Below are 144179 nucleotides of genomic sequence, written 5' to 3'. Positions count from 1 at the left end.
CAGATCAGTTTGGTCACTTTTTGACCATTTTTCGGTCAGTTTAGCTTACTTTTTGGTTGTAGTTGAAACAGGAGAGAGGAAAGATGAAAATATTTCATTATTTGTGACTTTAAAACTCATCCACACATGTGAAATAGGCACCTCCTTCATGAGGGAAATTCCCCACACTGAGGTGTTAAAAATGCATCATTTTCTCTAAATATCTCTTCTTTTTTAACTAATAAACCTTGTCCTTAGTCAACTCTTCATCTTATGTGAGTATTTACTCATTTTTGGGAGATTTTTCTTTTATTCTTCAATTTATCTCCTCCCTACATTTGGATTAATCTTATTGGTCCATAGGAACCTTAGTCCAAAATTTTGAGAAAATCTAGACCCTCAGGCTAAGGTCCTTTTTACCTACACTGGAAAGTTTTTTTTGAATTTCTATTTCAGGGAAAATCATTTTAATAAGAAGGGATATTTTCCCATCCAAAGATATCTAGAAACTGAATTACCTCTCTCTAGGCCAAAATAGATAGAAACAAGATCTGTTATTATTCTGAAAAGGGGATTGATTACAGGGGGAGAAACTGGACATCTTGACGGGTTGGGGGAGGAATCTTACATCCTACCTCACTTCAAAAACGCGAGATGTCATCATCTCTCGCAGGTGGAGTATGATCTCTTTCATCTTCTTCTTCTTTTTCAATCATTTCTGGCGTTACTGCCTTGGAAGTAACGTGTTACTGCCTTGGAAGTGGACGACCGATTTGGAAACAACTCTCTTTGACTTCCCCTATTCTGAGGCAGAGGTCTTGCATTACTTTGGTTTGAAATTGCGGGTTGGTTAGAGGGTCTACCTCTGGGATTTCCCTGATTCTGGCAGATAGAAACCAGAGTACTCTCTAGAAGGAAGGAGCTGGAGTCTGGAATCTTGATCCCAGATTTCCCTGCCCTGAAAACCTTGATCCAAAAGGAGTTGGACAATCCATATTGCGATGTCCAAATCCTTGATAGTTATAGCATTTCACTCCCTTATTCAAGGGTGGAACTTCTGAAGTTGAATTCCAGGGGATTGAGTTTCAGGAAAAGGACATTTGTTCCATTCTGGAACTTCCCATATCCAGGGCTTGACCCTGATATCTCTTAGGCGGTGGAAGGTTGGAATCACCTTCTGGAACTAAAAACCTTTTGAAAGGTGATGGTGCTGGCTTGGAGAAATCCTTCGCCATCCGCACTGCTTTGGCCATGGAAGCTGGCTTGGCATTCTTCACCAAAATATTCAAAGGTTCATTCAGTCCCCGAATGAACCTGGCCATTCACTATTCTTCATTCAATGGTGGCGAGTATTTGAGAAAGAGAGCAAATGCTTGGTGATATACTTCAATAGTTCTTCTCCCCTGGGTTAGCTCTAAGAATTCGTTCATCTTTGTTTCCAAAAAGCTAGGAGGATAGAACCTCATCCTTAGGTAAATTCTGAGATCATTCCATGTCTGGGTATTCCGATCCAGACGGTTTGTCTCGCAGTAGTTTCTCCATGCCACTCTGGTTGTTTCTACTATCTTCAGCCTTGCAAGAGCCATTTTGCTCTTCTCGTTGTACCCGGTGACATCAAAGTACTCTTCCATTGGTTCGATCCACTTCTCCACGGCCTCGCCCAAGTTTTCTCCTTCACCCTTGAAAGGCCCAAGCTGCGAACTATGAAGAGTTTTACGAACATCCAAGTCAAGCTCTTCCTCATTGAGTTGCGAGTTATCATTTCTACCACGACGACCTCGATCCATGTTCCTATCAATACGATAAATCTTGTTAAGTCCCTTTATTTATGATTCAAATCCGATTTTTGATTCATTTGACTCTGGGGTTCTTTAGATAGGTCGGCTCTCCACAGAATCCTGGGGTAAAGATACTCACATTATCATAACAATTCATTCAGAATATATCATTCATATCTTTAACACAATAATGGTCTATTAGATCGAAATTTCCATCTGGAACAGCCCTCCATGGGGGATTTCAATTTTTTAGATTTTTAATTTGTCATCCCTTAACTTGATCCATTGGGTCAAGAGTTAACAATAGCAATCCATCAGCATAATCCACTAATCTCATAGTAATTTGCTGAAGTCATTAACGTCATTCCAATTTATGAACATCAACACAAGGACTCGTCCCATTCACCCTCATTGTGGTTTTGCTCAGTTTATCGCTTTAAAAATTCAGGAATCATCATTTTTCAATCAGAATCCAATTCAACTCATCAGTTCTCAACCAGAATTTTAAAATCATATCAAAAACCACATTCGAATTCATCATCTCGACAGCATTTTAACTTATAATGTTGAGATATCAAGCTTGTCTAGTGAGGCCGTGGACACTGATGACCCGCCTGGGGGATAGGCCCTACACTTACACCACTGGCATGGTTGGTGAGATCTTGGGTGATATGCAGCCAGTGGGATGACAGGCTGTGTGACAGCCATTCTAGAGACTGGCATAGTTATAGCGTCAGCTCATTTAGTTGGGTTCACATTATAGAGAACCCTTGTATATATTTGGTTGAGTACCTTTCATATTGTGTGTACTCTTATCTTGTATATGGTGTGTTGAGTGTTGAGTGAAGAAGAAGAAGATTTTCAGTCTCTCACCTTGTGTGTTCTCTATTAGGGTTTTGTGAGTGTGTGTGTGCTTGCAAGAGCTCAAGCTCTCTTCCCCCCTACATCTTTTCATGGTATCAGAGCTTGGTTTGTGCTAAGGGTTGAGCTGCAAGCAAGAGAACCACAGGAAGCGGTACGAGGGTAAGAGCTTCAACTACTCTTTTGTATTTGTGTTGGTGACTACACCCTTGTCGGGAGCTCTACGGGAGGCATCGACAAATGATCTCTGATTGAGGAGCTTTCTTCGCGGGAAAAAAAGGTAAGAGCTTCAACTACTCTTCCGTATTTGTGTTGGTGACTACACCCTTGTCGGGAGCTCTACGGAAGGCACCGACAAACGATCTCTGATTGAGGAGCTTTCTTCGCGGGAAAAAAGCTATAGGGCAACTATCGTTTCCTATCGGACTCCTATCGGATAACATTTTTAAGGTTGAAAACGCATTTCGGGTGCGTCTGGATCTCCGTTTTTCAGAAAGCAAGCAATTTTGAGCACTGCGGGTAAGTCATCGATTCTCTGCAGAACTCTGCTTTAAGAACTGTAGGAAGACAGATTGGCTACGTAGACATAGTGTGTGTTGCAAAGAGGTCAACAGTTGCCATTGGGTGTATGTAGAAAATACATCAGTTTGTGCAGGACAAACCAGAGTGCTATTTCTGGTAAAATTGGGTGTCTGGTAAGATGTGAAATGATGGCATAACCTAGATTGTGGCTGAGAAGCTTGATAAGAACAACTTCCATGCTTGGAGGTTCAGGTTGATGAATTTCCTGATGGGAAAGGGCTATTGGGACTACATAGAAGGTGAGTATGAAAAGGCACCAGAGATACCGGACATAAATCCGACTGCTGCAAATGTGAAAGAGTTTAAAGACTAGAACCAAGGATCCAGGAAAGTTATGTATTGGCTCTCCATTAGTATACAGGACACCATGATTGGGCACATTCAGGATGCCAAGCCCCCCAAGGAGGCGTGGGACACCTTGGTAAAACTCTATGAAACAAATACCAAGGCACGTAAGATACAGTTGAAGAATGAACTTCATACTATGGAGAGAAAGAGAATGTCTATGAATGACTATGCATTGAAGATAAAGGGTATTGTGGAATCCCTTGCATCTATTGGTGTGTCAGTATAGATGATGATGATAAGGTGGACGTCTCTACATGGTCTCGGACCACAATACAAGGCGTTCAAGACATCTATTCAGACTCAGGCAAACATTCCCAACTTTACAGATTTGGTGTCTATGCTGGTCATAGAAGAGAAGAGCTTGGGCGAAGACCAACAGTCTTCACAAAACAAAAACAGTTCAGAGCAACAAGCTTTCTACACAAGTTCAGGTAGAGGACGAGGTAGAGGAGGCCGTGGATGCGGTCAAGGAGGTGGCCGAACAGGTAATCAGAATTATGGCTAGCAGCAACAACAACACACAGGTGGAAGAGGCAAATTTAGAGGTAGGGGGAGTCAAAGAGGACGTGGAAATTGGCAAAGGCAATATAACAACAGTCCCAGAATACACAACAACAACATCAACAACACACAGGTGGAAGAGGAAAATTTAGAGGCAGGGGGAGTCAAAGAGGACGTGGAAATTGGCAAAGGCAATATAATGATGCACGTGAGTGCTTTTATTGTAGTAAGCCTAGACATGTGCAGGCAGAATGTTATAAGAAGAAGGCTGACATAACACCATATTGGGGAATATGGGAATTTTCCATAAGTTTGGGACACGTGGTCAAAACTTTGGATTTGCCATAACTTGAACACCATTACTCCAAATTGTGCACTTTAAAGCTTAATAGATCTCTCTTTTCAAGCGCTTTCCAATGATAGGTCACATGATAGGGTTTTGAGAAACTTATAAACATGTTAATTGGGTCCCACCTTTTTAGTATTACAAAAATGGGACTTGGGAGATTCCCAAACTCACGAATATGGTGTTACATGCAAAATGGGAAAGTGCAGCAGAACAACTATGCATCCTCAAGCAAAAACAATGAGGATAATGAAAGTTTGTTTGTTATGCAGCATGTCGTGAATGCCATGTGTGAATGTTGAAGCAGCACAAAAAGATGATGTATGGTATGTGGATTCAGGTGCTTCGAACCACATGACAAGTCATGGGGAGTGGTTCAAGGAGATGAAAAACCTTGAAAGACCAGGTTTTGTGGAAACAGGGGATGACACTACTCATCCAATTGCCCATGTTGGAGATGTGCCATTGTCTATGCAGGATGGCAAAGTGTACCTTGCAGATGTACTTCACGTTCCAAACATAACAAAGAATCTGGTCTCAGTTGGCCAGATGATTGAGCAGGGTTTGTAGGTTCGGTTTAACCCTGATGGTTGTTATGTTGAAGACTTTAAAGACAAGTGCAGGTTGGTTGCAAAAGGCAACAGAGTGGACAGAATATTTACGTTGAATGTAGACATGCCTGAAATGAGTGCTGCGATGTTTGCAAATGGTTCAGGAATTGTTACAGACACAGACATTTGGCATAAAAGAATTGGACATGTGAATGTGCAGAGAATGAAGTCTATGCAGACTAAAGGAATTCTGATAGGGCTGCCAAAGTTTAAAGTGGAAGGTATGCAGAGAATATGTGAAGCATGCCAATTTGGAAAGTAAACAACGCATGTATTTCCACGTAACAGATATGTGAGCAGAAATGCACTAGATGTTGTGCATTCAGATGTATGGGGTCCTACGAAGACCATGTCTATGGGAGGCTACAGGTATTATGTGACATTCATTGATGACCACACCAGGAAAGTGTGGGTATATTTCATGAAGGAGAAGAGTGAGGTGTTCACTCACTTTCAGAATTTCAAAGTTCTGGTTGAAAAGCAAACAGAGAAATATGTAAAGTGCCTAAGGTCAAATGGCGGGGGAGAGTACTTCTCCAATGAGTTCTCTAAATTTTTGAAGAAGAATGGTATTCGGAGACAGTTTACATGCAGATACACTCTGCAGCAAAATGGAGTTGCTGAGCGAAAAAACTGGCACATTGCTGAGATTGCGCGAGCATTGATGGAAGAGAAGAATATGCCGCATAGCTATTGGGCTGAGGCTGTTTCTACAGCAGTATACATCATGAATAGGACTCCAACCGTAGCCATACATGATGTAACTCCAGAGGAGAGGTTTACTGGGGCAGAAAACCTGATTTGTCTCATCTAAAAATCTTTGGATGCATTGCATATGTACATGTGCCAAGTGAGCTGAGAACTAAGCTGGATCCAAAAGCTGAAAAATGTGTGTTTATTGGATATTCCCTTGAGCAAAATGGATACAGGTGTTATAACCCTGCTACATGATGTGAGTTGAGGGTAAGCAGGGATGTTGTTTTTGATGAGATGAGCAGCTGGTATGCTACTAAAAAAGAAGCTGTTGGGGCTGATGTGAGTGGAAGTGTGGTTGCACAGAATGCAGGTCAGCAATCACAGTCTTTGAGTGGACCAAGAGAGTCCTCATCTAGTGGTTCTGTTTTGATAGACCATGGAGTGGCAGGCTGCGTCATAATACCAGTCCTGCAAATGTGATTAGTACATCACGTAAAGGAAAAGAGAAAGTGGTTGAGCCCCTTGGTATGCCTGACATTTTTGCAAGGCATTCTCATGTTGATGGAGAGTCTAGTGGCTCAGATATGAGCCTTGATGAGGAGCTTGGGATCCCAGCTCTATGAGAACACCTGGTGTAAAGAAGGCTATGGAAGCCATGAATGAAAAGCTACAAAGATCTAGGAGAGTGAAAAACCCTGTGTGCAGAGGTTTACCTATGATGGTTATGTGGCACATCACTATGCATATATGGCAAAGGTTGTGCAAGTTGTAGCGACCACAAGCATTGATGAGGCTGTTGGAAATGTGTGTTGGGAGAAAGCTAGGGATGAGGAGATGGATGCACTATATGGAAATGAGACTTGGGATTTAGTGCAATTGCCTAAAGGCAAGAAAGCCATTGGATGCAAGTGGGTGTACAAAGTAAAACATAACAGTGATGGAAGCATAAACAGGTATAAGGCTAGATTGGTAGCCAAAGGGTATGCACAGACATATGGCATTGATTTTATGAGGAAACTTTCAGCCCAGTTGCCAAGATTGCAACAGTGAGAGTTGTGAAGCAGTGGCTGCGTCAAAGCAATGGTCTTTACATCAGATGGATGTAAAGAATGCATTCTTGCATGGGGATTTGCAAGAAGAGGTGTATATGTTGCAGCCACCTGGTTATGAGGATGTGAGTCACCCCGAGCATGTTTGTAGGTTGAAGAAAGCCTTGTATGGCTTAAAACAAGCACCAAGAGCATGGTCTGACAAGATTTCTGAATATCTTGTCACTATTGGCTTTCATGTAGCCAATGCAGATTTCTCGCTGTATGTGAGACATGGTGATAGAGGGGTTGTGCTTGTTGTCATCTATGTAGATGACTTGATCATTACGGGGGACCATGATGCAGAGATCTTTGATGTAAAGATCTTGCTTGTAAGATTCCTCCCCAGCCTCTCAAAATGTCCAGCATCTTCCCCTATGATCAATCCCTCTTCAGAAATATAAAAGACCTTGTTTCTAACTGTTTTAACGTAGAGAGAGAAAATATTCTAGAGAGAGAATATTCAGATTTTTAATATTTTTGGATAGAAAATTATCTCATCTTATTAAAATAAGTTCCCCTGAAACAGGAGTTCAAAAAGAACTTTCTAATGTGCAATTGGAATTAATTGGAAATGTGTATAAACGACCTTAGCCTAAGGGTCTAGATTTTCAGAAATTTTTGGATTACGGTCCAATTAAGGTTCCTATGGGCCAATAGCATCAATCCATGTGTAGGGAGGAGATAAATCCAATTTGTAAAAGAAGATACCCAAAAATGAGTAAATGCTCACATAAGATGAAGAGTTGAAAATGTACAAGGTTTATTAGTAAAAAACTATGAGCAATATTAAAAATATGAGATATTTTGGGTATAATGATTCCATTTTGACACATATGTAAGGAAGGGGAGTTCTTTAAAGGAGGTGCATATTTCACATAAGATGAAGAGTTGAAAATGTACAAGGTTTATTAGTAAAAAACTATGAGCAATATTAAAAATATGAGAGATTTGAGTATAATGATTCCATTTTGACACATATGTAAGGAAGGGGAGTTCTTTAAAGGAGGTGCATATTTCACATGCTTGAATGAGTTTTAAACTCATAAAAATTGAAATATTTCATCTCTCCTCTCTCCTCATTCAAGTCTAGTTCCAAAAAGTTAGCTTAACTGACCTAAAAATGGTCAAAAATTGACCAAACTGATTTGAAAAATTCTAGAATCAGTTTGTTTGGTTAGGAGCTCAATTTTCCTATAAATAGAAGCCTACCCCTTGTTGAAAAATATATAGTGTTTATGCATCGTTACTCTACTCCACCTAAGCCAAGAACTGTGAATTCATTAATAGTTCACTAGTTTTTGGAGCTTTCCTCTTTCTTCAATCCCCATTAGTGGCTCCATCAACATACTTAACCAATTGATTGGTTGGGGGCCTCTACCGTGAACAAAGAATCAAGCAATTTGTAAGGTAATTAGTGAATTTTGATCATTTTCTATAATTTCTCAATGTTTCTCTCTTCTCAACCCCTCTCAAGCTTAAGAAGCTTAATTGGAATGATTTTTGAATGCTATTGAAGTTAATTATTGAATGGTAGTGAAGAGTTACATAATTTGATGAATGCTATTGAAGTTAATTGATTAATGATAGTTAAGAATTACATAAATTTCCATTTATGCTTAATTCTAATGGTTTTTATGTAATTTCTCTCTCTCACTCAAGAAATGGTCATACTCATGACCCATTCTCAATCCAAATGAAGCTTTTCATAAAGCTTTTCCTTAATTCAAGATTAATCTATGCTTGAGGCCAAATTAATGGCTTTTTTCTATGCTTTTAGTTTATGTATTTCATGAATATTGATGATTCAATCCATTATGGATCAATGATCCAATTAGGGATCATTCTATTTATTTCCTTAATGATAAGCTTTATCCCTTAGAAAATTTGAGATTTATCAATCATAGCAGCGGAGCTATGGCAAAATTTTTATAAAAATACGCATAAAATAATTTCATTCAAAGCATGAAAAGAGGACTTCCTACCATATTCTAGGAATTATCATCCTAGATTAATTGAAAGATATTCATTGTAATCATAGAGAAATTGATTTTTATATTATACATGATTGATTTTCATGCATAAAAGATTATTATTAGAGGTATGCATAAAAGATTATTATTTTAACATAAAAGTGTTACTTTTATCATAATTAGATTTCATGCATAGAGGTATGCATAAAAGTTTATAATTTTAACATAAAAGTGTTACTTTTATCATCATTAGATTTCATGCATAGAGGTATGCATAAAAGATTATTATTTTAACATAAAAGTGTTACTTTTATCATATTTGAATTTCATGCATAGAGGTATGCATAAAAGTTGATTATTTTATTATAAAAGTGTTTCTTTTATCATATTAGAGGTATGCATAAAAGTGTTACTTTTATCATATTAGATTTCATGCATAGAGGTATGCATAAAAGATATTCTTTTTATACTAAAAGTGTGATTTTCATCATAAATGGATTTTATGCATAACTTAGATGCATAAGAGAAATTCTTTTATTCTAAAAGTGTAATTCCTACCAAATTGAATTTATGCATAAGAAGATGCATAAAAGATTGATTTTAAATTTAAAAGTGTCATTCTCGTCTAAATTGAATTTATGCATAGGAAAATGCATAAAAGATTGAAATTTAATTCAAAAGTGTCATTTTCATTTAAAATGAATTTATGCATAGGAAGATGCATAAAAGATTGATTTTTACTTCGAAAGTATTAATCTCCTTAAATAGAATTTATGCATAAATAAATGTGTAAAGAAATCTTATATCAAATATAAGAATTCTGTTGTATTCTATAAATAGATATGAGATGTAATAGGATGTGATAAGAGGTGTATAAGATGTGATAAGAGGTGGTAAGATGCTTATGGAATAAGTTAGGAGGTGATAAGATGAATTAAGATGTGATAAGATGCGTATGGGATGAGGTAAGAAGTGTATGTGATAGGATAAGATGTATATGGGTTGTAATAGGGCGAGAATGGATGTGATGTAAAAGATTAGATGTGAAGGCATATGGGGCTATATGAATGGGAATGTGGAAATGGATGTATGTATGTGGATGTGTGGATGTGGAGATGGGAGTGTGGATGTATGTATGTGGATGTGTGGATGTGGAGATGGGAGTGTGGATGTATGAATGTGAAAATGGATGTATGCATGAAGACGTATATGCATAGATGTGAATGTGGATGTAGATGTAGATGTATAGATGTGAATGGGAATGTGGATGTGGATGTATGTGAATGTGGATGTGGATGTGGATGTATAGATGTGAATGTGGAATGTGGATGTGGATGTATGTATGTATGTGGATGTAGATGTGGATGTATAGATGTGAATGGGAATGTGGATATGGATGTATGTATGTATATGGATGTGGATGTATGAATGAGGACGTGATAGTGGATGTATGCATGTGGATGTGGATGTATGGATGTGGATATGGATGTGTATGTATGAATGTGGATATGGGATGTGGATGTATAAATGAGGATGTGAAAATGGAGGTAAGCATGTAAATGTGGATGTATGGATGTGAATGTGGATGTGGATGTGGATGTATGGATGTGGTTATGGATGTGTGTGTATGAATGTGGATATGGGATGTGGATGTATAAATGAGGATGTGAAAATGGAGGTAAGCATGTAAATGTGGATGTATGGATGTGATTGTGGATGTGGATGTGGATGTATGGATGTGGATATGGATGTGTATGCATGAATGTGGATATGGGATGTGGATGTATAAATGAGGATGTAAAAATGGATGTATGCATGTAGATGTGAATGTATGGATGTGAATGTGAATGTGTATGTGAATTAAATGTGTCGTCGATATGAGGAAATGGATGAGAATGAGTACACATTGAATGGAATGTGGAATAAGTAATGTGGACTAAGGAGGGATAATGTGGACTAAGGAGGGATAATGTGGAAAGATGAGAGTTCGATTTAGAAACTGTATTTTGTGACTGTTTGTAAATGACTGTTTTATGTCAAGAATGCTGGGGAAGCATTTTGATCGTCTTGTGGATTAAGGTCATGAAGACCTAACTGTTAAAGTTGCAACTGCTGACGGAGAGTCAATGGAGGACGTCTCGCGTAGCAAGGTCGACCGAGGTCTTGGCCAGCCTCGGTTCGATTTAAATGGTGAGCTTCCGGTACGGTGGATGAGGGACCAAGGAAGCAGCCTATGAGTGAAGCGCTAGGTCACCTGCGAAGGATCCTAGAGGGTGCTGACCATACGGTGCTCGGGCTCTAGGTCGCCGAAGATACCCACACGTGCGTCGTGGAAGATATCGGAACAAGGAGTAAGAGTTGTTTTCTGAAACCGAGCATGGATCTGGTTGATTGACCTTGCTGGTCCTCAACAACGGATGAGTCCATGGCTCTTTTATATGGATCTGTGGGTTGATCTTGCTGATCTTCCACAGAGATTCCATTCTATTATATGAATATATTGCCGGTTACTATGAGCTAGGAACTATGGAAAAGGCCCCCTGAGCGAACAAGTGGTGAGCGTTCTGGTTGCCAATGATGCCATAAGTATACCGATGAATGAATGACTGGAAATAAGGATTCAGCCAGAGACTGAGGATTGTCATCAGTGACATAATGGTTTCATTAAAGGATTGTTTTAAAGTTAGCTGATGCTAAGAAAAAGGCAATTTCATATTAGGTGTGTAAGTGGTGTGACTAGTTTTATGTTTGCATGAACTTCTGGCTAGGGGGCCTTGGAACTCTTTTCCTTGGTACCCGGGAAGAAACCTAACCAAATTCTTAATTGGATCCCATCACTTCAGTGTGGTTGGGCGGTTGGCTAACCCATGGGACTGGATGGGACTGGATGGGGTTAGGCTGGACTGATGGATCCGTAAATCAAGATTTAAATTCTATTATTACGATAGATGAAGTAAATCCCGGATAGTAATTGTTCTATGGATAGGAATCAACGGCTGTGCCTCTTGATGGGGAAAAAAACGTTGATCCCAATGATCCAAGTGCAAGTTTCTTCCTTGATCTAACCAAGTACCATTAGAGGTGCAGTCGGATCAGTTTGATCAGTAATGATCTTGACTACGTTAGAGTAAGGAGTTATCTTGGTGGAATCGCCCGTGCTTTCCAGGTAAAGGAAGTTTTTCCAGTTTCGATTTTGGATAAACCGACGGATTAGTCTCTTGTCCGGATATCCATGGGCGAGGCCCCGAGTGTGAGACCCCTGCCCCGCGCACGATGTGCTACTTCCGCGGACCGCTGCTACTACCTCGAATCCGTTGCTCGGTGGGAACAGGGATCTCACAGTTGGTATCAGAGCATTTGGTTAATAAAGATCAACTGAGAAGACAAATATATCAAAAATTTATCAAGAAACACAAAAAGGTTATAATTGTGTGATATAATTCATACAATTTGATATTCAAACTGAAATTCGTAATTTGGTAATTGGGTCTTCAGATGGAAGTACCACAATTGTATAGAACCCTGACTTGCTTGAGACATGGACGTGATGGTATTTACCTTATAGTTTCGAGTATCATGACTATCCGTATATACCGAGGGTATAACTGTAGCTCTTTACCGGCAGTATATACGAGTAAATCTAAGACTTGAAATTATAAACATTAATGCTATCCAGTTGATGAATTCGAATGTGGTTGATATGATTTTTAATTCTGTTTGGGAACTGATGAATTGATTGGGATTCTGATTGAAAAATGATGATCCCTGAAAATGGGTTGAAATGTAATAAACTGAGCGAAACCACAATATGGATGATTGGGGCGAGTCCCTGTGATGATAAATGATGATAATGAATTCAGCAAGTCACTCTATGAGATTAGTGGGTTGTGCTGTCAAATTGTTACTGTTAACACTTGACCGGTAGATTAAGTTAAGGGATGACAAATTGAGAACTTGCTTGACTGAAATTCCCGTGGAGGAAAGTTGAGAAGGAAATTTTTCGGTCTAATGGACCATTATCATATTAAAGATATGAATGATAAGATCTGAATGAACTGTTATTTAATTATGAGTTCTATATAAGGGATATTTATCCCAGTATTCTGTTGCGTTGACCAGAATATAAAGAACCCCAGAATAAAATTGGATCTTAAGAAAAAGAGTTGTCCTCTACCTTGCGAGATGAGGATATCTCGCACTTTTTAAGTGGGGTAGAATGTAAGATTCCTCCCCAGCCTTCGAGGTATACAGGAGTAAGAATATCCCTTTTCTGATCTTATAATTATTCTTTCTCTAAATAAAAGAAAGATTCTGTTTAAAAAGGGAAGACACTTTACCCAGAATACCTTTTCAGGAGCCCACCTGTTTTAAAGATTCAGAACGATGAGTTCAGAAGTGAGAACTAGTGTTTTGAATGCCAAGGTTTTGACCATCAGTTAAGACTCCTACCATGAAAAAGGCACAGGGAAGTCTAGAACCCAAATTCAGAGACTAATTCCTTCATACCAATCTAATCAGGGTCCGTCTCGGACAAGATTGCTTAACTCCATTAACTAGGTCCGACCCATTGATTAGGGTCGAGATGACCAGTCAAATGCTTGGCGACTTAGAGCAACACATGCAGGCAATTCATAAAGATATAGACGCTGCCCAGGATCGACAGAGACAATATATAGATAAGAAGAGGACAGTCAGAGAATTCAAAGAAGCAGTTATAGTCTTCATTTGAATACGGACCAAAAGAATTTCTTTATCTCTAGGGGAGTATAAGTAGTTATCTCCCAGATTTTGTGGACCAAAGAAAGTAAGTGACTCAGTCTACGAACTTCTTTTATCTCCTCATCTCAAAGTTCTTAATACCTTCTATAGAAATATGTGCCAAACCCAAATCATGGAAAGACGAAAAAACTTCAGTGGTAAGATACAGTTGGCTTCTAGGTTACGCTAACTCCTTCCTTTATATAAGTCGTAACTTTTACTTATCGCTTCTCATAGTAATCTTACTTCCATCGATCTCCCTTCTTCTTAATCTCCTTCATGGCTTGGCAACAGGAATTAGTTTTATCCATGATGATTTCTCACCTTCAAGATGCAAGCGAGTCTGTGAAGAAGGATTTTATAGAACAGTATGAGCGCTCACTTTTTCCTCAATTGGGAATGTCTGTAGCTCAGACCAAATGGCGGACCTATCAAGACATAACTAGGGTAACACCTTGGGGTCAGCAACACTTTCGTAATAATGTCCGCTTGGCCATGGTTATTGAAGCCTTGGGTTTGGGTCCCCGATACTACTGCGTCATGAGATCAAGACATCTTGGGTTTTCTGAGCGGGTCTTCTTACTGGCGTGTTTTCTTTCTTATCAGAAGATATGCCTTTACCGCGTTTTTGGCTTGCCTCTCAGAGGTCCTTTTGCTAGATCACCTCATACCACTGAGATAGGTGCAGCAATAACCAACAGAATTATTCCTATAGATGAGTTACCTTATACATGCGCAGCTTGTGAGTGCTTCTTTTGTGATCATATGATGGATGGGCTTATGGAAGTGTAAAGAGTTCTTCTATCTTTACTGTATATGTTCCAAGAATGAATAAAGTTTAAATCTTGTTCTTGTCTTGACCTTACTCTCTTTGAGACTTTTTTAATTGGTGGTTAATCTTAATTAAAAAATTTCTCTCAGTCTCATACTTGTGCATCTTGCGAAATTACCCCCAGTTTGCGAGATGAGGGCATCTCGCGTTTTTCAAGTGGGAGAGAATGTAAGATTCCTCCCTAGCCTCTCAAAATGTCCAGCATCTTCCCCTATAATCAATCCCTCTTCAGAAATATAAAAGACCTTGTTTCTAACTGTTTTAACGTAGAGAGAGAAAATATTCTAGAGAGAGAATATTCAAATTTTTAATATTTTTGGATAGAAAATTATCTCATCTTATTAAAATAAGTTCCCCTGAAACAGAAATTCAAAAAGAACTTTCTAATGTGCAATTGGAATTAATTGGAAATGTGTATAAAGGACCTTAGCCTAAGGGTCTAGATTTTCAGAAATTTTTGGATTATGGTCCAATTAAGGTTCCTATGGGCCAATAACATCAATCCATGTGTAGGGAGGAGATAAATCCAATTTGTAAAAGAAGATACCCAAAAATGAGTAAATGCTCACATAAGATGAAGAGTTGAAAATGTACAAGGTTTATTAGTAAAAAACTATGAGCAATATTCAAAATATGAGATATTTTGGGTATCCAAAAATGAGTAAATGCTCACATAAGATGAAGAGTTGAAAATGTACAAGATTTATTAGTAAAAAACTATGAACAATATTAAAAATATGAGATATTTTGGGTATAATGATTCCATTTTGACACATATGTAAGGAAGGGGAGTTCTTTAAAGGAGGTGCATATTTCACATAAGATGAAGAGTTGAAAATGTACAAGGTTTATTAGTAAAAAACTATGAGCAATATTAAAAATATGAGATATTTGAGTATAATGATTCCATTTTGACACATATGTAAGAAAGGGGAGTTCTTTAAAGGAGGTGCATATTTCACATGCTTGAATGAGTTTTAAACTCAAAAAAATTGAGATATTTGATCTCTCCTCTCTCCTCATTCAAGTCTAGTTCCAAAAAGTTAGCTTAACTGACCTAAAAATGGTCAATAATTGACCAAACTGATTTGAAAAATTCTAGAATCAGTTTGTTTGGTTAGGAGCTCAATTTTTCCTATAAATAGAAGCCTACCCCTTGTTGAAAAATATATAGTGTTTATGCATCGTTACTCTACTCCACCTAAGCCAAGAACTGTAGTTTTTGGAGCTTCCCTCTTTCTTCAATCCCCATTAGTGGCTCCATCAACATACTTAACCAATTGATTGGTTGGGGGCCTCTACCGTGAACAAAGAATCAAGCAATTTGTAAGGTAATTAGTGAATTTTGATCATTTTCTATAATTTCTCAATGTTTCTCTCTTATCAATCCCTCTCAAGCTTGAGAAGCTTAATTGGAATGGTTTTTGAATGCTATTGAAGTTAATTATTGAATAGTAGTGAAGAGTTACATAATTTGATGAATGCTATTGAAGTTAATTGGTTAATGATAGTTAAGAATTACATAAATTTCCATTTATGCTTAATTCTAATGGTTTTTATGTAATTTCTCTCTCTCACTCAAGAAATGGTCATACTCATGACCCATTCTCAATCCAAATGAAGCTTTTCATAAATCTTTTCCTTAATTCAAGATTAATTTATGCTTGAGGCCAAATTAATGGCTTTTTTCTATGCTTTTAGTTTATGTATTTCATGAATATTGATGATTCAATCCATTATGGATCAATGATCCAATTAGGGATCATTCTATTTATTTCCTTAATGATAAGCTTTATCCCTTAGAAAATTTGAGATTTATCAATCATAGCAGCGGAGCTATGGCAAAATTTTTATAAAAATACGCATAAAATAATTTCATTCAAAGCATGAAAAGAGGACTTCCTACCATATTCTAGGAATTATCATCCTAGATTAATTGAAAGATATTCATGTAATCATAGAGAAATTTATTTTTATATTATACATAATTGATTTTCATGCATAAAAGATTATTATTAGAGGTATGTATAAAAGATTATTATTTTAACATAAAAGTGTTACTTTTATCATAATTAGATTTCATGCATAGAGGTATGCATAAAAGTTTATAATTTTAACATAAAAGTGTTACTTTTATCATCATTAGATTTCATGCATAGAGGTATGCATAAAAGATTATTATTTTAACATAAAAGTGTTACTTTTATCATAATTAGATTTCATGCATAGAGGTATGCATAAAAGATTATTATTTTAATGTAAAAGTGTTACTTTTATCATATTTGAATTTCATGCATAGAGGTATGCATAAAAGTTGATTATTTTATTATAAAAGTGTTACTTTTATCATATTAGAGGTATGCATAAAAGTGTTACTTTTATCATATTAGATTTCATGCATAGAGGTATGCATAAAAGATATTCTTTTTATACTAAAAGTGTGATTTTCATCATAAATGGATTTTATGCATAACTTAGATGCATAAGAGAAATTCTTTTATTCTAAAAGTGTAATTCCTACCAAATTGAATTTATGCATAAGAAGATGCATAAAAGATTGATTTTAAATTTAAAAGTGTCATTCTCATCTAAATTGAATTTATGCATAGGAAAATGCATAAAAGATTGAAATTTAATTCAAAAGTGTCATTTTCATTTAAAATGAATTTATGCATAGGAAGATGCATAAAAGATTGATTTTTACTTCAAAAGTATTAATCTCCTTAAATAGAATTTATGCATAAATAAATATGTAAAGAAATCTTATATCAAATATAAGAATTCTGTTGTATTCTATAAATAGATATGAGATGTAATAGGATGTGATAAGAGGTGTATAAGACCGTATTAGGTAAAGTGGGAAAAATCCCATTCCCACATTGAAAAATTGTATGCATTTAATCTAGAATCTACCTTCTTCAACCTAGTATAAAAAATTTAAAAATGGTTTGCTTTATGAAGTGCTACTAGATCGAACCTAGCTTGATCTTAGAAATAGAAACTTAGGTTTCAAGATTTTTCAGATCCACCACTTGAAGGTATCCTTATATACACAACCACTACAAATTATCATTATTAAGGATAGAAAGAGTCTCCTTGGAGTAGGATGCACTTTGTGAAAATTACGATTATAAATTTTCATTTTGATGAAGCTAATTCTACTAAAGAAATAATAAAACTTTTGCATTAACAACCAAAAGATGGCTGGATAAAAGGAGTCCCCTTAAAGTAGGATGCACTGTGGATGCATAAGAGGAGTCTCCTTAGACTAGGATGCACTCCATCTATGAATTTATTTATTGTGTTAAAATTTGTTCAATGCATTGCAAAGATACACAATTGAACAGTCTGCTCCCAAAGTTGGCCAATTTACAAAGATCCTCTATATTTTATTATACTAGAGACCATATTCAAAGACCATTTACATTCAATTATAAAATGAAGTAACAAAATGTGCTAGTATCATGGGGGTGTAATTTTGATTTTAAGGGGTTCTAGCTCCACCACATGGTAGAGCTAGAACTTTGAGCTAGCTCTACCATGTGGAGCTACAACAGATTGAGGAGCATTTAAAGATTTTTAGATCCACCACTTGGCCATTCTACAGTCCATAAGAAACCAAGATATAACATTTGATTGATCTAGACCCCCAATTACAAACATTGATACAAGAGATTGCATTTTGAGAGTCCCCTTAGAGTAGGATGCACTCTCCAATTTTAAAGCTTCATTGTAATGAACAAGACAAAATGAACAAGATTTTATAAATTGAGGTGGTGAAGGTATTATACTTATATATACAATCGCTACAGATTAACATTATTAAAGATAGAAAGAGTCTCCTTGAGTAGGATGCACTTTGTCAAAATTACGGTTAAAAGATTTCATTTTGATGAAGCTTATTCTACTAAAGAGTCCCCTTAAAGTATGATGCACTTTGTCAATAGATAAAAGGAGTCTCCTTAAAGTAGGATGCACTCCATCTACGACTCCATTATAATAAAACATTGTAAATGAAACTGAATTTATTTTTTTGTGTTAAAATATGTTCAATGCCTTGAAAAAGGCACACAATTGAACAGCACGCTCGCGAAGATGGCCAGATTACAAAGACCCTTTATATTTTATTATAATAGAGACCATTTACATTCAATTACAAAAGGGAGTAACAAAATGTACTAGTGTCATGGGGGTGTATTGGCATGTTCATTTTGTGTACTCACAAGATTACACACTTAGATTATTCTCTCAATTATTATCTTGATTATCATCTTGATTGTTGAACACATTGTAGTAGCTATCATCGAGTTTCAATGTATTCTTGTTGCTGTACAAAACATGGAGACCCCAAAAGAAATGAACTTTTTTGAAGAAAACTCGTGTAGTTATTTATCTGAAATGGACAATGTAGCGAGATATTTGACTTGTTGCTCATATTGAGGTGTCTAGCTAGCATGGGCTAGCAGTCCAACGTCAATCACTTTATCTCTTCACTTTAGATCTAGCACTTGTCTGTTATAGAGCTGAAAAGGATTTCTTGATCCATGACTTATCCATTCTAGATCCTGTTCCACCACTTGGACATTATAGAGCTAGACTTCAGTGGATGCAAGCTCCACCAAACGGTAGATCTAGACTCAAAATTCTAGTCGTATTTTATGACTTCCAAAGGTTTAGGTCTACCACACATGGATACTAGCTCCACCATGTGGTAAGGCCAAAATTCCATGAAGAGACCATGGCTGCTACCTCCACCACATGGTGGAGCTAGAGCTCAATAAGATACCACATGGTGGAGCTAGCTAGCTCCATGAAATTATACAGCTAGACTTCAATGGATGGTAGCTCCACCACATGGTAGATATAGACATAGAATGCTAGCTCTACCAACGTGGAGCAAGAACGCATTGAAAGAACCAAGATCTACCATTTGTTCAATCTAGACTCCCAAGTAAAAACATTGATACAAGAGATTGTATATTGAGAGTCCCCTTAGAGTAGGATGCACTCTCCATTTTTATGACTGCATTGTAATGAACAAAGACTAAATAATTTGAAACAAGAATTTATAATTTGACATGGTGAAAGTTTCCTTATATACACAACTACTACAAATTAACATTACTAAAGATAGAAAGAGTCTCCTTGCAGTAGGATGACCTTTGTCAAAATGATAGTTAAAAGTCTTCACCTACTCTTACTAAAAAAATAATAATTTGCAAACTTTGACCAAAAGATAAAAGGATAAAAGGAGTCCCCTTAGAGAAGGATGCACTCCATTTATGACTCAATTATAATAAGACATTGTAAATGAACATGAATTTATTGCTTGTGCTAGAATTTGTTCAATGCTTTGCAAAGGCAAACATTTGAACAGTATGCTCCATAAGAGGCCTGATTACAATATCATATTTCAATATATGGCTTTTTATTACATTAAAAAAAGGCCAAAATACTTGTATCCTCTACATTTGATTATATTAGGGACAAACAAAATGAGCTTCATGGTGGTGTATTACTTTCATGATGCCTCCTCTTGTTGCTTTGCTTGATTTGTACTCTCTGCTTGCCTCTCTGCCTCAGCTTCAGCCTCCTCTCTTTGCTTTCTTTGAATTTCAAGTTGTTCCTGTCTCTCTGCCTCAGCATCAGCCTCCTGCTGTTGCTTCCACACCTCTGCCTTTTTCCTATTCTCTACTTCCAATTTCTCTTCTTCAAGCCATTTCTTCATCACATCATCTGAGAATTGGTTAGGTTTTTCTTCAAAGGCATTATCCCATGTATACTCTTGCCGATCTTCATTCTGTAGCCATAAAAACAACCAATTTCTTAAATCTTCTGTCAAAAAACTATACCTTTCCTTGGAAGGTTGATGGTATAATTCTCGGACTATTAACCAGGTTCCTCGTTCATTCTTAAACACCTTATAGTAGCTATCATCAATTATCAATGTATTTTTCTTGTTGTACAAAGGATGGAGACCCCAAAAGGTCTCAAGCTTTTTAAAGAAAACTTGTCTATTCTGCACAACCCATGTGGATTTTGAACAATGCTCTTGTGAGAGAACACCTGCAAACTTGGGCTTTTGTTGTGGAAATACTGTGTCAATTATTCCAGAGAGCTTAGTTCTCCTACATGCGCTCCAAATAAAAACATAAAAGAATTGAATACACCAATCTAAGAACTCATGTGCATCCTTGTGACATAGGACATAACGATATTGGTTAATTGGATATTTTACCAACTCGTTGCTATAAGGAGGATCCTTCTCATCATATTGGGTTTCGACAACATGGCACAACAAACCGTTAAGGTTTAGAATAATAGCCCTCCTATCATCCTCTTTGCGTAGGGGTACGCATATTGGGTCTGACGAATACCATGTCAGTATGATAACCCCCTCGGAGGGATGCACAAAGCGCAACCTTGCATCAATTTCCCGTAGACGATCAAGACGGCGCTGAACCAACTGTCTTCGTACACTCTGGATTTTCTTGGACATGTGACGTACTAATGCTCTGTGACGAAGAAGTCGCCTCTGCCAATTAGAATCAATCACATGACCTGGAAAAAAATGAGCATGCTTAATGATAAAGGTGTGCATGTGGGGGAAGGCATGTTACAACTACTTTTATGCAAAGATAGATTTTAAACAATTACAAAACAAATGTGACTATGCACGCTAACATTAAACTATATACTGTTCTAAAATGTTGACTTTAGTTGCATTACAAAATGACTCAAGATGCAAAGACTCTTTCCATTTGATTCTAAAAAGACGCGACAAAATGTGCTAGCAGGTATCAAAATGTGGTGAAATTAGAATGCATTGATCTAGATCAACCACGTGGTAGAGCTAGAATGCACTGTTCTAGCTCAACCATGTGGTAGGGCTAGAATATTTTTAAATCTAGTTCTACCATGTGATAGAGCTATATCAAAGTATTCTAGCTCGATCCCATGGCAAAATTAGAAATAATATTTGAAGTCCAGCTCTAGCACGTGGTAGAGCTGTATCAAAATATTTTAGATAGACCCCATGGTAGAACTAGAATGGTTGGAAGTCCAACTCAACCATGTGTGGTGACGTGGAAGAGCTAGAATGCATTGATCTAGCTCTACCATATGGTAGAGCTAGAACGCTTTCAAGTCTAGCTCTACCATGTCGTGGAGGTAGAATGCTTTGATCTAGCTCTACCATATGGTAGAGCTAGAACGCTTTCAAGTCTAGCTCTACCATGTCGTGGAGGTAGAATGCTTTGAAGTCTAGCTCTACCATGAGGTGGAGCTAGAAGGCATTGATCTAGCTCTACCATAGTCCATATATGTAGGAATTAAAATCATAAGACAAAGATCAAGCTTCCATACATTTTCAAATTAGGAGGCCCCTTATAGTAGAGTGCACTCCAACATTTATAAAATTATTTGAAGAGTAATACATTTGCCACTACTTTAAAAACAAGACAAAATTTCTTGTCAATTCATGATTGCAAAAAGATAAAATTCCTCCAAAAAAAATACAATCCTTGGTGACAAATGGCTTCTTTAAGTGAATACTCCTTGGAACAATATCCTTGAAATAAATCTGCAAGAAACCATCATAAATTAAGTTTCTTCATTGTGAATACACAATTGTTGTATAAAATCATGTATTTAGTTATAATTATCATTTATGTTGGATAGTACCTTAGTTATTTCTATCACGTTGGAGAAGATTGTACTCATTTAACACCTTGTTTATGAAAGCCCTTGCATTGGCTGCCTTCAACTGTGTTGTGGTAGAACCCAATTTTCTAGCTAGAGAAATCACTTGTGGTCCCCTCATGCTAGCAATATTGACTCGTTCTTTTGCCATAATTTCTATTATCTCTTCTCTTTTGTTTTCATATTGTCTCGCTAATACCTCTTGATTGTTGACATACTTTTGTATAATCTCTGATAGTGGTAGCCTATCAGTGTAGATTGTCTTCTGTGACCAATTTAAATTGCGCTTTCTCCAAAAATCTACCACACCTCTGTATTCATTTTCATTGGATACTGGAGGTTGTCCGTAGCGATTAGAGCCAATGATCTCACGCACATCTTCACTCTCATCAAGCTGCAATAAGTAAGGGAGCAGCTCATCAATGAGAATATTGTCGACCATCCTTTCTTCATCAAACTTTGCAGGATATATACAATTATTATCAGGAGAAGCACATCCCTTGTATGGAGAGTCATCAATAAGAACCGTTCTACGAGCATCACAATCAAAACATGAAGCAATTTTTGACAATGGCTTGAACATTGCCTGAACTGTTGGATTATCAGGTCTAGCTATTTTACCACTTTTATCCTTCTCGCAAGCCTCTTGAGCCCAAACTACAAAAAAAGGCAATATCTCTCCTGCTCTGTCTTGTAATGTTCTCAATATTTGAAGAACATTACTCTCTGTCGCTGTTGACCAGATCCCAACATTAATATTTTTTAATAAAATCTTCAAGAATTGGATACATCCTGGCCTTAGTACAATATATCGTTTTGAATCCATTTGAATAGTTTCATGTATTGAAGATGGTTTTTGTTGACAACGTTTCAGTAGTAGACCATTCAGGTCCAACACAATTGTCAACACAGATTTCTTGGAGATAGCAGTGTCGGCACTTCTTGGTACTTCTTCTTCAGGCTGGAAACTCTCACCCATTGCTTCATTTGTTGGAGATTTAGGTACCCCAATCTCATTGTCAGCATTTGTCTTTAAACCTTCTGGATGGACATCACTGAATGTGTGGGAGAAGCTCTCATCCACAGTTTGATTGTGGCATTCCGCCGTAGCTACTTCACTTGGTGCTACTATCTCAATTTCGGGATCTAAAAGAAAAAAAAGTAACATTGACTCAACAATCTTTCAAACTAAAAGAATTTACAATTGTAACACTCACTCTTAACACATGTTTATTGGTGTAATCTAAAAGAAAATCATGTTTGGATACCAATTATAAATTCTAGTTGCTCACTCTAGAATTGGAGGGTTTAAAATGGATTTCCAAATACACCCATTATTCTAGCTCTACCGTTTGGTAGAGCCAGTTTGCAAGGGAGCTCTTGTTGGAAGTAGCCCTTGAGATCCACTCTTGATCCACTCTTGAGCTCCAAGAGTAGGTGGAGGTGAGAAACACAAAACCACTCAACTATATGGTAAAGCTAAAATTTTAGATGTTTTTGATTTTCCATATGGTAGAGCTGAAATTTATAAGTCTTGCTTTACCACGTGGTTGAGTTGGGGATCAAGATAGCTTCTTTATGGGTGGAGCCAGTAGACTTCCATAGGTTCTAGGTCTAGACTTCAATGGGTTCTAGCTCATCGCACGTGACAAGAACCAAGGAGCTAGAATTGCATTTGAACTAGCTCTGGTGGAGCTAGAAATGCATTGGCCTAGCTCAACCATATGGTAGAGCTAGACTTAAATGGATGCTCTGCAAAAACTGTCTTTGGGGGGGGGTGCATTGGCCTAGCTCCACCACTTTGAAGAGGTAGCTAGACTTTAATGGATTCTTGGTCCACCACTTTGAAGAGGTAGCTAGCTCCACCAAATTGTAGACCTATTGAAATCTAGATCTACCACAGGATAGGATTGAAGTAAATGAGAGGATCTCTAGCTCTATCATCTTAGATTTATAAGCAAGATTTTCAGATTCACCAACTGGCCATTGTGCGACCACTAAGTAGGCTTTCCAAATTCACCAATTGGTTATGTAAAAAGTGAATTTGTCAATGAACATGTTAGGATCCATAACTTGGTGATTCTAGATTCCAAAGCCCAATTTGGAGAGAGCTACAAAAATACTACTAAAAAATGAACCAAGGATATAACAAGTCAAAACATCACCAAATCAAAGTATTGAAGATACAAGGAAAGCCCATTAAGAAGTTACATACTGTCTTCAAAATCCAAAAAATCTCGAGCTGAACGAACTTCACCATGGCTCGATCTTTCCGTGGTATTCCTTGGATTGTTAGAAATAGGCGGTACTGGTTGCTCATTTCTTGACTTTGCAAAGTCAAGAAGCCTTGTTCCCATCTTTCTTTGATCTTCAATACTCTCCACTAGGCAAATCACTTCCTTATTTAGTGCTAGCCCTAGCTCGATGATGTAGCCATTACTGAAAAGATCAACAAGCTTGCAGCCTTCTCTGCAATACTTTCGAATACATTGCTTGATCAAAAGATTCTTCTTGATTCTTAGAAACTCAATGTCTGGGATAGTTTTAACATCTTCATTATCTATATCGAGAAGTCCAGTATCCAATATTGTCGCTTGTGTACCTGGATCAGGAACATCTGCTAGTCCTTGAAAGGCATCTCCCTTGCTGAAAAACACTAAGGATGTGAAGAACTCTATTGCACCAATGCATCGGTTGTCACGTCGAAAATGCAATGCCCCATTATACTGTTCCTTTGCTATGCCACTCAAATTTTTTAAAGCATTTTGCAAGTGAATAAAATCTGTAATATTTAGAAAGGTAAGCAACACATATTGGGATGGCAAAGATCTACCAGCTGCTGTAATAATCATAATGCCATTCAAAAGATTGCAAAATGATTCCACATCCCAATGCATATTTCTTCCCAAATCTTCAGTGTTATCCAGAACACATAACCCAATGGAAATTGGATTGTTGAGGTGGCGCTTCAAGTAGTAACTCCCGTCGAATGGAAGACTCACAGCATAAATACACCAAGGAAGATCCAAGGACAAGGTTGAACTTTCTTTGCTAAGGCTGATATTCCACCCCACATATTGCCTTGCTTCTACTGGAAAATCAATCTTCTTTGATCCAACCTGTAGCTTTGACTTTATATACACATCACATAACTTCAAAAGAACTGAGTATACAACCTCATTGATGCTATAGGTGATAGTCAATTCTGACCAATCTTGACATTGTTTGTCCTTGTTCAGAGTGTTGAACTCTACAAGCAATGCATCTTGAATAATTTTATCTTGCTTGAGCTGCTTGATACGCTCTGGCATGTCAATCACATCTACATCCTTAGTACCCTTTGAAAGAACAATTTTTCCAGACCTGATTTCTGATTGTATTTGTTTGACTTCTTGTTCATCTAGCCCAGCAAGACATCTGAAAACTGTGGCAGTTGGTTTCTTGTTTTGCTTCTCCATGATTTCAAGCCAGCCTTTGAAAACTTCATCAGAGTAAATGACCATGTGAGACTGCTTTGAAATGAAGGATGCTCCCACCGTAATTCTAGCCATTCGTAAAAATTTCTGCAAAGAAATAAAAGAAAAAAAGATCAAAATCAAGTATTTTTTTCAAAACTTATAATTACAAGAGAGCAAGGGATATGGACATACATCCCAGTCTACACGAGATGATGAGCCCTCTGTTACTCCAGATGGTGGCCTTGACGGAGAATTATTGAAGATCCACTGACTCCTCAAGTGCTGCAAGACATCATAGTATGGTTGTTTGACATATAATGATTGGGCCTCTTCATTAGCTATAGCAGATATGGCCGTCGCAACTTGTGGCTCTGGATCTACAACAATTCGAGCCTTCCTTTTTTCATACACTTGTATCAGATCTTGAGCACGACCATCTTTTTCCATTTCTTGATACCGTAAGAATTTTGCAGCATAGATGGAATGTTGGCCATCAATAATCCAATATGAATACTCAGTGAGTTTCTCCTCTGTTACCTCACTTAGTTTCATTGGAATTCCTTTCTTCTTGCCAGCATTCTTTACAGGCATCAAGTATGCACACGCTCCTGGCCTGTTTGCACTTGCACCAAAAAATAACACGCATTCATCCACACGATGAGGTTCTATTTGACGGGAGTTATAGTGATCAGGAGCTAGCCAGCATTGATCTACAGGGATCTCATACTCTTTATACTTGAATGGAAAATACTTAGAGTATTTTTCCATACCCCCTGTATCACTCTTTTGTGCCTTTTGCACCTCATTTTCCAAAACTTTGGGATCCACAAATCTTATTTTTGTTGAATTTTCCAAGCCTGTTTTCTCTATTGTAGATTTAAGAACTGCTTCATCTACATCCATAATACCTGTACTGCTTTTTGCCTTTTTTTGAACTGGATTTTTAGAGGGCGTTTTCTCTTTTTTTTGTTTGCCTTTCACACAATAAGCAATGGAAGCTTGCAACTCTTCAAGAGTTATTTCTTGACTTGCACAATCTAACTTCCACCCTCGAGAGAACATAGTATCTTGTTTATCTCTTACTATTCGTTCAATAATGAATGCCTTGGGATCTAGTTGATACTCATGGATCCCAGGTACCCCAATATTTATGCATTCAATATCGGGATGAGAATCAACTACAGAAATATAAGATAGAGTCATTGGTCCTAGATCCTCAAAAGTATCCACGCCCACATCACTAGCAACAAATAGATGAATTTTGTTAAATTGTGAACCCTGAAGACCCCAAATATCTAAGTACCACTGTCGTCGTTGATCCGTAGAGGCAAAGTTAACACTGTCCGGAACTTCCACCACTTTTCTTTTCTGAGACATCTTTCACCTACAACAAAAACCACAATTGTTAATTATAGTTATTGTATTCTTACACTTAAAAAAAAAACTTACAATATCATATTCAAAAATCACAATATATATCCATGAAAACACTGTGGAGGAGATGAAGAGTATTTCCATCTTGGAGATCTCAATACATTTGTTAGTCTTGCTCTACCACATGGTAGAGCTAGATAAATCCATTCTAGCTGGACTTCAAAGTATTCTAGTGTTTTTCAATGGATATTATCTCTACCGGGTGGCAGAGCAAGATTAATAAATGTATTGACTAGAATGCTTTCAAATGTAGCTCTACCATGTGGTGGAGCTAGAATCCATTCTTCTAGCTCTACCATGTGGTAGAGCTAGACTTTAATGAATGTAACCGGCTGAGCTTGAATGTAACTGTGGTAGAGCTGCATTCTACCTAAACCTTACTGTAGAGATAGAATGCTTTGAGGTCTAGCTCTACCATGTGGTGGAGCTGGAATTGCATTTGAGGTCTAGCTCTACCATGTGGTAGAGCTAGAATCGTAGAGGTAGAAAGCTTTGAGGGCTAGATCTACCATGTAGTAGAGCAAGAATGCATCGATTTAGCTATGTTCCATACACATCAACAAAACCAATTACTCCAAGAAGAGACCTACTTCTCATGACAAGAATCAAGGAGCTAGAATTGCATTTGATCTAGCTCTACCACGTGGTAGAGCTGTATTCTGCCTAGACCACATCGTAGAGCTAGAATGCTTTAGGTCCAGCTCCACCATGTGGTGGAGCTAGAATACATTCTTCTAGCTCTACCATGTGGTGGAGCTAGACTTCAATGAATGTACCGGCGGCTCAGGTTGAATGTAACTGTGGTAAACCACATTATAGAGATAGAATGCTTTGAGGTCTAGCTCTACCATGTGGTGGAGCTAGAATCGTAGATGTAGAAAGCTTTGAGGTCTAGCTCTACCATGTCTAGCTCTACCATGTGGTGGAGCTAGAATCGTAGAGGTAGAAAGCTTTGAGGTCTAGCTCAACCTTGTGGTAGAGCAAGAATGCATCGATCTAGTTGTGTTCCATACACATCAACAAAACCAATTACTCCAAGAAGAGACCTACTTCACATGACAAGGACCAAGGAGCTATAATTGCATTTGAGGTCCAGCTCTACCACGTGGTAGAGCTGTATCCAACCTAGACCACACGTAGAGCTAGACTGCTTTGAGGTCTAGCTCTACCATGTGGTGGAGCTAGAATTGCATTTGAGGTCTAGCTCTACCATGTGGTAGAGCTGTATTCTATCTAGACTACATCGTAGAGCTAGAATGCTTTGAAGTCCAGCTCTACCATGTGGTGGAGCTAGAATGCATTCTTCTAGCTCTACCATGTGGTAGATCTAGACTTCAATGAATGTAACCGGATGAGGTTGAATGTAACTGTTGTAGAGCTAGACCTCAAAGCTTTCTACCTCTACGATTCTAGCTCCACCACATGGTAGAGCTAGACCTCAAGGAATTCTATCTTAATTACTCCATCTTGGAGCTCTCAATTATATATTTATTAGTCTTGCTCTACCACATGGTAGAGCTAGATAAATGCATTCTAGCTAGACTTTAAAGTATTCTAGTGCTGGTTTTTCAATGGATATTATCTCTACCAGGTGGCAGAGCAAGATTAATAAATGTATTGACCAGAATGCTTTGAAATCTAGCTCTACCATGTGGTGGAGCTAGAATGCATTCTTATAGCTCTACCATGTGGTAGAGCTAGACTTCAATGAATGTAACCGGCTGAGCTTGAATGTAACTGTGGTAGAGCTATATTCTACCTAAACCACATTGTAGAGATAGAATGCTTTGAGGTCTAGCTCTACCATGTGCTGGAGCTAGAATTGCATTTCAGGTCTAGCTCTACCATGTGGTGGAGCTAGAGTCATAGAGGTAGAAAGCTTTGAGGTCTAGCTCTACCATGTGGTAGAGCAAGAATGCATCCATCTAACTGTGTTCCATACACATCAACAAAACCAATTACTCCAAAAAGAGACCTACTTCACATTACAATAACCAAGGAGCTAGAATTGCATTTGATCTAGCTCTACCATGTGGTAGAGCTGTATTCTACGTAGACCACATCGTAGGACTAGAATGCATTCGTCTAGCTCTACCATGTGGTGGAGCTAGAATGCATTCTTCTAGCTCTACCATGTGGTAGAGCTAGACTTCAATGAATGTAACCGGCTGAGCTTGAATGTAATTGTGGTAGAGCTGCATTCTACCTAAACCTTACTGTAGAGATAGAATGCTTTGAGGTCTAGCTCTACTATGTGGTGGAGCTAGAATTGCATTTGAGGTCTAGCTCTACCATGTGGTAGAGCTAGAATCGTAGAGGTAGAAAGCTTTGAGGGCTAGATCTACCATGTAGCAGAGCAAGAATGCATCGATCTAGCTGTGTTCCATACACATCAACAAAACCAATTACTCCAAGAAGAGACCTACTTCTCATGACAAGAATCAAGGAGCTAGAATTGCATTTGATCTAGCTCTACCACGTGGTAGAGCTGTATTCTACCTAGACCACCTCGTAGAGCTAGAATGCTTTAGGTCCAGCTCCACCATGTGGTGGAGCTAGAATGCATTCTTCTAGCTCTACCATGTGGTGGAGCTAGACTTCAATGAATGTACCGGCGGCTCAGGTTGAATGTAACTGTGGTAAACCACATTATAGAGATAGAATGCTTTGAGGTCTAGCTCTACCATGTGGTGGAGCTATTATTGCATTTGAGGTCTAGCTCTACCATGTGGTGGAGCTAGAATCGTAGATGTAGAAAGCTTTGAGGTCTAGCTCTACCATGTCTAGCTCTACCATGTGGTGGAGCTAGAATCGTAGAGGTAGAAAGCTTTGAGGTCTAGCTCAACCTTGTGGTAGAGCAAGAATGCATCGATCTAGTTGTGTTCCATACACATCAACAAAACCAATTACTCCAAGAAGAGACCTACTTCACATGACAAGGACCAAGGAGCTATAATTGCATTTGAGGTCCAGCTCTACCACGTGGTAGAGCTGTATCCAACCTAGACCACACGTAGAGCTAGACTGCTTTGAGGTCTAGCTCTACCATGTGGTGGAGCTAGAATTGCATTTGAGGTCTAGCTCTACCATGTGGTAGAGCTGTATTCTATCTAGACTACATCGTAGAGCTAGAATGCTTTGAAGTCCAGCTCTACCATGTGGTGGAGCTAGAATGCATTCTTCTAGCTCTACCATGTGGTAGATCTAGACTTCAATGAATGTAACCGGATGAGGTTGAATGTAACTGTTGTAGAGCTAGACCTCAAAGCTTTCTACCTCTATGATTCTAGCTCCACCACATGGTAGAGCTAGACCTCAACTGAAATTCTAGCTCCACCACATGGTAGAGCTAGACCTCAAGGAATTCTATCTTAATTACTCCATCTTGGAGCTCTCAATTATGCATTTATTAGTCTTGCTCTACCACATGGTAGAGCTAGATAAATGCATTCTAGCTGGACTTTAAAGTATTCTAGTGCTAGTTTTTCAATGGATATTATCTCTACCAGGTGGCAGAGCAAGATTAATAAATGAATTGAGACCAGAATGCTTTGAAATCTAGCTCTACCATGTGGTGGAGCTAGAATGCATTCTTCTAGCTCTACCATGTGGTAGAGCTAGACTTCAATGAATGTAACCGGCTGAGCTTGAATGTAACGGTGGTAGAGCTGCATTCTACCTAAACCTTACTGTAGAGATAGAAGGCTTTGAGGTCTAGCTCTACCATGTGGTGGAGCTAGAATTGCATTTGAGGTCTAGCTCTACCATGTGGTGGAGCTAGAGTCGTAGAGGTAGAAAGCTTTGAGGTCTAGCTCTACCATGTGGTAGAGCAAGAATGCATCCATCTAGCTGTGTTCCATACACATCAACAAAACCAATTACTCCAAAAAGAGACCTACTTCACATTACAATAACCAAGGAGCTAGAATTACATTTGATCTAGCTCTACCACGTGGTAGAAAGCTTTGAGGGCTAGATCTACCATGTGGTAGAGCAAGAATGCATCGATCTAGCTGTGTTCCATACACATCAACAAAACCAATTACTCCAAGAAGAGACCTACTTCTCATGACAAGAATCAAGGAGCTAGAATTGCATTTGATCTAGCTCTACCACATGGTAGAGCTGTATTCTGCCTAGACCACATCGTACAGCTAGAATGCTTTAGGTCCAGCTCCACCATGTGGTGGAGCTAGAATGCATTCTTCTAGCTCTACCATGTGGTAGAGCTAGTCTTCAATGAATGTACCGGCTGAGGTTGAATGTAACCGTGGTAGAGCTGTATTCTACCTAAACCACATTATAGAGACAGAATGCTTTGAGGTCTAGCTCTACCATGTGGTGGAGCTATTATTGCATTTGAGGTCTAGCTCTACCATGTGGTGGAGGTAGAATCGTAGATGTAGAAAGCTTTGAGGTCTAGCTCTACCATGTCTAGCTCTACCATGTGGTGGAGCTAGAATCGTAGAGGCAGAAAGCTTTGAGGTCTAGCTCTACCTTGTGGTAGAGCAAGAATGCATCGATCTAGCTGTGTTCCATACACATCAACAAAACCAATTACTCCAAGAAGAGACCTTCTTCACATGACAAGAACCAAGGAGCTATAATTGCATTTGAGATCCAGCTCTACCACGTGGTAGAGCTGTATCCAACCTAGACCACATCGTAGAGCTAGACTGCTTTGAGGTCTAGCTCTACCATGTGGTGGAGCTAGAATTGCATTTGAGGTCTAGCTCTACCATGTGGTAGAGCTGTATTCTATCTAGACTACATCGTAGAGCTAGAATGCTTTGAGGTCCAGCTCTACCATGTGGTGGAGCTAGAATGTATTCTTCTAGCTCTACCATGTGGTAGATCTAGACTTCAATGAATGTAACCGGATGAGGTTGAATGTAACTGTGATAGAGCTAGACCTCAAAGCTTTCTACCTCTACGATTCTAGCTCCACCACATGGTAGAGCTAGACCTCAACTGAAATTCTAGCTCCACCACATGGTAGAGCTAGACCTCAAGGAATTCTATCTTAATTACTCCATCTTGGAGCTCTCAATTATACATTTATTAGTCTTGCTCTACCACATGGTAGAGCTAGATAAATGCATTCTAGCTGGACTTTAAAGCATTCTACAATGTGGTGGAGTTAGAATTGCATTTGAGGTCTAGCTCTACCATGTGGTGGAGCTAGAATCGTAGAGGTAGAAAACTTTGAGGTCTAGCTCTACCATGTGGTAGAGCAAAAATGCATCGATCTAGCTGTGTTCCATACACATCAACAAAACCAAGGAGCTAGAATTGCATTTGATCTAGCTCTATCACATGGTAGAAAGCTTTGAGGGCTAGATCTACCATGTGGTAGAGCAAGAATGCATCGATCTAGCTGTGTTCCATACACATCAACAAAACCAATTCCTCCAAGAAGAGACCTACCTCTCATGATAAGAATCAAGGAGCTAGAATTGCATTTGATCTAGCTCTACCACGTGGTAGAGCTGTATTCTGCCTAGACCACATTGTAGAGTTAGAATGCTTGAGGTCCAGCTCCACCATGTGGTGGAGCTAGAATGCATTCTTCTAGCTCTACCACCATGTGGTAGAGCTAGACTTCAATGAATGTACCGACTGAGATAGAATGCTTTGAGGTCTACCTCTACAATGTGGTGGAGTTAGAATTGCATTTGAGGTCTAGCTCTACCATGTGGTGGAGCTAGAATCGTAGAGCTAGAATGCTTTGAGGTCCAGCTCTACCATGTGGTGGAGCTAGAATGAATTCTTCTAGCTCTACCATGTGGTAGAGCTAGACTTCAAAGAATGTAACCGGCTGAGGTTGAATGTAACTGTGGTAGAGCTAGACCTCAAAGCTTTCTACCTCTACAATTCTAGCTCCACCACATGGTAGAGCTAGACCTCAAAGCTTTCTACCTCTACAATTCTAGCTCCACCACATGGTAGAGCTAGACCTCAAGTGCAATTCTAGCTCCACCGCATGGTAAAGCTAGAACTCAAAGCATTCTATCTCAATTACTCCATCTTGGAGCTCTCAATACATTTATTAGTCTTGCTCTACCACATGGTAGAGCTAGATAAATGCATTCTAGCTGGACTTCAAAGTATTCTAGTGCTGGTTTTTCAATGGATATTATCTCTACCAGGTGGCAGAGCAAGATTAATGAATGTATTGACCAGAATGCTATGAAATCTAGCTCTACCATGTGGTAGAGCTAAAATACATTCTTCTAGCTCTACCATGTGGTAGAGCTAGACTTCAATGAATGTAACCGGTTGAGGTTGAATGTAACTGTGGTAGAGCTGTATTCTACCTAAACCACGTTGTAGAGATAGAATGCTTTGAGGTCTAGCTCTACCATGTGGTGGAGCTAGAATTGCTTGTAACCGGCTGAGGTTGAATGTAACTGTGGTAGAGCTGTATTCTACCTAAAGCACATTGTAGAGATAGAATGCTTTGAGGTCTAGCTCTACCATGTGGTGGAGCAAGAGTCGTAGATGTAGAAAGCTTTGAGGTCTAGCTCTACCATGTGGTAGAGCAAGAATGCATCGATCTAGCTGTGTTCCATACACATCAACAAAACCAATTACTCCAAGAAGAGACCTACTTCATATGAGAATAACCAACGAGCTAGAATTATTGCATTGGATCTAGGTCTACCACGTGGTAGAGCTGTATTCTACCTAGACCACATCGTAGAGCTAGAATGCTTTGAGGTCCAGCTCTACCCTGTGGTGGAGCTAGAATTGCATTCTTCTAGCTCTACCATGTGGTAGAGCTAGACTTCAACGAATGTAACCGGCTGAGGTTGAATGTAAGTGGCTGAGGTTGAATGTAACTGTGGTAGAGCTGTATTCTACCTAAACCACATTGTAGAGATAGAATGCTTTGAGGTCTAGTTCTACCATGTGGTGGAGCTAGAATTGCATTTGAGGTCTAGCTCTACCATGTGGTGGAGCTAGAGTCGTAGAGGTAGAAAGCTTTGAGGTCTAGCTCTACCATGTGGTGGAGCTAGAGTCGTAGAGGTAGAAAGCTTTGTGGTAGAGCAAGAATGCATCGATGTAGCTGTGTTCCATACACATCAACAAAACTAATTACTCCAAGAAGAGACCTACTTCACATGACAAGATCCAAGGAGCTAGAATTGCATTTGGATCTAGCTCTACCATGAGGTAGGACTGTATTCTACCTAGGCCACATCGTAGAGCTAGAATGCTTTGAGGTCTAGCTCTACCATGTGGTGGATCTAGAATTGCATTTGAGGTCTAGCTCTACCATGTGGTAGAGCTAGAATGCATTGATCTAGCTGTGTACCATGCAAATTAACAAAACCAATTACTCCAAGTAGAGACCATGACGAGAACCAAGGAGCTAGAATTACATTTGATCTAGCTCTACCACGCGGTAGAGCTGTATTCAACCTAGACCAAATTTTAGAGCAAGAATGCTTTAAGGTCTAGCTCTACCATGTGGTGGAGCTAGAATTAATTTGAGGTCTAGCTCTTTCAAGCTAGAATTTATCGATCTGGTAGTGTACCATGCGGATCAACAAAATCAATTACTCCAAGAAGAGATCTACTTCACATGACAAGAACCAAGAAGCTAGAATTGCATTTGATCTAGCTCTACCACGTGGTGGAGCTGTATCCAACCTAGACCACATCGTAGAGCTAGACTGCTTTGAGGTCTAGCTCTACATTGTGGTGGAGCTAGAATTGCATTTGAGGTCTAGCTCTACCATCATGTGGTAGAGCTATGCATTGATCTAGCTGTGTACCATGCAAATCAACAAAACCAATTACTCCAAGAAGAGACCATGAGGAGAACCAAGGAGATAAACAAGTGTGTTGAATGGCGCTGGGACCCAACTTTGACGCGCTGGGAGAAGTGATTACGTTACCCAAATCCGTACACGGAGTGATTTGGACATAGAGCAACTTCCCTAGCACAAGTCCGTGTGGTCCGTTCTCTGATGGGGTAATGGATCCTCAACTTCTAACTGTCTGAATCCGGGTTCTCGAAAAAGATGCACGAGCGTGCCAAATGGCGAAAATTTCCAACAGGGGCCCAAACAACGCCAAAGAGACATGAAATTCGAATCATGCATGGACAAATGTGTGGCAACCAACTCGGATCTTTCTTGTTGTGTTCAGATGCGATTCGGACTCATTTCGGATCCGAAACTCTGCTATGGCGATTTTGCACTATCTTCGTCGGGACCTAACTTTGACGCTCTGGGAGAAGTGATTGCGATGCCCAAATCCGTGCGGCACGGAGTGATGTGGAGATAGAGCAACTTCCCTACCACAAGTCCGTGTGGTCCGTTCTCTAATGGAGTCCCAGCTCCATTTTGCATCTTTCTAAATGCAAAGAAATTAAATTTAATAATTAATATCAGTGGTATCCATGCATATTCATAGGTGAATATGTACATGGAGTAAATTAAATTTTTTCTATAGAATGCACAAACAGGGTGAATTACACTTTGGGAATAACATAAAAACAAACTTTCTTTTCCACAAAAATATGAAAAATTTTGCCATAACCTCCTTTGTATGGTTGACCATTTCTCATTTTTATCATTCTAATTGTAGCTTAAATTAACCCCAATTAGATGTATAGTACTCTAATCTACACAATTCTTAATTTTCAAGAGAATAAATAAAAAGAAAAGTTTAATTAATTTTTTTGTTAATCATTCTAGGATAAAGAAAGGGTGGAATGTAAAGAAGACAAGGAGGTGGCCTATTCATCAAGGCATAGCATTAGAATTTACTTTAATCAACTATAAAACAAGAAAATCAAGAAAACCATAGATTTAAAATTTAAAAAAAAAGAAAAATTTAGCTTACATGAAGTTGTAAGCTTTCCTTTGTCTTGAGGGATTGAGGGTTCTACTCTTGTTTTAAGCAAGAGTGGCCACCAATTACTTTAGACATTAGAGAGTTTTCATGCATAGAGAGTTTTCATGCATTGTGAGAGATCTTACATAAAGCTCTCAAGCGTGGATCTCTTCCATGAGAGATCCATGCATATAGATCTCATAAATATAGAGCTAACATTGTGTGTGATTCATTGTGAGAGCTCCCATGCATATAGATCGCAAATCTCATGCAAAGAGAGCTCTAATGCATATAGATCAGCTATTATCAAGTGCGAGTCATTGTGAGAGCTCTTATGCATAGAAGGCTGTCGTGTGCATATATATCTCATGCATAGAGGGTTATCATGCATAGAGGGCTGTCATGCATATATATCTCATGCATGAGAGCTCTTATGCATATCGATGAGCTCTCATGCATATAGAGTTATCATACATGAGATCTTATGGATCGAGCTCTCTCGTATTCTAAGAGGTCTCATGCATGAGATCCCTCTTGCATTGTAAGATCTCTCATGCATTAATAGCTCTCATATGCATAGATCTCTCATATCATGCATGAGAGCTATAGAGATTTTGGTCTTGCACCAGAGCTCTCATGCAAAGTGCTAGGTCTTACATTAAGAGCTCTCATACATAGAGCTCCCATGCATAGAGCTTGGTCTTGCATTAGAGCGTTCATTCATAGAGATAGGTATTACGTTAAGATCTCTCATACATAGAGCTCGCATGCATAGAGCTATATCTTGCATTATTATAAGAGTTCCCATGGATAGATCTCATGTATAGAGTGAAAGAGCTCTCATGCATAGAGCTAGGTCTTGCATTCAAAGCTCTCATACATTGATCTCACATGCATAGAGTTAGATCTTGCATTATTATGAGAGCTCTCTTACATACATCTCATGCATAGAGCAATAATATCTTGCATTATTATAAGAGCTCCCATGGATAGATCTCATGTATAGAGTGAAAGAGCTCTCATGCATAGAGCTAAGTCTTGCATTAAGAGCTCTCATACATAGAGATCGCATGCATAGAGTTAGATCTTGCATTAATTATTATAAGAGCTCTCATACATAGAGCTATATCTTGCATTATTATAAGAGCTCCCATGGATAGATCTCATGTAAAAAGTAAAAGAGTTCTCATGCATAGTCTCAATGACATGCTTAGAGAGTAAGAGCATTAGGAGCTACATCTTGCATTATTATGAGAGCTCTCTTGCATAGATCTCATGCTTAGAGTGTAAGAGCAGGAAAGTACAATTTCAAGCAAGGAGAGGGGAGAAGCTATGCTATGAATAGAGGTACGATACTAGATGGATGGTTTTTCATTTCAAGTAATCTTGCACTAGTTTAAGTCATTTCAACTCCAGCTCTACCATGTGGTAGAGCTAGAATGCATTTTTCCAGCTCTACCATGTGGTAGAGCATTCAAATTATCCCGCCCAATTTTAAATTCAAATTATCCCGCCCAATTTTAAATTCAAATTATCCCGCCCTTAAAGAATTTAAAATGGTCTTACTATTTTTCAAGTTTTCCTTGACGTCCATGTCGTTTATGTAATACAAACCTACTTTCCCATCTTGTCATTGACAACTAGCACTTGGACATCACCGCATCTATTATCAAATTCAACGATACAACAAGGTACACATATTTTTGTCTCAATGCATATTAAATCATTATCTATGATTAGATTTAAAGTTTTAAACATGTCAATTAAAAATCAGATCATACACATTGACATAGAGTAGAAAATAAAAGCATGCAAGAATTCAAAAACTCAGGAAATTATGGTTGAAGAGAAAAAACCTGATTCAGAAGAGAAAATCCAAGTATATGCTGGCTGCTCTCTCTTATTGCTGTAGAAGATGTGGCCTGTAACTATGCAATGTCTTGTATATGCTGCGTAGGAGAGTGGGCCTGCTCACAGCAATAAGAGACGCCTAATGAAAACCAAGCATGAGAGATTTATGGCCAGGGCCTGTTTATTGCCCTTTATGACCTACAATGCTCTTGCTAATGAAACTACTACTGTAACATTTTATCGTCTGATTCAGAAGAGAAAATAAAAAAATTAAAGTTTAAGAGACTCCCATATACCTGCTAGAATCCAGATTGCATGGCTGTGGAGGGACGGATAAGCTTAGATAGATTATAACCCCAGTGCTGGCAGGTGTACATAATGCTAGGCATCCTTTGATTTGGAGGTAAAGAGTAGCTGCTAGGTAAGAGCAAGGTGGAGCTGCTGAAGGGGCGAGTGGCTGCAGAGAGATAAGAGCAAGGTGGAGCTGCTGAAGGGGCGAGTGGCTGCAGAGAAGAGCCGCCCACAGAGAAGCACGCCACGCTAGGTAAGAGCAGCAAACGCTGCAGAGAGAGCCGCCCCCAGACAAACGTGCGCCCAGCAGCTTGTGCCCAACAGCTTGTGTTGATGGAGGGCCACGAAAGTGCGCCCCGCAGAGGATAGAGAGCCGCCCAGAACAGAACCCGCAGAGAGAGCGCCGTCCGCAGAGAGAGCGCCGTCAGGATACGTTTAGGGGAGAGCGCCGTCCGGATACGTTTAGGGTTGAGGAGGATAAGTCTAAATTCAAGATTTTCATAAAATTAGAGTTGGTATATAAAATTAGCATTCAATTTGGTAACATACCAAATTTGAAGTTACAAAATTTTGGTAATTTTCTAGATCTTAAAGTTTCCAAAGATCTCTTCATTTCTCCATACATTTGGGATTAGGCCATCCCATCATGTACACAATTTTGAAATAAAAAATCAAGAGCAAAGATAATTTCATATAATTCTTTTTTTGCTCTTGGATTTACTTAAATTATGAAGATCAATTATTACGAATTTATCTTGACAAATCACCTTGTTTTATCTTTTGAACATGCACTGGCTGTGCAATATCAATATTGAGGTCCCCGGCTCTTGACGCCTAATCCATAGTTTCATACTAGACTCATCTATGCTCCTTATGCATCCATACACACGTGTGCGCGCATAGCGGACCGACATAGCTCGGGACTAGATGTTGTATGAGTTTCAAAAAATTAAAGCTATTTCTATCAGTTATTGAGAGAACTGAGAGAACTTGGAAAAAAGAGCAAGATATTATAGTGATTTCTACTTGGTGAACCTCAAGTTATTAATTTGAGCCTTGTTAAGCATGCATCATATAGGCTTATGGAAAAACCGTAATGGTAATTTTTTATAAAAGGTGATTTCTATAATTGATTTAGTGAACCTGGAGCTCCGATTGAAACTAGATAAGTTTAAGAAGGCGAGGGTTAATTTGTTTTTTTGGGATTTATGCTCGTAGGCACTTATTCCAACTCACCGTGCCTATAGGCACTTATTCCAACTCACGGGTTGCAAAAAAGGGTTGTGATAATCCTTGTAAAACATAGGAATAATTATAACAATAAGGTGAGGCTTGTGTCGAATATGATGTTTTTGAGGTCATGTGTTGGGCATGGGTCAAGTTGATACGTGGCCCCATCTCACCTTCTAAATCTAGAACCACCAACAAATTTATGCTTATGTGTGTATTAATTGATGATCAAGAGCCTCAGGTTAACAGGTATTGAGACTGAACATTGCCCTAGTTTTGATCATTATTTGGCATAGATATTTATAACTTCTTCAACTTACCTTTTTCAAGCCTCGTTAGGTCTTTTTTTAATTGTAATGTGAAAAGACCCTAGTGTTTATAGAAGTGGCATGTGTGGGAATGGCCCCTTGACTGGACGGATGGGAGAGAGAGGCGAGCGATGGGCCGTGAAGCGCTTATTTAAATAGGATTAAAGATATATTTAAATATGTAGGTTAACTATAGTAACTTAAAGCATGTTTATAGTTTACAATTATACTTTACTTATTTAAAGCATGTTTATAGTTTACAATTATACTTTACTTATTTATAGACTTTATATAGCTATATAAATCAAACCTATAATTTATATATAAACCCATATAATTTAAGTTTATAAATAACCTATTTTTAGGAGTAATGGAGTCTGACCTTTTTTCTAGATCCTTGGTTCTCATTTTGTGAAGTAGGTCTCTTCTTGGAGTAATTAGTTTTATTGATCTGCATTAGCTCCACCACATGGCAGAGCTAGACCTCAAATAATTCTAGCTCTATGATGTGGTCTAGGTAGAATAAAGCTCTACCACGTGGTAGAGCAAGATCAAATGCAATTCTTGCTCTACCACGTGGTAGAGCAAGATCAAATGCAATTCTAGCTCCTTGGTTCTTGTCATGTGAAGTAGGTCTCTCTTGGAGTAATTGGTTTTGTTAATCTGCATAGTACACAGTTAGATCGATGCATTCTAGCTCCACCACATGGTAGAGCTAGATCGATGCATTCTAGCTCCACCACATGGTAGAGCTAGACCTTAAATGCAATTCTAGCTCCACCACATGGTAGAGCTAGATCGATGCATTCTAGCTCCACCACATGGTAGAGCTAGACCTTAAATGCAATTCTAGCTCCACCACATGGTAGAGCTAGACCTCAAAGTATTTGATCTAGACCTCAAAGTATTTGATCTAGCTCTGCCACGTGGTAGAGCTGTATTCTACCTAGACCACATTGTAGAACTTTAAGGTCTAGATCCACCATGTGGTAGAGTTAGAATGCATCAATCTAGCTGTACCATAAACCACATTGTAGAGCTAGAATGCCTAGAGGTCTAGCTCTACCATGTGGTGGAGCTAGAATACATTGAACTAGCTATACTATCTGGTAACTATATCATGTGGTGGAGCTAGAATGCATCAATGTAACTATATCATGTAACAGAGCTAGAGTTCATTGATCTAGCTCTACCATGTGGTAGAGCTATATCAAAATAATCTATCTAGACACCATGGTATCGCTAGAATGCTTTGAAGTCTAACTCCACCACATAGTAGAGATAGTCTTTAATGGGTTCTATCTCTACCATATGATAGAGCTAGTTCTAGCTCTAGTTCTAGCTCGACCACATGGTAGAGCTATACTTCATGGTAGAGTCTGATGTACGTTTCAATCTTAAAAAAATTGCTTGCTAGATTTGATTACTAGTTTAACAAGTCCAACATGATTATGTGCAGGATGGATTTCCAATCTGGAGGGAGGGTCTACATGATGTTGAACAATGATTCTGTTGGTATTGGCTGCGTGTGTAGAATTGATCCAAATTCCACTTGTAGTGGAACAAAGATTGGTCAAGGAAATGTGTCATTACTTGTGGAGGAATGCTTGAAGGATGTGGAACTACCATTCCCTACTATGGATACCATTTATCTAAAAAATGCATTATGGAGTAATGTTCGTTGGCCAAAAATGCTTTTAAGGCCTTTCACAAGGGAGCTGGAATTTGGAGAGTGGAGTGAAAGACGTAGTGATGCAGATCAAGAAGAGTCTGTGGAACCTCCAATTATAGATGCAATACCGATAACATCTCCAGAACTTGACATGCAAATCCGACAATCTTGGAAGAATGAGATGGTTCTTCTAAAGGATGAGAGCATGGTGCAAACTATCAATCAAGGGACTATCTTATATGTGTTTCCATTTGAATGTGTCAACTTTCAACAACTTGGTGATGATTGTGTGGGTGTGGCTATTGAAAGTGCAAATGTATTTCAAACTATGCCGCAAGTGGATAGTATCACCCTAGTTAAATGGCCTATTAAACAGCTGACAATGCTGGATGGGAGCCCATTGCAACGCTATGTTCCGCTTAATGGCATGCATGTTGAACATGCTGATGTATGTAATGAGGATAATGATGGAGATGTAACTAATGAGGCTATTGTTGCCCAAACCTCTGCAAAAAGACGCTACACTTTCATAAACAGGATTCCAAAGCAGAAACCACAACCAGCTTCTGCATTATATATGTCACGTGAATCAGTTCAAAGGATTTCATCCATTGATTGTTGTGCAAAAAAATGTTGTCAGCTAATCGATCGTGATGTACTAATGAGGATACGACAAGACTTTTGGGGACAATCTTAGGAGTCTCGTACAAATTATGTATATGATGTGCTTTCTACAGCTTGGCATCGTGATTCAGCTCAAAAAATAAAATATGAATTTAGGTTAAATGGGGTGATTGTTTGTTGCAGAGCATGGTATGAGATGCATGGTATACCAAAGACATCCTTTTACCGTTACAGGGAAAAGTTTGAGTCCGGTGTGTGTCAATATCTGCATGGAAACACAGGGGTATTGAGGAGAGGCCTACAACATGCTAGTGAGGCAAGAGCACTACTTGATGAATTTGTGAACATGAACTCCGAGCCTGCGCCACACAAAAGTAGAACAATGCTAGATGGCTCAAGGGAAACCAGGTTGTCGATTCCATCAATATTCAAGCAAGTTGACATTTTAAATGAAATCAACGCAACACTTGAGCAGTTGGGACATGAGAAGAGGCTATCAAAGTCATCGTTTAGTAGAATTTGGAATAAAGAGTACCCACAAGTGTCCCTAACAAAGGCAAGTGAGTTCTCCAAGTGCACCTTGTGTAGTGGTCTCAAGGCAAAACTAGAAGCCAAACCTAGTCTAGAAGAAAGAGCAAGGCTCCTCAGTGAAAGAGATATTCACATGCGACAACAACAAAGTTGCAGGAGCTTATACTATGCATGGCGCATATTTTCGGAAACCCAACCACAAAAGTATGTATGCATCATCCATGACAAGATGGATCAAAAGAAAACAGCCATTCCCAGACTACGGGTCCTTCCCAAGGGTGTGGATTCGGGATATAATTTACCAATTGCATTGATTGGTATGATCACTCATGGCCATGCAGAAGGTCATTATGGACACTTTATTTTGAATGGTTTATGGCCATCCGATCCCAATCTAACAATTGGCTCAATTGCAAGTTGTTTACATAACTTAGAGAGGATGGATAAGCATCCTCTTGGTGATCTAGTAACAAATGGGCTTCCAAGGAGCAATGTTTCACTTCTACATGCTTTAAATTCAAGGACAGCTTTAGACAACCACAATATGAGTGATGGTAAAGATCCCATTGTTGAACCATGTATAAATCAGGGAGACACAATGAATTGGGTTTCCTCGTTTTGCAAGTTGCCAGAAAACTTGTTGCTACAACTAGATAATTGTGCTGGAGAAAATAAAAATCGGTACTTATTTGCCTATTTGTCATTGCTTGTTGCACGGGGTGCTTTCAAAACTGTACAGTTGGGATTTCTAATGGTCGGACATACACATGAGGATATAGATGCCATGTTTAGCAGGTTTTCAGAGAAATTAAGAGTGGGACAAACCTTTACTTTACCACATTTGATGGATACTTTAAGAACCAGCTCAACTTCTTCTCCAGCTCCCTTCTTGCTTACAGAGGTCCCTGACTTCAAGGCATATTGTGATGGCTACATTTGTGATGGGCAAGAAGCACTTATAGGTCACTCCAAACCACTTCTATTCAGGTTCTTCATGGAAGGAGACACACCGGTAATGCAATTTAAGGCACATGTAGCTATTCGTAATTGGAGTGGAAGTATCCGTCTTTGGAAGACAGACAGTGAAGGTAAACCAAGGTTACCAAAAGGAGATCCACCTCTACTACCAATGGCCGAGCATATAAAGATGCATGCAGAAGTAATATCAGGATTGAAGGGTTACATAAAATTTTGGCAAAATCTAAGTAATGGTTCATTTGTGCCAAGATATTATAGGCCCGTCATAGATTATTGGAGTAATGTAATCGAAGAGCTTGGAAAACCAATACAATCAGAGGCAAGAAAGTACATAAATTTTTGGCCAAAATCTGAAGGGTCCCATCAATTAGATGATATGAATGTTGAACAATTGCAGGCACAAAGATTCTTAGGTATTGAAGAACATAATGATCATTATTGTGGGCTTGCACGGGATAAACCAAGGGAGGCATTTAACCCTATGCTACATGTTCAGCAAGGACACTTTGTTATGCTGCACCCAGATGACACAAACATCTATCCAGTTTGGCTTGCTATGGCTGAATCGGATATTGATGATGAGCCTACATCACCAAATTACAAGAAACTCTTGATTCAATATTGGGGACCTTGTGCAAGGAAGAAAGGTTTGACAGATACTCAAGCTTATGCTGATTGTTGGAAGGGATATTGGCAAATTAATGAGGCAGAACAACAAGTATGGGAAAATGCTGATGCAATTCTTTGGTCGTGGAGACCAAGGAATCCACCACCATACAAAAGAATCAAGATACCAGAAAAGGAAGCCCGTAAAGCAAAAGCATGCTTAGGCTTGGCCTGTGAGGATGAAGCTCATATTGATGGTTCCTTCAATGAGGAGTAGCATTTGTAGATGCAATATTGACAATGTGGATTTTTAGGTTATAACTCTAATATCCAAATGAGATGTACTTTTGTACTATCATCTTTTAAATTACTTTTTATTTTCACTTATTGAATGAAATTTTTCTTTGTGCCTCCTACATTTTTTGATATAATAATGTTTCTATCTTATTTGTTCAATTGTTTCATAAATTTTGTGCAGTGTACAACTCAATTGGTGCAGGTCCTTGTTGCAAAGAAACAAATACCACTTTCTTATTAATGGTGTTTATCAACACCACCTTTCTACATGATTATCAAACTCCTTTCAAAATATGTTTATGCACAAATACTAATTATACCACTTTTTTGGTTCGAACAGTGATTATCTCAACACTACCTTCCTCCATTCTATATTAAGAAATTCCACAATAACTATTCCCACATTAAGTGGGGAATTCCCATAATACATAAAACCTCTCAATTTCAAAATTCCCATAATGCGAGATTTATCATATTAGAGGTATGCATAAAAGTGTTACTTTTATCATATTAGATTTCATGCATAGAGGTATGCATAAAAGATATTCTTTTTATACTAAAAGTGTGATTTTCATCATAAATGGATTTTATGCATAACTTAGATGCATAAGAGAAATTCTTTTATTCTAAAAGTGTAATTCCTACCAAATTGAATTTATGCATAAGAAGATGCATAAAAGATTGATTTTAAATTTAAAAGTGTCATTCTCATCTAAATTGAATTTATGCATAGGAAAATGCATAAAAGATTGAAATTTAATTCAAAAGTGTCATTTTCATTTAAAATGAATTTATGCATAGGAAGATGCATAAAAGATTGATTTTTACTTCAAAAGTATTAATCTCCTTAAATAGAATTTATGCATAAATAAATGTGTAAAGAAATCTTATATCAAATATAAGAATTCTGTTGTATTCTATAAATAGATATGAGATGTAATAGGATGTGATAAGAGGTGTATAAGATGTGATAAGAGGTGGTAAGATGCTTATGGAATAAGTTAGGAGGTGATAAGATGAATTAAGATGTGATAAGATGCGTATGGGATGAGGTAAGAAGTGTATGTGATAGGATAAGATGTATATGGGTTGTGATAGGGCGAGAATGGATGTGATGTAAAAGATTAGATGTGAAGGCATATGGGGCTATATGAATGGGAATGTGGAAATGGATGTATGTATGTGGATGTGTGGATGTGGAGATGGGAGTGTGGATGTATGTATGTGGATGTGTGGATGTGGAGATGGGAGTGTGGATGTATGAATGTGAAAATGGATGTATGCATGAAGATGTATATGCATAGATGTGAATGTGGATGTAGATGTAGATGTATAGATGTGAATGGGAATGTGGATGTGGATGTATGTGAATGTGGATGTAGATGTGGATGTATAGATGTGAATGTGGAATGTGGATGTGGATGTATGTATGTATGTGGATGTAGATGTGGATGTATAGATGTGAATGGGAATGTGGATATGGATGTATGTATGTATGTGGATGTGGATGTATGAATGAGGACGTGATAGTGGATGTATGCATGTGGATGTGGATGTATGGATGTGGATATGGATGTGTATGTATGAATGTGGATATGGGATGTGGATGTATAAATGAGGATGTGAAAATGGAGGTAAGCATGTAAATGTGGATGTATGGATGTGAATGTGGATGTGGATGTGGATGTATGGATGTGGTTATGGATGTGTGTGTATGAATGTGGATATGGGATGTGGATGTATAAATGAGGATGTGAAAATGGAGGTAAGCATGTAAATGTGGATGTATGGATGTGATTGTGGATGTGGATGTGGATGTATGGATGTGGATATGGATGTGTATGCATGAATGTGGATATGGGATGTGGATGTATAAATGAGGATGTAAAAATGGATGTATGCATGTAGATGTGAATGTATGGATGTGAATGTGAATGTGTATATGAATTAAATGTGTCGTCGATATGAGAAAATGGATGAGAATGAGTACACATTGAATGGAATGTGGAATAAGTAATGTGGACTAAGGAGAGATAATGTGGACTAAGGAGGGATAATGTGGAAAGATGAGAGTTCGATTTAGAAACTGTATTTTGTGACTGTTTGTAAATGACTATTTTATGTCAAGAATGCTGGGGAAGCATTTTGACCGTCTTGTGGATTAAGGTCATGAAGACCTAACTGTTAAAGTTGCAACTGCTGACGGAGAGTCAATGGAGGACGTCTCGCGTAGCAAGGTCGACCGAGGTCTTGACCAGCCTCGGTTCGATTTAAATGGTGAGCTTCCGGTACGGTGGATGAGGGACCAAGGAAGCGGCCTATGAGTGAAGCGCTAGGTCACCTGCGAAGGATCCTAGAGGGTGCTGACCATATGGTGCTCGGGCTCTGGGTCGCCGAAGATACCCACACGTGCGTCGTGGAAGATATCGAAACAAGGAGTAAGAGTTGTTTTCTGAAACCGAGCATGGATCTGGTTGATTGACCTTGCTGGTCCTCAACAACGGATGAGTCCATGGCTCTTTTATATGGATCTGTGGGTTGATCTTGCTGATCTTCCACAGAGATTCCATTCTATTATATGAATATATTGCCGGTTACTATAAGCTAGGAACTATGGAAAAGGCCCCCTGAGCGAACAGGTGGTGAGCGTTTTGGTTGCCAATGATGCCATAAGTATACCGATGAATGAATGACTGGAAATAAGGATTCAACGAGAGACTGAGGATTGTCATCAGTGACATAATGGTTTCATTAAAGGATTGTTTTAAAGTTAGCTGATACTAAGAAAAAGGCAATTTCATATTAGGTGTGTAAGTGGTGTGACTAGTTCTATGTTTGCATGAACTTCTGGCTAGGGGGCCTTGGAACTCTTTTCCTTGGTACCCGGGACAAAACCTAACCAAATTCTTAATTGGATCCCATCACTTCAGTGTGGTTGGGCGGTTGGCTAACCCATGGGACTGGATGGGACTGGATGGGACTGGATGGGGTTAGGCTGGACTGATGGATTCGTAAATCGAGATTTAAATTCTATTATTACGATAGATGAAGTAAATCCCGGATAGTAATTGTTCTATGGATAGGAATCAACGGCTGTGCCTCTTGATGGGGAAAAAAACGTTGATCCCAATGATCCAAGTGCAAGTTTCTTCCTTGATCTGACCAAGTACCGTTAGAGGTACAGTCGGATCAGTTTGATCAGTAATGATCTTGACTACGTTAGAGTAAGGAGTTATCTTGGTGGAATCGCCCATGCTTTCCAGGTAAAGGAAGTTTTTCCAGTTTCGATTTTGGATAAACCGACGGATTAGTCTCTTGTCCGGATATCTGTGGGCGAGGCCCCGAGTGTGAGACCCCTGCCCCGCACATGATGTGCTACTTCCGCGGACCGCTGCTACTACCTCGAATCCGTTGCTCGGTGGGAACAGGGATCTCACAGTTGGTATCAGAGCATTTGGTTAATAAAGATCAACTGAGAAGACAAATATGTCAAAAATTTATCAAGAAACACAAAAAGGTTATAATTGTGTGATATAATTCATACAATTTGATATTCAAACTGAAATTCGTAATTTGGTAATTGGGTCTTCAGATGGAAGTACCACAATTGTATAGAACCCTGACTTGCTTGAGACCTGGACATGATGGTATTTACCTTATAGTTTCGAGTATCATGACTATCCGTATATACCGAGGGTATAACTGCAGCTCTTTACCGACAGTATATACGAGTAAATCTAAGACTTGAAATTATAAGCATTAATGCTATCCAGTTGATGAATTCGAATGTGGTTGATATGATTTTTAATTTTGTTTGGGAACTGATGAATTGATTGGGATTCTGATTGAAAAATGATGATCCCTGAAAATGGGTTGAAATGTAATAAACTGAGCGAAACCACAATATGGATGATTGGGGCGAGTCCCTGTGATGATAAATGATGATAATGAATTCAGCAAGTCACTCTATGAGATTAGTGGGTTGTGCTGTCAAATTGTTACTGTTAACACTTGACCGGTAGATCAAGTTAAGGGATGACAAATTGAGAACTTGCTTGACTGAAATTCCCGTGGAGGAAAGTTCAGAAGAAAATTTTTCGATCTAATGGACCATTATCATGTTAAAGATATGAATGATAAGATCTGAATGAATTGTTATTTAATTATGAGTTCTATATAAGGGATATTTATCCCAGTATTCTGTTGGGTTGACCAGAATATAAAGAACCCCAGAATAAAATTGGATCTTAAGAAAAAGAGTTGTCCTCTACCTTGCGAGATGAGGATATCTCGCACTTTTTAAGTGGGGTAGAATGTAAGATTCCTCCCCAGCCTTCGAGGTATAGAGGAGTAAGAATATCCCTTTTCTGATCTTATAATTATTCTTTCTCTAAATAAAAGAAAGATTCTGTTTAAAAAGGGAAGACACTTTACCCAGAATACCTTTTCAGGAGCCCACCTGTTTTAAAGATTCAGAACGATGAGTTCAGAACTAGTGTTTTGAATGCCAAGGTTTTGACCATCAGTTAAGACTCCTACCATGAAAAAGACACAGGGAAGTCTAGAACCCAAATTCAGAGACTAATTCCTTCATACCAATCTAATCAGGGTCCGTCTCGGACAAGATTGCTTAACTCCATTAACTAGGTCCGACCCATTGATTAGGGTCGAGATGACCAGTCAAATGCTTGGCGACTTAGAGCAACACATGCAGGCAATTCATAAAGATATAGACGCTACCCAGGATCGACAGAGACTATATACAGATAAGAAGAGGACAGTCAGAGAATTCAAAGAAGCAGTTATAGTCCTCATTTGAATACGGACCAAAAGAATTTCTTTATCTCTAGGGGAGTATAAGTAGTTATCTCCCAAATTTTGTGGACCAAAGAAAGTAAGTGACTCAGCCTACGAACTTCTTTTATCTCCTCATCTCAAAGTTCTTAATACCTTCTATAGAAATATGTGCCAAACCCAAATCATGGAAAGACGAAAAAACTTCAGTGGTAAGATACAGTTGGCTTCTAGGTTACGCTAACTCCTTCCTTTATAGAAGTCGTAACTTTTACTTATCGCTCCTCACAGTAATCTTATTTTCATCGATCTCCCTTCTTCTTAATCTCCTTCATGGCTTGGCAACAGGAATTAGTTTTATCCATGATGATTTCTCACCTTCAAGATGCAAGCGAGTCTGTGAAGAAGGATTTTATAGAACAGTATGAGCGCTCACTTTTTCCTCAATTGGGAATGTCTGTAGCTCAGACCAAATGGCGGACCTATCAAGACATAACTAGGGTAACACCTTGGGGTCAGCAACACTTTCGTAACAATGTCCGCTTGGCCATGATTATTAAAGCCTTGGGTTTGGCTCCCCGATACTACTGCGTCATGAGATCAAGACATCTTGGGTTTTCTGAGCGGGTCTTCTTACTGGCGTGTTTTCTTTCTTATCAGAAGATATGCCTTTACCGCGTTTTTGGCTTGCCTCTCAGAGGTCCTTTTGTTAGATCACCTCATACCACTGAGATAGGTGCGGCAATAACCAACAGAATTATTCCTATAGATGAGTTACCTTATACATGCGCAGCTTGTGAGTGCTGCTTTTGTGATCATATGATGGATGGGCTTATGGAAGTGTAAAGAGTTCTTCTATCTTTACTGTATATGTTCCAAGAATAAATAAAGTTTAAATCTTGTTCTTGTCTTGACCTTACTCTCTTTGAGACTTTTTTAATTCGTGGTTAATCTTAATTAAAAATTTTCTCTCAGTCTCATACTTGTGCATCTTGCGAAATTACCCCCAGTTTGCGAGATGAGGGCATCTCGCGTTTTTCAAGTGGGAGAGAATGTAAGATTCCTCCCCAGCCTCTCAAAATGTCCAGCATCTTCCCCTATAATCAATCCCTCTTCAGAAATATAAAAGACCTTGTTTCTAACTGTTTTAACGTAGAGAGAGAAAATATTCTAGAGAGAGAATATTCAGATTTTTAATATTTTTGGATAGAAAATTATCTCATCTTATTAAAATAAGTTCCCCTGAAACAGAAATTCAAAAAGAACTTTCTAATGTGCAATTGGAATTAATTGGAAATGTGTATAAAGGACCTTAGCCTAAGGGTCTAGATTTTCAGAAATTTTTGGATTATGGTCCAATTAAGGTTCCTATGGGCCAATAACATCAATCCATGTGTAGGGAGGAAATAAATCCAATTTGTAAAAGAAGATACCCAAAAATGAGTAAATGCTCACATAAGATGAAGAGTTGAAAATGTACAAGGTTTATTAGTAAAAAACTATGAGCAATATTCAAAATATGAGATATTTTGGGTATCCAAAAATGAGTAAATGCTCACATAAGATGAAGAGTTGAAAATGTACAAGATTTATTAGTAAAAAACTATGAACAATATTAAAAATATGAGATATTTTGGGTATAATGATTCCATTTTGACACATATGTAAGGAAGGGGAGTTCTTTAAAGGAGGTGCATATTTCACATAAGATGAAGAGTTGAAAATGTACAAGGTTTATTAGTAAAAAACTATGAGCAATATTAAAAATATGAGATATTTGAGTATAATGATTCCATTTTGACACATATGTAAGGAAGGGGAGTTATTTAAAGGAGGTGCATATTTCACATGCTTGAATGAGTTTTAAACTCATAAAAATTGAGATATTTCATCTCTCCTCTCTCCTCATTCAAGTGTAGTTCCAAAAAGTTAGCTTAACTGACCTAAAAATGGTCAATAATTGACCAAACTGATTTGAAAAATTCTAGAATCAGTTTGTTTGGTTAGGAGCTCAATTTTTCCTATAAATAGAAGCCTACCCCTTGTTGAAAAATATATAGTGTTTATGCATCGTTACTCTACTCCACCTAAGCCAAGAACTATGAATTCATTAATAGTTCACTAGTTTTTGGAGCTTCCCTCTTTCTTCAATCCCCATTAGTGGCTCCATCAACATACTTAACCAATTGATTGGTTGGGGGCCTCTACCGTGAACAAAGAATCAAGCAATTTGTAAGGTAATTAGTGAATTTTGATCATTTTCTATAATTTCTCAATGTTTCTCTCTTATCAACCCCTCTCAAGCTTGAGAAGCTTAATTGGAATGGTTTTTGAATGCTATTGAAGTTAATTATTGAATGGTAGTGAAGAGTTACATAATTTGATGAATGCTATTGAAGTTAATTGATTAATGATAGTTAAGAATTACATAAATTTTCATTTATGCTTAATTCTAATGGTTTTTATGTAATTTCTCTCTCTCACTCAAGAAATGGTCATACTCATGACCCATTCTCAATCCAAATGAAGCTTTTCATAAAGCTTTTCCTTAATTCAAGATTAATCTATGCTTGAGGCCAAATTAATGGCTTTTTCTATGCTTTTAGTTTATGTATTTCATGAATATTGATGATTCAATCCATTATGGATTAATGATCCAATTAGGGATCATTCTATTTATTTCCTTAATGATAAGCTTTATCCCTTAGAAAATTTGAGATTTATCAATCATAGCAGCAGAGCTATGGCAAAATTTTTATAAAAATACGCATAAAATAATTTCATTCAAAGCATGAAAAGAGGACTTCCTACCATATTCTAGGAATTATCATCCTAGATTAATTGAAAGATATTCATTGTAATCATAGAGAAATTTATTTTTATATTATACATAATTGATTTTCATGCATAAAAGATTATTATTAGAGGTATGCATAAAAGATTATTATTTTAACATAAAAGTGTTACTTTTATCATAATTAGATTTCATGCATAGAGGTATGCATAAAAGTTTATAATTTTAACATAAAAGTGTTACTTTTATCATCATTAGATTTCATGCATAGAGGTATGCATAAAAGATTATTATTTTAACATAAAAGTGTTACTTTTATCATAATTAGATTTCATGCATAGAGGTATGTATAAAAGATTATTATTTTAATGTAAAAGTGTTACTTTTATCATATTTGAATTTCATGCATAGAGGTATGCATAAAAGTTGATTATTTTATTATAAAAGTGTTACTTTTATCATATTAGAGGTATGCATAAAAGTGTTACTTTTATCATATTAGATTTCATGCATAGAGGTATGCATAAAAGATATTCTTTTTATACTAAAAGTGTGATTTTCATCATAAATGGATTTTATGCATAACTTAGATGCATAAGAGAAATTCTTTTATTCTAAAAGTGTAATTCCTACCAAATTGAATTTATGCATAAGAAGATGCATAAAAGATTGATTTTAAATTTAAAAGTGTCATTCTCATATAAATTGAATTTATGCATAGGAAAATGCATAAAAGATTGAAATTTAATTCAAAAGTGTCATTTTCATTTAAAATGAATTTATGCATAGGAAGATGCATAAAAGATTGATTTTTACTTCGAAAGTATTAATCTCCTTAAATAGAATTTATGCATAAATAAATGTGTAAAGAAATCTTATATCAAATATAAGAATTCTCTTGTATTCTATAAATAGATATGAGATGTAATAGGATGTGATAAGAGGTGTATAAGATGTGATAAGAGGTGGTAAGATGCTTATGGAATAAGTTAGGAGGTGATAAGATGAATTAAGATGTGATAAGATGTGTATGGGATGAGGTAAGAAGTGTATGTGATAGGATAAAATGTATATGGGTTGTGATAGGGCGAGAATGGATGTGATGTAAAAGATTAGATGTGAAGGCATATGGGGCTATATGAATGGGAATGTGGAAATGGATGTATGTATGTGGATGTGTGGATGTGGAGATGGGAGTGTGGATGTATGTATGTGGATGTGTGGATGTGGAGATGGGAGTGTGGATGTATGAATGTGAAAATGGATGTATGCATGAAGATGTATATGCATAGATGTGAATGTGGATGTAGATGTAGATGTATAGATGTGAATGGGAATGTGGATGTGGATGTATGTGAATGTGGATGTAGATGTGGATGTATAGATGTGAATGTGGAATGTGGATGTGGATGTATGTATGTATGTGGATGTAGATGTGGATGTATAGATGTGAATGGGAATGTGGATATGGATGTATGTATGTATGTGGATGTGGATGTATGAATGAGGACGTGATAATGGATGTATGCATGTGGATGTGGATGTATGGATGTGGATATGGATGTGTATGTATGAATGTGGATATGGGATGTGGATGTATAAATGAGGATGTGAAAATGGAGGTAAGCATGTAAATGTGGATGTATGGATGTGAATGTGGATGTGGATGTATGGATGTGGTTATGGATGTGTGTGTATGAATGTGGATATGGGATGTGGATGTATAAATGAGGATGTGAAAATGGAGGTAAGCATGTAAATGTGGATGTATGGATGTGATTGTGGATGTGGATGTGGATGTATGGATGTGGATATGGATGTGTATGCATGAATGTGGATATGGGATGTGGATGTATAAATGAGGATGTAAAAATGGATGTATGCATGTAGATGTGAATGTATGGATGTGAATGTGAATGTGTATATGAATTAAATGTGTCGTCGATATGAGGAAATGGATGAGAATGAGTACACATTGGAATGGAATGTGGAATAAGTAATGTGGACTAAGGAGGATAATGTGGAAAGACGAGAGTTCGATTTAGAAACTGTATTTTGTGACTGTTTGTAAATGACTGTTTTATGTCAAGAATGCTGGGGAAGCATTTTGACCGTCTTGTGGATTAAGGTCATGAAGACCTAACTGTTAAAGTTGCAACTGCTGACGGAGAGTCAATGGAGGACGTCTTGCGTAGCAAGGTCAACCGAGGTCTTGACCAGCCTCGGTTCGATTTAAATGGTGAGCTTCCGGCACGGTGGATGAGGGACCAAGGAAGCAGCCTATGAGTGAAGCGCTAGGTCACCTGCGAAGGATCCTAGAGGGTGCTGACCATACGGTGCTCGGGCTCTGGGTCGCCGAAGATACCCACACGTGCGTCGTGGAAGATATCGGAACAAGGAGTAAGAGTTGTTTTCTGAAACCGAGCATGGATCTGGTTGATTGACCTTGCTGGTCCTCAACAAAACGGATGAGTCCATGGCTCTTTTATATGGATCTGTGGGTTGATCTTGCTGATCTTCCACAGAGATTCCATTCTATTATATGAATATATTGCCGGTTACTATGAGCTAGGAACTATGGAAAAGGCCCCCTGAGCGAACAGGCGGCGAGCGTTCTGGTTGCCAATGATGCCATAAGTATACCGATGAATGAATGACTGGAAATAAGGATTCAACTAGAGACTGAGGATTGTCATCAGTGACATAATGGTTTCATTAAAGGATTGTTTTAAAGTTAGCTGATGGTAAGAAAAAGGCAATTTCATATTAGGTGTGTAAGTGGTGTGACTAGTTTTATGTTTGCATGAACTTCTGGCTAGGGGGCCTTGGAACTCTTTTCCTTGGTACCCGGGAAACAACCTAACCAAATTCTTAATTGGATCCCATCACTTCAGTGTGGTTGGGCGGTTGGCTAACCCATGGGACTGGATGGGACTGGATGGGGTTAGGCTGGACTGATGGATCCGTAAATCGAGATTTAAATTCTATTATTACGATAGATGAAGTAAATCCCGGATAGTAATTGTTCTATGGATAGGAATCAACGGCTGTGCCTCTTGATGGGGAAAAAAACGTTGATCCCAATGATCCAAGTGCAAGTTTCTTCCTTGATCTGACCAAGTACCGTTAGAGGTGCAGTCGGATCAGTTTGATCAGTAATGATCTTGACTACGTTAGAGTAAGGAGTTATCTTGGTGGAATCGCCCGTGCTTTCCAGGTAAAGGAAGTTTTTCCAGTTTCGATTTTGGATAAACCGACGGATTAGTCTCTTGTCCGGATATCCGTGGGCGAGGCCCCGAGTGTGAGACCCCTGCCCCGCGCACGATGTGCTACTTCCGCGGACCGCTGCTAGTACCTCGAATCCGTTGCTCGGTGGGAACAGGGATCTCACAGTTAGTATTAGAGCATTTGGTTAATAAAGATCAACTGAGAAGACAAATATGTCAAAAATTTATCAAGAAACACAAAAAGGTTATAATTGTGTGATATAATTCATACAATTTGATATTCAAACTGAAATTCGTAATTTGGTAATTGGGTCTTCAGATGGAAGTACCACAATTGTATAGAACCTTGACTTGCTTGAGACCTGGACATGATGGTATTTACCTTATAGTTTCGAGTATCATGACTATCCGTATATACCGAGGGTATAACTGCAGCTCTTTACCGGCAGTATATACGAGTAAATCTAAGACTTGAAATTATAAGCATTAATGCTATCCAGTTGATGAATTCGAATGTGGTTGATATGATTTTTTATTCTGTTTGGGAACTGATGAATTGATTGGGATTCTGATTGAAAAATGATGATCCCTGAAAATGGGTTGAAATGTAATAAACTGAGCGAAACCACAATATGGATGATTGGGGCGAGTCCCTGTGATGATAAATGATGATAACGAATTCAGCAAGTCACTCTATGAGATTAGTGGGTTGTGCTGTCAAATTGTTACTGTTAACACTTGACCGGTAGATCAAGTTAAGGGATGACAAATTGAGAACTTGCTTGACTGAAATTCCCGTGGAGGAAAGTTCAGAAGAAAATTTTTCAGTTTAATGGACCATTATCATGTTAAAGATATGAATGATAAGATCTGAATGAATTGTTATTTAATTATGAGTTCTATATAAGGGATATTTATCCCAGTATTCTGTTGGGTTGACCAGAATATAAGGAACCCCAGAATAAAATTGGATCTTAAGAAAAAGAGTTGTCCTCTACCTTGTGAGATGAGGATATCTCGCACTTTTTAAGTGGGGTAGAATGTAAGATTCCTCCCCAGCCTTCGAGGTATACAGGAGTAAGAATATCCCTTTTCTGATCTTATAATTATTCTTTCTCTAAATAAAAGAAAGATTCTGTTTAAAAAGGGAAGACACTTTACCCAGAATACCTTTTCAGGAACCCACCTGTTTTAAAGATTCAGAACGATGAGTTCAGAAGTGAGAACTAGTGTTTTGAATGCCAAGGTTTTGACCATCAGTTAAGACTCCTACCATGAAAAAGGCACAGGGAAGTCTAGAACCCAAATTCAGAGACTAATTCCTTCATACCAATCTAATCAGGGTCCGTCTCGGACAAGATTGCTTAACTCTATTAACTAGGTCTGACCCATTGATTAGGGTCGAGATGACCAGTCAAATGCTTGGCGACTTAGAGCAACACATGCAGGCAATTCATAAAGATATAGATGCTGCCCAGGATCGACAGAGACAATATACAGATAAGAAGAGGACAGTCAGAGAATTCAAAGAAGCAGTTATAGTCTTCGTTTGAATACGGACCAAAAGAATTTCTTTATCTCTAGGGGAGTATAAGTAGTTATCTCCTAGATTTTGTGGACCAAAGAAAGTAAGTGACTTAGCCTACGAACTTCTTTTATCTCCTCATCTCAAAGTTCTTAATACCTTCTATAGAAATATGTGCCAAACCCAAATCATGGAAAGACGAAAAAACTTTAGTGGTAAGATACAGTTGGCTTCTAGGTTACGCTAACTCCTTCCTTTATATAAGTCGTAACTTTTACTTATCGCTCCTCACAGTAATCTTACTTCCATCGATCTCCCTTCTTCTTAATCTCCTTCATGGCTTGGCAACAAGAATTAGTTTTATCCATGATGATTTCTCACCTTCAAGATGCAAGCGAGTCTGTGAAGAAGGAATTTATAGAACAGTATGAGCGCTCACTTTTTCCTCAATTGGGAATGTCTGTAGCTCAGACCAAATGGCGGACCTATCAAGACATAACTAGGGTAACACCTTGGGGTCAGCAACACTTTCGTAACAATGTCCGCTTGGCCATGATTATTAAAGCCTTGGGTTTGGCTCCCCGATACTACTGCGTCATGAGATCAAGACATCTTGGGTTTTCTGAGCGGGTCTTCTTACTGGCGTGTTTTCTTTCTTATCAGAAGATATGCCTTTACCGCGTTTTTGGCTTGCCTCTCAGAGGTCCTTTTGTTAGATCACCTCATACCACTGAGATAGGTGCGGCAATAACCAACAGAATTATTCCTATAGATGAGTTACCTTATACATGCGCAGCTTGTGAGTGCTGCTTTTGTGATCATATGATGGATGGGCTTATGGAAGTGTAAAGAGTTCTTCTATCTTTACTGTATATGTTCCAAGAATAAATAAAGTTTAAATCTTGTTCTTGTCTTGACCTTACTCTCTTTGAGACTTTTTTAATTCGTGGTTAATCTTAATTAAAAATTTTCTCTCAGTCTCATACTTGTGCATCTTGCGAAATTACCCCCAGTTTGCGAGATGAGGGCATCTCGCGTTTTTCAAGTGGGAGAGAATGTAAGATTCCTCCCCAGCCTCTCAAAATGTCCAGCATCTTCCCCTATAATCAATCCCTCTTCAGAAATATAAAAGACCTTGTTTCTAACTGTTTTAACGTAGAGAGAGAAAATATTCTAGAGAGAGAATATTCAGATTTTTAATATTTTTGGATAGAAAATTATCTCATCTTATTAAAATAAGTTTCCCTGAAACAGAAATTCAAAAAGAACTTTCTAATGTGCAATTGGAATTAATTGGAAATGTGTATAAAGGACCTTAGCCTAAGGGTCTAGATTTTCAGAAATTTTTGGATTATGGTCCAATTAAGGTTCCTATGGGCCAATAACATCAATCCATGTGTAGGGAGGAAATAAATCCAATTTGTAAAAGAAGATACCCAAAAATGAGTAAATGCTTACATAAGATGAAGAGTTGAAAATGTACAAGGTTTATTAGTAAAAAACTATGAGCAATATTAAAAATATGAGATATTTTGGGTATCCAAAAATGAGTAAATGCTCACATAAGATGAAGAGTTGAAAATGTACAAGATTTATTAGTAAAAAACTATGAACAATATTAAAAATATGAGATATTTTGGGTATAATGATTCCATTTTGACACATATGTAAGGAAGGGGAGTTCTTTAAAGGAGGTGCATATTTCACATAAGATGAAGAGTTGAAAATGTACAAGGTTTATTAGTAAAAAACTATGAGCAATATTAAAAATATGAGATATTTGAGTATAATGATTCTATTTTGACACATATGTAAGGAAGGGGAGTTATTTAAAGGAGGTGCATATTTCACATGCTTGAATGAGTTTTAAACTCATAAAAATTGAGATATTTCATCTCTCCTCTCTCCTCATTCAAGTCTAGTTCCAAAAAGTTAGCTTAACTGACCTAAAAATGGTCAAAAATTGACCAAACTGATTTGAAAAATTCTAGAATCAGTTTGTTTGGTTAGGAGCTCAATTTTTCCTATAAATAGAAGCCTACCCCTTGTTGAAAGATATATAGTGTTTATGCATCGTTACTCTACTCCACCTAAGCCAAGAACTGTGAATTCATTAATAGTTCACTAGTTTTTGGAGCTTCCCTCTTTCTTCAATCCCCATTAGTGGCTCCATCAACATACTTAACCAATTGATTGGTTGGGGGCCTCTACCGTGAACAAAGAATCAAGCAATTTGTAAGGTAATTAGTGAATTTTGATCATTTTCTATAATTTCTCAATGTTTCTCTCTTATCAACCCCTCTCAAGCTTGAGAAGCTTAATTGGAATGGTTTTTGAATGCTATTGAAGTTAATTATTGAATGGTAGTGAAGAGTTACATAATTTGATGAATGCTATTGAAGTTAATTGATTAATGATAGTTAAGAATTACATAAATTTCCATTTATGCTTAATTCTAATGGTTTTTATGTAATTTCTCTCTCTCACTCAAGAAATGGTCATACTCATGACCCATTCTCAATCCAAATGAAGCTTTTCATAAAGCTTTTCCTTAATTCAAGATTAATCTATGCTTGAGGCCAAATTAATGGCTTTTTTCTATGCTTTTAGTTTATGTATTTCATGAATATTGATGATTCAATCCATTATGGATTAATGATCCAATTAGGGATCATTCTATTTATTTCCTTAATGATAAGCTTTATCCCTTAGAAAATTTGAGATTTATCAATCATAGCAGCGGAGCTATGGCAAAATTTTTATAAAAATACGCATAAAATAATTTCATTCAAAGCATGAAAAGAGGACTTCTACCATATTCTAGGAATAGTATCACATCTTAATTCATCTTATCACCTCCTAACTTATTCCATAAGCATCTTACCACCTCTTATCACATCTTATACACCTCTTATCACATCCTATTACATCTCATATCTATTTATAGAATACAAGAGAATTCTTATATTTGATATAAGATTTCTTTACACATTTATTTATGCATAAATTCTATTTAAGGAGATTAATACTTTCGAAGTAAAAATCAATCTTTTATGCATCTTCCTATGCATAAATTCATTTTAAATGAAAATGACACTTTTGAATTAAATTTCAATCTTTTATGCATTTTCCTATGCATAAATTCAATTTAGATGAGAATGACACTTTTAAATTTAAAATCAATCTTTTATGCATCTTCTTATGCATAAATTCAATTTGGTAGGAATTACACTTTTAGAATAAAAGAATTTCTCTTATGCATCTAAGTTATGCATAAAATCCATTTATGATGAAAATCACACTTTTAGTATAAAAAGAATATCTTTTATGCATACCTCTATGCATGAAATCTAATATGATAAAAGTAACACTTTTATGCATACCTCTAATATGATAAAAGTAACACTTTTATAATAAAATAATCAACTTTTATGCATACCTCTATGCATGAAATTCAAATATGAAAAAAGTAACACTTTTATAATAAAATAATCAACTTTTATGCATACCTCTATGCATGAAATTAAAATATAATAAAAGTAACACTTTTATAATAAAATAATCAACTTTTATGCATACCTCTATGCATGAAATTCAAATATGATAAAAGTAACACTTTTACATTAAAATAATAATCTTTTATGCATACCTCTATGCATGAAATCTAATTATGATAAAAGTAACATTTTTATGTTAAAATAATAATCTTTTATGCATACCTCTATGCATGAAATCTAATGATGATAAAAGTAACACTTTTATGTTAAAATTATAAACTTTTATGCATACCTCTATGCATGAAATCTAATTATGATAAAAGTAACACTTTTATGTTAAAATAATAATCTTTTATGCATACCTCTAATAATAATCTTTTATGCATGAAAATCAATTATGTATAATATAAAAATCAATATCTCTATGATTACAATGAATATCTTTCAATTAATCCATTGCTTTCTCCCATACATGCTTTCCAATAGCTTCTGTATAGCATGTAGGTTCCACATGCTTCACCAAAGAAGGGTAAGAGCTTCATCTACTCCACACCCTTATCGAGAGCTCTACGGGAGGCATCGGCAAACGATCTCTGATTTAGGAGCTTTCTTTGTGCGGGAGTAAAGCTATAGGGCAACTATAAGGTCCTATCAAACGAAGTTTTTTGGGCCTAAAACGCGTTTCGAGCGCATTAGGACCTCCGTTTTTCAGAAAAAGCAGGCGAGTTCGAGCACTGTGGGTAAGTCATCGATTCTATGCAGAACTTTGTTTTAAGAACTGCAGGAAGACGGATTGGTTGTGCAGACATTGTGTGTGCTGCTGCAAGGAGGTCAAACAGTTGCCATTGGGTGTATGTATGCACATTGAGGTCACTGGTTGTGACATTTGAGTGTAGTACAGTACCACTCTACAGAAAATATAGTAGTTTGTGCAGGACAAACCAGAGTGCTCTTTCTGGTAAATTTGTGTGTCTGGCAAGATGTAAAATGATGACATAAACCAGATTGTTGCTGAGAAGCTTGACAAGAACAACTTCCATGCTTGGAGGTTCAAGTTGACAAATTTCCTGATGGTGGGAAAGGGTTACTGCTGGGACTACATACAAGGTGAGCATGAAGAGGCACTGGAGATACCAGAGATCAATCCGACTACTGCTACAGATATAAAAGAGCTCAAGGATTGGAACCAAGGAGGCAAAAAAGTTATTTATTGGCTCTTTCTATCAGTATGCAGGACACTATGATTGGGCACATACAGGATGCAAAGTCCCCCAAGGAGGCGTGGGACACCTTGGGAAAACTCTATGAAACAAATACCAAGGCACGAAAGATACAGTTGAAGAATGAACTTCATACTGTGGAGAAAAAGAGTATGTCTGTGAATGACTATGCATTGAAGATCAAGGGTATTGTGGAATCCCTTGCATCTATTGGTGTTTCAGTAGATGATTATGATAAGGTGGAAGTCTATCTACGTGGTCTCGGGCCACAATATAAGGCATTCAGGACGTCTATTGAGACTCAGGAAAACATTCCCAATTTCACAGATTTGGTGTCTATGTTGATTATAGAAGAGAAGAGCTTGGGTGAAGACCAACAGTCTTCACAAAACAAAAACACTTTAGAGCAACAGGCTTTCTACACAAGTTCAGGAAGAGGACGAGGTAGAGGAGGCCGTGGGCACGACCAAGGAGGAGGCCGTGGGCACGACCAAGGAGGTGGCCGAATACGTAATCAGAATTATGGCCAGCAACAACAACAGTCCCAAAATTCACAACAACAAAAACATGCAAGTGGAAGAGGCCAATTCAGAGGCAAGGGGAGTCAAAGATGTCGTGGAAATTCGCAAAGGCAGTATAATGCTACACGTGGATGCTTTTATTGTGGTAAGCCTGGACATGTGCAGGTAGATTGTTTTAAGAAGCAGGCTGATATGAAAAATAGAAAATTGAACAATTATGCATCCTCGAGTAGAAACAATGAGGATAATGAAAGGTTGTTTGTTATGCAGCATGTCGTTATAATGCCATGTCAGAAAATGTTGTAGCAGCACATAAAGATAATGTATGGTACGTTGATTCAGGTGCTTCGAACCACATGACAAGTCATGGGGGGAGTGGTTCAAGGAGATGAAAAACCTTGAAAGATTTTGTGGAAACATGAGATGGCACTATTCTAAGAAACCAAATGGAGCTTGAATCCAGCAAAGTGTGCCTTTGTAGTGAGTAGTGATGGGGGTGCTTGGTCATATAGTCTTAGAGGAAGGCCTAGCAGCAAGGGATCCCCAAAAGGTGATAATCATATTAAGGCATTAAGATTCACACAAAATTATAGAATTAGGTAGGTTTCTTGGGTAAATCAAGTGGCACACAAGGTTCCTCTGTTATTTGGCACACATAGCATGTCAATTATACGTGCTCACAAAAAGGAATCTTAACATATATATGGAATGATAAATGTGAGCATACACTATCTCATCTCAAGTTAATGTTAGTATGGTAGCACTAATAGTGCAACCTTTGGATTGGACAAAGTTTTTTTATATCTCTTTGTAGATGCTTTGGATGTTGTAATTAGAAGTTCACTCTACTGATCCAAGAAGCTATATGAGGTTGGTACCGATGTTAGCCGGATGCTATTTGTCCTCACGTAAAAGAGTTATCGCACAATAGAAAGAGAAACCCTCAACATGGTGTATTTAGTGAATAAGTTCAAGAATTACCTTTTGGGAAATCATTTTATCTTCCATATTGATCATCAAGCATTGGTGTATTTGGTAACCTAATAGGAAAGCTAACCGGATGGATGTTATTATCACAAGAGTTTGATTTCACCATACAACATAGACCTAAAAGTTGACATGGGGTTGTAGAATTTTTTATCTTGGTAGAGAACCACCCATGGTGTACCCAATTAGTTTTTCCAAATGCAAGATTGTACACTCTATATGATCCATGCCAATGATGTGGTATATTGTAATGCTGATACTTTTAATGAATGGGGTATTTCATAAATGATTATTTGGAGACCATTGGAAAATTCTAGAACACCATAGCCAAACTTGCATGGTTATGGCAAGTCAATTATACAAAATGAAAACATGTCAAATCTTAAGAAGGTGTATCCTAGATCATGAGAAAGCATCGATAATTGTGGAAGCACATCAAGGTTTGAGTGGAGGACACATCTCTGAAGAAATTACATGTCCTAAGATATTCTAGGCAGGTTTATGGTGGCCCAAAATATGAAAACATGCCTAGCAATTTACAAAAGCCTATAATTTTTTCTAGTACATGTCAATTGAATGTTGTGGATAGAATGCCAAATAATATGATATTTCCATTAGAACCATTTGAGAAATGGGGGTTGGATTTTGTGGGTCCTTTCAAATCTTGAGCTCAAAGAACTAGTAATAAGTACATTTTGGTGGCAACTATGTAACAAGGCTACAAAATTTTTGTATGAGAAGATAATGGCCAAATTTGGTTGTCCAATTGAATTTACGAGTGATCAAGGAAAATACTTATTACATGAGGTCATCCAAAGTTTGACACAATATCATATGATAATCCACAAAATATCCACGGTTTATTTTCCACTAGAAAATGGATAGGCTGAATCCACAAATCAAGTATTAAAGAAAATCAAGTATTAAAGAAAATCTTGACACAATATCATATGATAATCCACAAAATATCCACGGTTTATTTTCCACAAGAAAGTGGATAGGCTGAATCCACAAATCAAGTATTAAAGAAAATCTTGACAAAGATAGTAATCAAAATCAGACAGACTAGGATCACAAAGATTGTAATAAGAATCAGTCAGGCTAGGATCACAAGTTATATTTAGCATTATGGCCATTTCCAACAGCTTATAAGGGTGAAATAGGTCACACTCCTTTCTCATTAGTATATGGCCTTGAAGTAGTAGTTTCGATGGAATTTACTATTGCTAGTTTTTGAGTTGCAATGACTTCCAAACTCTTTATGGATGAGTCAATGACCCATTATCTAGAGAAGTTGTTATTGGCAGAAGGGGAAAAGAGGCTTAAGAGTATCTAGACTGCTAATATCGTCTAAAAGCACTAGAATCTCTTTGATGATCGGAACACCAAGTTCAAGGTTTTTGATGTGGGTGATCTAGTTTTACCATTCAACTTCAAAATTAGCCCGCATCCAAGTAAGCTCAAGATGTGGTGGACGGATCTTACATCATTGGATTGTGTGAAGTTACCAAAGCTAATGAATGGAATCAAATTCAAACCCTATTTTGGTCTCTTGTGCCAACTTTAGCAACCTTCACCATTTCGAATGTCTTTCTAGACATGCAGTAAGGCTTGTGGGTGAGGTTTATCATCTCCACCACAAACCTCATCTATTTTTACCTATCCTTGTCAGTTGTTCCAGTTATTTTGTATTCTTTAGCTCTCCCCTCCAGTGGGCCAAATTCTTTAATCAAGTCGTCATCCTATGTAGGCTTCATCTCCATCTCTCGCTCTGTCACCAAATTGGAATACCTCTGCCCGCATACAAGGGGTTCAATTCCCTCTTCTCTCCTGAGGGGGGAAGAGTAATGATGTTGGATTTTTAGAGCTATTCCAACTATTCATCGACTATGAAGTTATGCTAGAGCTCCTCCTAGGGTAGCTCTACAAACTACTCTAGGTCCATTTTCTCCAGCCACTCCGTATTTTTATCTGGTTCCTTGTACAAGGTGGATGACATATATTTGAATTCCACCATCCTATTAGGAAAGAGATACCTAAACAAGGACGAAGCTTAGCAAAAGCGAGAGTAGGAAGCATAACAAAGTAGAGTGCTTTTGCACAATACAAACATGTAGATGCAGCACTTTCCAACCATTGTCGTGGTGCACACCTCCCCTTGGTATGTCCATCATTTCTTGATATTTCCATGATTCTCCCTAATCCTTTTCAAATTTTATCTATGAGTGCCTATTGCACGTGATACTAGGTCATTTATGATCGAGTTGTTGTGGGGTGAAGGTGATGTGATGCCTTTTTCTTTCCATCCATTCATCCTTTTTCAAGGCAGCAACATTGAATTTTCCACCACCTCCATGTAGTTGCCAACTCGCTCATCACTTTGTGTGCACAATGAGATCATATTTACACTAACAATTTCTATTTTTTGTTTTCCATTTTTCCTCCCTTGAGAATCCTATCCCACTTCAAATTCCTGACCCTGAGTGGACTCAGATTCTACTTCTTTGACATTCTCTGGATATGGACATGCTTCTCCTCTACTTGGGTCCCTTCTTGTTCTTGCATTTTTCATGTAAGTCTTCAACCTATATCCGTTCACCAATTTCTTTAGCCTTTCACCATCCAAACTTGTGAGTTTGAAGGTTCTTGTTCCCATTTCATGACAATTCTGAATGGGCATGTCCATCTCATCTTTAGCTTTCCTAGGTGAGGTCCCATTCTTGAGGATAATAGCAGGACTGTGTCTCCTTCCTCAAAGATTTTGAACTTTGTGTTTCTATCCTCCTGAAGCTTTCTTCTTTTCTACACAATCTCAGCTATCCATGTACTATGTAGTCTCTTTTCATCCAATAAGTCAATATTAGATCAAATGGGAAAAATCCCTCAAAATGGGAATGTATTTACAAAATTTGTTTTTGCCATAACTTGAACATGCAAACTCCAAATTTGTCGGACAAAGTAGATCTAGATTCTACTTTTCAAGCTCTTTCCAATGATATGTCACATGAATATGTTTTGACAAACTTTTGGATGAGTTTACCATACCCCCACTTTTTTCATGGGAATGGGATTTTTCCCACTTTATCTAATATTGACTTCAATTGAAGGAGTTGCTCGATTCTCTACACAATCTCAGCTATCCATGTACTATGTAGTCTCTTTTCATCCAATTGAAAAGGAGTTGCTCGATTCTCTACACAATCTCAGCTATCCATGTACTATGTAGTCTCTTTTCATCCAATTGAAGGAGTTGCTCGATTCTCTACACTTCTGACTCTTTCGGAGAGAGTATTTCTACCATGGTATCCTAAGGCTTTGTGTGAGGAACTCCATGGGAACTATTGATTCCAGTTCATACACCATGTTGAATGGTGTAAGTCTTGTTTCATTCTTCTAAGCTATTTTGAATGACTATAATGCAGAATGCATCTTTGTGTCCCAGTCTATCCTATTTTCATTTACCGTCTTGACTATAATTCCTTTTAGGATTCTGTTGTTGGTGGATTCCACTTGACCATTTGCTTTCGTGGCAAGTGGTAGCCTATTGATTTCTTATGTATGATCATGTATTTCTCTACCAACTTCCTAATCACTTCATTGAGGAAGTGGCTCCCTTTGGGCATCCTAATCTTGTCATGATAGTTTCGTATAGAAACTTTGTACTTAAGATGCCTTACAGTCTTTCAAAGCTTTAGCTTATACCCACTTTGTGTAGTAATCTGCAGCCTCACCAGAATGTATATATTCCATGTTCTTTGAACTGCTGACTTGAATGGGCCTACAAAGTCTAGACCCAATTTTTGGAATGACTCAAGTGAGAGTATCAGGGTGTCAGGCGTTCTGTCTGAATTATTTGGCTACCCTAACCTTTGGCACATGTTACACTCCTTTACAAACTTGTCGGCATCTTTCAATGTTGTCGATAGTCCTACTTTAAACACTTTTAAACCCATGAACTCTTCAAAAAAGTAGCCTCCATTTAACCCTTGATGTGCCTCTACCAGCATAGCTTGTTGTTGTTCATGAGACTAGGGACACATCTTCTTAGAATTTGGTCAATACCCATCTTGTACAATTGTCTTGCCACCACCATGAAAGACTTTCTTTGGAGAGTGTTGGTCATGGACCCACCAGATTGCCACAGCTCACCACCCTACCATCACACTCAATGTTAGAGCCTGCCAGATGTCAGTCGGTGCACTTTATCATAGAGTTGGTGCTCCCTTAACACCCAATCCATGGACTTTATCACAGAGGAATCATAGCACAAACAGATACTACAACAACAAGCAAGCATTATAATAGGATGTAACCTAAACTTCACAAGGCTGGTTGCCGATTGTATCATATTTTCTCTTTGGAATAAAGGAAGACTATTCTTCTGCTCTCTTTCTTGTTGAAATACGCAAGTGAATGGGTGTGTGTGGGAACAAGCCCTTAGCAAGAGACTGTAAAAGATAGTCTATAATTGAGTGGGTAGTAGTGAAAAGGTGAGAGGAATCTGCTGTGATGAGAGAATCTAGGGTAGCATGAGTGAATATAGGGGTGTGGAAAGATTCTAGGAAAAGGTGCCCCCAGATGTAGGGGAGGTGGCACAAATCAAGGATAAATCAATGGGATTATATGCTTGGCATCTTGTGGATGTAAAACCTATAAATTGAGTCATGGACCTAATGAGAAATTGCTGGTTTTTGAGTATTCATGCCTACATTATCCTATTAGATTGATTGCTCATAATCTCATCTTAATCATCATCTAATTGCTAGTTATGTTTATTTTTGCATTTGATCCACCATAGCCCACTCTTGCTTGCATTTCAACATGGTATCAGAGCCCCAGATCCATGCCCAACATGTCTTAGCTCATCATCAAGTTCCTTATTCACCTCATTAGCGCATAATCATAATTATAATAAATAATCTTCTCTCTTCTCCATATCCAAGTTATACCCCCAACTGGTGGAGGAGCTCCCTCTCCCTTCACACACATCCATTGCCCAAGCCCTTTTAGAGGCACAAACTAGACTCAGGGCTCCACATGCAACTCAAAGGACTCAGTGATTTTCATCACACATCGATGGCGGCAGCGTGATTATTAGATGCTATAGTAGCATAATTTGGGAAAAAGCTCCATGCAACATGCTCGCTTCGAATCTCTCTAATTCCAACTACACTTGGGGGTTTTCAAGCATGCTCTACAAGCTGGTGAAGACGGTTTTTTATTTCATCAAGTCTACAGTGAGATCCAGCACTGTGCACAGTCAGGGAAGTGCCTCTCTTAACGAGTTGATTAATTCTTCATCATTAAAGATTCAATCTTGATGTTTGTGGGCTCAAAACATATCTAGACACATTTATCTACTACTATATTGAAGAATTTTGAGATTAGATTTGTGCAAGTGAATCAATTGAAGACTCCAAGTGGGGACAACCTTCTACACATGAACAGTTAATTATCTTGGCAAATTACTTAATTAATTCACCTAATCAATGCATTAATTAGGCATTGGTGGATCTAATCCAACATTGGGAAGGCTCTACACAAGTCTATGTGTTCAAATTGAAATTTCCATCACAATCACTACCCCGATTAATCCCTCCAAATCAGAGTATTTTTTGTACACAAAACAGGGGATTATTCTCACTACTCAGGGAGGTCACTCACAAAAAAAAGTGAATATCACGTGCGTTCAACAGAAGCATATTTTTAATTTATGAAACTTACAGAAATATATTTACATAAGGGTATGATTTAAAAAAAATTTAAAAAATTTTACATATTCATAAAGAAAAGGGGATATTATATAGATAAAAAAATTCACAGATAAGGGATTTAAAATATAGGCCTTGAACGCACGCGATAGGGGTATTCTACATATAGTGACCCCCCCGACTCTCACTAATAAGTGATTATCAACACTAATCACTATATTTTGGTGCAATTGATGGTTCAAATTTACCATTGGGTATCTGATACTAATCTCTATCACTTCAAATTGCAATTCGGAGATGGTTTAATATCCCAACCATTCAGTACAAATAAATTACCCTTGGCTTTATGTAATTTTTGGTGAATTCATGCTGATAAACTTGTTGTAATCATCATTAAACATCAGATTGGAATTGTAAAAGGGTAGACACTACCCTTGAATCTTGTATTGGATCAAGAAGTAAGGACCCCTTCACATCATCATGAGCAATGCACAAGAAATAACTAAATTTAATGGAGAGCAGTTCCATACATGGCAAACAAAGACCATGTATTTGCTCATGAGGAAGAATCTGTGGGGGCTAGTTAAGGGAAGAGATGAATGTCCAGTGGAGAATGGGGAGAGTGAGTGGAATAATAGAGAGGAGAAAGCATTCTACACCCGAGGAAGACTTGCACAAGGACGAGGACAAGGAATAGGTGGGGAAGGAGGAAGGACCTTCACTTGCCACAAATGTGGGAAGCCATGACATATGGCTAGAGACTGCTACAGCAAACCAAATGAAAAAGGATCGACATCGGCAAACTTCATGGAGACTCCTGGAAGAGGAGTCAGGACATCTTTTCTGAGAGAAAAAGAGAGAAACCCCACAACTTAATGTAACTTGCCCCAATAGAGTAAAACCACCTCTAGGCCACTGTGATGATGTAGGCCATGTGCTAGATGTATGTGTGAGCACTTTAGTCAAGGTCATGGTGGGCACTTGTAGTAGCCTTGGACACATAGAGAGAGAGTGTCAAGGACTATGAGTTAGGGGCTTGAGGCACTGGTTGCGGGCTACCAAGTAAGAGGGAAACTTGGTATAGGGTCGAGGTGTGCTAGAGTTATTCACTTGAGGGGAGGTGTTGAAATATGCTGTGAGACCCCCGCCCCCTCCGCGGTGCTCCCTCCAAGGGCGTAGGCAGTGGAAGCAGTGCCAGCCTCTCGCGGGGGGCAGTGATCCACACTTGGGGCCTCGCCCACAGATGTCCAGACAAGAGACTAGTTTGGTGGTTTCTCCAAAATTGAACCCGAAAATACTTCCCTCACCCGGAAGGCACGGGAGATTCCGGCAGGAAATCATCTAACGGGAGAATTAATCTAATGGGTCAAAGTCTTAACTATTCAAACTGATCGGACCACCAAACCTGACGTCACATGGTCAGATCAAAGAAGAGACTTGCACTTGGTCCATAGAATCACCGCTTTTTTTCTCCTTTAACGAGGCATAGCTGTTGATTTCCTCCCACAGAACAAGGGTCTTCTTAGGATTTAATTTAACTAACATAACTAATTGCATTACTTAATTATATCGCAAGAATCCCCCAATCCAGCCTACTGGCCCATGGGTTAGCCAACCACCCGACCACTATATTGGTGGGATTCCTTTATAAAAATTTAGTTATGTTTTTGCCCGAGTACCGAGGAAAAGAGTTCCCAGGCCCCCTAGCCGGTATTTCATGCAAAAATTAAGGTAGGTATACCACGTACACACCCAATATGAAATTGCCATTATAACAGATTCGGCTGTCTTTAAAACAATCTTTCAATGAAAATCATAATCCTCCAAAATATCGAGTCCATTGTATCACAAAATATATCATCTGGACTCTCTGTTGACCAGGTGGTCAACCAACGAGATCCAATATCAAAATTCGATTCACAAAAGCCATTCTTTTTAGTCCATCTGAATCTTCCTCGACGCACGCATGGGTGTCCTAGAAACCATGAGCCCGTGCATCACACCTGATCAGAACCCTCTAGGATCCTAGTTAGGTGTCCTAGCACTTCACTCAGGGGCCGCTTCGTCGGTCCTCACCCATTGTACCGGAAGTGCACCATTTTAATTGTACCGAGACTGGTCAAGACCTCGACAAGCTTTGCCACGAGCGACGTCCCTTGACGACTCCCCGCTAACTATTGCAACGAGCCTCTTCTTAGTTTAAACACGTACCAAATGCTTCCTCCAGTATTCTGGCGTAAAACAGTCCTTTAAAAGAAAACAGAGGTTCTATGCAAGTGAAATTCTCGGTTTGAGATTGGTTCCACAAAACCTTTTTTCCTTAATCTATATTTTCATGATGAGAATCATTGATCTCTCATCAGGGAAATCTATCCATCATTTAATACCATATTGGAAAATTTCTCATTCCCATTTGAAAAATGGGATCATGGTGAACTTGTTCAGAAGTTTGTCAAAACCCCCCCATGTGACATATCATTGGAAAGATCTTGAAGAGTAGAAACTAAATCTTTGATCTCCGAAAAATTTGGAGTTGATATATTTAAGATATGTACAAAACTATATGGAGTAATTGATTCCCAAAATATGACATTTCTTCCAAATTATCTAATATTGACTTATTTGACTAAATGTCCAACTAGATTCTTGGTGATTTTAGTCAAGGGAAAACTAGGTAATTCAATGGTAGTCTATTCTTTGTATTAAGAACTGGAATTGGTCACGAAGTTTTTGCTTGATTCAGATCGAGAGATGGACAAGTAGTTTACTGGTTGTCCCTCTTACAATCGTGGTCTAACCAAAATCATTCGGTTTAGTTCTAGCTTTGATTCCAATGATTTTCTTCAAATAAACATCTACTAAAATTCTAACCGTAAGAAAAATCCAACTTTATGAATTTCATTCCTTCTTAACCATAATAGATTAAGAAATGATTTTACATAAGAATATCGGATTTTAATGAAAATACTCTTCTTCCATTTAATTTAATTTTGGGTAAATATCACTTTGGTGATTTATCCACATAAAATATCTAAAGATATTCTTTCTAGCACTTAATTTATCAACCTTAATTCTCTAGGTGGAATTATGGTGAAAATTCCTCTTTTGTCACCAAAATTTAATTCAAATTTTTCTCTACTTAAATACCATAAAAATTCTTCTTTTAACTAAATACAAATATCCATTTAAGCTTAAAATTTCTCCTTTTCTCATTTAATGATTGGATTCTAATTGTCATAGGAATTCCTCTTTTATCATAAAATAAATTTATCTAAAATTTCTTTTTAAATTAAATAAAAATATTCATTACTTCAATTATTTCAAGAATTCCCCTTTTACCATTTAAATGATTGAATTCCAAATGTCATGGGAATTCCTCTTTTATCATTTAAATTTTCTCATGCATAAAATAAATTCATCTAAAATTTCTCTTTAAATTTAAATAAAAATATCCATTAATTCGAATATGCCAAGAATTCCACTTTTACCATTTAAATGATTGAATTCCAAATGTCATGGGAATTTCTCTTTTATCATTTAAATTTTCTCATGCATCAAATAAATTTATCTAAAATTTCTCTTTAAATTTAAATAAACTTATTCATTATTTTAATATATCAAATGTTCTTTTTTTCCATTTAATTACATGGATCTCTATAACCATGGGAATTCCTCTTCTTGCATAAAAATACAAATACAAAAAATTTTGCTTTTCTTTAATTATTTATTTATGCATAAATACCAAAAATTAGTTTTCCATGAATGTGATGAAAATCATTCTTTTAGCATAGGATGACTAATCCTAGAATATGGTAGGAAGTCCTCTTTTAGCATTATGCATAAAAATAAAGTATGTATAAAAAAGCCATTTTCTTAACCTCTAGCTTAACAAGTTTAGAGTATGATTTTTGAATTGAGAATTTATCAATGAGAAGCATCCATTTGAATAAAGAATTAGTCATAGGAATAACTATTCTTTTGGGAGAGAGAGATATATAAAAAATATCCTAATTAAGAATTGATTAGAATTCTTATAAAAATCTTGATTTGCATTGAAAATAATTAATTAGAAACTTCGCAAGCTTGAGAGGGATTGAGAAGTGAAATCTTTTCAGAATATTAATGAAAACCATAAAATAACTTCTTATCTATAGATCTGGCTTGCTTCTTTATCTTAGAAGGAAGCCCCCAACCAATAAATTGGTTTAGTATGTTGAGAAGAAAGCTCCAAGGATTGTTGAAAAGAGAGAGAAGCTCCAATCTCTCCAAAAGTAGAGGATTTTTAAGGGATAATAGAAAATATGAGTATTTTAATGTAATAATGGCATGGTATAGTTCACATATGAGAATACAAAAGAAAGAGGGTCTATTTATAGGTGAGGGAGGCTACTAACTGAGTCCAACTAAGTTCTAGAATTTTTGAGCTTCAGTTTGGCTGAATTTGGACAAGTTTAGCTCCCATTCTGATCCAGTTTGATCCTGGAGAAAGAGGAGAGATTAAATTATCTTAATATTTTTGAATGAAAAACCCTCCCACACATGTGAAGGAGGCACCTACCTCAAAGCTCTCCCTTCCTTACCAAGGTGTCAAAAATTCATCATTTCTCTAAAATATCTCATTTTTTTAGTAATCTCTTAATTTTTAACTAATAAACCTTGTATTGAGTTAACTCTTCATCTTATGTGAGCATTTACTCATTTTTGGGTATTTTCTTTTATTCATTGGATTTATCTCATCCCAACACTTGGATTAATCTTATTGGCCCATAAGAACCTTAATTGGACCATAATTTAAAATTTTCTGAAAATCTTGACCCTTAGGCTAAGGTCTTTTAAATCATTTTTAATTGATTCCTAATGCACCTAGGAGAATTTATTTTAAACTTCTCTTTCAGGGAAATATATTCTTGATATTTGTAGAATTTTTATATCTAAAAATATCTCAATATTGAATTATCTTTCTCTAGAATTTTTCATCTCTCTAGGCAAAAATAGAGAAAAATAATAATTTTTTGCATCCAGAAATAGGGAATGATTATAGGGGATTGAAGTAAAGCTTATTCATTATTCAAGCTAAGGAGGAATCTTAGATCCTCTCCCACTTGAAAAACGCGATATGTCCTCATCTCGCAAAGTGGGGGTAATCTTTTGCCAACTCTTCTTCTTTCTTACAAGGGGCGTCTTCTAGAGGGAAGAACTTCCACTTGACTAAAAACTCTCTTAGGACTCTGCTCCTGAGAACCTTCTCCCGAATGTCAAGGATTTTCTTAGGTTGGAGTACCATCTGGCCTTGAGCTTGAGAAATCAATTGCTCATCCAAGCACGTGACTCGGGCTGGGTACATATTTCTTAAGCAAACTGACGTGGAACACATTATGTACCTTGAGATTGGGAGGCTGAAGAAGTTTATAAGCTAGATCGTCCACTTTCTTTATAACAGCATACGGTCCATAGTATTTGGGAGAGAGCTTCTTGTACTTCCCTAAATATAAGGAACTTCTTTTTGGTCGTACTCAAATGAAGACCATATTTGATTCTTCAAACTCTCTCTCAGATCTCTTTTTATCTGCATACTGCTTTTCCCTATCGTGGACTGCCTTTATATCTTTACGGATTGATTGTATTTGCTGGTCCATGTCATCAAGCATTTGTCTGGACATCTCAACTCTGATCAATGGGTTGGGCCAAGTCAATGGTGTAAGGCAATCTTGTCCACACAAAGCTTTGGAAGGAATCATCCCAATGCTTCGATGATAAGAAGCGTTGTAAGCAAATTCAACCAGATGCAAATGGCTTAACCACTTCTTGGGTTCCCTACCGTGCAGTATGACTGTAGGATATCTTCTATTACTTGGTTCCCTCTTTCAGTCTAGCCATCTGTTTTGGGATGATAGGCTGTGCTGAGATCCAAGAAAGTTTGTACTGCTTCAAAGAATGCAGTCCAGAATTTCGATGTGAATTTGGGATCTCTGTCACTTACTATCCTCTTGGGTGGGTAAGCCATGCAATATGCAGATCTCTTTAAGGAAAACTTGAAAGATGCAGGGGAGAAGAGAGCTTGAGCTCTTGCAAGCACACACTCACAAAACCCTAAAGGAAAACTTGAAAGATGCAGGGGAGAAGAGAGCTTGAGCTCTTGCACACACACATTCACAAAACCCTAAAAGAGAACACACAAGGTGAGAGGCTGAAAATCTTCTTCTTCTTCACACAACACTCAACACACCATATACAAAGATAAGAGTACACACAATATGAAAAGGTACTCAACCAAATACATACTAGGGTTCTCTATATTGTGAACCCAACTGAATGAGCTGGCGCTATAACTATGCCAATCTCAAGAATGGCTCTGACATAGCCTCTCATCCCACAGGCCACATATCACCCATGATCTCACCAACCATGCCAGTGGTGTAAGTGTGGGGCCTATCCCCCAGGCGGGTCATCAGTGTCCACCGCCTCACTAGATGAGCTCGATATCTCAACACTCCCCCTAGAGCTCAACTCCATCTCATGTACACCAAGTGAAGCGTTGAATCTGCGGAGCTTCTCTGTACACCAATGCTTTGGTAAAGATGTCAGTGACCTGATCTTGTGTGCCGACATAAACAAGGTCAACGTTCCTCTTAAACCATTCTCTAGAAAGAAGTCATGGCATTCTCTTCAACTCAAATGTTATAACATTGGAGGAAAACATCGCCCATTTTATGATAAAAGCTATCTTCTCTTTGTATTTAGGAGCCACATTTACACCTGCTAATTATAAAAAACTAAAGCCATCCAAGAATAAATACATTTCATGGCCACCACCAATTGCATCCAAGAGGGAATCTATGAAAGGTAGTGGAAATGGATCTAAAGTTGTGGCTACATTTAGTTTTTTGTAATCCATACACACTATCAAACTTCTCATTATTCTTTGGGAGACTATCACAATTGGTGAGACCCAATTAGCTCTGCCAACTAACTAGACGAAGCTCATTTTTAATAGCTTGTTAATTTCTTCTTTAACTTGTCAAGCATAATTTAGATTCATTTGGTACCTCTACTATGAGATTGGTACTACATCCTCCCCTTAGATGGACCTTGTGTTGATAGAAACTAGGGTTAATGCCCTTCATATGAGTATAGCTCCATACTTATATGTAAACAACAATTCTTCTTGTAATTCATGCGTTTTATATAATAATAAATACTATTTTCATAAGTTTCTCACTAGATTATCCAAAAATAAGCAAGCGCCCATATACGTTGTTTTGTTATCAATGCAGTATTGAAAGTTGATACTATCACCTTGTCTTATAACTAAATTGAAATGTTTAGATATGTATTCTTAATGGATTACTTTAGTTGAGATATTGATTTATTAGTATAACTAAAGTAAACCACCATATAAGCACACACTATTGTCATATTTTGGGTGTCAAAGACTCAACAAATAAAAAGAAATTCTAAGAAGTAAATTTAATTGAATTAATTATTAATGAAGTAAATTTATTTGAATTAAATTATTAATGAAGTAAATTTAATTTAATTAATTATTAATGTAATAACCATTTTTATCATGAAAAATCTATCTCCCATCTCTTAAATACTAAGGTTTAGGAGAAATTCAAAAAAAGTTGAGATTATTTTTTTTCTTGCATGTAGGAACCTACTTTGTAAATTTGTAACTCAATATAGTGCTCAATATACCTCTACTTATGGGGTGATTTATCAATTATATTTAAGGTTTCATTTCTATGGTTTTCCACATTCACGAAGACATAGCTTAGAAGAGAAATGCTAAAATACCTCTCCCATTTGTAAGATATGAATTTTTTTATAGCAAACCCCTTAAAAGACATATTTATGTCTTACTGAGCTACTAAACTAGTGCTTAATCAATAAATGAGATGAAGCCCACTTGTTTTGAGCAAGAAATTGAAAATAAATAATAGGAAGATGCCATGAATGAGGAGATGTTAGCACTGGATGAAAATGTAACATGGCACATAGTGCCTTTACCTAAGGAAAAGAAGACAATTAGATTTAAGCGAGTAAATAAGGTAAAGCATAACATAGATGGTTTAGTAAGCAGGTATAAGGCGAGATTGGTTACCAAGGGTATGTTGAGAAATGTGGTGCCAAAGAGCATAAGGAAGAGGTAGGGACTGAGTTGAGTAACTAAGAAAGTGGAAAGCATAGCATGAAGCCACATGAGCAAAGGGATATATCCCACATTGTTGTACAAGCCCAAGGGTGTACCTCCTCAAATAAAAGGGGGCCATTTCAAGCAATGAAATCATATCACTTGCACACATCTCAAGCCTCTTTATAAGTAGAAATCTTAATCTTGTAACCTAATTGTGCTCCTATTGCACATACTCATCATCATGAGTAAGCTTAGATTACACCCACCTTAGATTAATTCACTCTAATCACAGTAGATTTGTGTAAGACTAGTACTAATCACCTTGCTCATGCACATGATATCCATGGATTTCAGTAGGCTATATGTAGACCTATGGCATTGACTATGAGGAGATATTCAGCCCAGTTTGCAAGAATGGCAATTGTGAGAGCTATCATTGCTATGGCTGGCAGAGCAAAGGGTTGGTCTTTACATTAGATGGATGTAAAGAATGCCTTCTTGCACATTGCTGATTTGCAAGAAGAAGTTTACATGATGCAGGGCTAGGTTATGAGAGTGATACACACCCAGATTTTGTGTGAAGGTTACACAAAGCCTTGTATAGCTTGAAGCAAGCATCCACATCATGGTCAAACAAGATCAGGGAGCACCTTGTTACCATTATCCAATGTAGATTTTTCACTTTATGTGAAAAATACAGACAGAGGGATTATAATATTATTCATTTATGTGGATGACTTGATTATCACTGGTGATATTGATCTTGACATACATAATGTCCGAAGGCTTTTGAATCAGAAGTTTGAGATGAAGAATTTGAGTGAGATATGGTATTTCTTGGACATAGAGGTGGTGAGATCACCTCATGGCATTTTGTTATTATAGAGTTAATATGGATTGGACATGTTGTCCAAGTATGGTATGACAGACGGTAAGCCTATTTCCATGCCATCGCAGCATAACATAAATCTTTCCTTACAAATACAGAAAGACTCCACTACATACAGGCGCATAGTGGGTAGCTTGATCTACATGACCATTACTAGGCCAAACTTGAGCTATGTTGTTGCACTTGAGAGTCAATTTATGTAGGCCCCTAGGAAGCCACACTTGGATATGGCTAGTTAGATTTTGAAGTTCATAAAGTCCACATTGATACATGACCATTACTAGTAGGCAAGACTTGAGCTATGGTGTTGGACTTGTGAGTTAGTGTTGGATTTTTGCCTTCAAGAGCGTGTGGTAGCAAGTTAGGATGAAGTCCTAAGTGATGTACTTCATAGATATATTATCATAATAGTCATTATAATAGCATTAGGCCTCTTATGAGCCTAATGTGCCCGGTCGACCATAGTTTAAGTGAGTGTGAACACTTATGGCCATGTATATAAGTGAATTTCTCTCATAATATATAACATACTCTCCCATTGTGCAATTGAGTCTTGCTCTTGCTAATCCTCTTGCTAATCTCTCTCCCTACTGTATGCTAGTGAGTGTGCGTGAGTGAAGTGAGGTGAGAGGAGGGATGAGGACCCATAGGGCAACACGGGGTTGTGACAACGCTTGCGGGAGACATGATGGAATTGCTTCTCAAGGTGTTTTAGAGATTAGAGACCTCGAGGGTTACGAGCTCGGCCATTGGAAAGATCCTCTCACGATAGTTGTGGTTCACCAGGTAATCTCTTTTTGGATGTGTTTCATTTTTGGTGCCGCTCGGCTGTTTCCATCGTTTTGTCTCTAGTCTACGCACATAACCCATTGTCCATTATCTTGATTAGTGGTTTTCCATGAAAAGGATGTGGATTCGATGGTAATTTGTGTGAGATTTGGTGTAGAATAGCTCTCTTTTTTATTTTTGAAAAGAATGATTTTTGCTTAATTTTTAGATTAATTTGTTGTTTTTTTAATTATTTTTATGGTTTTTTATGTTCTTAGGGCTTGCACATAGTTTGTACTAGGCTTAGTTTGTATCCATTGCATCAAACAGTGCAAGAAAATGCATTTCTTAGTGAATGTTAGGTTTCTTTAGTTTAAACATAGATCTAAGATCATTAATTTTAGTTTAATTGTGTGTTTTTTGTTGAAATTGTTTGGATTAGAGTGTTAGCTTGCATTAGGAGTACCTTAATCTTTCAAAAAGTTTCTTAAAACCATAAAAAAACCCTTGAATTTGACCAATTTCTCTTAATGGACTGGTTTTGTCATTAAGAGTGATTAATCTTGTTCAAAGAGGTAAAAAAATTAGAAAATGTGTTAATTGGGGTCTAAATTGATCATATAAGTAGTTGAAATTGAGGTTTTTGAGTGTTTTGAGAGCATTTAGATGCATCAAAACACCTAATCACATCAATTGTTTGATCAATTGGAGAAATTAGACTCTCTTTGCTTAATTTCACCTTAAAGAGGAGACTATAATTAGGAGTCTAATTAATCTCCTAATTTAGATTAATTTACACAATTGTTGATGTACAAAGATTAGTTTTTCCTTGCTCTATCTAATGGTGTGCTCAATTGTGTGAACTAATTAGGATTAGTGGTTAATTAGAGTCCTTGATTAGTGTAAAAGAGGAAAAGATTAGTGAAATAATCTAAGATTAATCCTTTAATCATCTTTTTATATATCTCATTAAGGCTAATGAGCATTCAATGAGAAGATGCTCGAGTTGTCAATTTGTCCATTCTAGGGATAATTTATGAAGGGTGTAAGGTGTGTCATTAAAGAGTTGACTTTTTTGATTCCACTTACCTTTTTTGGGAAAATGTCCATATCCCTTTCATTCTAAATTCAAAAAATATTCTCCCAAAAAGGGAAATTCGTATTTTCCACTAGACTCCTAAAAAAATAATAATCAAATTTTAATCCCACGTGAAGTCCGGTTCACACGTGAAGAGTGTTTCACAAGGTGAAACAACAGTTCACACGGTAAAAAAAAATTAAAAAATCAAAATTTAATATCCACGTGAAGTCTGGTTCATGCATGAAGAGTGTTTCACAGCGTGAAATAGAAGTTCACGTGGCAAAAAAAAAAAAACAAAATCTAATTTCCATGTGAAGTCTGGTTCACACGTGAAGAGTGTTTCACGGCATGAAACAGAAGTTCACACGGGCAAAAAGAAAAAAGAAAAAAGAAATTTAGTATCCACGTGAAGTCCAGTTCATGCGTGAAGTTTTACGCGGTTTAAAAAAAAATAAAATTTAATATCCACGTGAAGTCCGGTTCACACGTGAAGAGTGTTTCATGATGTAAAATAGCAGTTCACGCGATAAATCAATCAATCAATCAATCAATCAAAATTTAATTTCCACGTGAAGTCCCGTCATGCGTGAAGAGTGTTTCATGGCATGAAACAGCAGTTCACATGGCAAAAAAAATCAAAATCAAAATTTAATTTCCATGTGAACTCCAGTTCACGCGTGAAGCACTAGTGTTTCACGACGTGAAACACAAGTTCATGCGATAAAATAAAAATCAAAATCAAAATTTAATTTTCACGTGAAGTCCGGTTCACGCGTGAAGTCACGGCGTGAAACAGTTGTTCACGAGACGACTCTGGAAACCACCCTTGTTTGGAGGCCTATATCTCCTAAACCATATATCTGATGAAGGCACTCTAGGTCTCATATCGGAAAGCTGACATCAAACTCTTCGACTTTGGACTCGGTCGTCCGAAGTCAGAATCGATCATTTTGGCCTCCGACCAGTAGCCTCAAAATTCAACCCAAAAATCGAAGCAAAAAATACCCAAAACCACGAGAAAAATCGTAAAAAATAGTACGAAAACGATGACAAGCCATATTCGGGCTACTTTTTGGGGGCTAAAACGACAAAATCACAGATGAATAAGGGAAACAAAGTTGTAGTACTCTAAAAATACTACAACTCCCTCATACAGAGTTTTTCAAAATTCCTTTTGGATCACCCTAAAAAACGTGCTGCGAAACAGGGAAAAAATTTTGAGAAATTTTTTTCGTCTTGAGACAGTGATGGAAAATAGGTTTTAGGACCTCCTCTTCCATCTGGAAAGTTCCTAGCATAGGATTTTTTCAGAAAAAATATCTAAGGTTCACGGCGGCGGGCGTAAAGTGCCTAAGCTAATTAGGGCAAACGAACACCTGTTTGATCCAACGAAGAGTATGCCAAGCCTCTTGAGGCTATAATGGGCTGTGGAAAAGTATAAAAAGCAAAAAAAAAAGTGATTGCTCATTAAGGAGCATTTAGGCACTCTGACATGGCCACAATAGAGAGATTGCCTGCAATTAAACAAGGACTGAACCCAATGGCTAACATCTTCGAGCCATTGAGATCCATGCCGCCAATTCACCTCCCCATGCCATTGACCATGCATATAACAAGCGTGTCATCGGGTTTTACACCCCCTGTCACTTTAACTCCATTGGGCTTTGGTCCCTTGCCTAATATTCTCGCAAATCCTATAAGTACCAACCCTTTCCTGGATGCCCACACCTTGGACAAGTCTAGGACGGGGGGTGGCCCAAGGACTCAGTGAGTCTCTTCCAACAAGAGCACTCACATACACTTTCAATGAGTCATACAGAAATACGGCCGTACAAATTTTTAAAATAATGGGCAAATATGATGGAACAACAAAGGACAACAAACTGTCAAAACCAAGGTCAAAGTAAAAGACAGGGAAAAGGAGTCTATAGAGGACATAAACACAAAGAGCCAAAAGCTATACATGATATGCAGATGCATCCACCACACAAACCTCAACACCCATATGTGCAACACAAGATACAAAAACCCAAAAGAAAATTCAATCTCATCGCATGGGTAAACATAGTGAAAAATTAACAAACCAAAGGAAGTCAGAGAACGAAACAGGTTCTAGTACATCACTAAGTGAGGATGAAACAAGTTCTTACTCTTCGCTCAGTGCACCACACAGACCAATCAAGAAACTAGAACCCACCCAACCACCCCAAATGCATAATAACGATCACATGACATATGCAGAACACAACAAACGAGCTCAAGAGTGCATGCTTAGCATGGTTGAATGTCTTACAGGAGGGTCACTGGTTGTGATTGAGCCTCATAATGCCAAACCTAAACCAGCAACCAAGATACAAAGCCTAGAGGAGTACCGCTTTCCCTTTCAAGAGGAATCCATACTCTCTATCGAAGAGTCAATTGACACAGACTATATATGAACTATAGGCTTGAGAAAGCACGTACGGAATTCGATAATAGTGTCCAAAGCTACAACTTGAACGGGCGCCCGTAATGGTGCAACAGAGTATTTATGGGCGATTTTCACTTCAAGAGCGTGTGGTAGCAAGTTAGGATAAAGTCCTAAGTGATTTACTTCATGGATATATTATGAGAATAGTCATTATAATAGCATTAGGCCTCTTATGAGCCTAAAGTGTGTTGAGAGATGTAATCGTGGTGTTGTGTGTATGTGGGAAAGCACCCTAGAGGTGCAAGATATTGTGGTGAGATAGGAATGCCACATGTAATATTGAATGGTGTGTGATTGTTGTCCAAAAGAGTGGAAAAAGAGTTGCCATATGGATGATGATGTGTAAAGTGGGATAAGGCCAGAAAGCCTATATCATTGTATGGTTCACTTGAGATATGTAATAGAATAGAGATCAAGGGTTGAGTGTGCAATCTCTCTCTCTCTCTCTCATGGAGTTCTTAGTGTGGTATAACCCACCTTAATTATGTTGCTTAATCTATTTCCTTCACCATGATCAATCCTATTTTTTAGATTGTTAACATGGTATCAGAGCTTGGGTGGGCTCTTGGTCATGGTGATTATTTATGTATAATATTTTGGTTATGAGTTCTTTGATTAAGTATTATTTTCACTTTATTATAAAAAAATTAGCACACTCATTATCATTAGTATTGCATTTGGAGAGAGATTATGCCCATGGAGATTTGGAGTTTATGGTGTGCCCAAAGAAGCTCAAAATGTAGATTTCGGCAAGTATGAAGGCTATGGAGTCTTCGGTGTCATCAAGGAGAAGCTGCCAAGCAAAGATTTGTGAAGGTATTTTGGATTTTGCCTCATTAATTTTTTGGTTTAAGCATAGAAGAATGCTCAATGTAAACAAGGGTTGCTGATTTATGGGATGAGTGAATCCCATAGCTATAGCAAGTTGGCAAAGATCATATGTAGAGGTGAAAGGCTTGTACAAGCAAGGGAAAGCATTGTGGCCAAGAAAAGGTGCACATCAAATGGAGGGATGTGCTGATTTGCTCATGAAAGATGAGCAATGTTTGGTGGAAGCAAGAGAAAGCTTTCACAAGGTATATCATGTAAGATTTCTTGTGAGAAATCTTGCATAGAAGCACCCTTGGAAATCTTGCATAGAAGCACCCTTGGAAATGGATGCATGCAAAGAAGGGCATGCATATTGGAGCTCAATGGTAAGCTCATGTGGCCATGTTGATGGCTATGGAGAAACCTCTACTTGGAGGCTCAAGGAGGCAAAGATCAAAACATGCAGTGTAGAGCTCATGTGGAGAAGCTCATAATAGAAGAAGAGGTCTTGGCTAAAAGGGAACAAGTAAGGCATGCAAGAGAAGAAGCTTTAGCAGCAACTGCTAAACTACAACAGCTTCAAAGAGAACTAAGCGAACCGTCAGAGAGCAGCAAATCTACTGTAGAAACAATCACTTAGGTGTTGGGAAGTGCGCCAAGGTGGTGCTAACATGTCCCGCTGTATGTGAAGAGAGGCAGAGGCGGTAGCATTACTGAATTGTAGAGAAGTAGAGGTAGGCTATGACAGTCCAAGATGCCCAAAGAAAAGGTAACAATATCTAACCAAGGTGAAGATAAGGACTTCACAGGATGATTCAAGCAGCGTGGAGTTACGAACGTGGAGTTACGAAGGAGCTCTTTGATTCGCAGTAAATAGTGGTGCTCAAGAAAGAGCTATCAAGGAGGATGGCATTCCCAACACAGCCAAAGAGAGGTGGAATGTGGCACGTATGGCCAGGAAGAAGTTGACAAACACATGCGCAGCACGTGTGGCCAGGAAGAAGTTGACAAACACATGCGCAGCAAAGAGAGGTCAAACAGATGCCATGAAAGCTTGGAGAAGTAGTAGTTGCTACGTAACAAGTACCCATGCCATGAAAGCTTGGAGGAGCTATGGTGATGGGGGTAAGGAATCCAGGAATGCAGCAGCACCAGTAGTGCGTGAAGAAGACGATGACCTATCCACAAAATGGGTCCGCCCTCTAGCACGTAATTTTTGGTAGTGAAACATTGTGCAAGCTGGATTTTGCCAAGAAGCATCTTTACTGGTTTTAAAGGTACATTCACACACCATTGTTTTTGGTCAAAGCCTTAACACTTGTTCACATGTGTAAAGTAGTGATTGTAACCATTCCTCAAAAAAAGTTCTAATGTTTTCTCTCTCTAGTGCCCTAAAATAGCGGGCAAATATCGGCTTATAAAAATAAAGCCATGGATGTTGATCATTCTTTTTTGAGATGGGTGCCCTGCCCATTCTTGCATGCATAAAAAGGACTGTACTCTCTCACCCAGATTTTATGAGGGTCCGCTGCTCGGCTGTGCCCACCTGTGGCCAAAAGGCATTGTATTTGTTTCACCCATGTATATGAGGGCAACCGTGCCCAAGTTTGCGTGCTGAAAATGAGAAATTTTTGTATTCACCAATTGGTATAAGGGTTACTCTGCCCACCTAGAAGCTCGAAATGGTTGTTGCGTGATATGTGCATGAGCGATGCACGTGTGAGGTGCATGCACATGGGTTGGTTCCCACCCAAACTTCCATGTTTAAATCGGACTCAGTGGTTCCGCTGTGTGAGCGAGTCGGCTCAAAAAGTACTTGGTGTCCAAGATGGTAGACACGCGCACACATGTTTGGTTGATGGACACTCCAATGTATCATTGAGGGAAAGTGTTGAGAGGTAGCGATTGCGGTTGTGCAATGCTACATTGATATGGGTGATGCACTACAAGACAATGCTGCCATACACGCGTTTCATACACGCGATAAATTACGAACGCGTGTATGGTCGCGCTTGTATTTGAATAGAATCGGGCGCATGTATTTTAGCATTTAAGTTCGCGTGTATATTTGCATTTATAAACGCGTGTATAAACGCGTTTATATACACGCAGTAATACACGCATAAATACACGATAATATTCACGGGGTAATACTCGCAATTATACACAGATAAATACACGCTACTATACACGGATTAATACACACATGGCAGAGAAAAACTAAAAAAAAAAAACTGAATTCCTTTACAAAATTAAAAACTATTTTCCTTAAACCATCTCATAGTACATTACAGTATACATCATTACACAATCCCACTACATGCATTTACAACAATGAAATATATTCAAAAATAAATCATGCATATGAGATGATAGAAATGTCATCAATTTAGAACATACAGTGACGGATTGGTTAGGGTTCGATCTCATCTTCAATAAGATCCATCCTTGCCAAACGATCAACATCAATATCCATTTGATCAATTGGTAAGGCTACGATTAAATTTATTCCACTATCGATATTCTGTACTCCATTGATAATGGTATCAATGTCCTGATCATCCTCATCAACATCACCATCATCCTCAATGGTAGGGTCATTCTCATGATCATGAGAAATGGCATGCTCATCCTCATTATCATGATCATCTCTTATTTCTTGATCATCGATCACAACATCTTCAATGGCATGTTCGACGTCATCTTCATTGCGGCTTGTTACATCCTCCATATGCTCCATATCAGTGAATGTATTATACATCACCTTGGAACGTGGTGCAATAGGGATGACGTACCACCATTTGATGTCATGCACCATTGGTAGATAGATAACCTACTCAAATACACACAGTACAGTAATTAATTAGCATATCAAAAGTCAAGGGGTACGCGAGCTTAGATATATATGTACATGAAACACATTAGTAAAAAAATGCATACCTGCTCACATTGTTGTGGCAATACGAGCCTATCTTTCTTTGTTTGCCAGAACTTTGTAGAGTCAATAGTTACATATCCACTTGCATGGCGTTTTATCGTTGCATCAGGCCCTTTTTCCACCACGTTCATTTGCCATTTGACATCCAAAACATACACAAAGAAGCGACGAAAGTCAAGCCTAAATATGTCTTGGATTATGCCACAATAATCATCCATTTTTCCATTAGCTCCCTCAAAGCTACTAATGACACCGCAATCTTGTGTATTTCTCTTTTCATCAATTCTTTGTGTTCGAAAATGCTTGCCTTCATACCATATAGCATTGAACATAGTGCACTAGACCAAAATAGAAGCAATATTTGTGTAAGCAATGTGAATAAATATTAAAAGCAAATCACTTACAACTAATGCAAAACATTAGTTCTATGTACCTTTGACATGCATCCTCGTGCATACTCCCATTCTTCCGCCGTGATATGCAGCCCCTCGTCGCTCTCTGCTCTCTCCATTTCCTCATGCAACCAATCAACATGGATATCATTCGGAAGTGTTGCTAGATGCTTAGGGTACGCCTTCCGAGAGCCATGTTGCCTCCGAAAGAGAGCTCTTTCTGCTTGCCTTTTTGTCTTTGCATCCTCATATCTTGTAACCCATCTGCTCATCACATCACTATTAAGGATACAAGTGAAATTGAGATCATCAATCAATGTTCTGTCAATTACTTTACTCTGTCCTTTTCCTTGAGGCACAATAGAGGTCATCCTCAAGTCCTCTTCATTGCTCCATAGTCGTGGCAAAGAGCTTTCCACCTGACCAAGAAATTCTGAAATATATACAAGAGACTCTTGTATCAACCAACCCTCGGCCATGCTTCCTTCAGGCCTTGCACTTTGCCTCACAAAGTCTTTTAAGGTCTTCATGAAGCGCTCTAGGAAGAACATCCAACGTGCATGCACAGTACCACATAAAGCAATTTCGTCCACTAAATGCACAATGAGATGTAGTTGACTTGTGAGAATGGTTCGCGGAAAAGTCTCCTCTACCAAACAAACCACCTCCACTGCCATAACACGCGCATCATCCAACGTGGCTGGATCAATTGCTTTGGAACTAACATATCTGAAAAATAAATAAATAGTACGTTATACCTCATGCACGTTCATTTTGCAAGGTATAATGAAGGTTCATTTTACATCTACTCACCTCTAAACCTGTTTGATTCCATTCTCCATACATGGAGATGTGATTCAAGGTAATTCGACGTGCTCGTACAATGCATCCTTGACATCGATTACACATACATTTGATCCGTTGTCCCAACCACACATCGCGATTACGATGACGCATTGTCTCATCTTCCTCAGAACTGCTTGAAGAGGTTGATGACATCCTGTGTACAAATCAGAAAACACAAAATCATTATATGTTTTTAATAAAAGCACAAAATCGTGTGTATTGACGCGGCTATCTCCTAAAAATCGCGTGTATTAACGCGGCTACTTCCTAAAAATCGCGTGTATTCACGCGGCTAATTTCTGCAAAACGTGTGTATAAACGCAGCTAAAATCACATACACGCGAATATACCCGCGTTTATAAAAGCGCATATAAACGCGGCGGTATGTTTAAACTAAAAATAGCCCGCCTTCCCCAAATATAGATTTTGAACTAAGAAATCAACAGTGCATGCGTTTTCGCCTGTTTTCGCCTCTTCCAACAGCAAGGAGGGAGCAGAGAAAGGAGCACACACACGGGAGAAGGAGGGAGCAGAGAAGGAGCAGAGAGGACTCACTTTTCCAGAGGTGAGTCACTTTGTCCTGTGCCTTGTCTCTTTTGTCAGATTTGTTTACTTTGCTCTTTGCTCTTTGGGTTTGTCTTTTTGCACATGATTGGGTTACTGCATCCTGACAGGGGCGACAATGGTTGGTCCTTTTATAAGGACATTCTGTCTTTGTCGGGGGGTCGATCTTTTCGAAAAAAAAATTTCGCAGGTCGCGTGTACGAACGCGTGTAGAAGCGCGTGTAACCTGTCTGCAGAGTTTTTTCACGCGCATATACACGCGTTTTTGGATGGGTGTATACATGCGTTTTTTGACGGGTGTATACACGCGTTTCTGCAGACAGAAAACTGCGGCGTTTCAGATGTCATGATTTGCAAGCAACTGACTTGAATGATGATATTTGTGTGAGTCAAGAGAGAGCCCATGATGTACATGAAGATGTTTGTTGCAGGTTCTTTATGGATATTCCAGGTTCTTCATCCGATCCATTTGCGTACAGCAATTGGTTGATGGAGATGATGAATCACTTTGGGCGCCAACCTGGTCCGGTTGAGCTTACAGAGTATATGTATGCCCATCCCCCTCCTTCCCTGCCTGGTGTCTATACCCCTACCGCGAGTATCCAGGGCACTCCAGTGCCGTCTATTCCTCCGAGTCCGACGAGACGGCATGCAGCTTCTCCTCTTCCACGTCCACCGAGGAGACATACCTCATCCCAGACACACTCACGTACACCCTCATAGCCACCATCACATGCTCCCTCAGAGCCACCGTCACGTCAGGGCTCACAGCCACCGTCACGTAGACAATCCCCCAGTCGTGACTCCACCCGCAGCAGTAGGAAGAGTGGGAGTGGAGGATGCGGCGGGTGCTTTGGTGGGGGAGGTGGGGGAGGTGGGGGAGGTAGTAGGGCACGCGGTGAGAGAGGAGATAGAGGGAGAAGAGTTAGAGGAGACAGTTCGGAAGAGGAGGAGATGAGAGAGATGGAGAGAGTAGTTTGCTATGATGTGATGGATAGGAGCGGGATAGTGATGGATGCGAGGGGGAGGGAGGTAATGGAGTACATGTGTGGGGTATTATCAAACTCATATAGAAATTGTTTTATTAAATTTAAAGATCAAAATAGCCGATTAGTTGGGGAGGTGATAGAGGCTGTACATAGTCGGTACCCCAATCCCCCACATGCTACATTCTCGGATGTATGGGGAAGGATGCGAATAAGGGAGATCTTAAGTAATAAAAGATCTCACCTTAAAAAACTCGCGTACGATGACCGGCTAAATGTAGCTGCGGGTGGCTATCCTGCCGAGAAACCTGCCACTGCGCACAAACGCGAGTGGAAGGAGGCAAAGAAACGAGCAGAGGGTGGCGTGAAGAGCAGGCAGCATGTGGAGGCACGACGGATCCAGATGGAGACCGTTGGATCTTCGCATTTTGGATCTGGCGGCGTCGAGTCATGGGAGGCAGAGTTCGTAAGTATCCTGCCACTTTATTTGATTGTTTACTTAATTCATTGATTCTATGATTGTTTTAATCTTACAAATTGTGTTGATTATGATACAGCGACGGGTTACGGGAAGGAAGCCCACAACCCACGATACTGCGTATGCTCGTCGGCATAGCAGACGTGACACGTGGGCCATCTTCAGAGCCGATGGACGTATTACGGACGCGCAGTTTGAGTTGGCCATGAGACCATACGGTCGACAGGTACTTGAAAATTCGTAACGAATGGTTTTGGTTTATTGAATTGCATATATATATACTTATATACTATATATTACTTGAACAGGCACAAGCTGCTGATGATCCACCGGCCGCCGCTACAGAGGGTGGACGTGAGCACTACTCCTCTGACATTCCGACCGATGTGAGCTCATCTGAGCATGGGGGGAGCACCGAGTCATCATCTGGGTCTGAGTAGTACTCAGACTTGTAGTATCACATTCCATATTGAGGATGTGATTGTATATATTTTTTTGTAAACTCAAGCCATGGGCTACTTCGAGATATGGACTCCCTTGTATACATGTATGAAATTTTGATAGTAATATTGAATTGATTGATCGATAGTATTACATTCATGTTTGTCTTGAATCGTGTAATGACAATGTATGCATTCATGTTGTTCTTGTCTTAATCTCCCTCGTGCATATGTTCTTCGTGGATGGTCTAATGGGATGGTCTAATGCACCAAAAACCCTAAACCAGAGAGTGCTATTGGGTGCTGGAATGCTGGAACAGTATTCAGGCACCAAATAGCACTCTCTGGATTTTTTTTTTTGCTCTCTGTTCGCGTGTATAAACGCGTCAGAACTGCTAAAATTCGCGTGTATCTGCGCGGATACTCTGGAAATTACGCGTGTATTAATGCGTATAAACTGGCAATCACGCGTGTATAAGCGCATCTAAATTAAAGAAACGCGTGTATAGACGCAGGTATAAACGCGTCTGGGACATTGGAACTGAACAGGATGCGGCTATACACCCGTGTATAAGTGTGTCTAATATAAGAAAAAGCGTGTATAGTCGCGTGTATTAACGCGTATGTGTAAAAAACGCGACTATACACCCGTGTATAGGCGCGTCTGAGTGGTACTATACACGCGGTTTTACACGCATGTCTCTGGCCGCGATGATACACGCGCGGATACACGGGCCCGCTACTTTTTTTCACAAGTCATTTTTAGCGGCTAAGAGCGCGGGTATGAGCCCAATCCCTTGTAGTGATGGGTGATGGGTGAGTTGTGCAACACCTCGATTAAGAGGGGGTGTTGAGAGATGTAATCGTGGTGTTGAGTGTATGTGGGAAAGCACCGTAGAGGTGAAAGATATTGTGGTGAGATAGGAATGCCACATGTAATATTGAATGGTGTGTGTGTTGACCAAGAGTGGAAAAAGAGTTGCCACATGGATGATGATGTGTAAAGTGGGATAAGGCTAGAAAGCCTATATCATTGTATGGTTCACTTGAGATATGCAATAGAATAGAGATCAAGTGTTGAGTGTGCAATCTCTCTCTCTCTCTCTCATGGAGTTCTTAGTGTGGTATAACAATCTTAATTATGTTTCTCAATCATTGTCCTTCACCATGATCAATCCCATTGTCCTTCACCATGATCAATCCCATTTTTAGATTATTAACAAAGTGCCCGGCCGGTCATAGTTTAAGTGAGTGTGAACACTTATGGCCATGTATATAAGTGAATTTCTCTCATAATACAACATACTCTCCCATTGTGCAATTGAGTCTTGCTCTTGCTAATCTCTCTCCCTACTGCATGCTAGTGAGTGTGTGTGAGTGAAGTGAGGTGAGAGGAGGGACGAGGACCCGTACTGCAACGCGGTGGTGTGACAACGCTCGCGATAGGAGACGTGGTGGAATTGCTTCTCAACGAGTTGTAGAGGTTGGAGACCTCGAGGCTTACGAGCTTGACCATTGGAAAGATCCTCATGAGACAGTTGTTGTTCAACAGGTAATCTCTTTTTGGATGTATTTCAAGGAGGGTTAGGGTGAGCCTTAAACACCTCAGAGTCTATCTTCTAGCTGACTCTAGCATGTTGAAATCCCCACCCATACACTAGAAATCCACCACTAGGAGGGACTGGAACACTATATTCCAGAAAGTGGCTCTAACCTTGTGAGGTGACGACCAACAGCTCCGAGTCTGCCAACCCTCAATCCTTAAAATATATGAGAGGAACAACCTAAGACTCTGTGCTAAATCCTAAACAACCATGACTCACAAAAGTTGAACCAGCATAACCCTTTCAAACACAATGTTCAGGTATCCCAAAGAAGTGGATCTGGTAAAATACTAGATATTGGTAGGATTCACACCCAAAATGTTTGACACCCAATGTAACACCATACTCATCCCAGAGAAGAAAAACCCTCTTGATCTATAGCAAGGAAACTCGGCTTTATATAATGAACCATTGTTGGGTATAACTAGAAAGATGATACATTATTCTTCTTTACAAAAAGATACAAGATATTCACCCAGAGTAATTGGTATCCACGTCTTCTTCCCCTACAATTACTGCATCTATAATCGAGTTAGGAAGATCTCTAGCAATACGAATATTAGTCAACTCTACTGGTAGTTGGAGAAAACAAACCACTTGTACTCAATGTGAAAAGAACCTACAATATGGAGTGGAAAGCCTTGCCTTGTAGCTAGGGTTCGAGAACACGTGAGAGAATCATGAAGATAATTCTTTGTTACCCCCCACACGTAATATAGTATATAGCACTTGAATTGTTACAACTTAAGAGTGTTCAATGAGGTTTAATTCCAACTTATGTTTAGCTTCCTCTTCTTGAATTTAAATCTAGCCTTGACAACTCAAAATCCCCTTAATGTGTTGCTTATGGATAATGTCTTGAAAAAGGGCATTCACACAACATACCATACATAACACTCACACCATGGCATAGAATGTAATCACAAAGTTTTGAATATAGGATAACACTACCACCATAACACTACCACCATAACACCAACTCTTTAACATCACACAGCCATGACTAACCCAATGAGAAACACGCTCACAACACACCCACACCACACTCATGCACCCAAGATACCCTTTGCCCACATCAATTCCAAGATGTTCTGCATTATTGATTGAGTATGAAGTAGAGTGTTGAAGATAGCCTCCCTTTAAGGATAGAGCCTCTAGATGAATCAATAACGTAGTCAACACGGTTGTGAAGACTACACGGAATAAAGAAACCTCCTCGTCAGCAAAGCTCCCAAAAAAACACCACAGCATACCCCTTGTCTCCCCACCCATGACTTTTTATCCACCCATATCAAAACATGAAACATTTCTCTAGACTCACACCAACAATAGCAGAAGACACCATCAAAATGTATAAACTACTAGTAGGAGTTGCCTACGCAGCCTAGGTGCTCAAAATAAGCGCAGTTTAGGACATGTAGAGCCTACGTATGCTGAATGCCTTGGTCATAGCCCTCAAAGAAAAGAAGGCTGACTTCGTCATGTGAAAGATCAGAGATTACATGCACAACTACAAAATCATTAGATTTAAGACCAAAATCACCCATCACCCGCCGTGATCATCAGTAATTCCGTGCGTAGAGTATTTTCTCAAAAGAAGCGCAGACCAGAGTGTGGATAGCTTCAGAGGGAATACGGCTGCTTCTCCTAGTCTCACCACTCATCAACTCCTTGGATAAAAACTAGCAGAGTTTCCCCCCAAAGTTGGCCAGACAGACTGTTTGCTCAGCGAATGCAAAGCTTAGATTGTAAAATCAGGCAGCATTTGATTACATGTTTTTGAGCTCCTCTCAACACCAACTGAGCCATTAACTTATAAGAGTTCAAGATCTGAACTTTTCTAAGGAGACTAAGTCTTCATCCCCAATTTTGCTGTCGGGTGGTGCTGCTTTCGCACATCCCTGCCTTGCTTTGTCAGAGACAACTTCCATACCTCCTTCATGCTATAGCCATGCTCTTCTATTTCCGGCTTCGCCCGGGTCTTCTCAACATTCCGGGAGCTTCTTGCCGAGCGACCAGCTCATCCACCTTTCTTGCTCACCTTCAAAGTGTTGTTAATATTCGGGTAATTAATACCTTAATATTACAACCAATATCCTTTAAATATATAACCTTTGAACCACAACATTATTTGGTTATTTACAACATTATTTAACTAAATAACCAAGGGTGATACTTTAATGCCACCACACCTTGGTTATCTCCATCTAAGGGGGTCACTCATAAATATGTAAGTGTAGCACGTGGGTTCAACAGAAGAAATTTTTTAAATCTTTTTTTTACACATTTTTACATACAGAAGGGTATCATTTAAAGAGAGTATTTACAAATTGAATAAAAAAAGGGTTTGTTTTATTCATGAAAAAATTACAGATAAGGGGTTTTTTAATTGGGCCTTGAACGCACGTGATATAGAGAGTTTACATATAGTTCAAACCCCCCGAGTCTCCATCTCAACTCAAAGATATCCACTAAACAATTTCATCATTGTCACCGAAACTGTGATGTTCCCTCACCTACTATGCATAATGCTATATATACAACAATGTAAAGATACATTCTCTAAATACAAACCCCCCTACACTAAATATCAAAACATATTATAACACCTATCCTAAGTGCAACCCAATAGTGTGTACTCACAAACTCCAAAGTTTTTACAAATATACATGTTTGTTTTGGTTTATTTTTCTAGCCTCACATATTTTTTCCTCCCCCCAAACTGCTAGAGCATTCGTGCCCAGCATAGTAGTGAATAAGGTACTTATGCCGAATTCTTCTTCTTCCTCATGTTGAGAAAAATCTTCAACTGCAACCTGGCCCCAACACAGCTCATCTTTTATTATGGTCATGAGACGGGCTATGTACTTCTTCAATCTGAATCCATTCACTCTCTTCTTGTGCCACTTCCCATCTAGATCTACAAGTTGGTAGGTTCCATTCTTAAATTTTTCTACCACACAGAATGGTCCTTCCCACTTGATCTGGAACTTTGTTTGAAATGTGCTATCCAACTTGTTATTATACCTGAGTACAAAGTCCCCTTTCTCAATACCTTTGGCTTTGAATTTTTGGTTAAACCTTTCTCGATTCCTTAGGAACATTTGAGCATGGTGTTCAAAAGATTAAAATCTATCAAGTTGTATACTTTATATAGAGTTATCTTTAAAGCATAATGACTACCACATGCTCCTTCACGATTGGCTTCAAGGATTCTATAAATCTCTTCTCTCCATGGTACCCTCCTTAGTATCCGCTCTACACCTTTCATATACAAGACATCATTGATTAATAAGTACTTTGTTGCTCTCTTGACAAAAGCATATTTTTTGGATTTCTCCAAATTCTCTGGTCGAAGATGACCTATCAACAAAAAATGTTCCTCATGCTCTAAGCTTTCCTAAATACAAAGGAGAGTTAGCCTTTACAACAAACACTTCGGAAATGCTCTGTTGGCTGAGTTACTGCATGAGCTTCTTCATTCTTGTTCCTCTCTACATATCTTAGTGACCATGTCTCAAACTTGTTTAACAAGCTTCTAATTTGCTAACACATCTTTTTTAAAACCATATTTTTTCTTTACCACACACCTAGTACTTGTTTTACTACAAGCAAGGCATCTCCTTTGATTTTCAATTTCTTCATACCCATTTCAAGTGCAAAAAGCAAACTTTTTTTCAAAGTTGCATACTCAGCTTCATTGTGACTTGTTACCTACAACTTTATAGTCCATTGTTTCACTTTGTTTCCTCCAGGATCACATAAAACAATCCCACCCGAAGCTTCATGATGAACCTTCCTAAAAAAAACCATCAAAAAACATGGTGAAAGCATCCTCCATCCCTGCAGCCTCCGCTTCATCCAATTTTTTGTTTCACCTGTTTATGATTAATGAGTCTCTCCTTGTAGGTGAGTATATCAGCAAAAGTAGCTCTAGTTGATTCCTCTACTAGGAAAGAGTATTGGAACTCTTGTAATGTTACAACCCACTTAATAATTCTTTTGGACAAAACCACATTGTTTATAAGTTGAGGAAGTAAGGCATAGCTTGTTAAAAACACAAAAGGCTTTGGAATGAGATAACTTCTAAACCTTCTACAATCAAAGATCACACTGATCATTACCTGCCCTCTTTCGACTATGGCTTTCACCCTGCTTGCATTGTAAATAGGCTTCATGTAAAGACTTCCTTTCCCTTGTTGGAGTAAGACTGATCCCACAAAATCAACACCTATTGAAGGATTCACATAGAACACTTTGTTCCAGTCAGGAGCTTGTATAGATAAAAGACTACAAAGCATCTCTTTGACTTTGCTAAAAACCTCTTCACATTCATGAGTCCACATCAAAGGGTCACGATTAACAACTTGCTAGAGAGGTTACAAGAATTGAGAGGCCACAGGACCTTGTGAATAAAAACCATTAACTTCTTTGTATCTTTAGGAGGAGGTAAAAGCACTAAAACCTTCACCTTGTCATCATCTGCTTCATTACCATTTTCTGAGATTACATGTCCAAGTAGCTTTACTTTACGCTGAAACATTTCTTTGGATTGAGTTGACCACTTCTTTCCAATCTTTCAAATGCAAGCCACATCCTCTCACAGTGCAAGATTCTACTACTGTATATGAAAATATCATCAATAAACACTCGGATAAATTTTCCAAGATATGGTGCAAACACAACATTAATTCTCCTTTGAAAAGATGAAGGTCCATTGATCAAACCAAATGGTAATACTTTGTAGAAAAAACACCCCCAAGGGGTTATGAAAATGGTTTTCTTTTGGTCCTTAGGAGAAATTTGAAGTTGAAAATATCTTGAATAACCATCACAGATACTATACCTTTGATGACCTGCCCCACTAAATCTAGAACTTCATCTATGTAAGGAAGAGGATAGTGGTCCCTTTTTGTAGCTGCATTAAGTGGCTTGTAGTCCACATATATTCTCCATCTACCATCCTTCTTTGGTCGGATGACCACTAGACTCACCCATTCAAAAGTTGTTATTGTGTATATGAAGTTGGCTTTCAACTTTTCCACTTCATCTTTTAAAGTATCTTATTGCCCTTTCCCCAAAGGACTCAACCTTTGGCACACTGGCTTGGCACCTTCCTTGAGCTCTATATGAAGACTTTATCCTTTAAAGCCTCAAATCTCTTCATATGATGTGATGAACAAAGTTAGGAAATTCCTACAACGTGGTTTTGTATTAATGATGTTCCACCAAAGTAAGGTCAGGACTTGACATTTTGTCAGCCAAATACGTAGTTACATTCTTTTTTGGTTCAAGGAATTCCTCTATCTTCTCAAAAGATCTCCTCTCACTACCCATCACTTGTCCCACATCCCTTTCACTCATGGGTTCTAAAGTAAGCATGGATACATTAGCCTCACTTGTGTATGAACCTATGCTCCCCTGATAACTATCTCTTTCACTCTCATCCTCACTCTCACTATTCTCTTCTTCTTTTTTCTCATCTTCCCCCAAAAGTTTTTTATCAATCATGCTAAACTTTCTCCTCATCCTTTGGCTCCCTTTTCCCAATCGGATTGCACCCACTAACCTAAGCAAGGGTCTACATGGTAGTTCACTTTAACATTTACATCAAAAACCTTTACATCAAGATCCTTGAGAATACATTTAGCATGATTTACAAGTCTCATTCTAAACCTAGGAACCCGACCTATCTCTAATCCCAACTTTTCTAAACAAGATTGTGTGATATCACACATATTTGTGCACCCCCATCAATGTAAACTTCTCCCATACCTTGTCCTTTATGCTAAGCAACTAGGCATATGTTGGGCAGCTCCTCTATTGAATGCACCTTGATAGTGGCTTTCCTTAGTTCTTTTCCTTTTAGATTCACCAACTTCTTCCATTCCCTTCTTAGTCTTGGACAAAGCTGCATAAGTTGGCCATATGAAATGTCCACATTTTTGTTGAGAAGATCCTTCTTTAGTACATAATTTGTTTGACCATCTCTAAGAGGTTTAGTTTGATGCTTGATAGTGTCTTCTTGGCGTGCCTTTGTTTTTGCTGGTTGATGCTTCTTCTTGTCGTTTCCCCTTCTTAGCATTTGCTTAGTCACCTTTAGACTCTTTTTCTTATGTTCTTTTCATGCGGGCATAACATAAAGTTCTTGATCTGTTGTCACTTCTTCTATTTGTATTGAGTTCACAAATGCTTTATCTTTTTCTTCAGGTGTCAAGCCACTAGATCTTGGGTTGTCTTTAATCTCCACTACAAAATAATTACTACGATTAGGCAAGGTTGATGGGAAAGGATTCACAAATGTTTTGGCATCTTCACGCGGCAACCCATGTGAATCTTGAGCCATATCAGCACAATGGACAAACCAAAGGTGCTTGAATATGTTCCTCCGTGGGGGCACAAAAAGGATGTGAGGTGACGAGTAGCAATCAAGTTATGCCTCTACAACTCTCTGTGTCAACCCTCAACCCTTAAAATATATGAGAGGAGCACCCTAAGACTCTTTGCTAAATCCCAAACAACCATGACTCACAAAAGTTGAATCAACATAACCCTCTCAAAAAGATTTCACAATAATCAGGTATCCCAAAGGAGTGGATTTGGTAAAATAATAGATATTGGGTAGATGCACACCAAGCTAACAAGCAATCATACTGACTCACTTAACTGGAATAGGAAAAGCACCTTTCTCAACCTCACACAAGAAAACTCACGAGAATGTTTGACAACCAATGTAACAACATCCTAGAGAAAACAAACCCTCTTGATATATAACAAAGAAACTTGGCTTTAAACAATGAAGCATTTCTGGGTATAACCAGAAAGAGGATACATTATTATACTTTACAAAGAGCTATAAGATATTCACCCAGAGTTAATTGCTATCCACTTCTTCTTCCCCTACAATTATTACATCTATAACCCAGTTATAGGAAGATCTCTAGCAATACGAATATTAGTCAACTGTGGTGGTTGGAGTAAAACAAACCACTCACATTCAGTGCAAAAAGAACCTACAATATTGAGTGGGGGATGCCTTCAAGTGTTATGCCTTGTAACCAGAGTTCCAAAACAAGTGAGAGAATAATAGTGATAATCATTTGTTACCCCCCCACACTTAATATAGTATATAGCACTTGAATTGTTACAACTTAAGAGTGTCCAATGAGGTTTAAGTCAACTTCCTCTTCTTGAAATTAAATCTAGCCTTAACAACTCAAAATCCCCTTACTGTGTTGCTTTGGGTAATGTCTTGAAATAGGGCACTCACACAACATACCATACATAACAGTCACACCATGGCATAGAGTGTAGTTACAAAGTTTTGAATATAGCAAAACACTATCACCATAACACCAAGTCATTAATATCACACACCCATGAATAACGCAATGAAAAACATGCTCACAACACACCCACACCACACTCATGCACAAGATGTTCTGCATTATTGATTGAGTATGAAGTAGAGTGTTGAAGATAGCCTTCCCTTTAAGCATAAAACCCGCCTCTTGTAGTTTAATCAATAACAAGATTGATGCCCTTCTTGTGAACCAACCAACAGTCAACATGATTGTGAAGACTACAGTGAATAAAGAAAGATGTCCTCGTCAGCTAAGCTCCCAAAACAACACCACGGCATACCCCTTGTCTCCCCTCCCATCACTTCTTGGATAAAAAAAGCAACATTTCCCTAGCCTCACACCAACAACGCAGCAGACACCATTAAAATGTATAAACTACTAGTAGGAATTACCTACGCAGCCTGGGTGCCCAAAATAAGCGCAGTTTAGGACATGTAGAGCCTACGTATGCTAAATGCCTTGGTCACACCGCTCAAAGCAAACGAGGCCGACTTCCTCATCTCAAAGACTAGAGATTCCATGCGCAGCTACAAAATCATTGGATTGAAGACCAAAATCACCATCACGCGTGATCAGCAATGATTGCCTGCATATAGTATTTTATCAGAAGAAGCGCAGAACAGAGTGTGCATAGCTTTAGAGGGAACACAGCCGCTTCTCCTAGTCTCACCACTTATCAACTCCTTGGATAAAAACTACCAGAGTTTTCCCCCAAAGTTGGCTAGACAGACTGTTTGCTCAGCGTATGTGAAGCTCAGATTGCAAAATCCGGCAGCATTTCATTACATGTTTTTGAGCTTCTCTCAACACCAACTGATCCATTAACTTATAAGAGTTCAAGATCTGAACTTCTCTGAGACGGCTGAGTCTTCATCCCCAATTTTGCCTGCCGGCGGTGCTGCTTTCGCACATGCATGCCTTGCTTCGTACAGCTTCCATACCTCCTTCATGCTATAGCTATACTCTTCTATTTACAGTAGCTTCACGCGAGTCTTCTCAGCGTTCCAGGAGTTTCTTGCCCAGGGACCAGCTGATCCACATTTCTTGCCCACAGTCACCTTTAAAGTGTTAATATTAATGTAATTAATACCTATATATTGCAACCAATATCCTTTGACAATAATATATATTGGCACCAAAATGTTGGTTTGCTATTAATTAATTAGTGCGAGGACCAAACCTTAGCTTAATTAAATGGCTCCAAAGGATGGGTTTAATGGCTCCAAAGGGTTTTTATTTGCTGACACGTGCTTTTTTGAGTTTTTTTTTAATTTTGTTTTTCTCGATGCTACCCACTCTTCACCGACATGCCACATTCTTGAATCTTCTATGGGTGGTTTAAAAATGAGGTTACATCGCATTTTTCAGTCAGGGCAAAAGCCCCAAGCGAGCGAGAGAGAGAGAGAGGACGATGATGAAAAGAGTGAACGCTGAACAAACCTTGACGGAGAGACGGAGAGAGAGTTTACGTTGACGGAGAGAGAGCTTTGATAAACGTTAGTGCTCAATTAATTAATTAGTGCCCGTAAGGGCACTAATTAATTAATATGGCAGTAATATGTGAATATGGCAGTAATATGTGAATATGGCAGTAATATCCTTTGGCAATATCCTTTTAACCCCCACAACATTATTTAACTAAATAACCAAGGGTGATGCTTTAATGCCACCACACCTTGGTTATCTGCATCCCCAACTCAAAGATATCCTCTGAACAAATTCATCATTGTCACCTAAAATGTGATGTTCCTCCACATACCATGCATAATGCCATATATACAACAATGTAAAGATGCATTCTGTAAATACTAAACCCCCTACACTAAATATCAAAACATACTATAACACCTATCCTAAATGCAACCCAATCATCAATGTTTGACTCACAAACTCCAAAGTTTTTACAAATATACATGTTTCTTCTGGCTCATTTTTCTAGCCTCACACCACTATGAAATTCAACACATAAACTCGTGGAGGCAAAAACTCAGCGAGCTCTCATCAGGAAAAATGTAGAGGAGGCCCGGGCGCTCAGGTTCGTATAGTCAATCGTCTGATTTCTTCTCCCATGGCCTCGGTATTTCGACTGGTTCAACACGGCGCCGCCGCCTAGTTCCTGCGCAGCTGATGCCGTACACAAATAAGCCATGTGTAAGCATTGGCAGCCCTAGAGAACTTAGGGCTTTTGAAGCCCAAGGTCTCAAGATGATACAACTCGATTTTTAGCACTACATGGAAAAACCAGGGCTGCCCTCTTGAAAGCCATTGAAGCTTCCATTAAAGCTTCAAAATCAAAGGTTTTCTTTCACTAATCTCCTCTTCTTAGCTCTAATCACTTAAGTGCTCTTGTGAGGATTTGTTGTTGCTGATCCTAATTTGAGTCTGAAGTGGTGGGCATACACCATGAGGTATTCATGAGCCTCATTCTTCATCAAGCTCCATCAACAACATCTTCAAGTGCACAAAGCTTTTCAAGGTGTGCTTATAAGCACTAATTGTGTTGATTAACACTAATGAGGCTTCTAATCCAACAAAGGGGAGTCATTCCAAAGTGTTTTTAAACACTAAGAGTGTTCTTAAACACTAATGGTGAATATAATCACCAATATAAGTGTCATTAGATGCTAGAAATGTGCTCTTAAGCACTAATCGTATTTTTAAACACTAATGGTGATCTTAATCACCAAACAAAGTGTTCATTGACACTAATGAAGCTCTCCCCATTAGAATTAGTGGTTATGCACAAACCCTAAGTGCTAAACCATAAAATTAGTGGTTATGGATAGAAATGCAAGTAAGAATGGATAGTATTCATGCTTGAGAGTCCCAAAACCCTATTCATGCTCAAGAATCACTCCCACTCTCTCAGATGCTCCAAGAAGGGGGCAACTTCTTCTTGCATGCTAAAACCACCCACTCTCCCATCCTTCAAGAAGGGCAAATTCTTCTTGCATTCTAAAACTTGGACCCATCACTTGAAATTAAAGGGTCCGTTCCCACTAACTTGACACCATTTTGTATCTAGAATGTCTGATTGTCCCCAAAATTGGTCTTAAATGCTTCTACTCACGCATAAACATCATCTAATACATCCATTTACATCCCACTAATTCCCTAGAGTCTATCACTGCAAGGCAACATAACCCACAAATGCCACCTATTTAAAATTTCAAAAAGTAATTTTTTGATATACATAGAATTTTAATAGAAATAACTAATATGCATAAAAATAGGCATGGAACATAATGAAACTCACAAACAAGGAATGGACCTAATTTCTAAAACACTGCTATTTTTCATTGGCAAAATAGTCTAATCAATTGCTAGAATTGGTAAAATGGCCAAAAAAACCAAATAAGGCCAAAACTGGCCAAGTTAAGCCCAAAATTAGGCATTATCAACCATTGCCTACTTTTTGCCTTTCTTCTTTGGGGTTTCAACTCTTCTTTGGTATTGAAATTATAGTCTGACTCAAAATGTCTTCCTCATTAAAATCTAACAGTGAGGATTCTGCTTCTTTCTCCTTATCTTTCTTGAACTTTTATGTTTCTTTTTCCTTATCCTTCTCAAACTTCTTTTTCTTATTTTTAGGTTCTTTCTTATTTTTTCTTAGGATCCTTTCTTCTCTCATTACTCTTGCTACCACTTGTTTAAATTTTAGAGTTTTTAGATCAAACTACAATGCCACCATCATCTGGAGTGCTACCTACAATTTCTTCAGGATGGACCTCTTATCCTAGAATCTCTTTAGGAAGTCCCTCTTATCCTTTTGGAATCTCTTCAAGAAGGCCCTCTTGAGCTCATCAAATGTTTGGAAGTGATCTAGACCATATCGTGCATACCGATTGGCTTTTTCCTGAGTGTTGTTGTTGCAAAGAACTCTATTTTTGGGCTATAGGAGCTCTTATGGCTAGAAATGTGGTTTCAAATGAGAAGATGTGTGAGCATTTTCCTTCATCACTCTTTCCCTTAAAATTTGGGTATTTTCGTCCAATTACTATTGTTTAAAGTTTCTAGCTCCCCTTTGATCTTCTTGCTATCTGTTATGTTGCTATAGCTGTTCTTCACCATTGCCTTGTCCTTCTTGATTTTCTTGATTTTCTTGAATTCTCTGTTCTTGCTCCTCTTAATATTGGAATTAAACCTCCATCACAACTTTTTTCTATTGTGTTGGTCCTCTTCCAAGAGTTGATTAGCATTTTATGACTCACCACCATTCCTTCTTGGTCTTGTGGTACCTTCATTTTGATAACGCATTGTTTTGGATGAATGTCCCTTATCCTTCATGCAACTTCCATGTTCACAGCTTCTAAGAACCACTTATCATTTGCCATAACTGCTATTGTAAGAACCACTTGTCATGTTGCCTCAACTCTTATTTCAAACACAAATTATGATCCTAATATCTACATTGGTTAGGCTACATCCCTTAGTTCTTTGTGCATGCGCAAGTCCTCCTACCCTCCCACTTCTAGTAGACTTTCCTAGAATTCATCCTCTGAGCTAATTGGTCCATTTGCGAGAGGAGTATGACATCTTTCTCTATTAGTATCACCAAAAGGGTCGTGATTTAATCAAGACTCAACATGTCAATAGTTCTAGACCACATAGTCGGTGTCACCTAGCTGGGCTACTGTACCTAATAGGATAAGAGAGTATAACATTATTGGCACCAATGCCATTGAATTCTAGCTGGCCTTCTAGAAGTTCATCAAAGTAGCTAGAGTGCAGATTTCCCTCTAGAAGAAAGACTACTTCTAGAAACATGCAAACAAATGTAGCTAAGTGAGCATAGCACAACATTTCATAGAGACATCACAACATACACTAGAATAGACATTGTATTATATTCCAAAGAGTACATGTATGCAGTACATGTATGGCTCAAGGTAATAGGAGTAGCATGAATACATGAGTTCCTCAAGCAATCCTTTGATGCCAATGTTACAAATTTGCTTCTACCCTAAATTGTTTCAACCCCTTCTCCTACCTAGCATTGCCTCTTTATTCCCCATACTACCCATTTTGTAAAATGGTTTCAATCAAGATTCCTGGCTTTGACTCATGATGCTCAATTCTAAAGTACTACACTACTGAGAACATGCTCAAGCGCTTTAACCTAAGTAGAGGTAGCTGAATTTCACAAACAAACAATATTCATGGGCCCACATGTTGGTGGATATCCAAGATGGGAAGATTAACATATTAATTAAACACTTTACTGAGAAATAAATAGATGGTCAATTATCATTATACACAATGAGCAAGACAATGAATGGAAAGAAAATATAGCTAGTTAAAACTTGCTAGGTTGACTAAACATAGACAAAGATTGGCCCACATAATTGTGTGGGTTGCCCTCAGGAGAAGTAATAACATATCCAAGATGACCCAACCCTAATGGATGCCTAGGTATAACATCTTTATAGTAGCATTTGAAGATGATTCATAAAAGAACATTCACTTTGATGAGATGATCTAAAAAATAAATCAAGTCAATCTGAATCAAAATAGCCATATGCTTGTCTCTGGATATGGATGATTACTTTATGAAGCTCCACTATGCTTGTTCTCAAGTGTGTTTAACTCTTTGATTAATATTGCTTAATATTTTATTAGTCTTACTTAAGCTTCTAACTATCTCAACTTTGTTATGATTCCTTTGTGTGGGTGTGTTACATCGAAACCCTAATTTCATTATGGTATCAGAGTTTCCTTACATGGGAGTGTTCTTAATCATTTGTTGAGAGAAGGAATCTTTGAGTGTGTCGGTATCTTTCTAGAAATTTATCTTTCAAGATTTGTGAAATCTCTAGTTTGGTGGTCATCTTCTTGAGTAACATCTATCTTTGTGTGTGTCGGTATCTTTCCAGTGGTGGAGAGAGGGGATACCAATATATTCTTTAAGTGGCATAAGAGAGAGATTATTAGTGTATTCTTTGTGTTAATTCTACTTGTGAGAGATTCTTCTCCATTTTTGAGTGGCACATTTGAGAGGAAGATAGAGCTTAGTATTTGTGAGCCTTTGTGAAGAGTTTGAGAGCTCCCTTGTCCTTCATTCATAAGTGGCTAGGCAGCGTTGATGAGAGAGGGCTTCAAATCTTTATGATTATCATCTCATAAACCACTATGATTAGTGGTAAATCATTGAGACAGAGAGAAAAAAAAATCATAACCACTAGTTTATGATTCTCATTGTTGAAATATATGATGTACAAGCGATAAAGGGTGAGAGAAAGAGGTCATGTAGGTGTGAACACACCCCAAATAAAGTGGGCATGTGGATGGAAAAGGGATTTAGGGTTGGCCCTTGGTAAACTCTATATAAAGGGAAGGAGGCTTCACTTTTTGTAGCACAAGTAACACAACACTTGAGGTGAAGGTTAAGCCAACTTTGGAGTGACTGAAATAGAAGGTAATATAGAAGCTTTCTATACATTTTGTGTTCTTTCTCTCTCTCATATATATTGCTCTATCTTGCCATTAACTATTGCTTCCGTTGTGCATACTCCCCATTATTTTGACATGGTATCAGAGCCCTTGCAAAGGCTAAGTTCCCCTTCAATCCCCTTTTCTTTCTCTCACTATCATGAGCCATTCACATCCTCATCAAGGACGATGGTAGAAGAAGGTGAGAAGCAAAAAGGTATCAAGAAGGAAGGCAACAAAAGTGCTTCATCAAAGAGGAGATTCTCATCATCAAATTCAAGAGTTTCAGCAAAGTGAAGAAAGCGAGCAAATCAATAAAGCGCGAAGAGAATAATGGAAAAAAACGCAAGAAAAATTGGTAATTTCTGGTTTTGTCCGTCAAGATTTTTGTCCATTTGTTTCCGTCGATGCTTCTATTTGGAGCCTTGGAGATCTGAAGAAGAAGCATTGGAGCTTCTTTTCATGGCTTTGGAAGAGCAAAGGCCCTGCTGCTAGGTGGGTCTTCTAAAATCTACATCAACAATCAAGAGGTGGAAGACAAAGTTAAAAAAAACACTGCTCAAAATTTTCGTCCGTTTTTCTGACCGCCGTCCGTCGTCCGTCTGCATTTTCCGTCGGCGTCAACGATCCGTCCATCGCTCACCCCTGGTAGATGTTGCTTAAGAAACATCTTGATGTGGAAAAATCATGTGGCAAGGAAGCCTTTGCAAAGCTGTCTTAGCTACAGCAGCACGTCATCAACAAAAGCGTAGTCATCAATGAAACGTAGTCGACATTGACGTCCATCGACAGCAATGACAACACTTGCGCCGTCCGTCAGTCGCTGTCTCAACAGTCGTGCTCGACCACTGTTGGCATCAACAATAACCGACGTGCTTCAACAACAGTGCAACAAAAGCAAACAAACGCAGCTTCAACCAAACGATCATTAACGCAGCAACGTCCGTTTTCGAAAAAAAAAAAAAAAAAGAGGGGCCATTTTTCAAAGGTTACAAACTTCTTTTTTTTAGGTCTTTTTTAAAGAAAAAAAACCCTTCTTCTAAAGGTTTTTTAAACCTTTTCATGAGGTTTTTTCTAAACCTTTTGCTCTAAGGTGATTTCAACCATTTTTTCCTCTAAGTCCTCGGAGATTCTACAAAGGATTTTTTTCGTCATTTCCTTCAAGCTCGAGGCAAGAAGAGGAAGATATTTTCTATGCCGCTAGCTTGGGATGTGCAAGGCATGCATAATTTTTGAAACCAAGCAAATCTGATGCATCAAGCATGAAATCCGATCCTCTTTTTTTTTTAATGAACTTATATGCATGGAAGTTATCTACTATATTGTAATGGAGTTAGACACTGCCCTTGTGTTGATAAACAAGTGGTAAGACCTCTCCTAAATCAATGTCCACATTGGTGTATGTATTTATGCATCATGATGAAGTGGAAGGTGGAAGCAAGAACCATATTGAGAAGCACATGCATAAGCTATTAAAATATGGTTGGCAGCCTTGTGTTAGTCTATGTGGCAGCTAGACTAAGGAAGCTAGCATGATTGGAAGGAGACATGTACGCATGAAGCGTGTCTACCATGAGAAAGGATTGGAGAAGCACGAAGATGCAACCAATGAAGCTAATGTAATGAAGAATGATACATCCAAATCCCACTTGAAGTTTGTCTTTTGCAAGAAGATGGTTTCATCAAAGTGAAGGAGCAACAAGGTTGGTGTACGAAACCACTATGTAAGAGATGGTACCAAAGATCTTACTAAGGTTGAGGGGAATTTTGGACGTCCCTCACATGATAAGCAACTCTTCTATTTGAGGAGTGAAGCATGTTTACTAGAATTGGGAGTGAACCACATTTCTCTATAACTCATCACTTTTGTAAAAGCCTAATCTATAAAGGCTACCTACCTTGTCATCTATCCTATGGTTGAGAGGGGGTCATTTTGTTCTTGTATGTCCAATGCTCACCTTGCTCCATGTGTTTGGCATTGTCCCATGGTGGCATTGAGAGGGGGTGTTGAGTTATATGATGTACAAGTGATAAAGGGTGAGAGAAAGAGGTCATGTAGGTGTGAACACACCCCAAATAAAGTGGGCATGTGGGTGGAAAAGGGATTAAGGGTTGGCCCAACCCTAGCCCTTGGTGAACCCTATATAAAGGGCAGGAGGCTTCACTTTTTGTAACACAAGTAACACAACACATGATTGAAGGTTAAGCCAACTTTGGAGTGGCTGAAATAGAAGGTAATATAGAAGCTTTCTATACATCTTGTGTTCTTACTGTCTCTCATATATGTTGCTCTATCTTGCCACATCAACTATTGCTTCCGTTGTGCATACTCCCCATTATTTTGACACAACTCAAAAATATTGTGATATTTTTATCTCTCCTCTCTCCTGGAACCAAATCAAAAGAGAGCCAGCAAACTAGGTCCAAATCTTATCCAAATTCAGCCAAACTCAACCTAGAAAATTCTAGAACCTAGTTAGACTTGGTTGGAGGCCTCCCTCACCTATAAATAGATCCTTAGTCCTTTGTAAAAAAATATGTGAACTATACCATGCCAGTATTATACTAAAATAATGATATTTTCTATTATCCTCTAAAAATCCTCTACAATTTGGAGAGATTGGAGCTTCTCTCTCTCTTCAACCTTCTTTGGAGTCTTCATCAACATACTAAACCAATCGATTGGTTGGGGGCCTCTCCAATGACTAAAGAATCAAGCAAAACAAGAGGTAAAGTGTGATTTTGTGGTCTTTTTCTGAATCTCTAAATGTTTCTCACCCCTCTCAAGCTTGAGAAGTGTTCAATTGAATGGCTCTTTAATGCAATTGAAGTTCTCTAATGAATTTTAGGAATTAAACACATAAAGTTTTCATTTATGCTTAAATTAAAATATTTTTTTAAGAATATCTCTCTCTCCCCTAAAGAATGGTCATTCCTATGGCCAATTCTATATTCAAATTGATGCTTCTCATGAAGCAATTCTCAAATCTAAAAGTAATTTCTATGCTTGTCAAATTAGAGGCCAAAGAAGTGGCATTTTAATGCTTTTATGCTATTTAAATTATGAAAAACTTAGGAATCAAGTCCATAATTGGATATTGATCCAAATGATAGTTATTCTATCATATTGTATTATTAAAACTTTATGCTTTCAAAATTATTAAAAATTATCAGTAATAGCAGCGGAGCTATGGCAAAATTTTTGAAAAATTAACACATAAATCAATTTCATGCATAATATGAATAGAGGAATTCCTACCATATTATAGGATTAATCATCCTAGGTTAATTGAATAATTCTCATCATAACCATGGAAAATTTGATTTTAATGTTTATGCATAGATAGTTAATTAGAAAAAAGAAAAATTTCTAGTAATTCATTTTTTTGATAAACTTAGAGAAATTCCCATGACAATAGAAATCCATGTATTCCAATGAGGAAAGAGAAAAATTTGGAATACTATAAAAATGGATATTCTATTTAAAAATTAAAGAAGAATTTTAGTTAAATCTATCTTTTTGCATAGATAAATTTAAATGAGGAAAGAGGAATTCCCACCATAATTGGAATTCAATCATATAGACGGGAAAAGAGAAATTACTAGCATATTGGAATTAATGGATATTTTATTTAAATTCAAAGATGAATTTTAGATAAATTTATTTTATCTATGAGAAATATTTAAATAATACAAGAAGAATTCCTATGACATTGGAATTCAATCATTTAAATAGGAAAAGTGAAATTCCTAATATATTGAATTAATGGATATTTTATGAATTTATTTTATGAGAATTATTTGATGATAAAAGAGGAATCCATGACATTGAATGCAATAAAAAAAGAGGAATTCCCATGATAATTGAGTTCCAAGAAATTAAATGAGAAAAGAGAAATTTTTGGAATTATTTATCAAAAGTGGAAATATGGGTAGAATTGATTTTTGTAAATCCTATGAATTCTTTTATTCAAAAGAGGAATATCGAATATAATTCATTTGAGGAACTGATGTAATGTGATGTGAATCGGGATGTGAATGAATGAGATGTCATGTCATGTGAATTGGGATGTGAATGAATGATATGGGATGTGAATGGATGAGATGTGATGTGATGTGAATCGGGATGTGAATGAATGAGATGTGATGTGAAATGGATGTGATGTAAATTAGGATAGATGTGAATGGATGATATGTGATGTGAATGAATGTGATGTGATGTGATGTGAAACGGGATAGATGTAAATGGATGATATGTGATGTGAATGGATGATATGTGATGTGAATGGATGAGATGTGATGGGATGTGAATCAGGATAGATGTGAATGAATGAGATGTGAGGTGAAATGGATGTGATGTGGATCGGGGTAGATATGAATGGATGAGATGTGAATGAATGTGATGTGATGAGATGTGGATATGGGTAGATATGAGTGGATGAGATGTGATGAGGATAAATGAAGAAAAATGTGATGAGATGAAAAATGATGTGATTGGATGAGAATGGGAATACATATGAATTGGATGTGGATTAAGTAATGTGGATTGATGTGGAACAATGTGGGAAGACGAGAGTTCGTTATAGAAACTGTACTTATGATGTGTTTTTAAATGACTGTTTTATGTCAAGAATGCTTGGGAAGCATTTTGACCATCTTGTGAATGAGGTCGTGGAGACCATCTTGTGAATGAGGTCGTGGAGACCTCATTGTGATAAAGTTGCAACAGCTCATGGGGAGAGTGATCAACGGAGGACGTCTCGTGTAGCAAGGTCGGCCGAGGTCCTCTCCCATAGAACAAGGTCTTCTCGAGATTTAAAACTAAATAACATAACTAATCGTATCTAGTTGTTTCTTTAGGAATCCTCTGATCCAGCCTAACCCCATCTAGCCCATGGGCTAGCCAACCACCCGACCACTGAATTGGCGGGATTCCTTTATAAAGATTTGGTTGGGTTTTTGCCCGGGTACTGAGGAAAAGAGTTCCCAGGCCCCCTAACCGACGATTCATGCAAAAATCAAGGTAGGCATACCACGTACACACCCAATATGAAATTTCCATTTATAACAGATTCGACTAGATTTAAAAATAATCCTTCAATAGAAATCATGTTGAAATTTGAGCATAATGATGAGCTAGGGTGGATCATACACTAGAATCAACATGATTAACAAAATGATTAAGAAATGATTAAGACGTAATTAGTGAATAATTAGCAGATAGATTAATGTAGGCATGGATACTCAAAAACCAGCAAATTCTCATTAGGGCTATGCCTCAATTTATAGTGTTTACATCAAGCATCAAATCCCATTGATTTCTCCATGATTCACTCCCTGAATATCTCCACCTCTTGCCTGATTCTCTCCACCTCTTCTCTTTTCCCTGAATATCTCCCAGAATATCTCCACACTCCTAAATTCCCTCATGCTACCCATTATTCTCTCCCAGTAGATTCTCCTAACCTTTTCACAGGTTCTTTCACAATTACATCTCCTCTTTTACAGCCTCTATCCAAGAGCTTGTTCCCACACACACCCTATTCACTTGTATATTTCAACACCTCCCCTCAAGTGAATAATCCTAACACACCTGGACCCTGTATCAAGTTTCCCTCTTACTTGATAGCCCGCGACCAGTGCCTCAAGTCCCTAAACTCCATAGTCCTTGACACTCTCTCTCTCTATGTGTCCAAGGCTACTATAAGTGCCCGTGACCTTGACTAAAGTGCTCACACATACATCTACCACTTGGCCTACATCATCGGTGGCTCAGAGGTGGTTTTACTTTATTGGGGCAGGTTACATTGGGTTGTGGGTTCTCTCTCTCTCTCTCTCAGAAAAGATGATCCGACTCCACTTCTCTTGGAGCCTCCATGAAGTTTGCCGATGTCGTTCCTTCTTTACTGGTGGGTTTGCTGTAGCAGTCTCTCGCCATGTGTCCTGGCTTTCCACATTTGTGGCAAGTGAAGGTCCTCCCTCCTACTCTGCCTCTTCCTCGTCCTCGTCCTCGAGAGAATCCTCCTCGGGTGAAGAATGCTTTTTCCTCTCCTGCTGTTGAGTCGAGCTCTTTCTTCTCTTTGCCTCTGCTCTCTTGCTCCAGTAGAGCTGCTTCTATCTCGTGTATCTTCAGTTCAGGCACATTCTTTAGTGTTGCTACAATGTTTTCATAATCTCCTTTGTCCACACTTTTCAAAAGTACAGCTAATGCTTCATCATCTTCTACCTTTTTGCCAATAGCTGCCAGCTGTTGCTTAATGCTTTTATATTTGTTCAAGTGTGTGATTAAGGGTTCACTTTCCTTCATGTCCAATTTGTAAAATTGCATTAATAGATTTATCTTGGAATTTTTTGCTTGTGTACCAAATAATTTATTGAGTTCATCCCATGCATCTTTTGCCCACTGTATCTCTGTGATATGATGGATGATCTCATCATTTAAACTGAGTGCAATAAGCCCCAATGCTTTTTCATTCCTACTCTTCCACTCATTTTCCCCTCTCTCTGGGCATTCATCTCTCCCTTCAACTAATCCCCACAGATTTTTCCTCATCAGCAAATACATGGTTTTTGTTTGCCATGTATAAAACTGTTCTCCATTAAATTTGGCTATTTCCTGTGCTGAATTCATGGTGATGTGAAGGGGGTCTTACCTCTTGATCCAAATTCAAGATTCAAGGGCAGTGTCTACCCTTTTACAACTCAATCTGGTGTTTAATAGATGATTACAACAATTTTATCAGCATAAAATCACCAGAAATTACATTAAATTGAGAGTAACCAATTTGTACGGGATGGTTGGAGTATCAAACCAACTCCGATTTGCAATCTGAAACTTTAGGGATCTGTATCAGATACCTAATGGTTAATTTGAACCCTCAATTGTACCAAAGTACAGTGATTAGCACTGATTAATCACTGATTAGCAAATTAATGCTCTGGTTTGTGTGCAGAAAACAAAGTATGCGGGGAGCCCAGATCTGATGCCTTCCACTTCAAATGAGCTCAAATGCTTTCAAAGGCATCAATAGCAATGAGTCTAGTAGAGGATTAAGCCAAGAAACACAAGATTTGACCAAATAATGAAAGCTTAATCTCTGTTTTACCAAAGTCACCTGCAGATTTGATGAAGAGCTTTGATCTCTCTGTAGACTTGATGAAATTGATTTTTGTCTTCACCAGCTTGTAGAGCATGCTTGATTACCCTTTGTGCTAAGAGGAATTGAAGACATTTGAACTGAGCAAAGAGCAATCTTCATTCTACTTCAGAAAAACGGCGCCTAGAAATCTGCGAAAATCTGGTGCTTCCGCCGGCGGTTTGCTGCGTGGAGTAGATAGGCTTGAAGCTAAGGAGATTAGCTAGCTATGGCTAGAAGCTTTTGCCCTAATTTGATGTGTGCTAGATGCTAGAGACCCTCCACTGGCTGGGGGTGAAGGGGAAGAGTGAAAACTCACTAAAAACTGATTTTTTTTTGCTAATTACCTACTAATCCTGATTAATTCACTAATGGGCTCATAAATCTGGTTGATTCTAGGCATGGCTCTGATACCATGTTGAAATTTGAGCATAATGATGAGCTAGGGTGGATCATACACTAGAATCAACATGATTAACAAAATGATTAAGAAATGATTAAGACGTAATTAGTGAATAATTAGCAGATAGATTAATGTAGGCATGGATACTCAAAAACCAGCAAATTCTCATTAGGGCTATGCCTCAATTTATAGTGTTTACATCAAGCATCAAATCCCATTGATTTCTCCATGATTCACTCCCTGAATATCTCCACCTCTTGCCTGATTCTCTCCACCTCTTCTCTTTTCCCTGAATATCTCCCAGAATATCTCCACACTCCTAAATTCCCTCATGCTACCCATTATTCTCTCCCAGTAGATTCTCCTAACCTTTTCACAGGTTCTTTCACAATTACATCTCCTCTTTTACAGCCTCTATCCAAGAGCTTGTTCCCACACACACCCTATTCACTTGTATATTTCAACAAATCATAATATTTATAATAGATTCAATTGGCTTTAAAAACAATCCTTCAATAGAAATCATAATATTTCTCATCATCATTCTCCAAAATTCCGAGTCCATTGTATTACAAAAATGTCTCCTCTGAATGCTTCGTTGAAGACCAGTTGGCCAACCACAACGAGATCCAGTATCAAAAATTGGTTCCCAAAAATCTTTCCTTTTTCTCCATTTGAAATCTTCCTCGACGTACGCAAGGGTGTCCTAGCAACCGCGAGCCCGTGCATCACCTGGTCAGAACCCTCTAGGATCCTCCTTAGGTGTCCTAGCACTTCACTCAGGGACTGCTTCATCGGTCCTCACCCATGGTACCGGAAGCGCACCATTTTAACCGTACCGAGGCTATTGCCGCGAGCAACGTCCCTTGAAGCTGTTCCAACGAACCTCCTCTTAGAAAAACATAAGCCAAATGCTTCCTCCAGCATTTTGGCGTAAAACAGTCCTTTGAATGAAACAACAGAGGTTCCAATCCAAGTAAAATTCCAGCTTGAGATCGGTTCCAAAAATCCTTTTTTCATAATTCCCAGTTTCATAATGAGGATCCTTAATCCCTCATGAGGGTAATCTACCCATCATTTTATCCATTTGTCCAAATACATTCTTGGTGAGTTTGGTCAAGGAAAAACTAGATTAGTTTCGGTAGTCTATTCTTTGGATTTAGTAATTGGAATTGGTCATGAAGTTTTTGCCTGATTCTGATCAAGAGAAGGACAATTAGGTGTATTGTCCATCCCTCATGTAGTCTAACCAAATTCATTCGGTTTATTTCTACAAGGATTCCCTTCAGATAAACATCTAGTTTTGTGTAAATATAATTCTAGTGATTTCATTAATTAAATATCCAAAGATATTCCTTCTCCCACATAATTTCTCAACCTTAATTCATTAGGTAGAATTATGCTGGAATTTCATCTTTTGACACTAAAATTTAATTCAAATCTATTTTTTCTTAAATAACATATAAATTCTTTTTTGATCTAAAATATCAATACCTATTTTTTTTAATAAACTTGAAATTCCTCTTTTTCTCATTTCAATGAGTGCAATCCAATTATCATGGGAAATCCTCTTTTACCCATAAATTAAATCTATTTAAAATTCTTCTTAAAAATTACATAAAAATATCCATTAATTCCATTAAGCTAAAAATTCCACTTTTCTCATTTAAACATTTGAATTCCAACATGGTGGGAATTCCTCTTTCATCATTTTAACTTATCTATGCAAAAAGATAAGTTTAACTAAATCCTTTACACTAGGAATTACCCTTTCCTCATTTAAATATTTGGATTCCAATATAGTGGGAATTCCTCTTTCATCATTTAAAACATCATTTAAAATTTATCTATGCAAAAAGATAAATTTAACTAAAATCCTTCTTTAATCTTTAAATAAAATATGCATTATTTTAGCATCACAATTGTTCTCTTACTTTATTGGAATACATGGATTTCCATTGTCATGGGCATTACTCTTTTAACATAAAAATGGATTACTAGAAATTTCTCTTAGTTCTAATTAACTATTTATGTATAAACATAAAAATCAAATTTTCCATGATTATAATGAGAATCATTCAATTAATCTAGGATGATTAATCCTAGAATATGGTAAGAAGTTTGCTTTTCAAAATATAAATGAAAATGATTTATGTGTTATTTTTCAAAAATTTTACCATAGCTCTGTTGTTGCTATTAGTGATAAGTCTCAATAAATTTGAAAGAATAACGTTTAGTATTATTCATGTGATTAGAATAACCACTAATTGGATCATTATCCAATTATGGATTGATTCTTAATTTTACCATAAATTAAATAGCATGAGTATTAAAAAGCCATCATTTTGGCCTCCAATTAGACAAGCATAGAAATTACTTTTAGATTAGAGAAATGCTTCATGAGAAGCTTCATTTGAATTGAGAATAGGTCATAGGAATGACCATTCTTTGGGGGGGAGAGAGAAATGCTTAAAAACCATTATAAATTAAGCATAAATAAAAATTTATGTGTTTCTTCATTACAATACATTAAAGAACTTCAATAGTATTCAAAAGTCATTCAAATTAATGCTTCTAAGGTTTGAGAGGGGTTGAGAACAGAAACATTTGGAGATTTAAGAAAAAGAAGATAATAATCCACACTTTACCTCCTAAATTACTTGATTCTTTGATCACAGTAGAGGCCCCCAACTAATCAATTGGTTTGGTATGTTGTTGGAGTCTCCAAGGAAGATTGAAGAGAGAGAGAGAAGCTCCAATCTCTTCAATTTGTAGAGGGTTTTTTGAGGATAATAGAAAATAAGCTTAACTTAGAGTAATACCGAATAGTTTAGTGCACAGATGAGAATACAAAGGAATGAGGATCTATTTATAGGTGAGAGAGGCCACTAACTGAGTCCAACTGAGTTCTAGAATTTTCCAACTTCAATTTGGCTGAATTTGGATAAGATTTGGACCAATTTGGCTCCCTTTTTTATTTGGTTTGATCCAGGAGAGATAAAAATATCCTATTATTTTTTAGTTTAAAACTCATCCACACATGTGAAATAGGCGCCTCCTTGAAGGGCCCCCTTTTCCTTACCCATGTGTCAAAAATGAATGATTACTCCAAAATATCTCATTTTTTTATTAATACTTCATAATTTTTAACTAATAAACCTAGTACTTAGTTAACTCTTCATCTTATGTGGGTATTTACTCATTTTTGGGTATTTTCTTTTATTCTTTGGATTTATCTTGTCCCAACACTTAGATTAATCTTATTGGTCCATAGGAACCTTAATTGGACCATAATAAAAAAAATTCAAAATTCTTGACCCTTAGGCTAAGGTCTTCTAAATCAATTTTTATTAATTCCAATTGCACTTTGAAAAATCTATTTTGATTTTTGGTTTCAGGGAGATATTTTTTTGATATTTATAGAATTTATTTATCTAAAAATATCCCAATATTGATTTACTGCTCTCTAAAAAAATTTTATCTCACTAGGCAAAACAAGGAAAAATAATATTTTCTTGTATTCAGAAACATAGAATGATTACAAGGGATTGAAGTAGAGGCTTAATCGATATTCAGCCCGAGGAGGAATCTTACATCCTCTCCCACTTGAAAAATGCAAGATATCCTCATCCCGCAAAGTGGGGATAATCCTTCGCCAACTCTTCTTCTTTCTCCGAGGTGGCATCTTCTAGAGGGAAGAACCTTCACTTTACTAAGAATTCTCTAAGGACTCTGCTCCTGAGAATCTTCTCTGGAATGTCAAGAATTTCCTCAGGTTGGAGTACCATCTGGCCTTGAGTGTCGGAGAGATCAATTGATCATCATCAAGCACGTGACTCGGGCTAGGTACATATTTCTTAAGCAAGCTGACATGGAATACATCGTGTACCTTGAGATGGGGAGGCAGAAGAAGTTTATAGGCTAGATCGCCCACTTTCTTTATGATAGCATACCGCCCACAGTATCTGGGAGAGAGCTTCTTGTACTTCCCTAAGAATAAGGAACTTCTTTTTGGTTGTACTCGAATGAAGACCATATTTGATTCTTCAAACTCTCTCTCAGATCTCTTTATATCTGCATAATGCTTCTATCTGTCTTGGGCTGCCTTTATATCTTTACGGATTGATTGAATCTGCTGGTCCATGTCATCAAGCATTTGTTTGGACATTTTGACTCTGATCAATGGGTCAGACCAAGTCAACGGTGTAAGGCAATCTTGTCCATACAAAGCTTTGAAAGGACTCATCCCAATGCTCCAATGATAAGAAGCATTGTAAGCAAATTCAACCAAATGTAGATGACTTAACCATGGGTTCGCTGCTGCTGCAGCATGACCAAAGGATATCTTCAATTACTTGATTCACCCTTTTCGTTTGGCCATCTGTTTTGGGGCGATAGGCTGTGCTGAGATCCAAGAAAGTTCCTATTTTTCTTCAAAGAACGCAGTCCAAAATTTTGATGTGAATTTGGGATCTCGGTCACTTACTATCCTCTTGGGTAAACCATGCAATCTAAAGATCTCCTTAAGGAAAACTCTGGCAACATCAATTGCAGAGCATGTTTCTTTCACTGGAATTAGATGGGCAACTTTGGTCAGCCTGTCAACTACCACTGACAAAAATGGAGTTGTAACCTGATTGCACAGGTAATCCAGTGACAAAGTCCATACTGATGCATTCCCACTTCATCTGTGGAATGTCTAGAGGCTACAGTTTCCCTGGCATCTATAATCTCTCTTCCTTGACTCTTTGGCACATTAAGCATTTTTGCACATGATCAAGTACATCCTTTTTGAGTCCTGGCCAGAAGAAGTTTTTCTTCACAAACATACAGGTTTTTATAAACCCTGGATGTCCAGCTATTAGGCTATCATGGGCTTCTCTCAGAATTCTTCCCTTTATTCTCTCATCATTGGGGATACATAGCCGATTATTATAATACATGCATCCTTCATCCAATTCGTATCCAAGAACTCGACTCATTTCCTAAGGAGTCTTGCTTTCCTGCATCAGAAGGGTAGCAATAGGGGCAAAGAATTTGTCCTGCATGATTTTCTCCTTTGCTTCATTGATCAATGGATTTGACACCACTGTAACTGCAAGCAAGGAGGCTTTTCTGTTGAGCGCATCTGTAACCATATTTTCTTTCCCCGGCTGATACTTTTTTTAAAAATCAAATTCATGCAGGGTTTGCATCCATCTCCTTTGACCCATGTTGAGATCCCTTTAGGTAAAGATCCACTTCAGACTTTGATGATCTGTCATCAAGGTGAACTTTTGTCCCAAAAGATAATGTCTCCACCCATAACTTCATAGCATACACTACACTGAGAGTAACTCCAAGTCATTTGGACAGCATAATTCCTCTCATGTGTTCTGAGTTTTTTGGATTCGTAGGCCACTACATGACCTTCCTGCATTAGAGCACCGCCTAAGGCAAACCCACTGGCATAAGTAACTACCTCAAAGGGTTTGGTAAAATCTGGCAATTTAAGAACAGGGTTGGTTACTAAGGCTGTATTTAGCTTGTCAAAGGCACTCTGACACATTGCAGTTCACTAAAAAAATGTACTTTTCTGGAGAAGGTTAGTCAAAGGGGACGCTATCTAAGCATACCTAGGTATAAAGATCCTATACCATCCGGTTAACCCTAGGAATCCTTTGACTTCCTTTACTGACTTGGGTTCTGGTCAATTAACTACTGCTTGGATCTTTGCAGGGTCGGGAGTGCAGGGTTGGGAGAAATCCCATCCTTTGACACTATGAATCCCAAGTATTCAACCTGGTCAACAGAGAAGGAACACTTGCTCTTCTTTGCAAAGAGTTGGTGTTTCCGTAGAATTCCAAGACTTTGCGCACATGATCTTCATGGGTCTGCAGCATTCTTTGAGTATACTAAGATATCGTCAAAGAAGACAAGAACAAAATCATCCAAGTATATCCTGCATAAGACGATTGAATGTCGCCACGGCATTGGTCAATCCAAACAACATGACTGTAAACTCATAATGCCCATAGTGAGTACTGAATACTGTCTTTGGGATGTCTTGCGCCTTGATTCTGATCTCGTATTAACCGGATTTGATATCTATCTTTGTGAACATTTGGGTCCCACTTAACCGATCCAGAAGTTCATCAATCCTAGGAATATGATACTTATTTGTTAATTGATTCAATCCTCTATAGTCAATACAGAATCTTAACGTTCCATCTTTCTTCTTTTGAAAGAGAACGGGCGCACCCCAAGGTGAGACACTAGGTCCGACGAATCCCTATTCTAACAGTTGTCTTAATTGTTCCTTAAGTTCTATGGCTTCAAGAACTGGCATTCTGTATGCACGCTGGACTACTGGGGCTGAGATCCAGGGGTTAATTCGATCTCATGATCTACTTCACGAGACGGAGGCATCTCAGTGAGCTCTTCAAGAAATACATCTGCATACTCACTTAACCACTCTCGTTCTTTAGCCTTGCATTTTATGTCTACTAGATTCATTTTAACAACATACACAGCTTGAGTCCTTTTAATAATTTGGAAGCCTTGACTAATTGCAGCACTCAGGATCCGAAAATTCCAATTTCTTGAACTTTATTCCCGTGAAGGTCAAGGAAAGAGATGGTTCCTTTGTGACAATGAATGTCAGCCTGATTCTTTTGAAGCCAATCCATTCCAAGGATTCCATCATATATTCCCAGGGGTAGGACTCTGAACTGGCACTCTCTTACGTTCCCATCTAGGCTAAACTGAATAAGGTCAGTCTCAAGGTGAGTGAAAAGAATCTTCCCACTCGCTAATTCCACTTACATAGGTTTCTCTGATTTTTTATTTAGGACTAATTTACGCAGATATCCTGGGAAAATAAAAGAATGAGTACTACCTGAATCAATCAAAAGCTTGAATTTCTTACCCTGGTACTATGCTGGAGTCTGGAGAACTGAGAATTGACGGTTATTCCCCTGATGCTCAATTGCTGCACATAGATCTGTCCTTTCTCTTCCTCCACTTCCTCAGCTATGGTGACTGCTCTGGCTACTACAGTCTGAGGTGGAACTCTCTCTCTTTGGTTATTCTAGTTCTAGGAGGGAGTTCAGAGACTGCTTTCCATGGAGGTTGCTGACTGAGCTGACACTCTTTTTGGGTTACCCTGATTCTGGCACGGGGAACCCTGATTGGACTGATAAGAAGGAGTCGGTCTCAGAACTCTAGGACCCTGGCTTCCTTGGCACACCGAAGGAGATGGGCAATCCTTAAGCTGGTGTCCAATTCCCTGACATCGCCGAAAGCATCTGTTCTCGCTTCGAAGCTCTTCCCTTTGCATTCTAGAGAGAGCCGGAGTTCATGAGAATGTACTTCGGGAGAAAGGTCTTCCTTCATTTCTGAAGCTTCCTGTCTCCACATTCTGGTAAGGACCTTGCTGTCTCTTTGGAGGCAAAAAGTTGGAAGAACTTCTTGGAATCTAAAACCTATTGAAGGATGAGGGAGCTGGCTTTAGCGAGACTTTTACGATGAAGGCTTTGGCAAAGTCCTTCATCATTCAGCCATGGACACTGGCTTGAAATTTTTGACGAGTGTGTCCAAGGGTTCGTTCATTCCCCGAATGAATCTGGCGGCCCCATGAGTTGCTCTTTATCTAGAGGTGGTGAATTTTTAAGTAGAAGAGCGAAGGCCTGGTGATATTCCTTGATGGTTTTGCTCCCCTGCTTCAGCTCTAAGAATTCGTTCATTTTGGTTTCCAAAAATCAAGGGGGACAAAATCTCTTCCTTAAATAGGTTTTAAGGTCATTCTAAGAGACTGAGTATTTCTGTCTATAGGACGGTTGGTGTCACAATGGTTCCTCCATGCCACCCTGGTTGTTTCCACTATCTTCAGCTTAGCAAGAGCCATTTTGCTTCACTCATTGTAGATGGTGATGTCAAAATATTCTTCCATGGCTTCCAGCCATTTCTCCACAGCCTCGCCTAGGTTCTCCCCTTCTCCTCTGAAGGGTACTGGCTGAGTTCTATGAAGAGCCTTGGGACCGTCAGGGTCAAGCTCATCATCTTCAGAGAGAGGGTCTGGCTGACGGCCATGGTTCCCTTATCTCATGATTCTGCCAAAAATGATATATTATTACATTTTTATTTTTGATATCGTCCACGAGATCCTAATACTTAAGAGGTTCAAAAAATATTTTTTTAAAAACAAGACAAAACATCTTATTGGAGATCTATGACATATGTCCGATAACAGATTTCTCTTTATCAGATCGTCCATAAACAATCATTTATACAACAGGGAATTTTTCTCCAGAAAAGATTTCTTTGTTTATATAAAAGTTTCAATAAGTACATAGAGCAGCTCGGCTCCAGAAATCAAAATCTCCTCGGGAGACGCATAAGATGGCGATACTGGGGGCCATAGCCATGCCTTGATACAAATGTTCACTTACTGCCAAGGGAGTTATCATCTAGATGGGTAAGGTTCACATCTCCATACCGAGTGTTTCTTCTTGTTATATGTTCATCCTCTAGAAATTCAAATAAGCATGCCTTTTACTTAAATACAAGTAGAGACAAAGGGAGACAATCATTTATAGAGGCCGCGGTTGAGGCCATTTTATAAAAACAAATAATGGATAGCAACAACAAACAACAATAGGATTCAAATGTACAAACAGGTGGAAGAGGCCACTCTAGAGGTAGGAGGAGTAAGAAGGGTTGAGGTGGTTGGAAAAGAAATCAGAATACAAATAAACATAGAGGTGCTATTACTATGGCAAACCAAGGCACATGGCAAAGGACTACTATAAGAACCAGAATGATATTAAAAGTGGAAAGTTGCAACAACAAGGCAACTATGCATCATTAAGTAAACTTGAGATACCAAGCTCAACTAGTGCTACGAGTAGACATTGATGACCCGCCTGTGTGACAACTTCCACACTTATATCACTGACATGGTTGGTGAGATTATAGTCAATATGCCGCCAGTGGATGAAAGGCTATGTTGACAGCCACTTTGGAGTACTAGAGTTATGGCATAGTTATAGCACTAGCTCATATAGTCAGGTTCACACTATGGACCAACCATTTTATATATTTATGTAGGAGATTACTTTTCCTTTATGTATGTACTCTTATCTTTTAGTTATATGGTTGTAGATAAGAGAAGAAAATAGAAGAAAATTCAGCCAATCCATCTCTCTTGTGTCTTGCACTCTCTTGTGTGTGCGTGTGTGTGTGTTTGCTTGCAAAAGGAACTTAAGCTCTCTCTCTCTCCCCCACATTCTCTTTATGGTATCAGATCTCTGGTTCGTGTGAGAGCTAAGAAGGTAAGTAAGAGGCAAGACCATGGGTAAGAGCATCATCATCTATTTTCCTTCTTGGTTTAGTTACAACATCTCTCAGTAGCTCTGAGAGCTACACATCTCCGATTGAGGAGATGTCTTTGTAGGCTTAGAGGTGCTTGTGTTATACGCAGTACTTTGTGGTCAAAATCGTGTTTCGGGTGCGTCTCACTCTTTGTTTTGTCACTGTAATGTATTCTTGACAGTTTCAAAAAGTTCTGGTTGAGAATTTTCTCTAGTCAAAATCTAGCCATTGCAGTGCAGCAATGCATGTTGGAAGTGCAGACAATGTTTGCACATGTATTGTTAACATTGGGTGTATGTACATGTACTTTGTTCAGATATGGTGACCTACAAGTTGTGTTAAAGTATTGCTCTAGTAGTCACACAAGATACTGTAGTGTTATAGATTGCATACAAAAATGGTCTCTTGTGCAGATTTTTTATTGTTCCAAGAAAACATGTCTAATGGAATCAATCATATTGTCACACTGAGAAGCTAGACAAGAACAACCTCCATGCTTGGAAGTTTAGAATGACCAATTTCCTTATGGGTAAAGGATTTTGGGACTATGTCGAAGGAGACAATGAGAAGCCTCCTTAGTTGTCTCTCAGTTGTCTAAAGAGAATGCCACTCCAGGAGACATAAAGGCATTAAAGGATTGGAACTAGGGTGCAAGGAAAGTCATGTATTGGCTTTCAATTAGTGTCATAGACATAATGTTAAAGATCCTTTCCCTCTCTGCGCAACGAGCTCGAGGGTGCTAGCAGCAGAAGTAGAACTTCTTGTTGGGGGGGGAGGACCTCTCACTCGGGGCCTCGCCCACGGATATCCGGACAAGAGACTAATCCCTTGGTTCTTCCAAATCCGAACCCGAAAAAAAACTCCCTCGCCCAAAAAGCACGGGCGATTCCTCCATGATATTTTTACTCTAACATAGTCAAGGTCATCTGACCAAACTGATCCGACCGAACCTGTAAGTCACTTGGTCAGATGAAGGAAGAAACTTGCACTTGGATCATAGAGACCAACGCTTTTTTCCTCATTGAGAGGCACAACCGTTGATTCTTTTCCATAGAACAAGGACTGTCTGGGATTTACTTCATCTATCGTACCATAACAGAATTGAGTCTCATTTTAGGGATCCATCAGTCCAACCTAACCCCATCTAGTCCCATGGGTTAGCCAACCGCCTAACCATTGTAGTGATGGGATCCAATTAGGAATTTGCTTAGGTTTTGTCCCAGGTACTAGGGAAAAGAGTTCCTAGGCCCCCTAGCCGGCGTTTCATGCAAACTTCAAGATAGTCACACTATAGTGATGGGATCCAATTAGGCATTTTTCAAGTGCAAGAGGATGTAAGATTGCTCCTCGGGCTGAATATCGATTAAGCCTCTACTTCAATCCCTTGTAATCATTCTATGTTTTTGAATACAAGAAAATATTATTTTTCCTTGTTTTGCCTAGTGAGATAAAAAATTTCTAGAGAGTGGTAAATCAATATTGGGATATTTTTGGATAAATAAATTCTATAAATATCAAAACAAATGTTTTCCTAAAACAAAAAATCAAAATAGATTTTTCAAAGTTCAATTGGAATTAATAAAAATTGATTTAGAAGACCTTAGCCTAAGGGTCAAGATTTTTAATTTTTTTTATTATGGTCTAATTAAGGTTCCTATATAGACCAATAAGATTAATCCAAGTATTGGGACAAGATAAATCCAAAGAATAAAAGAAAATACCTAAAAATGAGTAAATGCCCACATAAGATGAAGAGTTGACTTAGTACTAGGTTTATTAGTTAAAAATTATGAAGTATCAATTAAAAAATGAGATATTTTGGATTAATCATTCATTTCTGACACATGGGTAAGGAAAAGGGGGCCCTTCAAGGAGGCGCCTATTTCACATGTGTGGATGAGTTTTAAACTAAAAAATAATAGGATATTTTGATCTCTCCTCTCTCCTGGATCAAATCAATTCAAAAAGGGAGCCAAACTGGTCCAAATCTTGTCCAGATTCAGCCGAACTGAAGCTAGAAAATTCTAGAACTCAGTTGGACTCAGTTAGTGGCCTCCCTCATCTATAAACAGACCCTTATTCCTTTGTATTGTCATCTATGAACTAAACTATGCCGGTATTACTCTAAGTTAAGCTTATTTTCTATTATCCTCTAAAAACCCTCTACGAATTGAAGAGATTGGAGCTTCTCTCTCTCTTCAATCTTCCTTGGAGACTCCAATAACATACCAAACCAATTGATTGGTTGGGAGCCTCTGCTGTGATCAAAGAATCAAGTAATTTAGGAGGTAAAGTGTGGATTATTGTCTTCTTTTTCTTAAATCTCCAAATGTTTCTCTTCTCAATCGCTCTCAAGCTTGAGAAGCATTAATTTGAATGGCTTTTGAATACTATTAAAGTTCTTTTATGTATTGTAATGAAGAAACACATAAATTTTTATTTATGCTTAATTTATAATGGTTTTTAAGCATTTCTCTCTCCCCCCCCCAAAGAATGGTCATTCCTTTGACCTATTCTCAATTCAATGAAGCTTCTCATGAAGCATTTCTCTAATCTAAAAGTAATTTCTATGCTTGTCTAATTGGAGGCTAAAATAATGGCTTTTTAATACTCTTATGCTATTTAATATATGGTAAAATTAAGAATCAATCCATAATTGGATAATGATCCAATTAATGGTTATTCTAATCACATGAATAATACTAAACTTTATTCTTTCAAATTTATTGAGAATCATCAGTAATAGCAGCGGAGCTATGGTGAAATTTCTTAAAAATAAACACATAAATCATTTTCATTTATATTATGAAAAGAGGACTTCCTACCATATTCTAGGATTAATCATCCTAGATTAATTGAATGATTCTCATTATAATCATGAAAAAATGATTTTTATGTTTATGCATAAATAGTTAATTAGGCAAAAGAGGAATTTCTAGTAATCTATTTTTATATTAAAAGAGTAATCCCCCCATGACAATGGAAGTCCATGTATTCCAATAAAGTAAGAGAAAAATTGTGATGCTAAAATAATGCATATTTTATTTTAAAAATTAAAGAAGAATTTTAGGTAAATTTATCTTTTTGCATAGATAAATTTTAAATGATGAAAGAGGAATTCCCACTATATTGGAATCCAAATATTTAAATGAGAAAAGGGTAATTCCTAGTGTAAGGAATTAATAAATATTTTTATTTAGTTTTTAAGAGAAAATTTAGTTAAATTTATCTTTTTGCATAGATAAATTTTAAATGATGAAAGAGGAATTCCCACTATATTGGAATCCAAATATTTAAATGAGTAAAGGGTAATTACTAGTGTAAAGGAATTAATGAAGATTTTTATTTAAATTTTAAGAGAGAATTTAGTTAAACTTATCTTTTTGCATAGATAAGTTAAAATGATGAAAGAGGAATTCCCACCATATTGGAATTCAAATGTTTAAATGAGAAAAGTGAAACTTTTAGCTTAATGGAATTAATGGATATTTTTAAGTAATTTTTAAGAAGAATTTTAAATAGATTTAATTTATGGTAAAAGAGGAATTTCCATGATAATTGGATTGCACTCATTGAAATGAGAAAAAGAAGGATTTCAAGTTTATTCAAAAAAATAGGTATTGATATTTTAGTTAAAAGAAGAATTTTTATGTTGTTTAAGAAAAGATGGATTTGAATTTAATTTTAGTGTCAAAAGATGAAATTCCATTATAATTCTACCTAATGAACTAAGTTTGAGAAATTATGTGGGACAAGGAATATCTTTGGATATTTAATTAGTGAAATCACTAGATTGATATTTACCCAAAACTAGATGTTTATGTGAAGGGAATCCGTAGAACTAAACTGAATGAATTTGGTTAGACTACATGAGGGACGGACAGTAAACCTAATTGTCCTTCTCTTCTTGATCGGAATCCGACAAAAACTTCGTGACCAGTTCCACTTACGAGTTCCAAAGAATAGACTACCGAAACTAATCTAGTTTTCCCTTGACCAAACTCACCAAGAATCTAGTTGGACAAATAGATAAAATGATGGGTAGATTACCCTCATGAGAGATCAAGGATCCTCATTATGAAACTGGGAATTATGGAAAAAGGGTTTTTGGAACCAATCTCAAACTGGAATTTTAGTTGCATTGGAACCTCTGTTTTTTCATTCAAAGGACTGTTTTACGCCAGAATGCTAGAGGAAGCATTTGGCTTATGTTTTTCTAAGAGGAGGTTCGTTTTGGAACAACTTTCGAGGAGTCGTCAAGGGACATTGCTCGTCGGCAAAGCCTACCGAGGTTTTGACCAGCCTCGATACGGTTAAAATGGTACGCTTCCGGTACGATGGGCGAGGACCGACGAAGCGGTCCCTGAGTGAAGTGCTAGGACACCTAAGGAGGATCCTAGAGGGTTCTGACTAGGTGATGCACGGGCTCGCGGTTGCTAGGACACCCATGCATACGTCGAGGAAGATTTCGGATGGACAAAAAGGAAAGATTTTTGGGAACCAAATTTTGATATTGGATCTCGTTGGTTGGCCAGCTGGTCTTCAACGAAGAGTTCAGAGGATACATTTTTGTAATACAATGGGCTCAAAATTTTGGAGAATGATGATCAAAAATATTATAATTTCTATTGAAGGATGCCTACCTTGATTTTTGCATGAATCGCCGGCTAGGGGACCTGGGAACTCTTTTCCTCGGTACCCGGGCAAAAACCCAGCTGGTCTTCAATGGAGAGTTCAGAGGATACATTTTGTAATACAATGGACTCGAAATTTTTGAGAATGATGATGAGAAATATTATGATTTCTATTGAAGGATTGTTTTAAAGCCAGTCGAATCTGTTATTTATGGGAACTCTTTTCCTCGTCGGTACCCGGGCAAAAACCCAACCAAATCTTTATAAAGGAATCCCATCAATTCAGTGGTCGGGTGGTTGGCTATAACCCATGGGCCGGAGGCTGGATCGGAGGATTCCTAAGAAACAACTAGATACGATTAGTTACGTTATTTAGTTTTAAATCCTGAGAAGACCTTGTTCTATGGGAGGGGATCATCGACTGTGCCTCGTAAATGAGGAAAAAAGCGGTGATTCCATGGACCAAGTGCAAGTCTCTTCTTGATCTGACCATGTGACTTCAGGAATGGTCAGATCAGTTTATCTAGTTAAGATTTGACTCATTAGAGTAATTTCTCCCTGTTAGAAGATTTTTCCCAATTGGCGAAATCGCCCGAGCGAGGGGAGTCTTCTGGGCCTGGTCTTGGAGGGGGCCGCCTGGGTTAGCCTCTTGTCTCGGACATCCACGGGCGAGGCCCCGAGTGTGTGGACCCTACCCGACGCAAGAGGTTGATGCCGCTTCCGTCGTCTCGCTGGTAGGAGCCCCGGAGCGGGCAAGGGACCTCACAATTGGTATCAGAGCTTTGTTGAAAGCTAATAAGGATAAATGAATTCTTATCAGAAGTTGATAACAAAAACTCAGGAAAAAACATTTTCATTCCATAAGCTTCTTTAATGAAGAATTTTAATCAAAGAAATTATTTTTATAGATGGAAGTTCCATACTTATCTGGTATTCCTGACCTCACCCAGTCACAAGACATGACTGCGTTCGCCTTTGAGCATCTCATCTCTTCCACTTCAACTCGAACAAGCTGAGTCAGACTCGCATAACATTTCGAAGATTTATATTTTTCTAACCTAGCAGAGAGACGACAACATAAGTGGTTTGTAGGGGTAGTATGTCCACGCCTCTTGCGACCGGCATGCAACGCTGAGGCAAAACCTCTCATTGGCCATGATTTTGATAAAGTTGAAAGTGGTACATGGTGTCATTCTATATCATTCAACGCCTCGGAATTTTAGACTTTTATGCCAAATCTATAGACTCCTTAGTCGCTTTATTCCTAAAAAATCATGGCTAAAGAGCAAATAGAGTAGGATATAAAAGGTGGCCATGGACTCCTAAAGATTTACAAAGGGTTAAGGTAGTAGAGAATGATAGCCTCAAGGAGGAGAAGGCGATGATGTTACAAAGGCACATAAATAAATCATGGGTTGAAGATCATAGAGATCAGGGTATAGAAGGTCACCATGGACTCCCAAATCCTAAGCACTCCTCCTGTCTCATCTCATGAGGGGATGTCTTTGAGGGTTAGAGGAAATCCAACCATTGGACATGCTTTTGCAACAACCATAAATATTGTTGACAAAGAAGCTTATCCTTTAGAAAGAGGCCAAATAGAGCCACCCCATCCCTTCTCCATCAAAGCTCCACTCAAGAATGTTGAAATGTCAAGCTCGTATACAGCTGGAGGATAGCACATGGGGAGTTCAAATCATCTTTTTGCAATGCACATTATGGGGACAATGGATTCTCAGAATGCTGGAGATGAGTCATGGTATATGGATTCGGGTGCCTCAAACCACATGACATGTCATGGTGATTGGTTTGAGAAGATGCAACCATTGGGTACAAATGGTTATGTGGTCACAGGAGATGATACTCAGCATCTTATAACACATGTCGGCAGTGTGCCTTTGAGGATGCATGATGGAAATGTGAAGAATATGTCAGAAGTGCTTTATGTACCATCCATCACAAAGAATTTGGCATCAGTAGGCCAAATGGTTGAGCAGGGACTACAAGTAAGATTCAATGAGAATGGCTGTTTTGTGGAAGACTTTAAGCATGGCTGTAGATTGATTGCCAAGAGCAAGAAAGAAGGAAGGTTGTTCAAATTGGATGCAGGCATACCAGAATTGAGCTCAGCCATGTTTTCAAAGAGCAATGGGATTGTGCAGGATATTGATATGTGGCACAAGAGGATTGGACATGTCAATATACAGAGATTAAAGAACATGCAAACAAGAGGCATTGTGAGTGGATTGCCTAGATTCAAATATGATGGACATATGCATGTTTGTGAAGCCTGTCAGTTTGGAAAGCAGGCAAGGTTGAGGTTTCCTAGAGAAGGAAATATGAGTAACAGGCCACTTGAGATAGTACACAGTGATGTATGGGGTCCTGCACAAAACCCATCTATCAAAGGCAGTCTATACTATGTGACATACTATGTGACATACTATGTGACATTTATAGATGATTTCAGTAGGATGACATGGATATACTTTCTGAGAGAGAAGAGTGAAGTGTTGGAAAAGTTTATGGATTTCAAGGCTCTTGTAGAAAAGCAATATGGCTGTTGGATTAAATGTTTGAGAACAAATGGAGATGGTGAATACACCTCAAAAGCTTTTGAGCATTTCTTGAGGAAGCATGGAATAAGAAGACAGTTGACTTGCAGGTATACACCTCAGCAGAATGGTGTGGCTGAGAGAAAGAATAGAGTCATATGTGAAGTGGCAAGGGCCATGCTCAATGAAAAGAGCATGCCAGATTACTATTGGGCAGAAGCATGTGCTACTGCAGTGTATATTCTGAACAAAACACCTATAGTAGCCGTTCATGGAAGCACGCCAGAGATGCGGCTTACAGGTTACAGGCCAGACATTGGACATCTCAAAGTTTTTGGATGCATAGCTTATGTACATGTTCTTGACGAAAGAAGAAGGAAGTTGGATCCTAAGGCAGAGAAATGTGTATTTGTTGGATATGCACAGGATCGAAAGGCATACAAATGTTATAACCCTCAAACTAGACAAGTGGTCATTTCACGAGATGTGGTGTTTGATGAGCTTGCTAGTTGGTACAAAGCAAAAGATGAGGGAGTCATTGAGTCATTTGAGGCAGATGTGCCTGTGAACTTGCCTCAAGCAAGTTCTAGTTCTACTACTATGTCTGGGCTAGCAGCAGCATAGCTGAGAGTAGCAGTGTACGTCCATGGTGAGGACGTTTGAGGCATGAGAGTGTGAGCACTGGGAGTAGTGCTATGGATAAAGGAAAGAAAAAGGTCGAAGGAATTGGAATCACAGGTTATGAGTCATCTAGTTCAGAGAGTTTGGATGAGGAGCTTGGCATACCTGTTTTACGCACACCTGGTGCTAGGCAGGACAGATATGTGCCACCACATGCTAGAGTTATAGGTGTACAGAGTGACCCGCATGCGTTGTGGAGATCCCAGAGAGTCAGATATCCAGTTGAAAGATTGACATATCGAGATTTTGCTATGCACTATGCATACATGACATCTATGGTGAAGCATGTGGAACCTACATGCTATACAGAGGCTATTGGAGAGCATGTATGGGAGAAAGCCATGGACGAAGAGATGGATGCTTTGGACAAAAATGATACATGGGAATTGGTTGAGTTACCGCAAGGAAAGAATGCAATTGGTTGCAAATGGGTGTATAAGGTAAAGTGCAAATAAAGCAGGGCTGGTCGCTAAAGGATATGCACAAAATTATGGTCTTGATTATGATGAAACTTTCAGCCCAGTGGCTAAGATGGCTATAGTGAGGTCTATCATTGCACTAGCAGCACAAAAAGGTTGGGCTTTACATCAAATGGATGTAAAAAATGCTTTCTTGAATGGTGAACCACAAGAAGAGGTGTACATGGAATAGCCAGAAGGATATGTACATCCAGAATATCCTACTTTTGTTTGCAGGTTAAAGAAATCAATATAGGGTTTGATCAAATTCTTCAAGTTGAGTGAGAACCACCAAGTTTTGTAGCTCCCTGGTTTGCCTTTTTCTGCATATGTCAGGTACCACCTCTCACTAAAAGTGCTCTATCTCCTTCAAATCTGATCCAAACTCAAAACTTTTTGAATCAAAAGTTTAGCAACTCATGGGACTCTACTTGTACCAAAGGAATCAGGCCAATTTGATATAGACAAAGGATTAATGCCTTGATTATTAATGCTCTGTTTCTGGACAGAACTTCTGCAAACCTGCAAATCTCTGATAAATGACTTCAATGAGCTCCAAATACATCAAATGAGCTGCAACCAAGCTTCACAATGCTTTAGCAATGCCTTTGCTCAACTCCCCAAGCTTTGAATGGCATCAAATGGAGTAGTAATGAGTGAATGACATGAAATCTATTGAAATTGTCTAGAATTCTGCTCAGAGATGCGCCGCCTGCTCCAGAGGGCTCTAGAAGAGGGGCATTTCACAATTGAGTTGATAGGGCTCTTAGCAATGACCTAATCTATCATGGGTATGAAGGGCAAGCTCCAATTTTGAGTAGTATTGCCACATTTGATCCTCCACGGGGCATATATTCTCTGGTTTGCAAGAGTCAAAAAAACCAGAATTTTTCTTTCACAAATCTCCTGAAATACATCAATGTTTCATGCAATGGTTTGCTCCAGTGTTGCTAATACATGTGCCCTTTCACAATACATGAGAACCTCTGTGTTTCCTTTGTATTTGCCCCAATACATTTGACAAAATACATTCCTTCACAAGCTTTCCATGAAAGCTTCAAAACCAGAAATTTTCTGCTTGCTTTGGCAACACCAATCTTGCCTGTTACTTGCTTTTTGTTACCTGCAATCCCCGCAGAGGGGGTCTTATAGCACTTACCCGTGGTCCTTAGCTTTCAGATCTGTATCCAAGGTGAGCTCCATAGCTTTCTTTTGCACCACAGCTTCAATGGAAATCTTCACAGCTTCTTCTTCTTCTTCCCTCTTCTCTCACTCACTCTCACAACACAACTAATGAGCTCTAGGCTCTGATACCATGATAAAAAACAGAAGCAGGAGGGAGCACACACAAGAGAAGCAAACCCTAATCCATAATGTCCATGTTGTGGTCTTCCATTCCTGACATCATTCTGCTTTTTGTAACAATCTTTTGCCATATGTCCAAGTTTGCCACAATAGTGACATTCAATCCCATTCAAATTTTGTTGAGGACCTTGCCATCGTCCTCTACCACGAGCACCTGATCCAACTCTCCCCCTATGGGATTGAAATCCACGACCTCCACGTGGTCCAAATGATGACTGTGAATTCTGAAAATTCTGATTTGATTGTGGTTGAGTAGACCTATCACTCCAACCACGTCCTCCACGGCCTCGAGGGGTAGATCTCCCCCTGCCTCGAGAGCCTCTAGATGAGTAAAAAGCCTGATTCCTTGCATGCTCATCATTACTCGATGAGGATGCACCACCTGTAATATTCATACCACCAAGTCCAAGCTTTAATTCTTCCACAATGAGCAATGACACAAGCTCATTAAAATCTGGCATTCCTCCCAACCTTACTGAGATGGAAGTGTCAAAAGATTTGTATTCTTTTCCTAAACCACGCAATGTGAGGGCAACCAAATCATCATCATCCATTGGGGCATGGATTGATGACAAAGGAATCTGCATAACCCTTGATTTCCTGAACATACTCATGTATACTCCTATTTCTTCGTGTTACACTGTGAATCTGTTGCTTTAGTTGTATCTTCCTTGCACCAGTGTCTATCTCATACATTCGGCACAATATATCCCATGCTTCTTTTGGTGTATCTGCATCTTGGATGTGAATAAGCAAGGCATCAGTTACACATATTGAAAAGTAATGCAACACTTTCGAGGACCACTCTACCCATTGCTTGTGAGCCACTAATTGAGCATTATTTGGTTGAGGAGGTAGAAATGGCTCCGGGTCTTCAGCTGACACAAGACTCCATAAACCTTTGCCTTTCAAAAAACTCTTCTTTCAAAACTTCCACACTTGAAAGTTAGTTCTATCAAGCTTCTCTCCAACAATTTGTATCGGACCATCTCCCATGTTTGCAAGGTAGTAGATGCACCCCTTTGATCACAATGTATGAAGTACCTGTAATGCTCCAAATCTCTTCAAATCACATCAAATGATTGCAATATATGTGCTTTTAGATCCCACAATGCTTCATCAACAATGTATACTCGATCAAGATTGAAAACAAATGATACTTCTTCACAAAAAATTTTCTGGTTTTTTTTCTCGCCAGAGAACCAGTCAAAGATCTTGCTCTAATTCCTTCAAATCTTGTTCAAATTTGATGTTTATGCATTCATTGGCTTCATAACACATTGCTCCAACATATCCTAGAAGGGTTTTATCAAATTCTTCAAGTTGAGTGAGAACCACCAAGTTTTGTAGCTCCCTGGACTCTTCACTTTATGTGAAGAAGACACATGATGGTATCGTGATGATAGTCATTTATGTTGATGATTTGATTATCACAGGTGATTGTGGGAAAGGCATTGATGAGGTTAAGGCCTCTTTATGCAAAGAGTTTGATATGAAAGACCTTGGTGATTTAAGGTTCTTTCTTGGCATTGAGGTGATAAGAACAAACAAGGGTATATGGCTGGTGCAAAGGCAATATGCACTTGACATGCTGGCAAAGTATGGTATGACAGCATGCAAACCAATGTTGACACCATTAGAGCAAAACATGAAGCTTAGGGCTGATTTGGGTGATGAGCTTGATGATATCACCATGTACAGAAAAATGGTTGGTAGCCTTATCTACATGACCATTACGAAGCCAGATCTCAGCTATGCAGTTGGTTTGGTAAGTTAGTTTATGCAGAGTCCTTGTAAACCTCACTTGGATGCTGTGAGACGTATTCTGAGATACGTCAAAACTACCGTGCATTATGGTCTTTTCTATGAGGCAGGAAAAGACATGCATGTCTATGGATATACAGATGCAGATTGGGCCGATAGTGCATATGACAGGAGGTCTACCAGTGGCTATGTTTTCAGCCTTGGTAGTGGAGCTATGAGTTGGAGCAGTAAAAAGCAACCTACAGGTACTTTATCTACCACAGAGGCAGAGTATCATGGAGCAACCATAGCTACATGTGAGGCTATGTGGTTGAAGAAGTTGCTAGATGATGTTAGGTTACAGAGTGATCATTCATTGTGACAACATGAGTAGTATTCAGCTTGCTAGCAACCCAGTTTATCATGCCAGGACCAAACATATTGAGGTCCACTATCATTTCATCAGAGAGAAAGTGCTAGATGGGCATGTTGATTTGACATATGTACAGACAGATGAGCAGGTTGCAGATATCTTTACCAAAGCACTTTTTGGTAAGGATAAGTTCGAGTATTTTCGTACTAGATTGGGAGTTCTAGAGATGGAAATGTCGAGCTTGAGGGGGAGTGTTGCAATGTCAAGCTCGTATACAGCTGGAGGATAGCACATGTGTTGAGATATCAAGCTCTAGTGAGGCGGTGGACACTGATGACCCGCCTGGGGGATAGGCCCCACACTTACACCACTGGCATGGTTGGTGAGATCTTGGGTGATATGCCGCCAGTGGGATGACAGGCTGTGTGACAGCCATTCTAGAGACTGGCATAGTTATAGCGCCAGCTCATTTAGTCGGGTTCACACTATAGAGAACCCGTGTATGTATTGGTTGAGTACCTTTCATATTATTGTGTACTCTTATTCTTGTATATGGTGTGTTGAGTGTTGAGTAGAGAAGAGAAGATTTTCAGCCTCTCACCTTGTGTGTTCTCTATTAGGGTTTTGTGAGTGTGTGTGTGTGCTTGCAAGAGCTCAAGCTCTCTTCCCCCCTGCATCTTTTCATGGTATCAGAGCCTAGTTCGTGCTAAGGGCTGAGCTGCAAGCAAGAGAACCACAGGAAGCGGTACGAGGGTAAGAGCTTCAACTACTCTTCCCTATTTGTGTTGGTGACTACACCCTTGTCGGGAGCTCTACGCGAGGCACCGGCAACGATCTCTGATTGAGGAGCTTTCTTCGCGGGAGTAAAGCTATAGGGAAACTATACAGTCCTACAGACTAAAATTTTCGGGCCGAAAACGCGTTTCGGGCGCGTCTGGACCTCCGTTTTTCAGAAAGCAGGCGATTTCGAGCACTGCGGGTAAGTCATCGATTCACTGCAGAACTCTGTTTTAAGAACTGCAGGAAGACAGATTGACTGTGCAGACACTGTGGGCCCTACAAAGAGGTCTACAGTTGCCATTGGGTGTATGCATGTGCATTGAGGTCACTGGTTGTGACATTTGAGTGGATTGCAGTACCGCTGTGCAGAAAATACAGCAGTTGTGCAGGAAAAACCAGAGTGCAGTTTCTGGTAAAATTGTGTGTTTGGCAAGATGTCTAATGATGGCATTACACAAATTGTGGCTGAGAAGCTGGACAAGAATAACTTCCATGCTTGGAGGTTCAGGTTGACAAATTCCCTGATGGGAAAAGGCTATTGGGACTACATAGAAGGTGAGCATGAAGAGGCACCGGAGATACCGGATATAAATCCGACTGCTGCAGATGTGAAAGAGTTTAAAGATTGGAACCAAGGAGCCAGGAAGGTTATGTATTGGCTTTCCATTAGTATACAGGACACCATGATTGGGCACATTCAGGATGCCAAGTCCCCCAAGGAGGCATGGGACACCTTGGTAAAGCTTTATGAAACAAATACCAAGGCACGTAAGATACAGTTGAAGAATGAACTTCATACTGTGGAGAAAAAGAGCATGTCTGTGAATGACTATGCGTTGAAGATAAAGGGCATTGTGGAATCCCTTGCATCTATTGGTGTGTCAGTAGATGATGATGACAAGGTGGAAGTCTGTCTACGTGGTCTCGGGCCACAATACAAGGCGTTTAAGATGTCTATTCAGACTCGGGAAAACATTCCCAACTTTACAGATTTGGTGTCTATGCTGATTATCGAAGAGAAGAGCTTGGGTGAAGACCAACAGTCTTCACAAAGCAAAAACAGTTCAGAGCAACAGGCCTTCTACACGAGTTCAGGAAGAGGACGAGGTAGAGGAGGCCGTGGACGCGGTCAAGGAGGTGGCCGAACAGGTAATCAGAATTATGGTCAGCAGCAGCAGCAACAACAACAATCCCAGAATCAACAACAACAACAACACAGAGGTGGAAGAGGTAAATTCAGAGGCAGGGGGAGTCAAAGAGGCCGTGGAAATTGGCAAAGGCAATATAATGATGCACGTGAATGCTATTATTGTGGTAAGCCTGGACATGTGCAGTCAGAATGTTATAAGAAGCAGGCTGACATGCAAAATGGGAAAGTGCAGCAAAACAACTATGCATCCTCCTCAAGCAGAAATAATGAGGACAATGAAAGGTTGTTTGTTATGCAGCATGTTGTGAATGCCATGTCTGAAAATGTTGATGCAGCACAAAAAGATAATGTATGGTATGTGGATTCAGGTGCTTCGAACCACATGACGAGTCATGGGGAGTGGTTCAAGGAGATGAAAAACCCGAAAAGACCAGGTTTTGTGGAAACAGGGGATGACACTGCTCATCCAATTGCCCACATTGGAGATGTGCCATTGTCTATGCAGGATGGCAAAGTGAAGTACCTTGCAGATGTACTTCATGTACCGAACATAACAAAGAATCTGGTTTCAGTTGGCCAGATGATTGAGCAGGGTTTGCAGGTTCGGTTTAACCCTGATGGGTGTTATGTTGAAGATTTCAAAGACAAGTGCAGGTTGGTTGCAAAAGGCAACAGAGTGGGCAGAATGTTTACGTTGGATGTAGACATGCCTGAAATGAGTGCTGCGATGTTTGCAAATGGTTCAGGAGTTGTTGCAGACACAGACATATGGCATAAAAGAATTGGACATGTAAATGTGCAGAGATTGAAGTCTATGCAGACAAAAGGAATTGTGACAGGGCTGCCAAAATTTAAAGTGGAACGTATGCAGAAAATATGTGAAGCATGCCAATTTGGGAAGCAAACAAAGCATGTATTTCCACGTAACAGATATGTGAGCAGAAATGCACTAGATGTTGTGCATTCAGATGTATGGGGTCCTACGAAGACCGTGTCTATGGGAGGCTGCAGGTACTATGTCACTTTCATTGATGACCACACGAGGAAAGTGTGGGTATATTTCATGAAGGAGAAGAGTGAGGTGTTCACTCACTTTCAAAATTTCAGAGTTTTGGTTGAAAAGCAAACAGGGAAATATGTAAAGTGCCTAAGGTCAGATGGAGGGGGAGAGTACTTCTCCAATGAGTTCTCTGAATTCTTGAAGAAGAATGGTATTCGGAGACAGTTCACATGCAGATATACTCCGCAGCAAAATGGAGTTGCTGAGCGGAAAAACAGGCACATTGCTGAGATTGCGCGAGCATTGATGGAAGAGAAGAATATGCCGCATTGCTATTGGGCTGAGGCTGTTTCTACAGCAGTATACATCATGAACAGGACTCCAACTGCAGCCATACATGATGTAACTCCAGAGGAGAGGTTTACTGGCAGAAAACCAGATTTGTCTCATCTGAAAGTCTTTGGATGCATTGCATATGTGCATGTGCCAGATGAGCTGAGAACCAAGCTGGATCCGAAAGCTGAAAAATGTGTATTTATTGGATATTCCCTTGAGCAAAAGGGATACAGGTGTTATAACCCTGCTACACGTGAGTTGAGGGTAAGCAGGGATGTTGTCTTTGATGAGATGAGCAACTGGTATGCTGCTGAAAAAAAAGCTGTTGGGGCTGATGTGAGTGGAAGTGTGGTTGCACAGAATGCAGGTCAGCAATCACAGTCTTTGAGTGGACCAGAAGAGTCCTCATCTAGTGGGTCTGTTGATAGACCATGGAGTGGCAGGCTGCGTCATAATACCAGCCCTGCAAATGTGATTAGTACATCACGTAAAGGAAAAGAGAAAGTGGATGAGCCCCTTGGTATGCCTGACATTTCTGTAGGGCATTCTCATGTTGATGGAGAGTCTAGTGGCTCAGATATGAGCCTGGATGAGGAGCTTGGGATCCCAGCTATGAGAACACCAGGTGTAAAGAAGGCTATGGAAGCCATGAATGAAAAGCTGCGAAGATCAGGGAGAGTGAAGAACCCTGTGCAGAGATTTACATATGATGGTTATGTGGCACATCACTATGCATATATGGCAAAGGTTGTGCAGGTTGTAGAGCCCACATGCATTGATGAGGCTGTTGGAAATGTGTATTGGGAGAAAGCCATGGATGAGGAGATGGATGCACTATATGGAAATGAAACTTGGGATTTAGTGCAATTGCCTGAAGGCAAGAAAGCCATTGGATGCAAGTGGGTGTACAAAGTTAAACATAACAGTGATGGAAGCATAAACAGGTACAAGGCTAGATTGGTAGCCAAAGGATATGCGCAGACATATGGGATTGATTATGAGGAAACTTTCAGCCCAGTTGCCAAGATGGCAACGGTGAGAGTTGTGATAGCAGTGGCTGCGTCAAAGCAATGGTCTTTACATAAGATGGATGTAAAGAATGCATTCTTGCATGGGGATTTGCAAGAAGAGGTGTATATGTTGCAGCCACCTGGTTATGAGGATGAGGGTCACCCCGAGCATGTTTGCAGGTTGAAGAAAGCCTTGTATGGCTTAAAGCAAGCACCAAGAGCATGGTCTGACAAGATTTCTGAATATCTTGTCACTATTGGCTTTCATGTAGCCAATGCAGATTTCTCATTGTATGTGAGACATGGTGATAGAGGGGTTGTGCTGGTTGTCATCTATGTAGATGACTTGATCATTACGGGGGACCATGATGCAGAGATCTTTGATGTAAAGATCTTGCTTAGACAGAAGTTCGAGATGAAGGATCTGGGGGAGCTCAGATATTTCTTGGGCATTGAGGTGATTAGATCACCACATGGTATTGGATTACTGCAGAGACAGTATGGCTTGGACATGTTGTCCAAGTATGGTATGACAGGCTGTAAGCCTATTTCTGTGCCATTGGATCAGAATGGCAAGTTGAGTGCAGATTCAGGAGAGATCTTGGAGGATCCTACTATGTACAGGAGCATAGTAGGAAGTTTGATCTACATGACGATCACCAGACCAGATTTGAGCTATGCTGTTGGGTTGGTGAGTCAGTTTATGCAGGTTCCACGGAAACCGCATTTGGATGCAGTGAGACGCATACTGAGGTATGTGAAGTCTACTTTGCATTGTGGACTATTCTATGAGACTGGGACAGAGATATGTGTACATGGGTACACAGATGCTGATTGGACTGGTAGTATCTCAGACAGAAGATCTACCAGTGGATTCATGTTTTCTTTGGGGAGTGCTGCTGTGACTTGGAGCAGCAAGAAGCAGCCTACGGTTGCTCTATCGAGTACAGAGGCTGAGTACAGAGGAGCTGCTATGGCAGCATGTGAGGTAGCTTGGTTGAGAAAGCTACTTGCAGATTTGGGTCTATCATTGGATAGACAAGTTGTCATTTTCGGTGACAACATTAGTAGTATACAGTTAGCCAGGAACCCAGTCTTTCATGCTCGTACGAAGCACATAGAGGTCCACTACCACTTCGTCAGAGAGAAGGTCTTGGCAGGAGACCTTGACCTTGTTTATGTCAGCACAGAGGATCAGGTAGCTGACATCTTCACCAAAGCATTGGGTACAAAGAAGCTCCGCAGATTCAGGGCTTCACTTGGTGTACATGAGATGGAGTTGAGCTCGAGGGGGAGTGTTGAGATATCGAGCTCTAGTGAGGCGGTGGACACTGATGACCCGCCTGGGGGATAGGCCCCACACTTACACCACTGGCATGGTTGGTGAGATCTTGGGTGATATGCCGCCAGTGGGATGACAGGCTGTGTGACAGCCATTCTAGAGACTGGCATAGTTATAGCGCCAGCTCATTTAGTCGGGTTCACACTATAGAGAACCCGTGTATGTATTGGTTGAGTACCTTTCATATTATTGTGTACTCTTATTCTTGTATATGGTGTGTTGAGTGTTGAGTAGAGAAGAGAAGATTTTCAGCCTCTCACCTTGTGTGTTCTCTATTAGGGTTTTGTGAGTGTGTGTGTGTGCTTGCAAGAGCTCAAGCTCTCTTCCCCCCTGCATCTTTTCAACATGGGTGCTGACAGAGTGATAGTATGGTAGATGGATATCGTGTGGTGTGTTTATGACCACGTCCAGCTGGTCATGTGTGGTGTGGACATTACATTAGGTTTACTTTGTAGTGTGGACATAACACTATGTTGTGTTCTCCTTTGTGTGTGTGAGAGAGATGATGACTATGGCTTCTCTCCTTCTTTATGATTGATGGATATGGATATGGATTAGGATTTGCTTCTCTTGTGTGTGCTCCCTCCTGCTTCTGTTTTTTATCAAAGAAACCCAAAAAAGCACCCAGATATCCAAGGAATCATAAACGAAAGCCATTCGTATATAGTAGGATCCTTAATTCCCCTATGCATGATCCTGATGATGTGGAGATGTTAGAGATCCAATGACCCAAGAAGAGGAATTATGCTCAAGAACGTGAAATAAAGGGTGCAAAAAAGGCCAAAGTTCAAGAGGATGAAAAGAACAAGTCCCAAGAGTCCTATTAATGATAGAAAAAGGAAGTAGTGGATGTAAGGAGGGGCTTCCCAATAATGAAAAGATGATGTAAAGAAAGGCAAGGCCCAACAGTCCCAGCAAAACAACAAAAAGTAATGACAAAGTAGAGGAAGGGAAAGGAAGTGGGAGGACTCATTACACCATAGAAATTACACTCCCAAGAATTTAAAGTTAGGATCTTGCCCCCCCCCACCTCCCACAAAGGAGCCTAACCTTGCATTCCATCTCCATTGAAGCCAAAGGCAGGTCAAAATGACATGAAGCAACCCATTTTCATTTGTGATAGGTGAGTAAGCGTCACAAAGAGGGGTTACAAGATGAAGATGGCCCATCCAATTTATGGGATGAGGATAGCTTCAACCAAAGGCTACACCAAAGCTCAAAAAGTTCTCTCCAAGCCCTTAAAAGGCATTAGGAATTCCTATTGGGTCGCCAGATGTCACGTTTGTAGGCCGACATCCGCAGGCCGGACAGCCACCACTGGTAGATAACCACCCAGCCTTTGCCGAGCCAAAGCACTAGAATGTCAGAGCCGATGAACTTTAACACCAGTAATTAGGTCATTACTCTTGTAAATCAACCATGCTCAAAGCATAAGGGTATCTTTGCATGTTAAGCACTATAAAAAGATGTAATCAGAACTCTGTGTAAAGGTTGGTTGTTACTGTATTATCCCTTTAGAATAAAAGAAGATCATTATGTATCATTGCTATACATTTGTCAAGTCTATCTGTCTTCCTTTATAGTCGTCTTGCCTAGTATTAGTTTTGGTTAATCTATCTATTAAGTCTTCTATATTTAATGCAACAATTGGGATCATTCGCATGAGTCAATCAATCTTAAGTAATTATTTCTGTTTGCGCAGTTTCCTGTAACCGATAGGGCTGTGTTTGTGTCATCTTGTGCATAGTATGTATTAGACTGGTGTATTGTTGCATGCATACCCGCCGATAACACTTTGGCAACCACGATGTGTCTTGCTGCCTCTTTCTTTAGCTGCATCACTTGTAATGATTGATTTCCTTTGTGTTTGAATTAGTTTCCCTTGTGTTCAAATCAATCCTTCATGTCAACATGTGAACTCTAGTTTGCTAGAGTAAAGAAGAGCGTGCAGCTTAACCAGAAGAACTAGAATCAGAATCTAAAGAAGAATGGGTAACCCCACACCCACCATTGTTTATACCACCCCCACCACCACCACATCCCCACCTTCTACATTACAACATGCTTGAGCAACCAGCCAACCATCACGGTGAAGTATCCCAAGTTCTCTAAGAAATCCTTGGAGGATGCGGATGCTCTCAACCTTCTTTTCTACAGTGCCTAGCACGTGAACGTCCCTGGCCTGATGGACCAGAACCTCAAAAAAGTAGCTTGCATCCCAACCTTACAAAAAGGTGCCACTCTCTTCATTGCTCAGTACAAGCATGCTCACTTTTCCACCTATGATGCAATCAATGATGCCTTTCTTCAAAGATTAAGAGACAATAAGACCTTTGTGTGCATGTTCTTGATAAGTTCTGTCGGATGAACTAGAAAAGCCTTACGATGGAAGACTATGTTGCTAAATTTCAAAAGCTTCTTCGTAGATTGGATGCAGCCAATCAGCCCATGGAGGAGGAGATCCTCAATTCCTATTTCATGAAGGGCCTATGCAAGCAGCTTAAAAGGGTAGTGGTGTCGATGCCGATCTTGCCACCATGACTTTAAAAGCAGCTCATTGAATCCATTTCTGAGGGCAAAGCACATGTTGGTAGGATCCATCAAGAGAGCAAGGACAAGAGCAAGAGCAAGGGAAAGTCCAAAAGGTCCAATTCTGACTCTTTAGAGGAGGAGGAGGATTCTGATCACTCAATTGCAAGTGAGGAATCGGAGGAGGAGGAAGATCGTAAGGCAAGGTCTAAGAGCAAGAAGGTAGGAAAAACAACCAAGGAACTAGCCATGGCTCAGTTGACCAAAGTTTGGTGAGGCACTTGGTGTTCGAGGTGTCGAAATCATGGACATGGAGCCAAAGAATGCGGCTTGAATGAGCTCTAGTGTGCCATTTATAACCACCACACACACCACAGAAGCATGCAAATACAATGGGAGGAGAGCACCTCCAAAGCATGTGATCCAAGCCCCCGTGGTGGCGCCTATTCTACCCACCCCACCAATGGCTTCATTGGATCCTTATCAAAGGCCACCATTCCATCCACATGGCAATTTTCCTCCTAGAAGGATGTGCACGGTGCTCAATGACATGCTTTCACATGCTTCTACTGCCATGCCCCCCCACAGGGCATCAAAAATTTTACTGTGAAATATGGAGGAAGCATAGGGCTGAGGTGGAAGGATCCTAGGCTCAGTATCAGGCCTGTCAGTAGTAAATGTCGTGGAAATCCAAGATCTAGATGAGTAAGAAGTAATCAGGCCGACCATAGAGGCAAGCAAATCATCAGCCATTGTGGTGAGCGATGACAAGACATGCATTGATGAGGCTATTGGAAATGTGTGTTGGGAGAAAGCTATGGATGAGGAGATGGATGCACTATATGGAAATGAAACTTGGGATTTAGTGCAATTGCCTGAAGGCAAGAAAGCCATTGGATGCAAGTGGGTGTACAAAGTTAAACATAACAGTGATGGAAGCATAAACAGGTACAAGGCTAGATTGGTAGCCAAAGGATATGCGCAGACATGTGGCATTGGTTATGAGGAAACTTTCAGTCAGTTGCCAAGATGGCAACGGTGAGAGTTGTGACAGCAGTGGCTGCGTCAAAGCAATGGTCTTTACATCAGATGGATTTAAAGAATGCATTCTTGCATGGGGATTTGCAAGAAGAGGTGTATATGTTACAGCCACCTGGTAATGAGGATGTGGGTCACCCCGAGCATGTTTGCAGATTGAAGAAAGCCTTGTATGGCTTAAAACAAGCACCAAGAGCATGGTCTGACAAGATTTCTGAATATCTTGTCACTATTGGTTTTCATGTAGCCAATGCAGATTTCTCGTTGTATGTGAGACATGGTGATAGAGGAGTTGTGCTTGTTGTCATCTATGTAGATGACTTGATCATTACGTGGGACCATGATGCAGAGATCTTTGATGTAAAGATCTTGCTTAGACAGAAGTTCGAGATGAAGGATCTGGGGGAGCTCAGATATTTCTTGGGCATTGAGGTGATTAGATCACCACATGGTATTGGATTACTGCAGAGACAGTATGGCTTGGACATGTCCAAGTATGGTATGACAGGCTGTAAGCCTATTTCTATGCCATTGGATCAGAATGGCAAGTTGAGTGCAGATTCAGGAGAGATCTTGGAGGATCCTACTATGTACAGGCGCATAGTAGGAAGCTTGATCTATATGACCATCACCAGACCAGATTTGAGCTATGCTGTTGGATTGGTGAGTCAGTTTATGCAGGTTCCACGAAAACCGCATTTGGATGCAGTGAGACGCATACTGAGGTATGTGAAGTCTACTTTGCATTGTGGACTATTCTATGAGACTGGGACAAAGATATGTGTACATGGGTACACAGATGCTGATTGGGCTGGTAGTATCTTAGATAGAAGATCTACCAGTGGATTCATGTTCTCTTTGGGGAGTGCTGCTGTGACTTGGAGCAGCAAGAAGCAGCCTACGATTGCTCTATCGAGTACAGAGGCCGAGTACAGAGGAGCTGCTATGGCAACATGTGAGGTAGCTTGGTTGAGAAAGCTACTTGCAGATTTGAGTCTATTAGTGTGGATAGAAAAGTTATCATTTTCTGTGAAAACATTAGCAGTATACAATTGGCCAGGAACCCAGTCTTTCATGCTCATACGAAGCACATAGAGGTCCACTACCACTTCGTCAGAGAGAAGGTCTTGGCAGGAGACCTTGACCTTGTTTATGTCAGCATAGAGGATCAGGTAGCTGACATCTTCACCAAAGCATTGGGTACAGAGAAGCTCCGCAGATTCAGGGCTTCACTTGGTGTACATGAGATGGAGTTGAGCTCGAGCGGGAGTGTTGAGATATCGAGCTCGTCTAGTGAGGCGGTGGACACTCATGACCCGCCTGGGGGATAGGTCCCAAACTTCCACCACTGGCATGGTTCGTGAGGTCTTGGGTGATATGCGGCCAGTGGGATGACAGACTGTGTGATAGCCATTCTAGAGACTGGCATAGTTATAGCACCAGCTCATTTAGTCGAGTTCACGCTATAGAGAACCCGTGTATGTATTGGTTGAGTACCTTTCATATTATGTGTACTCTTATTCTTGTATATGGTGTGTTGAGTGTTGAGTAGAGAAGAAGAAGGTTTTCAGCCTCTCACCTTGTGTGTTCTCTATTAGGGTTTTGTGAGTGTGTGTGTGTGTGCTTGCAAGAGCTCAAGCTC

The sequence above is a fragment of the Cibotium barometz genome, chromosome 28 (genome assembly GCF_041138505.1).
Source record: "Cibotium barometz isolate CiBa-2024 chromosome 28, ASM4113850v1, whole genome shotgun sequence".
Lineage (NCBI taxonomy): Eukaryota > Viridiplantae > Streptophyta > Polypodiopsida > Cyatheales > Cibotiaceae > Cibotium > Cibotium barometz.
The sequence above is the reverse complement of the archived record's forward strand: the minus strand, read 5'-3'. Positions refer to the sequence as shown.